General features: G+C 36.3%; 1 protein-coding gene across 4 annotated transcripts; it reads right to left on the bottom strand.

Annotated features, from left to right (window-relative positions):
- Nucleotides 1-30,196: 30,196 nt before the first annotated feature.
- LOC124358766 lies at nucleotides 30,197-127,378 on the bottom strand. Of its 4 annotated transcripts, XM_046811071.1 has the most exons (13): nucleotides 127,268-127,378; nucleotides 98,337-98,519; nucleotides 57,110-57,322; nucleotides 55,988-56,211; nucleotides 53,419-53,630; nucleotides 51,675-51,883; nucleotides 49,604-49,780; nucleotides 45,833-45,912; nucleotides 45,577-45,676; nucleotides 43,860-44,042; nucleotides 40,459-40,770; nucleotides 39,837-39,918; nucleotides 30,197-31,584 (listed from the first exon to the last, which is right to left on the bottom strand). In XM_046811071.1, exons 1-13 carry the CDS (start codon nucleotides 127,323-127,325, stop codon nucleotides 31,212-31,214), a joined length of 2,406 nt encoding a protein of 801 aa, XP_046667027.1. In that variant the 5' UTR covers nucleotides 127,326-127,378; the 3' UTR covers nucleotides 30,197-31,211. The 4 variants fall into 4 exon arrangements, with proteins under 4 accessions (XP_046667027.1, XP_046667022.1, XP_046667039.1 ...); XM_046811066.1 differs by lacking the exon at nucleotides 45,577-45,676 and having other exon boundaries at nucleotides 45,733-45,912; XM_046811083.1 differs by lacking the exon at nucleotides 43,860-44,042.
- Nucleotides 127,379-139,734: the final 12,356 nt, after the last annotated feature.

The following is a 139,734-nucleotide window of genomic DNA, read 5'->3' as shown; positions in this document are numbered from 1 at the left end:
AAACTTATCAATCAATTTCGTACCTTGAACACATCGATAATAATTGTAAACTTTTGTTCAAACGTTTAATTTGTTCTTATCGTGCTACAAGTCTGTCCGCACCGCTCAATTGCATCAGTCATCGCGCAGCTTGGCAACACAAACTTATCAATCAATTTCGTACCTTGAACACATCGATAATAATTGTAAACTTTTGTTCAAACGTTTAATTTGTTCTTATCGTGCTACAAGTCTGTCCGCACCGCTCAATTGTATCAGTCATCGCGCAGCTTGGCAACACAAACTTATCAATCAATTTCGTACCTTGAACACATCGATAATATTATATACTTTGGTCAAACGTTTAATTTGTTCTTATCGTGCTACACGTCTGTCCACACCGCTCAACTGCATCAGTCCTCGCACAGTTTGGAAACACAAAGTGATTAATCAATTTCGTACCTTGAACACATCGATAATTGTATACTTTGGTGAAACGTTAAATTTGTTCTTATCGTGCTACAAGTCTGTCCGCACCGCTCAATTGCATCCGTCATTGCGCAGCTTGGCAACACAAACTTATCAATCAATTTCGTACCTTGAACACATCGATAATATTATATACTTTGGTCAAACGTTTAATTTGTTCTTATCGTGCTACACGTCTGTCCACACCGCTCAACTGCATCAGTCCTCGCACAGTTTGGAAACACAAAGTGATTAATCAATTTCGTACCTTGAACACATCGATAATTGTATACTTTGGTGAAACGTTAAATTTGTTCTTATCGTGCTACAAGTCTGTCCGCACCGCTCAATTGCATCCGTCATTGCACAGCTTGGCAACACAAACTTATCAATCAATTTCGTACCTTGAACACATCGATAATATTATATACTTTGGTCAAACGTTTAATTTGTTCTTATCGTGCTACACGTTTGTCCGGTGCGGTGCGCTCAATTGCATCCGTCATCACGCAGCTTGGCAACACAAACTTATCAATCAATTTCGTACCTTGAACACATCGATAATTGTATACTTTGGTCAAACGTTTAATTTGTTCTTATCGTGCTACACGTTTGTCCGGTGCGGTGCGCTCAATTGCATCCGTCATTGCGCAGCTTGGCAACACAAACTTATCAATTATCTCCTACCATAAGCTAGCTACCACCACCTGATATATTAGTTGTGGTTTTTTTATTAGAACTATATTATAGAGATGTTGTTTATATATACTAAAATTGATCCGACGTCCACAAAATTATACATTTTACGAGATATTCTCTCTGAAAGTGATATTTGTTTAATCGAGAAAGATTACTGTAAAACAATGCGGAAGTTTTAAAATGTTTACAAAGTATGTTAAATTTTCTATAATTTAATATTTATAATTTTTAATATATAATTTTTATTAATTAATTATAACATATTACAATAAAATTTTAATTTCATTGCATTACATTTTACGTTTAACCTCCTACTGTATAGGTCTTAGTCTGGTCTCGTTTCCAAGTGGTTTCCATGCGAAGAGACATAAGATAGGAAAATTTTACTTGTCAAAAGACCTAGGTTATTAGTATTTATGTTGTTTTAATATTTGACAACTATCCTTTGGTTCGTTTGCATTCATGAAACCTTGATTGCAATCAGACAAACTATTCTCTAAAACTACTATTTTCGATTTAAAATTTAAATAATTTCGGCTTATTGATTAAATTAACGAGTAGTGTCGAAGACTATCTTCTATAGGAGGAAAAAAATCAAAATTTGATAATCCTACCTCTATTTCATGTCGATAACGAACACGAAAGCTAACGTTGCTTCGAAATATTTGTTTTATCTTGTTTCCGGAAGCAAAGTCAAGGCTCTTTAAAAACTTTGATATAACATTTTCTTTTGGAAAACTTCCAAATTTTAATTGTTGGGATTCGATTTGGTTGCTTCTATGAATGTACTCAAATTACCATCTAAGTTTGTTTTAAAACAAAAACAAATTCGTTTCCAAAAAGAGCTTAAATATTAAAGCTTATAATACAACATAACATTGTTATATAATGTTAAATTAATTACTTATGGTGTAAAGTGGGACCTAAATGTTTTTAAAGGACAATGCAAATGGTATTGATAAATTAAATAAGAACTCGATCCTGAGTAATGAGACTGATTTTCTTTGTAAAATACAGGAATCCTACAGGCGTAGGAACAATAACTTTGACCTTGGTATATAAGATGCTTTTCAATTTAAGCGGCACATCGATGCAACTGCTCAGCCATGAGTTGTGCTGTAATAAGTTAACACGTGTTTCTGTCTCTCGTCACGGAAATGAAACCGCATAACATTGCGCAACGGTATGCCATTTCTTTTTGCATTAAATTGGGTGAAAACGCGGCGAAAATTTACGGTAAGCTTCAGAAGGCTTTTGGAGAGGAGGTTATGTCAAGAGCTCAAGTTTTAAGTTGGCATAAAATGTTTAGTGAAGGCAAAACGAATGTTGCAGATGAAAACCACGGTGGACGACCATCAACGTCACGGACGGATGTCAACTTGGCCAGGGTGCTTGAACTCGTGCGATCTGATCGAAGAATATCCGTGTAAATTGTTGAGCCATGTTATCACTGGTGATGCAAGTTGTTGTTGTTGTTTTTTTTTTCTTCTTTTTTTTCTTTTTTTTTACGGTCCAGACACAAAACGTTAAAGCTCGCAATGGTGCTCAAAGGGATCATCCAGACCAAAAAAAGCTCGCGTGTCAAAGTCAAAAGTGAAATGCGTACTTGTGTGCTTCTTTGATTCCGAGGGAATGGTTCATAAAGAGTGGATGCCTCCTGGATAAACAGTTAACTAATATTATTACAAAGAAATTTTAGAAAGACTTCGTAAAAGAGTTCTTCGTGTCCGTGCCAACATTGCTGATAAATGGATTCTGCATCACTATAATGCGCCATCCCATACTGCTCTGTCAGTACAGCAATTTTTAACCTCAAAACAAATTTCAGTACAACCACAGCCACCTTATTCACCAGATATCGCTCCATGCGACTTTTTATATTTCCAAGAGTCAAAATGGCGGTCAAGGGACACTATTTTCAAACAACACAAGATGTCCAAAAAGCTGTAACGAGGGTCTTGAAGGATATTACAGAAGACGAGTTCCAGAAATGTTACCATCAACGGCAGAAATGCTGAAAAAAGTGTGTGCAGTCAGAAGGGAACTACTTTGAAGGAGACAACACTAAACTTGAGTAAAACGGTACGCAACATTTTCTTTATATCAGTCTCATTACTTTATTGTCGGACCTCGTATTTATTGAAAATTAAATTAACCTAACATAACTTGTAATTGAGGATTATCATGAAGTCCCCGGAAGCAACCACAGTGCTACAAATTCTCTAATAACTGGATAACTAGAATTTGGTGTGTGTGTGTGTGTGTGTGTGTGTGTGTGTGTGTGTGTGTGTGTGTGTGTGTGTGTGTTTGTGTGTGTGTGTGTGTTATATTAAAAGTAGCTACAGTACAAACTGTGTTTTAAAATCAAAAATTTCCTTTAGGTTTGAACATTCGTTAATTTCTAAAATTAGTTTTTTTGACTCTTTGGTATTTCTGATAAAACATCAGCTGTGAGGTATTTCCACTGTTTATTATTCTATTTCAGTTATTTTTCTTGTTATATTTAGTTACTTTAATTATTTAATTTTGTAAATATTTATACACTATTTATTGTTATCTGAAGAAGTATGCTAAAGACATACGAAAATTCATAAAGAGTTTACCAATATTTGGTTTGTTATTTTTATTTTTGCATGAAGAGAATACATATTGATACATTATAATACAGTTCCAAGGTCTATCGCTTAATTCGAGATATCAGAACTTTTAGGTCTTACGGTCGGTTTGTCCTCGAGACATAGTGCGGGCATACAGAAAATAAATTGTACCAGTCTCCTGAAAGGTAGGCTTCGCTAAAGCTCAGCCAATTGGTATTTAAATATCGTACTTATCATAAGTGTTTAACCCAAAATAAATGTTTCTATTTTCATGATTATTACGTAACAAATTTAGTTTTTGGTAGATTAAAGTTCTGTAATGTACAACATACCAGAACAATGATTTATTGATAAAAATAATTGTACTAATTGATGAAAATGGTTATAAAATTCATTATATAAGTAAGTGGCTTATTGCGTATATATATATATATATATATATATATATATATATATATATATATATATAATATATATATATATATGACTTATCTTTAAAAATTAAGTATACTATTCATATAAAACTGACATGTAACAACTGCAGAACATGGGAATTATGATTATTATCTTTTAAGAACATTTACTAATTAATGGTACTACATATCCATAACATATTATCCAATCGTAGTATAGCATTTTACAACAATACAATCAATAATTGGGAATACTGTTATTGTTAAATTTCTACTTGTAGTTCGGAACCGGTGGAAAGACACCCGAGACGGAGGCGGTGAGGCACATTGGTAGCCAGAGCTCTGGCCCTCGCCAAAATTCAGATTAGTCACCCGTGAACTTTTATTTAAGCGTTGATTGTCAGAGTCCATTTGCAGAACGCGTGCTCATTGTTAGACTACAATGTTGCAAGTGGGTGACACGCGTAACATAGGCTCTTGAGTGTCAGAGTCCATTTGGCAGAACGTCATTGTTAGACTACAATGTTGCAAGTGAAAGACACGCGTAACATAGGCTCTTGAGTGTCTGGATCCATCTGGCAGAACGCAGCTCATTGTTAGACTACAATGTTGCGAGTGGGTGACACGCGTAACATAGGCTCTTGAGTGTCAGAGTCCATTTGGCAGAACGCTGCTCATTGTTAGAGTCCAGTTGTGAGAGTGGATGACACGCGTAACATAAGCTCTTGAGTGTCAGAGTCCATCTGGCAGAACGCAGCCCATTATAAGATTCTAATGTTGCGAGTGGATGACACGCGTAACATAAGCTCTTGAGTGTCAGAGTCCATTTGGCAGAACGCTGCTCATTGTTAGAGTCCAGTTGTGAGAGTGGATGACGCGCGTAACATACGCTCTTGAGTGTCTGGGTCCATCTGGCAGAACGCGTGCTCATTGTTAGACTACAATGTTGCAAGTGGGTGACACGCGTAACATAGGCTCTTGAGTGTCTGGGTCCATCTGGCAGAACGTCATTGTTAGACTACAATGTTGCAAGTGAAAGACACGCGTAACATAGGCTCTTGAGTGTCTGGATCCATCTGGCAGAACGCAGCTCATTGTTAGACTACAATGTTGCGAGTGGGTGACACGCGTAACATAGGCTCTTGAGTGTCAGAGTCCATTTGGCAGAACGCTGCTCATTGTTAGAGTCCAGTTGTGAGAGTGGATGACACGCGTAACATAAGCTCTTGAGTGTCAGAGTCCATCTGGCAGAACGCAGCCCATTATAAGATTCTAATGTTGCGAGTGGATGACACGCGTAACATAAGCTCTTGAGTGTCAGAGTCCATTTGGCAGAACGCTGCTCATTGTTAGAGTCCAGTTGTGAGAGTGGATGACGCGCGGAACATACGCTCTTGAGTGTCTGGATCCATCTGGCAGAACGCAGCTCATTGTTAGACTACAATGTTGCGAGTGGGTGACACGCGTAACATAGGCTCTTGAGTGTCAGAGTCCATTTGGCAGAACGCTGCTCATTATAAGATTCTAATGTTGCGAGTGGGTGACACGCGTAACATAGGCTCTTGAGTGTCAGAGTCCATCTGGCAGAACGCAGCCCATTATAAGATTCTAATGTTGCGAGTGGATGACACGCGTAACATAAGCTCTTGAGTGTCAGAGTCCATTTGGCAGAACGCAGCCCATTATAAGATTCTAATGTTGCGAGTGGGTGACACGCGTAACATAGGCTCTTGAGTGTCAGAGTCCATTTGGCAGAACGCAGCCCATTATAAGATTCTAATGTTGCGAGTGGGTGACACGCGTAACATAGGCTCTTGAGTGTCAGAGTCCATTTGGCAGAACGCAGCCCATTATAAGATTCTAATGTTGTGAGTGGATGACACGCGTAACATAAGCTCTTGAGTGTCAGAGTCCATTTGGCAGAACGCTGCTCATTGTTAGAGTCCAGTTGTGAGAGTGGATGACACGCGTAACATACGCTCTTGAGTGTCAGAGTCCATCTGGCAGAACGCAGCCCATTATAAGATTCTAATGTTGCGAGTGGATGACACGCGTAACATAAGGCTCTTGAGTGTCAGAGTCCATTTGGCAGAACGCTGCTCATTGTTAGAGTCCAGTTGTGAGAGTGGATGACGCGCGTAACATACGCTCTTGAGTGTCTGGGTCCATCTGGCAGAACGCAGCTCATTGTTAGACTACAATGTTGCAAGTGGATGACACGCGTAACATAAGCTCTTGAGTGTCAGAGTCCATTTGGCAGAACGCTGCTCATTGTTAGAGTCCAGTTGTGAGAGTGGATGACACGCGTAACATAAGCTCTTGAGTGTCAGAGTCCATCTGGCAGAACGCAGCCCATTATAAGATTCTAATGTTGCGAGTGGATGACACGCGTAACATAAGCTCTTGAGTGTCAGAGTCCATTTGGCAGAACGCTGCTCATTGTTAGAGTCCAGTTGTGAGAGTGGATGACGCGCGTAACATACGCTCTTGAGTGTCTGGGTCCATCTGGCAGAACGCAGCTCATTGTTAGACTACAATGTTGCAAGTGGGTGACACGCGTAACATAGGCTCTTGAGTGTCTGGGTCCATCTGGCAGAACGTCATTGTTAAACTACAATGTTGCAAGTGAAAGACACCCGTAACATAGGCTCTTGAGTGTCTGGATCCATCTGGCAGAACGCAGCTCATTGTTAGACTACAATGTTGCAAATGGGTGACACGCGTAACATAGTCTCTTGAGTGTCAGAGTCCATTTGGCAGAACGCTGCTCATTGTTAGAGTCCAGTTGTGAGAGTGGATGACACGCGTAACATAAGCTCTTGAGTGTCAGAGTCCATTTGGCAGAACGCTGCTCATTGTTAGAGTCCAGTTGTGAGAGTGGATGACACGCGTAACATAAGCTCTTGAGTGTCAGAGTCCATCTGGCAGAACGCAGCCCATTATAAGATTCTAATGTTGCGAGTGGGTGACACGCGTAACATAGGCTCTTGAGTGTCAGAGTCCATTTGGCAGAACGCAGCCCATTATAAGATTCTAATGTTGTGAGTGGATGACACGCGTAACATAAGCTCTTGAGTGTCAGAGTCCATTTGGCAGAACGCTGCTCATTGTTAGAGTCCAGTTGTGAGAGTGGATGACACGCGTAACATACGCTCTTGAGTGTCAGAGTCCATCTGGCAGAACGCAGCCCATTATAAGATTCTAATGTTGCGAGTGGATGACACGCGTAACATAAGCTCTTGAGTGTCAGTCCATTTGGCAGAACGCTGCTCATTGTTAGAGTCCAGTTGTGAGAGTGGGTGACGCGCGTAACGTAAGCTCTTGAAAGTCAGGGTTCACCTGACAGAACGCGTGCTAATTGTTAGAGTCCAATTGTGAGAGTGAATGACAAGCGTAACATAAGCTCTTGAGTGCCAAGGTCCATTTGGCAGAACACGGGCTCATTGTTAAATTCCAATGTTGCGAGTGGGTGACACGCGTAACACAAGCTACGTGACAAATCTTTAGCTGTCTCTGTCCGTCCCAATAAAGATGGACAAACTATAAATAGCATAACTTTGGATAAATATGTGCGAGTGGTAAAACTGCCAAACACAAACAACCAATTTATTTTTATCAAACAGGTAACTTGCGACCGTCAAAAATTACTGAGAATGCCATTTAGATCTCATAAAATTTTACATAAACTGTTGTTTTATACGTATTAATTCTTTCATGACAAGGTGAAGAGTACGCTACACCACGTGTCCCACAACAGGCTTCGCTGATGTTACATGTCAAATGCCGTCCATATCTCGTTTCATTCTTGAGATGACCGGTGGACAGACAGTCATACAGGAAAGAAATATTTACATCGCCTCTACAGACGAGAGAGATATATGGCAGGCCACCGAATGATATGCTTCAATGACGCTCAGCTAAATCCTGTGAATGATAATAAATAGAACTCATTCTGGTCATGTCTTGTAGAAATGAAGTTTCATTCAAAATTTAAAGTCTTCAATGGGTTCTTTTCTAGGGCTATATTAGATATAGTTAGGCCCCTATAGTTCAGAAGCCGAGAGCTAATGTTCATTGTATAAACACACAACCTTTTTTGATAGATAAGTTTACCCTAAGAAATAAATCAATAGGACCAGCTCTAGTTATAGTGGAGGTCAAAGTGAGGTGGTATCAAAAGGGTTAAAAGTGTGAAACGATAGTTTTTTCCACATATAGTATTTTTTTAACTACGATGAAAGGATTGTAACGGGAAGAGGATTAGAATACAAGAAATCAGTAAAACTACGTTTCGAGATTTGTAATCTGATCTCTTCCTTAGGTGAATAACTAACCTAACACATAACTACAGTCTAGGTTAAATTAAACTAATCGTACCTAAACGTTGCGACACGCATAAGTCAGGAAACTACATGCACACTATTTCTAAACAAGCACTTAATAAAAACCAAACATCAGTTATTAAAGGGGCTAACAAAAAAGTAAACATTCCACATTCATTTTGGTTCGAAGATCATTGTATGAATGACACATAATCCCAACTATTAATTTGGATCATCGAGAAATTCATGTCTTTAAAAGAAAATTAATCAAGGAATAAATTTGTGGACCAACCGATAAGTTAACCATCAGCCGAGTGAGGCCACGTTGGTTAATTAATTATGAAAAATTAACTAACTAGGAAACATGCAAACAGATACTGTCAAATAGATTATAGATTTATAATACACCAGTATATAGACAGTGGTTTATACAAGTTCGTCTAGAGTAAAATAAACCAATAATACAAACGCCCAATCCCATTTCCTTTTCTTACTGCCATCTTTTTCAACGACTCGTGCCCACGCACAGGCTTGTCTATGTGGGTACTTTTTTCCTATATTTTAAGTAATGTTAATGTTTTAATCATACTTGAAAATTACTATAGTATATATTACTCTATTATGGAATTGTAATTTCTTTATTTGGAAATAAATAAGATTTGAATTGAAAAAAAAAAAAGTTTCTGCGGTGACGATCCCCATTTTCTATTGGCCTCTAGTTAGTTCATAGTGGTTGGTTGTCTAGTGCAGACCTATTGTATTCTATGTATTCTGCTTCAAAATGTATTTACCCAAAGATTTTATCATTGCCATCATGGTTACCTATGAGGCCAATATAAAAATTTTTACTTACACATTCCATGAAGTGTGGCATGCTCAATCATCAAACTCGATGTTGCTTATATAGAAATGAAGCTTCATGCAAAATTTCAAGACTATAAGGTCCGTTCATTTTTGAGATATCTTTCGGACATACATAAGGAAATGTTTCCAGCCTCTCGATTGATGGGCTAACAAGCAAAAACGCGAATTGGTAAGAAAAGCTAATGTTGACCGGGGGATCCTAGACTAATGTGACGCTCCGCATTAGCTCGTTAAAGTTAGAGGCTACTAATGAAACTTTGAGTTTTGATTTATTTATTTATTTATTTTAATTCCAACGTCAGAAGCCAATTATTATCAGAGACAATACAATCAGGAACATTAATTAAGCTTATCCTGCGTAGTACAAGAACTAAATAAATATAATGGCAATAACAGTTTCATTAAGATTTTAGAGAGTTATAAAATTGTGAAAAACACAAAGGAAAAGTACATGCAATAATATTGATGCAAAAAAAACTTTGAATAAATGTAACAAGCAAAGAAGTGGGAACTGAATACATTGGCGAAATATATTAAAGTTGGGAACTGGTACAAAATTCAATCAATAAAATAAATAAAAAAATCAACAATAACAGCAATATTAAGTAAATACTTTCACAATAAATAATGTTTCAAATTTAACAAGTAACAAAGAGACTAAAGTATATTAAAATTATATGTTAGAGATAAATATATAAATCAATAATAACGTGTGATAAGAAATAAAAAGAACATTTTCATAAGGTAACATGACCTGACGTAGATAAGCATCTAGAATGCCAAGAGCACATCTTCGGACTAGCGGAACACTGTCCCAGAAAATGTAACACTTGGATACTACATGACTTTCCAGTCGAACAAATCTTGCCAAGTGACTGCTGAAGTCAAAAGTGGTGGAATGATACCTGCGACTCACAAGCTCACGGGATCGATGGATGGAACTCTAAAGACGACCTCAGCAAGAAGTTTGGTGCATTGCAGGTGAACATTAACGATCTTCAGGAGCAAAAGAACATCAGCCACGTCGCGACGCAAGGCTAGTAATAGTTCGCTGGATAAAACTCGCACAGGAACCTTCATATAGTTGTAGCCAGTTCGGACACCAACCAGACGAACAAAAGTGGATCTTATTAATAGTTCTGAGGTTAATGATTATAATTCTAATAATAAGGGTAGCTGTACTCTCATTCGAGAGTACATTTGAAGTAGATACCTGGATAATTTTGTTCCGAAAAGATTTTTAGGTTTGGTGATTGTAACTCGTTAAAACGTCCTTCAAAAAGTTATGTTAGGTTGGGTTAGGTTAGGTCAGGTTGGGTTAGGTTAGGTAAGGTTGGGTTATGTTAGGTTGGGCTAGGTTATATTAGGTTAACACGATGCACATGGAAGGGCTCTTGAGTGTTTGTGAGCTGTTATCCCTGCACTGTACGTAGACCAGTACATCTATCTTCGTATTTTCGCCAGATGGTGGAATACAATTCACGCCACTAACGAGACATGATATGTACAAACACATTCTAAATCAATAACTACTAAGAGATCGGATGCTGTACGTGAACAACTGACTATGAGCCAAAAAGCCTCTTGGCGCTGACAGTTACCGATGTCTGGTGAGTGTAAGCGCACACTTGGCGATCAGCTGTCAGTCTCCACGACCCCACGTCAAGTCTGGGAAACGCAGGAATATAATAAACACAGGTTATGTAAGCAAGATGTCATTAACTGTGAGTGGAATACTTGAGCAGAGTAATCTGCATCCTGTGAATGTGTATAATTATTTAGCAATAAAAATATTTGAAAAAAAAAACAAGCCAGTGTGTCCCTAAAGTCATGTTATACCTTTAAATAACTTTATTTACAAAAGTATTTTTAGCACGAGAATAGAATTGACATAGGATTAAAGAGAACTTTAAATAGTTTTACGTCAGTTTATCTAAGTTCAACATGAACACCATGAATCACCCTGCAGACTTCCAAGCGAACTTTGATCTCTTCCCAAATTTTTATCAGGATTTCTGGGCCGACTGATTCAATCGCAGATCTGATTCGTTGCTTTAATTTTTTTTATATATGAACGTTATGACGATGCACATTTCCAGAGAAGTAAAAGGTGAACTCATCACTAAAACAATTCGGTTTGTAAAATGTTGATCAAGTCCATTTTCATATAGAATAACAACAGCAAAGTCATACCTCTTTAATTTGTGAAAGAAAAGGATTTTCCCGGATATTTGGCGTCGTTCAGTGATACAAAAAATTACTACAAAAACACTACGTTTCAAGATCTGAAATCTGATCTCTTTTTTGGGAAAATAACTAAACTAATACATAATTAGGTAAAAATTTTAAGGTAAAAGTCATACCAGAGCGTTGTGACAAGCGTAAGTCGGGAATCACAACCACCACGCTGTGTGTCAACTACAATAAATCTAAAACATGCACTCAATAATACAAAAATAATTTGTCTTCTGGATTCAAAGCATGGAACAATTGAGGTTTATAACCGTTAAATTTACACGTTTTCTTCAAAACTGTAGACTAAGAGATATTTAACTCAAGTCCACGTTTCCGCACAGCCATTTTCGGACATTTCTCGACAGTTTCATCTCCTGTTTTAGTCCATATGTCTGTGTTTTGTCCAATAAGCTGCCTGTTTCGTTAAACTTCTTATAACCCATCGATTTCGTGGGGGATTCTCATGAAACAATCTAAGATACACTGTAAAGTTGCCATGATGGCTTTTTTCGTAAAAACGTTAGCAACAAATAATAAAAATGGGTAACGCAAAATAATTAAAATAAAAATTCATAAAAATCTGTTTTAATTTAAATCTTTTTCATAGACCTGCGATCAAGTATAGATTAGCATCAATTAAAAGTGTGACATAACTTTGTGGATACACTGTATTTATCAATAAATTTTAATAATTTAATTTCTATTTTGACTGCATCCTGAGTTAATTATAACATTGGCAGAGATCATTAGTTATGACGTTAAAATATGTTAACGGATGTCTCCATAAATCTTGATATTTATAAGATTCCATTCAAATTTCATTTACAACTTTCTGTTAATTCAATTTTATCATTAGTAAATTTATATTTTGATACTCTCGTAGACAGTTAGTATAACGACGCTTGAAGGCTTAAGAGTTTGTATTATTTTTAAAGGAATTGTTTGACTGAAAAATAAATCATAGAAGGGCAATTTTTTAACTATTCTCGAAATCTCCATCTTTTAACAGTATTCCATCAGTCATCAAACATATCCAAGATAATGCAGGAAAGAAGGTTTGAGCCAAAACTTAAAATGTCATTTGAAAAAAGCACAGTCCGTAGACTGTCTATACAATAGATGAGTGTGTGAAAGTATTTATTTTGAAAAAGGTAGTAAACTTAGTACAGTGTTGGTATGGATGGGAATTAATAAATACATAAATAAACCAATGATCCTATGTCTTGTAAATCTATTAATGTTTTATTAGTTCCGATTACTTTGACATTTCTTTATCATCATTATAAAGTATATTATCAACTTGCTCATAACGTATAGATTTTAATATCGAACATATTTTTATGAACAGTTCTGTATTACAAAACTAACATTTACATAACACACATGCATGTGTAATAGTAGAATTTTAAATTATAAAGTAGGTGTAGGTCATTGTTCACGTAAGGCTTTTTATGAAGGTGCATGGAAAATTTCATTCTTGACATACCCTGTGGATAAATAGGGAGACACAAGACAAAGTCCCCTGAGAGGTGATGATCAGCTACATCTCATGAATAAACAAGCACCATCATCGAATTCAATTTTGTCTACATAGAAATGATTTTTTGAAAAAACTTTACAGATCAAAATCATTCTCTAGATATACTGAGGGTAGTTAGGCTGCGTTAACGCTCAGCCAAATCCACTTGAAGGACAAGGATAATCATTAAACAAGGTGTTGCCTAGATGTAAAAATGAAGTTACATGCAACACTCCTAAAATTCGTAGATCAGATATTAGGTTACTCGAGTTATCGAACTCAATATTGCTTATATCAAAACGAAGCTTCTTTAAAAGAGTTCATATTTATTCGATGATTCGTATATTGTGAGGATAGACAGACAGGCATTCGAGACGTTTTGCCATCCCCTTGAGTGATTGACTCCGCTAACGCTCAGCAAATTAACTGCACAACGACAAAGAGTGACCCCAATAAAAGCGGTGTAATACCCTAATCCAGGTTCTCGGAAGAAAGATGCTTCTGATATTTGAGGTGATAAAATTGAACCTTCGGCGTTGTCACTTCCGCGAGCTGTACCGGAACAATAATCTCGCAGTGATGTCTGGTGAAAGATCACGTGTTGCCCAATGGTAGTCGTACAAAGGTCGCGACCTCGGGGCCAGGATCAAACATCTTGTGAGACAAGGTGGCTGCGACTTACCCGATACTTGTTGGACTGCTGCCCGCACACAAATGTTTGTATCACATCGCTTTACGACGTCGCACGAACAATGTGAGTCGCGTAAAGCAGATGGCGGCTACTGTGTGCTGGCACCAAAGCTGTTGAGTGGTGTCAATGTCGTATTACGAGTGCAAAATTGTGTGGCCACGCAAGGACGTAGCCAGGGGAAAATGGGGGGGGGGGTCAAGACAAAATTGGGGGGCCTTCCCCGGAACTATTTTTGAAACTTTCAAATTTATGAAGCAAAATAGTTAATTTTGCGCAAAATTAGAGTCTTTGAATAGGTTGTATTTCGGATTTATATTCATAATTGTGGAGGCACTACTTTAGCAGGCTGTATAGTTGAATAATTGAAATTTATTAGACTTATGTAGTATGTAATTACAAAAACGATGCTTTTATGGTCTACAAAACATAGTACATAGTGTACCAATCCATAATGCGAAATGATAATACCTCAATGAGTTTTTACAAAAGTAAAATTCTTCTTGACTTCTAAGCCATCGTATATAGTTCTTGCTGTGGGGAGACTGATATTTTCCCGTAGTGGACAGATAGTAAGACAAGTGTTGTTACCGCTTGTTCCCCATTTGGTTCCTTAAAACGTTCATAACTCGCTTCAATCTTTCAGGAATACTGAATGATTTAAATAATAATAATAATAGTTTGCTAAAAAGTAATTGAAAAAAATGAAAGTGAGAAATGAATGCTGGGGTCAGGTCTCTTACGACACCCTCGCTGGCTACGTCCCTGCGGCCACGGCCATTTTGATTATAACCCCGTAAGAACGATACTTAACCTCAAACACTTTACAAGCCTTAATTATTATCCACAAAATTATAGGAAACGTCTCATTTTAAAGATTAAAATACGCATATAGTACTGTTTTTGTTTTTAAAGATTTGTGTTTGATACTTCAAAAAATAAATATTAAAATTGTTTATACTTTATCGTTTGAATATTTAAAAACTGTAAATGTACAAGTGAGCAATATTAATTGTACAATATTATACAAATTTCAATAAGGTTGGGGTTCAGAATTCATCAACTGGCCTTTGGTAAGTTGCATCATGAGACAATGTTACTGTGTTCGAGATCTGATACACACAAATAGTTCACGCCGTATCTCGCAGATAGAGAACAGTGTGTGTATTGTAAACATTCTTTCAGGCAAAGTAAAAATGACGTTTGGTGTTCCACAGGAGCACGTTTTTGGGTCCGTATCTTCTTCAAAAAGTTTGAATATACATTTTCTATAAAATGTGTTACAGCTGAGTGACACTGAGTGGAATACTTGTGCTTATTTCTTTGCATATTGTGATAACCCACAACTGGGCCATCTAAAATCAGTATAAAATGTGTAAAAGGACGAATTAACAGAATTAGATACACAGTACTCAATCTAATTTACAAATATATATAAATTCTTTTCTTTGTTTGAAGGTTATTTTTGACGATGGAAAGATTGTGAAGGAAACAGGATTTTTCCGGACATTTGACATCGTTCAGTGAAACAAGAAATCAGTAACACTACGTTTCAAGATCTGCAATCTGATCTCTTCTTCAGGTAAAGAACTAACCTAATACATAATTACAATCTAGGTTAAAATAAACAAATCATACCACAGCGTTGTGGCTCGCCTGTCAGGAATCACAACCACCATGTTGTTTGTCAACTTCACTCTAAAAACATGCACTTAATAAAAAACTATACACAACACTAATCATTAAAACTGAACTACAGAATTTTAACCTAGTTTGTAATTATGTATTAGGTTAGTTATTTACCTGAAGAAGAGATCAGATTTGCAGATCTCGAAACGTAGTGTTACTGAATTCTTGTTTCACTGAACGATAGATCTAAATATACAACTTTTAATTTTACGATAAACATACAGAATGAAAGGCTATTCAATGTGATGAGACACGACTCTTTCTTAATAATGAAGTGTGAATAGTTAGAGATCACATCTTTCATGCATTCAAAATTTTGTATATATAAATCTGAGAAGAAATAGTTACTAATAAAAACTATCCAACTATGCTGTTCCATTTCTATTTAATGATAAAGGAACCAGAAACCTAAAAATAACATAATTTCTTACAGTTTAAGATTTGTGTGCTTGATTTAGACCGTGTTTATTGATAAACAGTTGTTACATGTTTTGGAATTGCATAGATATTTCCGATTGTTTTAAGATACAAAACATTCGAAGATAAGATTGCGGAGCACTTAATGATTTTTAGCATAGATTTTACATTGAAGCGAATCGACATTTGAACTGTTCCTACTCTTAATTTTATCAGCATTATTTCCGGAGAGGCATATTTATTATCATTATGCTTTGTAACATATGGAATATTGCTTTTCAGAGAAGTGCCCCAGTAGTGTACATATTAAAATCAAACACGTAAAATGGATTCACAAAAGAACGGAAAACTTTCAATTTACAGTCTCACTCTGTTGAGTAACAGCGTCAAACGTCGATGCCCGAGGTTATCGTCTGGCGATGTCCTATAAACTGGGAGATGTGACTTCTGCTTATCTTGAGGAATATCGAACACCAAACAAGCAAGTAATACTGCATTTATTGTATACATTTGTATAAAAACCGTTCTATCTCACTCACTGACCACAAAGTTATGCTAGGTTAGTATACATGGGTTATATCTGCCTTGAACTTAACTTATGCCTATCTTGAGGAATATAGAACACCAAGAAAGCAAGTAAAATTGTATGAATTGTATACATTTGTATAAAAACGTTCAATCTCACTCAATGGCTGGAACGTTAGGATACATTAATATACAAGGTTAAAATATGCCTTCAACTTACCTTATGCCCATCTTGAGGAATATAGAACACCAAGCAAACAAGCAAAATAGTATGAATTGTATACATTTGTATACAAAAGGTCTATCTCACTCACTGGTCACAAAGTTAGGATAATTTTATATACAAGAGTTAATATCTATAGAAAGTACATATGTCACTTCCCAGGATCGAGCAGAAGGAAGTTTGACACTAATAGGTAATTTTTTCATACGGGAATACGCTTACAAACATTACCTACAATATTCCAGCTCATGCTCATGCCTCTCTTGTATGTATTTAATGCAGGATGGGGTTATAAACACTTTAATGATTTAATTACATTCTACTAATTCTACTCTTATTCTATTATTCTGGTCTACTAGCCAACATATGTTAAAGTCTGTGGTGTGTAAATTTTATAGTTTTGCATTTCGTATTCTAAAAAAGGCCAGATATTAGTTCTCGAAAAGCCGCATTTCAGTTATATTGTAACACACACCAACTAGCAACATTGTTGTACTTTCAACGACGATGGTAACGTTTAAAACGATTTATTGTCCATTCACTATTCTACTTTTACATATTAATGAATGAATACTATACATTCTTTTAGACCAGATGTTCAAATGTTATATCATTGATGTGTTATATTTGACAATGGTATATTTATGGTTTTTATATGGTAGGTATAAAAGTGGTTCCATTTTTCTTCATGAAAAAGTTTAAACTTTTATGTTAATAAAATCAAAAAATAGACAGTATTTGTTAAAAAAATCTAATTAGCCTAATGTCAGATAAATACGATAATTTAATGTAAAACAGTAATTTTGTTCAAAATTTGTTTGATTTTATCTTTATGCAATTTATACGAACTGAACTAGAAAGTACTTATTAGTTTTAAAATGAAGTAATGATTAGCATGAGTCATGTATATAGTCAATTATTATCTTATTCAGAGTTATCGTGTCATTGATAGGCTGGCGGTAGTTCAATGTCTTCACACATTTGAGTCATAGATTAATGAAATCTAAATCAGCATTAACTTATGATGTAATACCAAATTTACACACGAATTATTCACTACGAAACTCACAAAGTATTAAATCATATATATCCTACTGACGACTAAAAGCATGCGGTAACCTACTTCTCATTACTTACTACCAGTGAGATACAACCATGAAAGCGAACTGAACTTTTACAAGCGTGAAGCACGACGGGCATCCAAAAATAGAAATAAACGAAAAATTTATTTGGTAAATTAAAAAACTATACTAACATGCCAAATTTTATGAAAGTGGATATGTTTTCCTTATAACAATTTCAGTATTATAAACCCAAATTTGAAAATTAATCTTATATAGCTTTTAACATAAATTTTCAGTGATTCAATCAAAGTAAATTTCTTAAGCGTCCAACGGGTTATAAATTAATACAAATTAATTAAATCATTGAAATTGAGGTGAAAGAATATGTTAGTTTTTCGTGAAAAATAAATTAGTTTTAAAAACATGAAACATGTTTTAGGTTTTACTATATAGAATGTTATTTTATATATACTTGCATGTAAATTTGGAAAATTAGCTGATTCCTACATGCAAATACACATTGAAATGCGCGCACCAACAATTCCTATAACACACCTTGTACTGGGATTGTCCCGCAAGGAAGATTTCTACGTAAAAAACGAAATTATATTTCCTACCTAACATGACCAATACTTTTTCTGCAATATGAATAAAGGAGAACATAAAAAGAACTACTAAAAATGTTTAAAAAAAACTAAAAACTTGCATATTGTACATACTTACGTATTTTATTACATCCAGGTTTTTACATTTTATACTAGCGTTATCAAATATAAGTAAACTAGAGGGCACCCTTGCACGCTTCACTTTCAATAATGGTGGTAGTAGGCTCTCCTTTCCTTTGGACGTTTGCCTCAGAATTTCATTTAGCCATTTTTCGTTTGTTCCGTAATAAGAAATTTTATGTTCGTCAAGTTATAATAGTCAATTAAAGTGACAACCAGTAATTCATCATATTGGATAATGATACTATGTTTATAAAACTATAAATCATAACTACTAATTACTATATAGCATAACAAGCATTGCGTTTATACGATTCTTTGATGTTTTTTTGTTATATTTATTTTGTGTTATTATTATTGACTATGGATGATTTGAGTAGGTAGCAGGATTTTAGACATATACCATCGTTACATGCTACAAAAAATAGTAACAATGTTACAAATAATTTTGTAACATACATATTAATAGCAAATGACCGATATTATAACCCATTCCAAACATGTCATGTTTACAATGTTCAGTGTTTATAGTATGGAGTTTCTACGATTGATTTACACACCACATAATGATTTACTATCGCCGTCATATAAATATGATGTGGGGGGTTGATTTAATAAAATGTTGACTTTAACTCCATTTCACTTTCTGCTTAGAGCATCGTCTGAAATCCGACACTGTTATAGATTGACTTCTGGAATCTGGAGTCCACGTTCGTCTAAAGAGATTTTTAAAGTCTCCAATGACGGACGTTCAAAAAGAATTGTTAGCATCGTTTCGATATCATAGACCACAGAAGAGTCTTACACCTGATAAGACAATGGGAATAACTCTTTATCTGGATTGGACCTCGCTTTGAACATATTCGTTGTCGCCGACTTTTTTTAATTTCTTCACACTCCAGATTCCAGGAGTCAAGTCTGTGACAGTGTCGGATTTCGGACGTTGAATTAAGCGGAAGGTGAAATGGAGCTAAAGTTAACATTAAATATGGTGTTGTATTGCTTAATCGTTTTATATGCACCTAATTTGATCAAACTTCTAGCCCACAAGACGTTGACACTGAATTACAAAATTCTTAACGTATTGTTTGTTCGTTGATTGCGTTCAGGAATTCATTTTTAATCGTTAAATCGAAATAAACCCGCTGCCCTAACCACGATTTCTACATAATTATATATACAGAAAGCCGATATACGCAACTATAAGATTGAAACAATCCATAACAAACTGTTAATTTCTCAATTTTATGACGTGATTTGTAACGTTTAAAGCAAATATTAATGTATATGAATGCTTGCTTAAAGAATGAGCTTAATGCTAGTAAATACTCGTACAAGCAAATTCCCCTTCATTCAGTCATTCATTCAGTCATAAATCGGTATAAAGTAGTCTCGATAAAACAAAACGAAATATATACCTTGGTATATAAGTATTAATGGTAAAGATGGTAAACTTGTTTCCAATCTTTACGGCCTTTCCATTAATTTTTCGCAAATGCGGACGAACAGATAACAATATGATTTTAACAAGAGCCTGTCGGCCCTTAAAAGATCATTAACTCACTCAATTGTTGATTTATAAAGATTTGATTGAGATTGTGTCCTACTTATTTGGAATGTCGGTGGAAGTAACCGGGACGGCCTAAGATCTTTCATTGTTAGAGAAGACCTCTACCCTATTCTCATTTTTGGAAGGTTATTTTATAGCAGACAATGTATACTCAATTTTGTATTTTAAGAATTTATAAGGATGTTTTGTAAAGTAACAGTTTATAAATATTAAGTTAAGTACAGTTTTGTAATCTGTACGTAACAAGATTACATGAAATTTAGCATGCAAAACGTTTGTAATTTTTAAAGAAAACGAAAACTGAAAATGTATTTATTGTACTTTTAAATGACTTCCTCGGTTACAACAGTTTAAATTTATGAAATATATAACTGAGAGGTAATCGTGCAAATTTGAAATAAAAATACTGAAGAAATAATTTACTTTAAATGGAAATACTATAAATTTCTATCAAAATGTGGCTAGAAATTGGACATTTTTTTGCTATTACTTTTAAGTTCTCCCATGTGCATAATGGAGGATAATACCAGGACGGCCGCAGCGGTGTAGAAAGAAATACTTTGGGATATCCGGAATAAAACAGGAAATTCCATGACATGTCAACCTAAGGTGCATTCTTTCTCCTGGGGGTGAAGGTAAACTGCCCACAATACATCGCTATTTTGGAGGCCAACTTTTACACTCACAATTCATTTTTAACTCTATCAATGATTTGCGCCTTCGCATATTTGAACACTAAACCCGCAGTACGTGCCACCATCTGTATTGCGTTAGGCGCCTTAATTGTTGAGAAATGGAAAATCTTGTTACAGTTTTACTTCTATTGCAATTTTGTTTGCGCGAAAACCTCGAATCAGTTCGCATATTTTAAAACATTTCTTTCGTTTAGAGTTTAAACTTTATGTGGTCGCCAAAATTCCAAAATTGTCTGCACTGTTTGTTCAGATTTATAAACTTTCGAAAGAGAGGGAGTGGTCTGACAGTGATATTATGTTCTCACATACATAGGCTGTTGCTTTGAAAACCTTTAGAAAGCATAAAAATAGAACACCTGAGTTTAGGATATTTGGTAGATTTTTAGCCAATTTAAATACGATTACATGGGTTAATCAATTCTGGGGGGTCGATGTGGTAATTCTTAAACTGGATGACCTTAACATCTTTCATTGAGTGTCTTTACTAGTTGAGAGTGTAGGAAAATCATATTTGAATTTTTAAACAAATTGTTTTGTCTTATAATAATTTTGTCTCTCCTTGCAGTGAGTATTACTATACTTTTATACAGAACAAGGTATTTAATTAAAGAGAAAAATTAAATATATAATGACTTTAAGAGATTTCTATTCCTATGTTTTTATGATGTTTCATAAATTTAGATCAATCAAATGTGCAAGACCTGCAGCAGTATACTGGATTAAAATGATTCAGAATTAAGATTATTTTACGTTTATATCTTTGCAACATTGAATTAAAAATTGTTGGACATCTTAACCACATACGGTACATTAACTAAGTAGGATAAGTAACATAACAAATTTAGAATAAGTACAGCGTGAATCATATTAAATTAGTTGAAGAACAGCTATATTCTATACATTAACCTACTACATTCTCTAACAATCCATGTAAAATTGGGTTTTAACAAAAACAAAATCATTGTACCAACTATGTGGCCAGAAGTCAAGACAACAGTTGTAGTTTTTTTTAAGTTCTGTTTTTGTTCAAATAAAGGAAGTCGGTCAGGAATTCTACTATTAGCACTCCACTATGGGAGTGCAGGTGGTCAATTGTGTGTAGTAACCTGCCACTAACTGCTTGCTTAAAAATTTTTGAAATATTTATAAAACAGAGACTAAGAAAATTGTTGTATGGTAATACAGACAGTCATAAGAATATACTGATGAAGAACAGAAGATTTCCTTCTGATATTTGACATATTGTACTCCCAGTCATGACAGCCATAATACTACATATTATAAAAACTGTTTTACGTACACAATAATAATCACAAAATATGTACTGAAATTCAATATAGTTATGAAACCAAAACTAGGATGATGTCACCTTATACCACACACATGCTTGTATTATATACCCTGCATGTTCATTATATACCATGCATGTCTTCAACTATTATTTATTGTTATCATACAGTTTATTACTTTTTAAAGAATCACCTTGGTATTCTTATGTTTGCGTAGAGCATCATGTCGTCTACTGCTAGAATGTACAGTAATATTAAATTTAATGTGTTGTATTATTCAATTTAATATGTTAAGTAGTACACACAAAAAAAAGAAACTAAATGGAAATTACTCTTTTCCTCACAGACACCCACATTTTGAAATAAATTATTTATACCTTCTATTGTTAATATTTTTATTGTTTTCAACTGTATTAATGTTATTAAATAAATTTGATTTGATTGATTTCTGAAGCAAAATTGTAAATTAGAATTATGTATTCCATTTTGAATCTCCAAGACGTACATGTCGCAGCCCTGAACATTCGCTTTTTATGAGAAAATATTCTGTTTGAATGTACAAGTAATAAAAGTAAGTAGCCTGGGAAATTAATGAGTGCAAGAGCAAATCTAGCATCTCATCCTCGGTAATTTTGCATTTAACTTCTAAGGAAACTTTCATCTCATGTAAATGCAAGCTAGGAGAAAAGGACAAACACGTTTGGTTGTTATTTACATGCAAATTAGCCTTCCACACTGCACTGTGTAGACCATCTTCACTACATCATTAATTGTCAGACTTTATAGACTACAAGTCACTGTTACCTTAATAATCTTTAAACTATGGAATGTATTACAGCAAAATTTGCAAGTATTCAAATTTAATAAAATCTACACGATTATCACTGCAAGTTTCAATCATCATGTAGTTTCCTTCATAAGTTTTGTGTTTTACGTCAGTAATGCTATGGGAGAAAGTATTAAGGGAGAGTATTATTCACGCAAATGAGTTTTTCATCAAAAGTATTTCATTTGTTTGAGCCTCCCAAGTACTAAAAAGTACTAAAAATGTGTATAAAAATCAATGAGATCATTTGTTCAGCACCAACACCATTTTAAAATTTGGGATTTTGATCTGGAGGGTCAATCTATTAAGAAAATATTTTTACAGCTCAGAGAAGGTAAGGTTAAACTTTAGAGTTAACTATTCATTCAGGTTCAAATTCTATCTTTGATTTATAAAATTTATAATAATACACAATCATATATCAAACACTGTTTTATCCCAGCAATTCTTTTGATACTAGGCCCTAAACTATTTATTAAACACATAACTTGTGCTTTTGAAAGAAATCTACTCTGCAATTTAATGTTATTAATAAATAAAATGTGGTTTAGTAATATTATAAAGCTAATAACTTAAAGAAATCAGAGTTATTCTGTACTTCAGCAATTAAATTAACATAAGTATGGACCAAACGATGGAATAATCATAAAAAATGTATGTAATTAACCTTCCTCCACTTTTAAGTTGATATTGTAATATATGTGCAATTCGTTGTGAAGACTGAAGGATGTTTTCATATTGAAATGTTCATAACAGAATTCCTTGCTGATTACCTGTAATTTAATTAGGCTTTTTAGTCAAATAATGATATCTCAATTCAGGGAAACTCCCCCTCTGTAAGTAGACTTTTCATAGTACAGAAAAAGACTATTATATAGGATTATTTGTAATATAACTTCCAGAGAACATTGTGTCACATTTTATCAGAAGTCAGCATGCTTTATTCATGAACTTTAAGTACAGAATTTGCGTCATTAATTAATAAAAAAACAACATATACTATCAATAACAATAGTAAATAGAATGGTGAAAAATGTTTCTTCTAGAGGATCAAAATTCCTGTGATTGTCGCCATCCGTAAAACTCAGTCATGGAGTAAAATGGGTGGTCAAGAAGCCAGTTCTTCAGCAAGTGACAAAACTGTTGAATGCTTGCAGTCTTCAGCTCTGGAGGAAGGACATTCCACATTCTGGCACCTGCATAGCTGGGTTTCTTCTCAGTCATTGTGCGGTGGTGTGTAGGAAGGCTGTAATTGGCTGAATGTCTTGTGCTGTAGTCATGAATCTGAGCTGCGGTTCTTATGGGGCTTAATGATTTCAGATGTGAGTATGTTACAACTTCCAAGATATACAGATTTACTACAGTCAGGATTTTTAGGTCTTTGTATTTGCTTCTGCAAGTTTCTCTTGACTGGAGATCTCCAAGTATTCTTATAGCACGTTTTTGGAGCAAGAGCACTCGTTCTAGATTACTCCTTGTAGTCGCTCCCCATACTTCAATACCATAGCGTAAATGGGTCTCGAACAGGCTGTAATAGGCGATCTTGGCTGTATCCACGTCACAGATGTTCTTAATCCTGCGAATTACAAACAGGCTTACACTTAGCTTGTTGCACAGGAGATCGATGTGGGGGGTCCAGGAGAGGCTTTCATCAATTGTTACTCCCAAGTATTTGGCAACAGTAACTTCTTCAAGGTCAGGTAACTTGCCTACAGCCTCTCTGTGCTTGCCTAAAATAAGTTGCTTAGTTTTTGTCTCATTTACAACGAGGTCATTCCTATGGCAATACTGAATTGCCATATTAAGAGCAATATAAGAGGTCACTTCAAGATGTTTTGGATTATTGTTGCCCAATAGCAATACAGTGTCATCTGCATACATTATAGATCTGCAATAGTCTTTTAGATATCTTGGAAAGTCATTGGTAAATAAAATGAAAAAGTACTGGACCCAGTACAGACCCTTGAGGAACTCCCCGTGTGATGCTTTTTGGTTCTGATTTGATTTGTTGCATAATCCCCTTGCTATTATGCATAAGTTCAACCATTTGGCACCTCCCTGTCAGGTAACTGTGAAACCAGTTATTGGCAGTCCCTGTTACACCTATCGCACTAAGCTTAGCCATGAGCATGATAGCTAAGCTATCAAACTTGGAATTCTCACACTTACATCTATGTATATTGTTCTGTTTTGTTGTATATGAAAAATAACTTACACAGTTTTAAAGATTATACAGCTATTCATGATCATGATACACTAAACAAACTGAAGCTTATTAATCTCAAATGAACCTACAGTCTGGCTCAGAAGAGTTTTCAGAATATAGGTAAAAAGTAATACAATATTTTACCATGTAGTATTAAATACTTACCCCTAAAATTATTTAAGCAATGTGATAGAATCATCCTGTGATAGAAAGACCTGTATGTAGACTATAATGTAAAAGTCTTGAATTTTTAGTAGATGTATTTTTAGATATAGATGAATTCTCACTCTATTTTTAATGTGACCTAACCCAATTTTCTTGACAATTGTCATACATTATTTAAATAATATCACTTGGCAAATAAACTTGTATTCTCATTTAGCTCTCCTATTGTGAGCGCGGGAGTGCCAGTTTGATTTTGTCAGTAACATTGTTTTTAATTTTTATAAATTATTTATGTCAACAAAATATTTTTTGTATCCAAAGCACTTTTGCTGGTGACATCATAATTTTGTATTCGGAAAAAATTGTTCCTACGCTCAAATTAAGACTTTTACAAGATTAAACATTGTAAATAGATTATGTTTTATGAATAAAATGGAAATAGATGCAAATAAAAGGACATAGTTTAAATTGCACAATAAAAAGTAGTGATTACATTAATATTGAAAAAGAAAGTGATTTTAGATATTATTTCAGATGATATTAGTTGTTTCAGGGAGAAACATGTAATATTTATTTGCAAACAATCTAGCACAAGGAAGTTTTAAAAAAATAATATTTTCAATCATGGAAACTAATGAAAAATTTGTATTATGCATAAGTACAATCTAGGCTACAGTATGGTATTAGAAGTTGAGAAGGGGCATTTAAAACCAAATTACAACCATTACAAGCGCTTCGAAATCATTTGATCATAATAAATTTAAAGAAAAATAAGAGGACGAGTTCTTTTTCCTTCCTTTGCTATTTAAGTACAGGCTACTGCTATTTCATCATCTTTTTGTTTTTAAAATATTAAGAATATCTTACAAAAGTTGTAATACAGGAACTAGAAATATTCCTTATAGCATAAGGAATTTTAATAAAAATATTTTTAGAAGTTTTAAAATCAACCTTGATATTTCAATAAACTTCTAGTTGAAAAAATCACTGTCACAATAACATAGTTTTTTATGTTTTAAGGAAGGTTGTTTTCAAGTGATAATATAAAGTTTTGAATAAATGTTTGCTATAACATTAAAAAAAAAAACTAATTTTATATGTATATTTCATTTATTTTTGTAGCTTTTACTTTAGCGTTTTATGGTTGAACAATGCAACAGTACAGAAAGTATACAAACAATTATTGTATCCATGTTTCATGTACTGTACTAAAATATTTGATTATATAGAAAATGAGATTATATAGGAAGCCGTGTAAAGAGCAGAATGTGGGCTGACATTGATTGTGTTTATATTTCGTGTTGTTTTACTGCACTGACACAATTTTACTTGTAATACATGACAGTGTAAATTCTAAGTTGCTTTTATGTTTATGTTTGTGCTGATATTATGGAATAAATATAATTATTTAATTTAATTTATGTATTTGACAATGTAAAATAATAACATAGCAATAAATTAGTAGTTATAATATATTCAATAATTTGTTAAAATTGTAAAACTAATTGAAATAAACTTCAAATTTTGCATTAAGCTTCTATTCTATATTAGCAACATCGAATTCGATGATGGTGCATATCACACCATGGGATTTTGCCACAAGATATCTCAAGAACGTATTGAGCTTTAGGCTTGAGTTTTATTTATGTATTTTTTATGAAGCTTCACTAACTACATAGCAAAATCAAGTTTGATTATGATGCATATTCGACCATGCTTTTTGGCTCAGCATCATTGAAACCTAACTATTTTGGGATTGGAGTGAGGTATAGACTTTAAATTTTATATAAACATTCACTTTTACATACCCAAAATTCAGTTAAATGATCATTTATGAATTTGGCTAAGCATTAGAGAAGCCTATTAATCAATCAAGGGAACACCCTCAATAGGGTTCACTTCTGGCTGGTTTATATCTTCTAGTTGAACCTACCCTTGGTACAGCAAAAACGAATCTGTCGCTTAAATCTGGGTAACCTTATGGATGTCCAGGAGCAGCACATCACGAACTGCAAATGTTGAGATATTGGGGTGCAAGAGTAGATCTAGCTTATTGCGGGAGATGACTGTTGAAGTTGGTGGGACCCTCTAAGTGTTAAGGGTTGTTGCTAGACTAGACATAAGGCCTTACTACTCCTTTCTACTTTGACTGGAGAGGTCGGTACAGAGATGGCATCCCCTTCTTCCAAGGAGACATAATTGAAATTAATGCCCAAAATCCTTCCTCATGGATCTTGACAGGAGGCAGCCCCTAACCTCAACCCCCATCCAGAATATCCTATCATTCCAGGATCAGCATGAAGGTCCTTTTAAGACTAAGTGCAATTTCTCAGTTCTTCTCATAAGAAAACTAAAATAATCAAAGGAATATCTTGATAACAATTTGTGCTACAGGCTTCACATTTGGATAAAGTTTAATTTATATATAGGTAAACTCAAGTTTGATAATGTTGTACGCAATTTAATAAAACTCAAATGAACATTTGCAACACTTATTGCTCAGAGAGATATCTCAAGAATAAATTGTGTATGTGCTTGAAGTTTGCTTGAAATTCCATTTCTACACAAGGTAGTTTGATTGAATGATATCCCTTCAGTAGATAGATAGTGAATGATATCCATTTAGCTTGGGGTGTGGGAAGGATCCGTGGGGGTCAATCTTAAGAACTAATTGAAATTTTGCAACAAGCTTCATTTATGTATAGGTAACGTAGAGTTCGATGATAGTGCATGTTACTCATGAGATTTGGCTTGGTATTAAAAAAGCCTAACTTTCTACAGGCTATTTCAGGAACAAATTGAGCTATAGTCTCGACATTTTTAAAATTAGCTATGATTAAGAGAACTCTTACCACTCCTCTTATGTGTGTTTGTTTTTTGAAGAACATCTCAAGAATTACTTGAGTTATGGACTTGTCATTTTGAATATAACTTCATTTCTACATGGGCGGCATTAAGTTTCATAATGGGGATTGTCTCTTGATTGGCTGAACTTTAGCATATTCTGTCACATAGTATCTTGAGAATGATTTGACCTATATACAAAGTTTTGCATGAACATTTCTAAATAGCAAGATAAAGTTCAATATTAGTGAACGTTTCCAGGATGATTTGGTTAAGCATTGCCAAAGCTTATAACCCAGGGAATTATTTGAGCTATACACTTGCAATTTTGTATATTAATTAATTGAGTGTTCACAAAACTCCTCTTTTTTTATGTGTTTCTTCTGTCCTTCTGTTTTCCACAGGATATTTTGAGGACATATTGAGCTGTGGATTTGACTGAGCATTAACATAGCCTGTTTAACTGCAGGATATCTTGAAAACACTTTCATTGATTAATTTTGCATAAAATCCTTTCCTAATTAGACAAAATCTAGTTCAATGATAGTCTTCAAGCCTTTTATATTTTTTGGCTGAGCATCACTCAGGTTTATCACTAAGGTGTTGGCAAAATTTCTCTCCTATTTATCTGGTAGTTGGAAAAATTTCTTCTGTCTGTCTAATTTCTAAAGAAAGAAATGAGCTAAAACACTTCGCATTCAACTACAGTATAGCCTGTTAAGTGACACTTTGTCTGGCGTACTCCTTGTAAAAAGAAACAGAGATATATGGATTAGTATTTGTAGGCATTTTAAAATGAAAGGTTGATGACAATGTTTCAATCTGCTGCAAAAACATATTTATAAATTAAGAAACAAATATTTTAAAATTATATTGTATTGATATTGTTCCAATATTTGTTTAAGACCTGGCTGTAGTGAAACAACGCATAAGAGCAATATTAAACCTTAAACACTTTTACACTTTTAGGGTTGTGGGAGATGTCTCAATTTAAAGATACAGTAGAGTCCTGAAAACTCTGTCTAATGTGGACCGAAGGGTGGCCGAGTTTGTGAAATTTGGGGGTATCGGAAATAAAAAATAAAAATAAAGTAGTGTAGTTGTACGTATTATGTGCCTGAGAATAAACTGTCAAAATAGTCTTAAACTAAGGAAAAGTATATACTTTATGGAGGCATAAAGTTTTTTATAATGAAAATTAACTACAAAAACTGTTTACTTTTTTTTAAGAAATGAGTGGTCCTGTTGTTTTCTACACTGCACTATGCATTTTGCTACCTCATCACGAAGACAACAAAGGAACAGCAAGTCCAATACCGACGCACCTTGTTGTTCGAAATTCTGAAGGACGGTTTCGATAGTCTTTAGTCCCTAAATATGTGATATTTTAGGAGCTTGTATGGTGGAGTCCTCAAGTTCAACAGGAACTTCTTCATTTTCCAGAGTTTTCATTAATTGTGACAACAGAAATAATTTCTGCATGGGATATAATTTCTTGTCTGGTATCATTCTGGAACCATTGTTCAATGTCTTTAGCACACTTAGTAAATCTTTTCAGGAGGTTGAGTATGTTTACATTTTCCATCATCATATTCAACAAACTTATTTTTCTTGTGCTCAAGGAGTTTTCACCAGCAACAAACTAGTGGTAATGACCCTAACACGTTCCAAGCTTCCGCATGTTTCAAGACCAAACATGCAATAGAATTTGACAAGAACGAAGTAGTTGATAAAATTTCCTACTATTATCCAACGTGAATAAAAGAAAATTTATAAATAATCAAGAAAAAAAACAACTTCATTAAAGAATATAGTGTGAAATTATAGTTGGTCACCTGCGATACAGAAGCCATATTGATCAAACTAGTTGGTGGTTGGTTAAGCACTGCCAATCAAGATAAAACTCCGCCCCTTCAACTCACCTGTACAGATGACGGCTTATTACTGGCAGTTTCAGTTTAACATCTGTTGACTGGAGTTGGTTCTCCACAGTGAGGCCGAAGTATGTTTATAGTGCAAACAACGTATGTGAACTGGAAGACTTAAGATTACAACTAATAGGACATGTTTAAATGAAGAAAACTGTGGTAAAGTATGGTTCACTAATCAATTAATTTTATATCGCTTATATCACTTATATCAGGAAGTAAGGATAGAAGTATTAAGACACAAAATACTCTATATATACTCTATATTTTATATTCTATATTTTACAATAAATACATACAAAAAGCACACTTAGAATTGGTTATTAAAAACATACTCAATTTGGTAAACCAAACAAAAGCTTGGCCTTAAAGCCATTTCGAAAATATTATTTCAATTATATCTTTTACTGCTTATAAACAAAGTGAGTGTGTATAAATCTCACTTATAAACTGTTCTTGAAGTTCTTTTGGAAAATTAAGCTCACTTCGGGGAAAGTCATAAAAATATACAGAACAACAATATAACATTTTCAAATATATGCAAGGTGTACATCAGCCTCACTTTAATTATCGATTTCAAAGTCTGGCCGAGGCATCCCTTACAATCAACACATTAATACGGTGTAATCTTCAAATTTGTTTACCTTATAGTCTTTAAAACCACCCAATGTAAACTTTATCACAAAAGAAACATAATGAAGGTTACAACTCTCATACCATAGGTATTATGTTACATTTATGTATTACATAGACTTAATATTTTCCAAATTTAGTTTTATTGCTAGTCTGTCTGTAGTATAAAAAATTAACAGTAAATAATTATAATATAAGTATGTACAATATAAATTTAAAAATCCTTAACTTATAACTAATAAAAATAAGAAGATAAAAGTAGACATGAAAAGGAGATAGTAGAGAACTAAGAACAAATGTAGAATATTCAGCTTTGGTTTGAAACACTGGAAAATGTGTTAGTTCATTGCATTGAATCTGTACTTTCAGTTCAACATTAATAATGTTGGAAAACTCAATCTTGTATATTCAAACATATTTAATTACGATTTACATAATCTGTATTTAAATTATTCAATTTTGGTATTGCATTAATTGATTTTGTACAAAATTTACTTTTATAAATAATCTAAATTATATAATAAAACGAGTTTTAAGTTGGAATAGTAATTCCTAATAAAATAAATATAACTTTGCTAAATATCTAACACAGCAGGAAATGAAAGTCGAAGAAAGGTTGTATGGGCAGTCAATAGCGAGTCTTGTGAGGAGAGCGTGCGTGTTGGTGGTGTTGAGACCTCCACTCGCCCCCTTGGTGGGAATGGTGGTGATGGTGATGGTGTCTCTTCTTGTCCGTGGTGTTGCGCTGTTGCGGGTATACGTCACTGACCACTAACTCGCTGCCGTCTCTCACTCCCTCACGGTCCAGAGTCTCCTTGCGCCGCAGAGGGGGATGATGCGCTGCGGCCGCCTTGGTGCTCGCAGACTGGTGTAGGTTCTCCCATGCTTGGCGGTAGTAGCGGTTCAGGCCCCCGCGCGACTCAGAGCTCGACGAGTCAAATGACGCCACTGTATTGCAGTCAGGCGATGCCCGATGACGATAGTGTTTGGCACTTCGGTTTCTGTAAAAATGATTTGCTAGATTTAAAATATATATTTATAAAAGAATTCAGCTAACTAAATATAAACAAATACATAATATTTTATTTTACTGAGGGCATAAAAATTGTATTTTACAATTTGAATTTCCTTAAAAAGTACACATAACGCATCCATGGTGGGAAGTGATCCCCAATGTGAATTTTGTGTTCAGCTCTATGTCACCTTCCGCTTAATGCAGAAAACCGTTATGTGTGAAAAATTTGGTTGCTCTGCTGTGCTTTGGGATTGTATCTAAAACATCGTAGTGCTCTTAATTGTGCACCTAATGAGATATTAGAGATATAATGAGAATACTTTTTCACCTTAGTTACATTTGATTTTGTAGTCTAGAAGTGTAGTCGAAATGATGTGAAGAGTTCATTTTGAGCTTCTTTGTTGCCAACTTTTTTTTATCTTTAGATGGACATAAACACTAAATTTCAGGAGTCAAGTATGTAACAGCATCAAATTTCAGAAGCTATAGTAAGCGAAAAGTGAAATGGAGCTGAACTCCATATTTGCTTGAAGAGTAACCCTAAGGGATTTTAATGCAGGATAGGTTTAAAGAAAGCCACCTGTAGAAGGAATGCATATTATTTTAACATATTGTTTGCATCAGAATTTTTGTAATTTGCTACTAGCTGCAATTATTTTATTGGAGAATATATGATAGAAACTGTTCAAGAGCTACATTATATTTGTTAGTGACAGCGTTATGTCAGTCATAATATCTTGCACTAGAGACCTTCAAAAGGTCTTTATTTACTATTTTTAAGGTAAAGATTGTTATGCAGATATTTAAAACTATTTATGGCATAAAGGCATAAACATATAATAATGTACATAGAAGCTTGCAATATGATGATCAGGTGTTGTTATAAAGATTCGAGGCCATAGCTATTGCTCATAATATTTTGTAGGTATTCTTGAACTAAGCACCCGTGAAAACGTGAATTTGCAATATCTACTTGCCATGGTGATAATATGTAAAATTCGTCTTGAAATTGTTGCCATTATGATTGCTTATAAGTAGTGGAATGTGGAAAATGAAAATTATTATATGAAACTTATATTTATTACCTTATTTGTATCTACTGTAGGCGTAGACCAGAAACCAATAACAAACAAAATTAAGGTTATAATTGTTACACTATGCTATGACAACAACACAACACTCCCCGAGCAATGCTAACAGGTAGGATGATGGTAGGAGAGCAAAAATGAAAGAAAACCTGAGCACAATGTAACAGTTTGGAATGCAAGATGTCTAGCATGCCACAGTCATTGCGTTGAATTGAAAAATCTTTATCCAAGTAGTCTCAAATTAACTAACAACACCAAACTTGTCATTTTAGATATAATTATTTTTATCACCATGTGTATTGAAAACCAAAATATATTTCACTTACTATTTTTTTACAACATCAATCAATCTATCTACCAAGTAACCAAAAGTTCTTTATTCATGCATTGCACAATATGTGCAAAGACTGTGTGGAAAATTAGAAGAGAATATGTTTTATTATTATTATTATTATTACATGTAAACTTGTAATAACAAAGAAATGAGTATCTTATACATTATTTAAATTCTGTAATACTTTACATCAAGGATTTCTTGGAAGTAATAACAAAGAAAGCTTAAGAGAAACAAACCCATTCAACAATTTCAAAACAACATAATAATACTGAGTTCTAATTTCATGGGTCGTAAGCATGCATTAAGAAATTGTTTAGGAGATCCTATTTTTGTTGTTGTAAAGATTCCTATGTGTATCCATCCACATTTTTGTCTAACTAATTCTAATAATTTTTGTTATGTGGATCTGATAATGTGTTCCATGAACACAAAAGGCCTCACACACAAAAATTTAATAATTATCGGAGTGTTTATTTATAAATTAAGCATTATACTGGTTATTATAAGTTTAAATATTGTTTGTAAAAGATGCACGTTTCAAGGACATGTAAACTGTGGATTACAATGTCTGCTCTAAAAAACACATTTTGTTGAGCCATTTATTTTTAAGTTGATCTTTAGCTTTGAGTTTTTCTATTGAAAGCAAACTCTGTATAAACCTAGTAGTGGCACTGTATAAATGTATGTCATATGGAACATGTGAATGCATGAAACAATAAAGTTTAGTCTTTACATCTTCTATAACGCATACAAATAGGCATCCCACACCAATTTCTCCTTGACTTAAGGATAGCTGAGGATTAAAGATACAGATGACTACGCATGAACTAATGGCACAAATAATACATATGATTGATTGTGAATAGGTATGATAAGTGTAGGAGGGAGGAATATTGTGATTAGCCTACAGTAACAGTACCGCAACCATAGGCTACAATTGAAAGTTCTGTATTAAAGTCTGAACAAATATATTTCAGAGTTTTTATTTCTGCATATATTTGGAAGAAGTGTTTAAAATATACACACTTAAGTTATACGGGTTCTAAAACGGTAATTAAGGATTGTAGAGAAGAGAGAATTGTGGGTCAGAGCACTGTACAACTATTTCCATGTCCAACAAAATATACACAAAAACAAAAGTCGGGTCAGTTAAACAATTTATAACTCAAGAATGGCTATACTGACTGATTATAATGATCTCTGATTTGTTCTTTAGCAGAATAACTATTAAAATATCGTAAAAGTTCACAGAAAAAAAAACAGCGACATAGAAAAATATAATGATTTTTATAATATAATAGTAAACTGTAGGTTGAAAGACCCTATGAAATGTAATAAACTGTTCTCTGTAAACATTGTTTTATAACAGCACAACCTAATTAACTTTTTAATTGTTTTAATTAACTGAACCACTATTTTCAATTGGTTTACACTTATAGTCTTGAAAGCTTAGGTTAAGCTTGATAGTAAAAACATTTCTTATTTCAACCTCTTTTGCAACCACTGTTGAGCTTAGATTAAGAAAATATCCAGATGAAAAAATTAAAGTTTTAGTAAAATTATACTTTTAACTGTACATTTTAGCAAATATTAAGTATTCAATGCTTGGTCAGTACTGTAATGCAGACATCAAAGATAAAGTTACTAACACTTACTATAAATTTAAAGACTAATAAATATCCTTGATCGGGGAAGTAAGGTCAAATCAACTAGTGTACAAAAATTACCAAGACTGGAGTAAACTACAATTGCCATAAATATACACTGTTTGACACATTTTCTTAATTGTGTCATCAAGACAAACACAACATTCACATCAAAATATAATTCACTCGAACCAGAAGTGCTCATACACGTGCAAAGCCTACGAAATTGCATGCGAAGCCACGGGTAACTGCTAGCAATAATACCAGCAACTCCACGTTGCCTCATTCAGAAGGTAACATGAGACACCATTTAACTAGTATAACAGATTTACAGGTGACCAGAATAGAAATACAAAAATACTTTTTAAATCATTTTAAAATGACATCGAAGCAAAGAGCAATGTGCAAAGTACAGTGATAGAAATTTGATACTTATACAGGCACTACAGTGAGGTTTACAAGCAAACGCAAGTGACAGGAAACGTTGTGCAAGTGCTTGTATGTACAGTGCTCATTGCGTAATGATGACTGTACCTTGTACTTTGTACTTTATTTCACAAATCATGACAAGTGTCAGATCGGGTTAGAGAAATATCCTGCCCTGCTGCGGTAGGCTCGGGAGAACTCCCTGCGGCCGACCTGCTGGTCGGGGAAAGGCAAAGCTAGAAGAGTGTACCAGCGCGAGGGCATGGCGCGCGCAGGGGGTAGTTTGTGCTTAGAGTCCCTCCCACTGGAACCAACACAGCCCACTCCCATTAGCTAGTAGCCGTTAGTAATGTTAGCATTAGCATAATCTCTCTTTGCTCTTAATCGTTTTATGTAATTATTGGTTGAAAATTACAGATTTTACACTTTAGCAACCTTATTTTTAATTAAAAGTGTTATTTATTTTTTATTTTTGGTTTTAATGGTTTTATAGTGATACTGGCACTAGTACCATTATATCTTTTAAACTTTAATTAATCTACATTTTATGGAAGTATAATGTTGTTTAATACAGTTTTATTCTTTTTATAGATAAATATATAACATCAGGAATGTTATACAATTCTTAAAACAGTTCTATAACCAGCTGGATAAAATGAATTTAATGTTGTAGATTGCAATTAATTTAATTTACAATATTAAGTACAGTTGTTTTATTGGTTTACTCATTTTGTAGTTAATTTTTAATAACTTTTTAGGTTTTTAAGTCAATACATTAAAAAAAATCATACAGATTTGACCAATTCACAAAATTTTTTGTTCTGGTTCTGTGTGGATGTGCATTATGAGATGCATTCATAAAAAAGCTAGAAAGTGAATGGAAAGAAGCTGAATAAAATAAATTACATCTAAAAAAATAGAAACCCTGATCAGATCAAAATCAGCAACCCTATACTTATACACAAAGCACAATATTTTATTAAATTTAATTTCATAACATTACTTTATGGCTGAAGAAGATTACTTTTCACTTCAAATATGCAATAACAAGTGGGCTCTTGTTAAACGATATTGTTTTTTTATACTACTTTAAATTCTAAATCCATATCATATTGCCCAAAACTAACAGATTAAAAACACTAGTGAATAGTTGGGAGGACAGCATGTTTTTGTTTATTACATAAATAATTCAATTGAACTGTGTGAGACATTAAAGTTGAAACAAATAGATTTTTGTTATTTTCCTTTCTTTGTATTCTCTATTGAATAATATTGTGCTATAAAGTAATCAGGTTCTGTGGAATGTTACCAAACATTTCTGGCGCCTGGATTTATACAACAAAATTAAGAACCTTATGTTTAAAATTGAGCCACATACAAAGTTAACACTAAAAATGGGGGCAGTTTCATATTTTTCAATTATAGGAAGAAATGTAAGAGATGATTCAAGCAGCACGCATAGTGCCTTCACTCAGTTTGGCAGAAAAAAATTTAATTTGTCGGTTAGTCTATTACATTTTTTTTCTAAATAATCCAGTTTTATTATTTGCTTTATTATAAGTTTATGAAAATACAGTATTTATTTATTTTATTTATTATTTATTTAAATATTGAAAGAAAGTAAAAGATGTTTTGAAATCTAATTAGCAATGTCCTGAAGCATGCAAAGGATAAGAAAGGTTAGCACAGAAATCATGCAGTGAAGATGATTGGCAAAACCCACAAGAAAACAGATCAAGGCCCAAAAGCTAGTTCCAAGGTGTGGATTAGTAGAGAAACAGAGCTGGAGAAGAAAATGTGAAACTAAACAAATTCAGGATAACCAATAATAGTTTTATTTAGCAGAAAGGTTTTTCACATCATATCCCTTTACCTCTCTAGTTGATATATTTACTTTTTGTTGCACAAAATAATAACATAACTTGTATCAAATATAAAATAAATTTAGGAAATTGTTATACTAAATGCATTATAAAGTTCACAACTCCTAATGTTTTAATGCCAATCCATTATTATGTTAATGTTCATAAAATATTGTACTGACCATTAAAATTGTCATATTTTCATGCATTTGGCTTTTGGATAGCAAAATTTTAAAGCCTATATAAAATCCTAAACTAGAGATAAAAAATTAGCCCTGAACAGATACACATAAGCAAAGCTGTAAGCAAGTGCTTTAAATTTTGGAATGATTGATGTTCGTTGTGGATGATCGGAAAATATAACCCAGAACCATTTATCACTTTATTTCAGAATAGCCTCAGGTAAGTTTGTGTTGGCCTGAGAGTTGCATGTCCAAATAAGGATTCAAATCTGGCCCTCTGGGATGATAATCTGACGTGCCAACTATTCAGTTGACGTTAAAAAGACGGCAATGTTTCAAACGATAAGAAATAGTATATTAAATTATCATAGGTAGTGGCTTTAGAGTATTAGAACATTTTTTAGAAACTATAACACCTGTTCCTTTTATATAAATTAGTACTTTGGCTATCAAGCAGTACAGTGTGTAGCATGGGAATATTTGGGTACACTTGTACAGTAAGCTGTTGTAGTAAAATTGTTAATACAGGACTTCTTTTATAACACACTCTGATATAAATAATTCCCCAATATATTGAAACTAAGTGTTAATAATATTTGTGTACAAAGGGATAATATCCCTGAAATATTTTGATTTATAATTTCATATATGGTAACAAACACATGGTACACGGTAACAGTTTACGATTTGAGGAGACAAGATAACACTATAGTACAAATATCCAGTGTAAAAAACTCCTAAATAATAATCGTAACCCCACTCATCCAGTCCAGTGATCCTGGTGCTGCTCCTCAGTGTGGTAAGTGACCATTACACTGAGTCAGAAATTGACATTATGTTCCATTCAATCATTAAACGTAATGCATAAGGTGTTACAAGTTGTTGAAGACATTGCAAAGAAGAAGAAATAGACATTACTAATTAACTTTACATAAGATTACTGCCTCCACATTAGGCACAATCATTAAGAATACAGAAAAATATAGGAGAGAGAGCTACCGTAACATTAAAAATCGGCTAAGCAAGGTAAAATAACTCTTAAAATAAAGGCTTAGCTGTGAGGTATACTTTGGTATACTGAGGTATGCTGTGAGGTATACTTTGAGAATCTTGTTCAGCTTCATAATTAGCTGCATTTAGTACAATAGAGAACAGTTGCATTTTGTAGTAGAACAAAATAGTTACATAGTTGCACACCTAACAAAATAGGTACTGAACTCAATAGTTTACTTAACCTGGAAAAGTATGTTAGCTTGTATTTCTTCTAAAAACACTACAAAAATACTCTGTTTTAAGAAATTAAATGCAAACACTGATTGAAAAAAATCTAAACTAAATAAACATAAATTAATTGTTTAAAATGTTGCATTAATTCTGTGAAAATCTGAAAGGAAAATAAGTTTGGAGAAATATTTATTTCCATAACTTAATTAATATATTAGCACAAATACAACTTCTGTAGTCAAAAAATTAGGAAATCTATAAATTCTTACCAATTTCAAAATTCTCATTTTAAAATCTTGAATTGAATTTGATATATTTAAAAGCCTATATTATTTATAACTAAGCATTATTAACTTGTTATTAATATATATCTCAACAAGATAAAAAATGTAATCCCTGATATACATGAAAAAGAAGAGTATTGTAATACTTTATGTAATATGCAGTGTGCATCACCGTACTCAACTTTGGCAAGCCCCGGAAAAGAGATTCGGTCAGGCCACGCCATGGCACCATCCATCGAATTTTCTCTTCAAATAGACCTGTTGCGTGGCCTGGGTCGGTAACCAGTAAAATTGTCCGACAAAACCGGTCTGAGTACAAGCCTGGCATTGTGACTACACAACGCAAATCCTCAATAAATGTTGCTGTTATTAAAAAAGGCAAATTTTGGATTGCCAAGGTAACTATCAAAATATGCTTAGATTTGTGGAGCCAGTGACACGTAGAAATGTGGGAGCTTTAAACCATTTTGTCTAGACATGTCCAGAAGAGTCATTTATGTGTTTGCTAGATTAGACTTCAAATCAAATCATACTTAGTGTGAACACACATGGACATGGCTGTGTGTCAGCATATAGATATTGATATAATAATTGTAGATAAATTGTATTAATAATATGTATGTATGTAAATGATTTGATCAGCTGTTAATACAAATGGCTGCAAAAACCTGTGGGGCATTATGGCCAGACACTTTAGCCAGATGGCCAACCAGCTGGACTGCTTTTACTCAAAACACATTGCCTCTGCTACACCACAGTGATTGGAAGCAGCCAGCTGCAACTGCACTAGGCTTGCTTCACATGTTGGCATTCATTTTATAGTTAATTTGTCTTATGAAGTTTGTTTTTATAGTGTAAAGGTTCTTAATTGAGAAATCTTTACCAATGTCCTCTTACTAAGACTTTTTTTACAATATATACCATGTTACAGAGGTAATTTATTCATTAAGTGTAACAAAAAAGAAAGGAACTGAAAAAATAACTCACTGGTGTTCAGACCATCAAGGTTCCACTTTACATGCCTTGAGAAAAAATTCATGTAACTTCAGTGGCTGTATCAGTTTTATATTAATTTTAAACGTTTGCCTTTGTAATTCTAATGTATAACTTTAAATATTCGAACACTTAAAACAGTACAAGAGATGTTTACTACGTCTAACACTATTAAAACAAGTTGTATAAACAGTACCTTCTAATCAGAATGACAACTGTAGTTACAACAGCAGCAAGGAACACAAACGCTCCAAAAACTCCAAGAGCAATAATGGCACCTGGATCAACAAATTTAAAAGCAAATAAATTTATTTTCAACACAAGACCACATATTTTGTACATGTATAATTTTATAGCACATGGAACAAAATCTATATGTACTCAACAAAAAATCTGAATACGTTTTGCTGTAAAAGAAATACACAGTTCTCCAATAATTTTAAAATTATTGATAGTAAATGTTTAAAATTATTAATAATCATTATTATTATTAATATGTTTAAATTAATACTAAAATTTAAACATAGTATACAACACTTTCTTTATCAATCTTAATAATTTAAAATTCAATCAGAATTCAATTTCTACTTAATTTTTTATTAGATATGTAGAAATGATTTATTGCCTTATATTGACTTATAATTACCAAATAATTTAATTTAACAATCCCAGTGAAGTCCAAGAGATACCCAAGATTGGCAGAGATTGGGACTTTTAGGATTGATGAGGTTAGAATACTTCATTCAGTTTGAGCTACAATTCGCTTAGGAGTCTAGTGAAATTGAATTATTGACTCCTTTTTAATGATATGTACAAACCTAAATTCAGCTTGGCTCCGAAGGTTTCCCTGCGGTCATCGGTGGAGTGTGTGGGAAGGTCTGCCCCGTTGTGCAGTAAATTGTTGTGAACGTGGACAGAATCTGGGATCTCGTTGTCCTGGGGATGAGCAGAGGCCACCACGATCTGTGGCACACGGCCCGATTCACTCTGTTTGCTGTCGTCCTCAGTCGCTGGAGTGGTGGGGCGGGGTGAGAACGGGCGGGGCTTCTCCCTGGTGGGTGGGAGACGTGTGGTGGTCCTCGGCTTGGGAGCAGTTACCAATGGCACGATTGGTGTACTCTGCTTGATTTCTGCATCAATCCCACAATACTCTTAATCTAGATATTGATCATAGTAAAATATTTGCATTTCAACAGTTTATCTGAACGTTTGAACATTTCACCAAATACAATTAAAGAAAAATTTACACATTCAAAGAAATAAAACAATTATTATTGTTTGAAAATAGGCCCCTTTTTACTGTTTTATAAGTTTGAAGATAATTGTTTGTCTATAACAACAATAACAAAATAAATACAACAGGTAGTAAACAATGTATAATGTTTTATGAATAAAATAAAATTATATAAATAAAATAAAAAACATGTTTTATAAAAATAATAAAATTACACGAACTGCAGATAATAGACATAAAATGTTTATTAATTGCAGGAGGATTTTACTCACAAGAGAGTATAGAGTATTTACAATGGCATACAAATGATTAAACAATTTTCTGTAAGGATGAAAGAACAGCAAATACATTAATAAATAACAATGGAGGGAGAAAGAGTTCAGCTGTGTGCTAACTTAGAATAACTTTGGTTTCAAACAGCAAATAAAAACTAATAACTACTTCCAAATAGCTATATAACCGACTTCAAATCAAACTAGAAAATTTAAAAAAATTTTGATAAAAATAAAATGTTTTAGTAACATATAACATTCTATTTATAAGCAATATTGTAATCAATTAATTTTATCTATGCTAATATTATTTATACTGCAACAATTATCTGAATGCAGAGCTGATTTGTATACATTTAAAAGTTTGAAAACCAAAGTATTTGAATAAATATAATATAAATAATTAGTTGGCCTTTTAATTTAAAAAGAAAGTTTGTAATAATGTATGGTACTTAGAAGTTACTATGAATCAAATTAAAGTTAGTACAAATTTTGAAAGTTTATTATTGTTAATATTCAAAATTATATCTCACCCATGGGGCATTGCAGAGTACAACCATACTTAAGAATTATTGATATTTACAATAACTTATTTACCTAGGTTTTTATTTCTTTGAGGTTTTTGTAACTTTTTTCAGATGTTAGTCACTCAAGATTTTAAAATATTAATTAACTATCATAGACATAGAGATATGTTTCAGAATTTTCATATAAACATTTTTGAATGATCTTACAAAGACTGCTATTGGTATCACAATTAAAACTTTTAAGAATGTTGTAAAGAAAATCTCTTCCAATCATGTAGGAAGCACATTTTTACAAAGGAAGACTTTACATTATATAAATATAAACAAGTGTCAATGATGTAATAAAAAGTCAAAATTACGTAAATATTCCAGAAAAATCTCACCAGAATTCAAAAGTCAGACTAATCATAATAGTTAATTGTTATCAATTGTAGAAGCAACAGTAATTTGGGAGACAATACTAGGTGAAAAACTATTAGAGAATGTTTCATGAGATGCATGTATAGTATTGTGTGAATTAATGTGAACACAGGTCGAAATTCAGTTATCATACATTGGCGTACCTGCTGTGCATATTCTGTCAGCTGTTTTTTCCCAAAAAAAAAAAAACATTATTTCAAAACCTTATTGATATATTGTTCTGAACACGTGCTTTGTGTTAAATTAGTATTATATTTTGTTATATATTAGGTTATGCGTGCAAGTTTGTGTTATTTTAATTGATTTTGAGAAAACTGTGCAATCAGGTTTAGTTGTTTATTGATATGGATAACACACTTAGGAAAAGAGACAGGATCATAACACTTAGTGAGTATACACCAGTGACTCAGAGGGACATTGCAAAGGAATGTTGTTAAGTTTGGCTGCTGTAAACAAAATAATTAAACAAAAAAGGGAAACAGGATCCGTTGAAGTGCAGCGGAAGGAAAAATGTAGAAGAAAACGGAAGACTACTTCATGAGATAAAGCCTTTCTTTTGCGTGCTAGCATCATCCCAGAAAAAGTTAGACTTCCAGCAAGAATTAGAAAAGGCTGGAGTAAAAATTCATGACTCAACGGTACGTAAACGACTCCTAGAAGGAGGGTGAAGAGCTGTGAAACCGGGCAATGTAAGGCTAGACTGCAAAAAATGGACTGTACAACAACAACAAAATTGGTGGAAGCAGTGATTCAGGTGTGGTTTAGAGATGAAGCCATCACAAACTATTGCAAAAAACTTGTAGATTCCATGCCAAGAATAGTCCAGGAAGTCATAAAAGTAAAAGGGGGAAATATTCCATACTAATTAATGGTAACAATCTCATGTAAGTGTACCTAAATGTAACTTTGGCATAAATAAATCACATTTACAAATTAATTTTGATTGTTCACATTAATTTGCACAATACTGTACATAAAGAGTTAAGTTCAGTTTTGAAACATGATTGATGTCTCTAATAGTTATCAATTAACATGTTGACTGCGGCAGACACCTTACAGCACAAGTCTCATGACACTAGGCAAGATCACTCAGTACAAAGCTGCAGTGGAGGTGTTAAAATGTAAAATTGTGTTTGTGTTTTGTTTTCCTTTTAACTGAAAAGATGTATTTAGTTTTGGAGAGGTTGTGTTGAGTGTCTTCACTAACAGTGGATTTTATTATTTTAACGTTATGTATTTTTTTCTTTATTTGGTCTTAATTTGTAGTATTCTATTGGAAATTTTCTAATTTTTAGGCTAATTAATTCATGGCCGTCTTCAAATTTTTCAACAATTGTTGTACTTTATAAATAATAATATTAATGACTAGACTTTTAAATTCCTTAACTAAAATTTAATATTAGTCATCTTGCAATAAGATTTTTCAATTATGCTATATTTTAATTTGATAATATTTGGATCGTTGTCACCTCTCATCGTAGTTCAGCATAAGTGTTGAATTTTAGATTACTAATGTAATATTTACAAAAGAGTAAACAACTGTAAAAGCATTAAAAAAGGTTCACTCCTGATAAAGCTTGAATATTACAGAGATTTTATAAGCTAATAGACCAAATGATAATCTCGTGTACATAAAGAAAGCATATTCACAGGCAAGAGTTTAAATTGAAAGAACAATAGAACGCCACCAGAGCTCAAAAAGTGTAAGAAGGGAAAGTTATCTACATAGAAGACAGTTCAGCAAAGGAGATTTGAATAATGATTACCTTTGCACTGGGGAGCAGGTTTATCATATTGCCCAGATGGGAGACATATGATTTGTTTTGCCCCAATTAGTCGGTATTTGCGAGATATGCAGGAGTATTCGACAACGGTTCCCACTACAGAAACGTTGCTGTTTAAGAAAACTTCTCCATTTTCTATTTCAGGAGGGTCACTGCATCTGACAGCTAAAAATGAATAAAGTTTTTTCAGTTTGGATGTAAAATAATTTATTAACGGCTTTATTTAATTTCAGGGCATCACAGGGAGTAAATTTTTAGTATTTAAAATTAAATTTTGATGAATCTGTAGAAAATACGGTTGTGAAAGAAAATATTAATATCCACTTATATGACAAGATTTGAAGATATCTTACTAAACTTTGCATGAACAGATTTGGAACCCTTTATACAAAAATTATTGGGGAAAATTCAAGTGCTATGAATAGCACTCTCTTTAGCAATTTCTGTTAGTACTATAATACTATATCTACTACTTTTATCTCTTTAATTATATGTGTGTAAGCCCTCCGATATTAGCCAGAGAGGCTCATGGTTAATAAAAGGGATAGCGTTTTGCTGCCACCACCCTAGCTCGTAGGGAAATTTAGAATAGTGGTTGAGAAGGGTCTTGAAATAATTACTCACGTTTCTCCTTTGTTTGAGTCCAATCTATATTCAAAATGCACTAAAACACTCGTAGGCGCACCCAAACTACTATATGTGTACCGGTGTGCTTCGCATCTCACTCCACCAAAATAGACTTACTTCACACACTCTACATTGCCAATCCCTCCGCCTACCTCCGAGCCCTCAACTCGACTGCCGACTCGTGCTGACGAGTGCTGACCCTTGCATTTCCTCAGCACGGCCAGTCACCTCACATCACGCGGTTAAAGGGACTTGGGTTAGTCCAGTTAATTTACACACTGTGTAATTACTAAAATACCATCTAAAAATTACTATATTAAAATAGTAGTGTGCGTGCGCGCTACATGTGTAAATGTGAGTACGTTTCTAAAAAGACATTTGCTCCAATTGCATTGTTTTTATAATGAGAATTTTACTTGTACACAATTTTCACACTGTGCAAAAAGTTGCATGCATTTAATAACCTATAAATTACCCAAATAATATTGTGTAAAAAGTAAAATTCTGTTACGGTATTGAAATTCATAATCATAAAGTGAACTCCGAGTGCTACAACAGCTTATGATCATTTGATTTTTTTTATTATTAGTTTTGTTAGTATTTGGGTTAAGACTTGTTTTATTATTATTTTTTTTATATTCACTACAGACTCTAATTTCCCCTTTGGTATTTTGCAGCTCTTGAAATCTTTGAAGAAAAGTTGGTCCAGAACCACAAACCTGTGCAATTGTGACTGGTGCTCAAAAAGCATAATTAACTAAACATATTTTGCGACACTGACAGTGATTTCTATCTGTGACCATGTGTTAAACAGAGGTAAAAATGTGATTTGCAAAAGAAGATATATACAAAACATATTAATTTAATTTTACTAATATTCCTCTGCTAAGCAGCTGGTAGCTAGATTATTACTTACTGTTACACCTGGGGAGAGGGCTGTCCAATCTATCGTCAAGGTCACAGAACAACTGCGCTCAACCTATCAGCTTGTACCCCTCATCACAACTGTATAACACCTGACTCATCTAGCCCACACTGTAGTTTAACAGCTGATAGCTAATGTATTACTTACGGTGACACCTGGGGGGAGGACCATCCCATCTCTCGTCAAGGTCACAGATCAGCTGAGCTCGGCCCATCAGCTTGTACCCTTCATCACAACTGTACAACACTTGACTCATGTAGCCCACACTGTCGTTTAACAGCTGATAGCTAATGTATTACTTACGGTGACACCTGGGGGGAGGACCATCCCATCTCTCGTCAAGGTCACAGATCAGCTGAGCTCGGCCAATCAGCTTGTACCCTTCATCACAACTGTATAACACTTGACTCATGTAGCCCACACTGTCGTTTAACAGCTGATAGTTCCCATTAGGAATATCAGCTGGGTAGCCACACTGGACACCTGCAAAACATGTGACTTATTACTAGCTGAAGTGAGAAGACTGGTAGTTGTAAATGAAGGCATAATTTGCGGAGGAACGATGTGAGCGAATGATTATTACGAGACATTTTGTGTTGTTTTACAAATTCTTGGGGTTACGTTTCAGTCCAAATGTACCAGTAGTCCAAAATTGTTTGTACTATAATGTTTAAGTTTATGATATTAGCTGTTTGAATATAATGATACTGATATGAATATTATACCACTCAAGTCATTAAAATCTCCATTTACTCTCATATTGAATATGTCTTTATAGCTTTTTTTAGTATAATTTAAAAGATAATAATATAAAAACACATGAGGACAAAATCTATACAACCAAAATAGTACACATAAATTTTCAAAAAATGTTATATAGAATAAAAACTTTAATTTTCGATTTTAAACATACAAGTATAAGATTTATATTTTAATTATTTCTTATGGTTAACACGTTCGCTACCGATATGTTAAATAAAAAAACATATATATAGACCAGCTGTCCCATATATGCGCCGTACGGTTTTTTTACTCCTGGACCAGCGTCCCACATATGAGCCGCTCGGGCCCGCTGATACAGACCGACGGCGCATATATTTGGGACAGTGTTCTATTGTTACTAATAATATCCTGACAAATCACTGGTCTATTTTAACGGTTTAATATTTTCGTATCGGTCTCTGGGGGTGTCTGGCGCAAATATGGGACGGTTGGTCTCTGGATAAGTCAAAGTCAATGACCTGTATTTACGGTATATATTTCACTGGTCTCAACAGTATTAGTTTGTGAAATGCTCGTCCGGCCGCGCCACTGCAGCAGAGCACGTGGTGGTTCACTAAGTTTGAGGTTATGTTCAGTGAATGAGGTTACGTTCTGTGAGTAAGTTTACGTACTGTATAAGCTTCTATCTGATTTTTTATGAACATGGAGCCAAATAGAAAACGAAGGCGTGTGTGTACCAACAGTGAGATTGACCGTGAGTTAATTGATAGTGACAGTGACACTGAAATAAGTTCTTTATTTTCATCAGATGGTAACAGAGAGTACATTCCAACCTCTAACAGTAGTTGATGATTCTAGTAGTGAAGTAGACCGCAATGAAGTTGTTACTGAAGTAGAGGCACATGAATATGTGCAGAATCAAAATAATTTTACCGATGATGTTAATGTACAGTTCGTTGCCAATGAAGTCCACAATGATCATATCAGTATTAATGGTTGTTGGACTGACACGAACAAAGTCCCACTAATTCATGATTTTGTGGGTGAAGAAAAAAGTGAATATACAAACAACTGATCCAGTTGAAGTGTTTGGCAATATTTTTGACACCGCCCTGTTAGAAAAAATTGTCACATGGACAAACACCAGAGCTGGAATCATGCGAGGGACACCTCTTTCCAAACATGCTCATCTAAAACTTTTGGGAAAATGTTTCTGTTGAAGAATTGAAAAAATTTTTAGGTTTTGTGTATGTTGATGGGTAATGTAAACCTTCCATCTATAAAACACTATTGGTCCAAGGACGGCTTATATGAGCATCCTATCTTTGGCCGGACCATGTCCCGCAATCGTTTTGAATGTATTTTAAGATGTTTGTGTTTTTATGATCCAAACATAGACTCCACAGACAATAGGATGCATAAAATTGAGAAATGTCCTCAATGATATCTTAGCAAACTCTGTTAGGGTTTACAGCCCTGGGAAGTCACTTTCTCTAGATGAGGCTATGGTCCTCTTCAGAGGCCGACTGTCGTTTCGGCAGTATATAAAAAACAAATCACTCAAGTACGGTATAAAACTGTACGAAACTGACAACATCTGATGGATTCATTTTAAATATCATCATCTACTTAGGAAAGGGGACACTTATTGACAAAGAAAAGGGCCACGCCTTTGAAGTTGTGAGAAAGTTAATGCAGAACTACCTCGGCAAAGGCCACATAATCTTTCTCGACAATTTCTACAACAGCGTGGACCTGGCCGAGTACCTCATGACCAACCAGACTAACATGTGTGGTACTCTACAGTCAAATATAGAGTTGGGAATCCGCAAGTTGTGGTGCAAACAAAACTGAAAAAGGGGGAGTGTGTGAGCCGTCAAAGAGGTTGACGTTACCGTCCATGAAATGGCGAGATAAAAGAAATGTTTTGACTATTTCAACTTCAAATGGCCCCGAGATGGAGGAAACAAGAACAAAAAGGGGAGAAGTGATCCAAAAGCCCAGCATGGTTGTTCGCTACAACAAGGGTATGAGTGGGATTGATCGCCAGTGATCAAATGATCTCTTATTATTCCACTCCTAGAAAGTCTCTTCGGTGGTACATAAAAATATTTTTCCACCTGCTAGATGTATCACTGTGGAACAAGCACATTTATTTTTTCCAAATTGACAACGAAGACAACCTATCTGAATTTCAGAGACATTATTATAAAACAATACATTCATGTAGAACCCATTCCACGGAAACCTCGCCCCATCCGCTCTTCACAGACGACTCATGCTCCTGTCAAGCTGGAAAAGCGACTGAGGTGCCATGTCTGCCGAGAAGCACACAATACAAGGAAGCAAACCTTTTATGCCTGCTCTATTTGCAAGGACTCTAAAGACAAACCATTTGGCCTTTGCATGCCAACTTGTTTCAATCTATGGCATGAGAAGTAGGCCCAAACATCCAATTTATCTCAAGTACACTTTTGTTTGAATTTATTTGTAATCTTTGTAATGTAAAAAAGTTTGATTTATATGTCTTATAAAATATGTAAAATAAACTTGTTCATGGAATAGGTGTGTTTTTTTGTTAAAAATTATCCTTGAATCTAAAGTATTTTCAACAAATAAATAGTGGCTCATATTTGGGACACTCGGTCTATGATACCATTTTGATGCTATAGACCGACCGGCCTCCATATATGCGCCGTAATAAAATAATGCTAAAAAACCGCAAAAACAGAAATATACATCAAATATATATATAATTAGGGGTCATTACAAAGTATAATAACCTATTTAAACAAAATCTTACCATCGGTCTGTGATGAAGGGCACACCAATATTAACTTGGTCTGTGTGTAAAGATCGTATTTCTGACGTCGGTCTCTCGTAATAACCCCGGCCGGCGCATATATGCGCCGCTCGGGTAGCGAACGTGTTAAAAAATAAGGAATTTTCAATTTGTAAGTAAATAGATAATAATGTAAAATTCCAGGTTTTTAGAGAGTTGACAATCTTAAATGCTATTAAAGTGTATAATAAGAACACTTATTTTTAATTTCATTGTTATTTAGTGTTATGTAGACTTTAAGATCTATGAACACATTTATTTAGCTACTTTTAACTAATAAAAAATTAGAAACCAGTTATTTCTATACTTTATTATAATGTCAATTATAAGTCACATTCTTTTTAAGATATTTTACTACACTAAACTGCATGTTTTTATTACAGTCAAAGTTGGATTGTTGAAACATTTTAAATTAAATTTTGTTTATAAATTTAAAATTTCTCCCAGCCCCTTTACATCCTTATAAAATAATAAAAAAGATTGCATAGTTCAAATCTTGAATAATTAGAATTTTTATTGATCACTTGGGGTTTTAATCATCCTAAATTCACTATAGTAAAATTACAAATGATAAAAGAAGTTGAACAGCTGATGAACGGACACACTCACGTTTGCAGACAGGTGGGAACTCGTTGTAGAAGCCGGTGGGCAGACACACCCTGGTGCTGGGACCGACTAGCAAGTGACCCTCATCACAGCTGTAGTCGATCGTGGCTCCAACGTTGAAGTTTTTGGCCACCATCGTGGAGTTAGGTGGCTGTTCGGGTTTGCCACAAGCCTTTGGCTCTGTTGACAATTATAGAATACCATTTGGATGATCATTTCGTTCATAATTTATAGGTTACTTTGGATAAACAAATGTTAATTTTCTATTGATTGGTTCTAAATGTAAAGTCAAACATTCAGTTACTTTAGGGCTATAAAGAATGGTGGGATTGGAGACTTTAAAACAGACAAGTATAGCCATTCCAAACTTTTATGTGAGACACAAATACAAAATATAACTTAGAGATTATTGTCCCTTCTATTGTTTCCCCTTAAAATCCAAAACAGTATTTGTAAAGGATAAAATTATGCGTTGAATTCCTTAAACAAATCCAAACTTTACAATCACAGTAAAATATAAAACACCAACATTACAATGGTCTGACAGACTGACCAAGAAGAGATATTAAATAAATATCTCTAATATTACATTTGCAATATTCAATTTTTCAGAATTTGAGAAAAACAAATAATTTTTTTTAAGATATGAAGTTCCAGCCAAGTATTGTTTAGTATATTACCTCAGCTGATTATCTTTTAGCAAGTAAAAATACTATAGAGCAAGAGCCCGTGACGCCCAGGCATTCGTTATTTCATAAAAGCTGACAACTTGTCAGTATACGAGTACTATACAGGTATAAACGTACCTCGAGTATGGAGCCTGGGTCGCGGTGGCTTCGACAGGTAACAGGTTTGTAAAGGTGAGTGAAATCACAGTTTAAATTCGTAATAGTGTAAAGCTCAGTTTTTATACATTTCAACATTAAACAACGATAGAAAGCTGCATGTGCGATGCCGGACACTTAGTATAGTTCCAACCCCCTGCCAGGCACCCCTAAAGTACGATTAATAAAAATAGTACTTTCGTCATATTATAAAACCTGAAATTTATATATGTTATTAGGGGAACTATAAAAAGATGTTTTCTCGGTTCCCAGACACTTTCTATGGTTCCTTCATGCAGCCAGGCACCTCAAAAGTTACTCTAGGTGCGAGCGCGAGAGATATACATACCATCCGAGTGAGTGAGTGGGTGCGAGTGAGATAGTACGTAATGTCTACAGCGATCTTTACCTGCGCATCAGCTGTCTTATACTCCGAACGTTTGTTTGAATACATAGTAGTGTGAACGGTTATGTGTATAATAATATTATATATACTGAGTTGTTATTTTGATTCACATTGAGTAGAATATGAATTATTATTAAATAGATTTATAAAACTAAAAAGTGGTCATTCATTAGATCTTTAGCTATTGGAATCAATAGTAAGTTACATTGTATGAAGAGAAAAAATTAAGCTAGTCATTGAATTTCTTTGGCCATTATTATTTGGATATGGAAAAAAACAAACATTGACTTTCTACACAACCTGTATATTTTTCCATTATTTATACAAGTAATACGATGAAAAGTGTAAAATTTCCATTATTATTATACAAGTAATTGTTTGCCTACACTTAGCCAAAAATAATTCATTATATCATAAAATGAATTGAAAAACGTTTTTATTGTTGAATTGGTAAGATTAGGACTACTTGATTAGTACTCTCTTATACCTACCATAACATTGGCTGTGACAGCCAAACTAAGAATTCTGCATTCAAATGTCAATATGTTTAAAAATTGTTTAGTTCCTAGTTTACTCTACTTTATTGATGTTGAAAAGTTTATGAATGGTTTTTACTGTTGCGTAAACTACATTAAATTTATTTCATTGATAAATAATTTTAATCAAATGCATAGAGGTCCACATGAGTTTATTCACATTGAAAGTTATTTTTGGATCATTATCTTTTCTGTGAATTAGTCAATTTAAGATCATTAATACATCTAAATATTTGAAATATGAGCTTGTAATTACTGTTTACTTGCACAGTGTTGTAATAATAAAAAGTAAAAGAAGAATAACTTACGATGTTGGCAGATGTAGTTAATCTTGACATTACAATTGGTATCTGACCAGAGCCAACCCTTGGCTCCGTCGTACCGAGCACAGTCCTCGTTACCTCCAGGCAGGTTCCAGAAGGAAACTGTCACGTCATCTCCGCCGAGCCACTTCCAGTTGTTACGATCCTGAGGATCCCGTACAGCTCCCATCCAGTATTGGCTGCTTGTGTCACTCCTGTAAACAGTTCATTTGTTTCAAACTTTTTCTTGCTTAATTGTTTAAGTGTTAAATGCATTTCATCCCATAATTTCTTCCACAGGATTTAAACCTTACCTGTCACTGAGGTATCTGCCTGAGTTCAACAATAGGCGAGATAGGAACAAATTCCACATCATTATAACATTCTGTTTCGAGAACTACATGGTATTACAATTTTAAATCTATATATATAAAAATGAATGCTTGTATGTTTGTCCTTTATGGAATCGTGAACTATTGGACCGATCATGATGAAAATTTGTACGTATATGTATTTTTCCACGGAGAAGGTTTATAAGCTATGCCCATCCCTTTCCCGATTCAGGATTCCGCCCCACTGGTTACAGAAATACCCATAAGAAATGCATTGCAGCAAACATATGTTAACGTCTTTTCAAATTTTTAATCAGCTGTTCTTTGTAAACATATATTACACTTATAGTTTTAAAGCATAGAGTAAGCTTAAGAGAAACGACAAATTTTGTTTAAACTGTTTCTGCAATCACTGTTAAACATAGACTTTACTATCCAGATAATACAATTCAAATTTGACGTAAAAATTCACCTTTAACTGCAATATTTATTTAATATAAACCATGCTCATGCTTGATCAGAAGAGCAATGCAGATATCATAATTACTATCTTACGTTGGCTACAAATATAAAGAATGTTATAAAAATCAACCTTAGTTGTTTTTTTTGACAGAAGTATGGTTCTCAAAACTCCGTGTGTACATATTCTCTCGATCGAGACAACAAAGCAAGCTCAATCGTGGCATCGGAGATATAACTAATTTAATCTAAAATTTATTATAGTAAAAAAAAAAAATTTACTAAGTAATATAAGGACTTCGGTTCTTAAGATTTGCGTGCGAAGCCATGGGTAACAGCTAGATAGAGGCAGGAATATGGTACATACCTTCATAATACGCCCAAGAGGCTCACGATGGAACGACTATCAATTATCTCAGCAATGTTTAGAATGTGATAGAAAAAGAATAAGTGAATATAGTGTACTGTTTTCAACGGGAAATTGCGTGCGAAGCCGCGGGCAAACTTTTGCAAAAAATTATTGAAATGCGCAGCAAAGCGCGCCGGGGTAAATCTTATTATAAATTATATGTTATTGGTAACAGGTATAAATTAAACAGTGAATTGAATTATCAATATATATCAAATATTACATATACAGAATACAAATAAACATATACTAAAATATAGTTTGCTGTTTTTTTATCATTAGGCAGCTTACTGTATACTGTGTTATATTTTGTAGAGTTTTAAATTTAATATAAATAATTACAAACAGTTTTTAGTGTAGTATTGTAGGTTACATATGTTCCACTTTCAATATCAATAGATAATATGTTATGGTAAAGAATTTGATTGGCCGTTTTTGTGTAAGATAATGATTTTTTTTATGTAATTTATGTATGGGATATAATTGACTATATTGTAATAATGTCCTCTATCTATCATGTCTAATACAAATCATAGTATTAGTTACATACCTGTGTCGTCGCCAGAGTTCCCAGCTGATGAAACCTTGCAGTGCTGGATTGCTCTCGTCAACCAATGATCCACCGCGGCTACGACAGAATGCTAGTGCCTCCCGCAGGTTCAAGGGCTGCCTGTTGTAGAATATGTAGCACTTGCCATTGTACGTAGCAGTGCTGCCTGGTGGCTGATCTCGGAACTGGGGGCATCTTTCTATTGGAAGAGCCTGGGAACATCGGAAAACAAAATAATTTAGTTTTGTGTAGTTTTTCAAACAAACATATTTTATATATTCAACCAAACAAAGTAGAATTAAAAAACTAGAAAAACAAGACAGAGATTTATCTACATCAGATAATTTTCCATTCACTCTTTCAATATTCCTTATGATTTACTTCTTATATTATGTTATGATACAACTATAAGACTCTCATTGCACCAGGAAACTCTTATATAAGTGGAACAAGTCTTCAATATCATTTTTTAAGCACATATCCAATAAAATATGTATTTCATGATATTGTAAATTGTACCTGAAGACTTTTGTGTATGGTTTATGTTATGCCTGGCTAATGCTAAGAGAAGTCTGTGGATAACAAAAAGTAGATTTAAGTAAGTATCAAGAAAATTTTGTTTCAGATTTGTTTATTTACTTTTGAAAAATGTGTTTTTTGTTATTAAAATGATACATACCATAACTGCAAATCAATAATTACATATTAGTTTTTTGTTACCTAGTATTTAAATGCAACAAAGGGCCATGGGACCCTGTTTTATCTCTTAATATGTTTACTACTATAGTATTAATATATTTGTACACATAAATGAGACATATATTCCTTCCACAGATCCTGTATGTTCCAGATATGCACTGCGGAGGCAATAAAATATTACAATCCAAACTACAAATACATATCCTAGTGTTCCTTTCGCTCTCTTATTCCAGTTATTCCATTTTATTTCGGTCTACAAAGGTGCCTATTGAAAACATAGGAATATTCCCAGGTTTGTCCATATCTGAGATAGTATAAATAGCATAGAGATGAAAAATCTTATTTCGATACAGCATATGAAAACTACACAGTTGTTTATTCAACTTCGAGACAGCTACTTTATTTACTAAGGATTTTACTACTGATCAAATTTCCTAATAATACAAGCAGGGCCTAAGGACATAGCCAATAAGGAGGTCCAAGGGATTATTATTATTTAAATAATTCAGTATTACTGACATGTATTGCTGAAAGATCGTTCTCAACAAAGAGACGGGTCAAAGACTTTTTAAGGAACAAAATGGGGCGTTACTTTCTGTCCACTACGGAAAAATATCAGTTGTCTGGACCCCCCAAAATTTTTTCCTGGCTTCATTCTTGGCAGGGCCACCCAAAGGGAGCGAATCACCGAAGGTTGTCATGGGCCCGAAGCCAAGAACCATAAAAAGTTGTAAAATACCTTTTGTACTATGGTATGTGTACTATTTTATGAAAACCAATGAACATATAAGACAGCACTTTATTTTAATATGGAACGGTTAAAATAGCACGGGAAGAAATAACAAGCCATAATTCTAAAGTTACATACATTTGAAATAGACAATAAAGGATTGTTGCGGTTAGAGATTTTACAAATACTTAAATATGTACTCATATGGTGAATTTGAAGGTGTGCAAGAAAGAATAATTAATTAATCTCCAGCTGTATGCTATTTACTATTTGTTGGGATGTTCATAATTAATGCTGAGACTTGGTCAGTATCAATGTAGTTAGCAAATTTTGCATTTAAGTTGTGGCTTTTTGATTGGATCAACCAGCTATAAAATTTCTTACCACCATCCCAGAGAGATGGTGTGTACTTTGTAAAAAAAAAAAAAAAACAAAAGAAAACAATATCCTGAGCTTCTGACACCAGGTGGAGTTTGGGAGTAAAAGATATCATACCAGTTTTTTGTGGTTTACTGTTATCAGGCAACTACTTTGTTTTGCCTTCACGCCAACCTTTACATTTTACTAAACCTCAAAACTGTGTTGTGAATTGTCTGTCACCTAGGAAGATCCAAGACGATCAGAACACACTATTCAATGACAAGTAATTTTGTCATTTTACAATGTTCAGACTACAAAAAACATAAGAGGGTGCTACAAAGGCACACCAAAATTGTTATCAGTAGAAAAATACGGTTTAGCTAATATTTTTCAATAGCTTTCATTGTACAAAACTTGCCTCAAATTATTTAAGCTTGACAAAAAAAGTGTATCTTGAGGAAAAGCTGGCAAAAGGAGGCTAAAGTTGATGCATAAGGTCTTATACATGGTATTTTAAAATTTTACAACATTATTTTGGTTGTTAATTTTGAAAAGATCTGCTGATAAATTTAATTCAAAGAATTTAGTTCCGCATTCTCAGGACATTACACTTGAAATAGAACTTTCAAGGAAGGGGTACAGGTTATTAGTTATGGGTGGCCCTGAATACCAGTCACGTCTCTTCTACTAACAAATATGAAATAATGAAATGTGGGTTTTCTAGAAATAGAATACACCTTCAAATGTTGACATTTAAAAATGTAATAAAACTCTAAGCACCTGGTCAGTATAGACGAATGCCTCGCAGATACTGAGCTGGCTGGGACCTGGAGCACCCTCTAGATGTACACTGACGAAAGCTCCCGGCATCGGGGGATTACAGGGTAGGAACAGAGGTTTTCCTTCCTCCAAGAATCCAGTGAATCGATTGCAAATCGGATTTGTTCCTAGATCTGGTCTGTTGTTTCCCACCCTCACAACTATAGTGGCTGGTTTGTTTTTACCTGTAGGAAGAGAAAAGTATTAATGCAGAATAACACACATTTATTAGGGAATGTTGGTGTTTTAATTATCTTGAATATCTTACAACACTTAGGAAAGTTAATATATTTCTACAAAAAAAAAAATTAATTGGGGAGATTTGCATATTTGTGAAATGCTTATTATTGAAATGTATGAATGGGTAGTACATAATTACACTGATTCATGAAAATTTTCTGAAACAGATTTTTGTTATTGTAATGTTTGACAATAGACAAACTAAGAATGTTAAGTTCAGTTCCAGTTCACATTCCACTTAGTGCAGCATCTGAAGTCTAACGCTGTGACAGATTTGATTCCTGGAATCTGGAATCAACATCCATCTGAAGAGATCCAAAACAGTTGGCGACGAAGAGGCTCAAAACAGTCTCTACATCGTTTCGACATCAGAGACTCCTGGACTACAAACAAATGTAATCAAGATGGTGTTCTCAGGAGTCAAATCTGTCACTGCCTTAGACTTCAGACGCTGCACTAAGTGGTAGGTGAACTGGAGCAGAACTTAACATTCTTATTGCATCAACCCTTCTCACCATTGCTCTACGTTATGTGTAATAAACATACTATCATGTAACTTATAATCAATTAATATAATGTAAGAAGTAGCCATATTAAAACTGATTAGCATAGAGTAATGTATTGTATAATATGTTTGTTACTCTAAGCTGATTAGTATCCATTTATACACAGTTTTTGATAATTTTGTTGTTTTATTTTTTCTAATAGGGAATGTTCATATTATAAGTATTTTTCAAGGTATTATTCCAATAATTCAATACACTTTTTGTGTTGCGCAACAATCTCAACCAATGTTTAATTCACTTTTTTACTAAAACCACCAATAATAGGGAAGACACTAACCACAGCAGGCCTTGCCGAAGTCCAACCTGACCAGCTGCACCATGTAGGGCTCCAGTAGGTTGACATACCACCAGGGCACCCGCTCCGGCCGCGTCAGCGTGCAGGTCTCGGCGTTGAAGAAGGAGCTCGTGCTGCCGTCTATAGCCTTCTGCGGCACCCCTCCTTGCTCCGAGCTGATCTGCATGGGGGCTTTGCCGGCCGCAACATTCAGCACTGCAACATCAATAATCGGGCGTATGAGACAGGGGGAAGATATAAGTAATATTTTGTCAACTGTACATCTAATGAGTGTATTCTGAAGATTAAGCATAATGAGATACCATGGAATATGATAACATACTGTTGCATTGGCTTAATTATCTACAGTCCTTTGGCTTTAAATTTGATTGTTCATATAGTTATTATTACCTCTTAAGGGATGAGTTAAAAATATACACAAATATACAAATATATGAATAAAATAAATATGCCCCTACAAGAAAATAGAAAGCCAAGATTTGTGGTTTTCTAAAAAAGTGTATCAGATACCAAAATACTCATAGTATCATAACAATAACCCACTCTGTTTCAGTAATACTTTCCTGCCAATATTTAACATTAAAGAATTATTATTGTATGAGTTTTAGTAATGGTAAGTCCTTAATAAATACACGATTCGCCTCTCTACAGAGATGTACTCTTTTTTTTATATGTGCAGTGGACCATTGTGAACCATCGTGAGCCTAAGGCTGGTGGATGATTTGCTTGCAAATACAGGATCGCTGTACAGGCACTCATTTCATAGATCATTCAACTTCGTTGTTGCTTTTAATTAGCTTACAAGAATTTCGGTAATACGAAACTTAAGAAAATATGAGTCGTAAATATACATGGCTCAAATCTGTAAATTGTCTTCTCAGATCAGATTATTTGAGCTGAAATGGACACTTGAAAGTAAGAAACGTTTACTTGTGATTACAAGCCATTCAGGATGATGTGTTTCAAAGTGGACTAGTGGATATCGATCAAGAGGCAGCAATGTATGTGGTCAGCACGTACATGTCGTCAAGGAGGAGCGAATTTGCAGCCGCCGACAAAAGAGAAGAACCTTTAGAGTGGCCATAATTCAGTCCCGGAGAGAACTTCAGGGAAGCGCGCAGACGCATTCTAATTGTAGAGAAGCATGAGCTCATGTCGCCAGCACTTTCCTCGGCCTCGATCCACCGGAAACGCTCCTATCTCGACATCCAACCTCTCTTAAGGAATCACGTACACGATTGTTTCAACAGTGTTTCCCCGTTTCCGTTTGCGTAAATGTGAAATGTCGCAGAGTGATATGTTTCAGTGGGGAGCACTTTCACTAGAGTAGGTGCGCCTCGCCTCATTGTTCCACACCTTTCTGTTTATGAACGGAACTTCCTTTGTACAACCCATTCATGAACGCTGGGAAGGCAAGGCTGCACGATACCGGATCTCAGTGGCCTTGGAAGAAAGACTGGAGAGTGTAGGGTGTTGACCGGAACCGTGATCCTGTGATCCGACTCGGATTCTGAGGGTAGTTACGATAGTAATCCCTAGGAGTAGAAACTTTTAAGGTGATGAAGGTATATACTTTTTTGTATGGAAAACTAGATTTTAGTATCCTAAAATTACAATGATCGGAATCTCCATGGTTCGGAATCTACGTAACACTGTTGCTATTGATTGTTGAGATATTAATTCATGACCATTGGTAAGAAACAGTCAGACAGCGACCTATACAACCATCACACTCTATTCAGCTTAAAATACCTATATTTGGGAAACCTGAAAACATCATTGTTATCCTAGAGGATCTATGGATTCCACAAGTCGATTCTCAGGAGTACAACTTCAGTATTAGCTCATTTATATAAACATTTATAACATGATAATTAAATCAGTTTTACACTTTCCCAGGAAGACAAATCCCACTGTTTCCTTCGCTGTGTGGGATATTCCTCAGTACTCTCTTGATGCCTATGAAAGCTAGCCAGGTTTGTGCATTCACTAACATCAAGTGAAATCTAATCTACGACGTTCATAAACCCGACATCATATAAGAGTAACAAAATGTTGTACAACTAGGGCTATCCGATAAGTCTAGTTAACTGAGCAGGATGACTGTTGGGATGATTAGGACTCTCCTGATGTTCAAGTCTACATAAGGGAGTATGACCTGCTTTACCTGGAAGAGACTAGAGTAGAGCTAACCTCCGTTCTTCCAAGGTGACATGACATGATATCTTGCCCGAGTCCTCATGGGATCTTAAAAGAGGCGTCCCCTGCACCCAATCTAAATATCCTATCACTCCGGAAGCAACGATAAGGCCTTTTTAAGATTAAGTGCGATGAGGACTTAACCATCATTTTATCCCTAAGTAAGCAAAAGGATTTTATAAAACTATGAACATTGATTACTGTACTGCGTATTAGTCCTTGAGGCAGATGCCGATCTTCATTTATAACAACACAATTTAGTTCTTCATTGAATTGGTAGAATACATTTTTTCTGAGAGGAATCTAATGTCAGATTAGTTTGGTGGGAATCGAAATAGGAAGGTAGCGAAACCGTTAAGCGTACTAAATGCAAAAAGTTTTACTGTTATGCATTTTAGCTGGACACTCTTAAATCAGACACTTGCAGTAAAGATAGTTGTATTAACGTTGGCCAACTAGATAAAGATGCTGAAATAATCCGAGTCACTATTTTTAGCCTCTTTATCAAACTGACCGACGCTTATAGAACTATTATTTACGTGGCGATTACTTTAAGTGAACCAAGCTAAAAGTTAACGTGTACAAAATTGTATTAGTTAACATTTTTAACTCATTTGCTAACCTCCAAATTCTATCTCCACAAAACTAACCTAACTTAGTTATATAGATTCCTTTCTTTGATAAAATCTCCTTATCGGTTTTACGAATAACTAAGAATAGATAAGATACTCATTTTGAAAAAGAAACATTTTTAAATGATTTGTGACGTAAATTAGTAACTTCAAGAATATTACCAAGTTTCTGTTTAGTATATGAGTGTTTTTAGCAAAAATGCGTGTTATGTAATTAACGCACAAATACAAGAAAAGTAGGCTAAACATCACAGGATTATAAACTATGTAGTATGTAAATCGTTTGATTATCTGTGCAATTAATCGATGTCAAAGCCAATAAATTCTGAATATCTTGTATAACTATTGTAATTCCTTCAACTCCGAGCAGCTCTACGGCCTCTTGTGGTTAAGCTGCTTTACCCGATATCAATATAAGCAACATATTGAGACTGTGGGTACTGCGCTAATCGCGCATGCGCTAGACACAGCTACGCACATCAACTCGGTTTGACAGATCGTAAATTTAACCAAGTGTCCAGACCTGTCCATAATTGTAGTTGTGGCTCTGCTGGACATAAGAGGAGGCGAGTCGTGTTCGCGAAGGAGAAAACTCTGTTTAGTATGCGAGACGAGTACAAAGATGATGGCAACTGAAAGGATCGTTGCCATACAACCTTGTTTATCACGAGCTGAAAGAGTATCAAATAGCCGATGAATTATTCTTGTTAGTGTTAGGCTGATATTGTTCGCATTTGTACTCATGTGTAGTAGTTTGATCAAATAGGTCACTGTCAATATTACAAAGACAATTCATCACATATTTCTTGCAAGTTTTTGATGGAGTTTTCTTCAACAGGCGTACACCAGTTCGTTGCCGCCATACGTTTCTTCTGTCCATAGATCTTTTATCATTTAGTTCTTGCTGTTCTGCTGTTACCGATCATAGTTCGTTTTACTGTCTTCTGTCTGGCAATGTCTACCTCTTAGATCTCGATGCACTGAGACTAATGATGGTAATAACAGTATCACTATGGCAACGGTTAACGTACCGAGGATGATGTGTTTTTATGTATTTACACATCCACAACCCGCATTCAAATTTTGTGCTATCAATCGATGGGAAAAATTGAACACAAGTGGTCCTAACCTATTTTTTTGTAAATAAAGTTCGGCAGACCGTGAATTTTCTAACAACTCTCGATATGGTCTTGGTCAAATTGTTGTGTCTAATTGGAAAGCAAGAGAAGAGTGTGTAGGATTTGGTGCGTTAGTTCATCCAAAATTTAACACTTTCGCCGGAGGTCGGAGAAAGTGGCGATGATGAAGTGCAATGTCAATCCCAAGTGTCGGCACAGTATCGTGCCGTATAGTAACGCTGCGCACGCCGCCGGTATTATCGCCGTAGCGGTCCAGTCCTTGAACATTATTTATGTGAACTAGAACACTGGTACATTTCTTTGGCCAGTAACCATGACAGAATAAAATTCAAATGACGAGTGTCTGAAATATATTCTGTCGCTTCATGATTTAAGACGATCAAATAGGGTAAAGGTCAGCTGTCGTGATAAATAAGCGAGTTTCCCTCGCATTTAGAAGTTTTGAATTAGTTTTAGAGCTCAGTCACTGCGAAATGAGGAGTCAAAGAATCCTGAACCATACTTGTCTGTGTCCTGTTCCACACACAAACATTCTGTCCACCGACTCCCCCTTTCATAATTTAATTTAAAATTTCTTAAATTAATCTTGAAGTATTCACACTATATACGTGCTGTCTTAAAATTCCCCCCCCCCCATTAACGTTCTTATAAATAGAGATGGAGTTATGTACTTTGAGAGATGTTTATATGACCAGAGTGTTTCATGTATGAACATTTTTTATCCCCCCCCCCTATTTGGTATTTTGGGGGTAAGTCAAAATTTTAAAATGTGAATCCCTAGCAAGTTAACGCCTCATTTTAAAGGGATTATGATGTTATTTTATCAAATTTGGTGGCCAATTCAAGTTTGAATTATTTTATAGAACCCTCATAGTTTAAGTTACATTTAAAGTTATTGCAAGGCAGATAAAACGTTCACTTACTAGTTATTTTGAAAACGTACGACACAAAATCATAAAACAAGTTATTAAAAGAATCAACAAACATCAGCAACCATGATTAACATAGCATTTATTAGGTTTTGTTTTGTCTGGCCGAAGCCCATTAGGAAGTCCTGGGAATACCAATACCTGGTTTTACTATGTCATCTCTTATTGGTTACCAGTTAGTATGTGAGACACACAGTCCAGTTACTTTGTCAAAATTCCTTGCTAGGGGTTCCTATTTAAACATTTTGACTTACCCCCGAAATGTCCCATTTGGGAAGGGGCAGGTAAAAATGTTCATACATAAAAAAACTTCTCAGTTGGTCATATAAACATCCCCCAATGTAAATCACTCCATTTCTATTCGTAAGAAAGTTAATAGGGGAAGACTTTTTAGACACCTGGCATAAGTGAAAATACACATATAACACAATTAATTCGGTGTCCTTTTTCCTCTCGTATTATGAAATTGAAATTATTGTAATATAGGTACCAGTTTTTAAAGTAAATTAAATAAATACTCACAGCGTACTTGTTGAATCATTAAAATAAACTGCTAATTTTATTCTGACTAATATCATAATTCTGTATAAAAGTATTGCCCATATGTACTAGAGCAGACCGAACCAATATAGTCCTTTGAATCCCCCCCACTACACCCCGCGCCCAACATGGTTGCCAGTTTTACGTGTATACAAAATTACTGATCCGTATCAACATCAGGGAACAGCTGATTGTCAGCAGCGATATGGCAACATAGCTTCTCTAGCCAGATATAATTGTGACAGATATAAATAATATCCCCAAAAATATGTAGTTAACATCCTACGTCAGGTGAGTTATGGTCTTGATACGTGACACAATCAGTCAAGCGGAAGGTGAACTGATAAGGGATTGGAGTATTGAAGACGTAGATAAGAGAGGACACGATGATGATGAGAGTGCAGCACCTGTCATGAGTGACAGATAGTCCCGAATCACCCAGTGTTGTGGAGTGGTTACCGAAGTAATGTGGTGATGCGATACTGAGAAGTGCACTCAAACCTCGAGATAACAACAGCTGTTCCGTCAGCATCATCAGCTGTTCAACTCAGCTGTAGGCGCTCCGGACGATGAACCTTACCGTTATCGGTCAACATTCCTTCCTTTCCAGACTTTCTAGTCGCACTCATCATGAGATGTTCAGGATTATTCATTCATTAAACCTGTCCGGAAATGTGGACCGTGTAAACCAACTAAGAGTTTCGGAAGCTAATTTTTCAGACGTCTCGTTCTTTCAATTAAAAAACTATATAAGCATATTATGGTAAAACTGACATTATGGGTCATTTGACATCTAGGCCTAATATAAGGCTGCATTTCCTCGTTCAGCATCTTAAATCAAACTCATTGCAAGACAATTATATCAGCTGATGCACAAAATATTATGAATGTTATTACGTATACATAAAAAAAATTACATTCGTAAACGAAAATATATGTTCGCAGAGATTTAAGAGATAGTAGATAACGAAAAATAAGACAGTAAAAGAGAAATATGATTAGTTCCCGCAGAGCGCCAAGAACTAAATAGAAAAGGATCCTTGGACAAATAAAACTTAAGGCCACAATGATTGATTTGTTAGTTTTTAAAACCCCATCAAAAATGTATAATACATCTGATAAATAGGCTTTGTAATATCGAGAATGACTTTTTTGCCAAATCATTGAAATAACTACGTTCTCTCCACGATGAGTAACACCAGCCGTCTACAAGATTAGCTTAAATTAATTGTTAGAAGATCGAACTAAGTTATGTTATCTCAGGAGTAAGTTTATAAAATAGACCTCATTATTCTGAGGAAGACAGGTTGTCAGGACGGGTCTCGGATCGATTCGTGCTCGTGTGTCATATTCGTGTACATTGGCTGTCTGTCGCACCTACATTGTTGGAACGAGCATACATCACTGGTTCCTTCACGTTCAGCGATGGAGGTGTCTAGGTTATGTTCGTAACGTTTGTTACAACGTTAAACAACAACACCCTCTGCAAAATGCACTAAGCGAGATGAATTTTTATTGAATTGTATTTACTTCCAATATACTATAGTTGAAAGATGAAAGTTTATTGATTTAGGGTGCACTGTCAAATCGTTTGTATAAACTAATATATAGAAATTAATTAGTGTTCAGTACTCTCGCTTTAAATATGACCAAATAAGTATTATTTCCAATTGAAATAAGTGTGTTTAGTTTAATTTCTCAAAATTTTAAAAGTAGCCCATAAGCCATGTTGTAGTATGGCCCATGTTTCGTTACTCTAATTAATATCAACTGGTTTTGGTCGAGATAAATTTTCAATTAGTTCAGAACGACAACTTTGAGGTATAAAGTGATTGATAGGGTAAAAAATAGAAACATAGGCCATTCATAAATTTAGACATTGTATTTACTTTGAAGTGGTGTTATAATATAATAACTAAGTGCTAACATGTTAGGTCGACATTATTCATAAGACTCGTCACATTGGTATGCGACAGCAGTCGTACTGATATTTTAGTTTGTATGTAAGTATTATTTACTTTCACACACGCTTGCAAACATCCTAAAACGTGTATAGCACTGCAGGTGAATACAGCCCCAGCACTTGGAGGTTAGGAATTGCGTAGACTAGCTCGGAACAGGCACAAGAGCATCACGGACTCAGGTGAGAGGAAGAGGGCAGGTATGCGTGAAGGGCAAGGGCTTCACGCGCCGCTGCCGTACAAAAACATGTCCCTACACCCAGTGGCGTATGTAGGATCTAAATTTAAGGGGAGGGGTATTGAATATTACCTCCTCTTGAGGTGCTTGAAAAGTTTCGAATAAAATTTGAGTGAAATTGTTGAAAAGATCATATGAAACGAAAGGTTGTTTCTACCACCTCTCAGATTGTTTAGTAACTGCTACAACGCTATAACTGTGTAGGCTACACATCTATGTAGTCGCGCCTATCTGATTGTACTGGGTACACGACTAAGAAAACCAATGTAAGAACTAAATCTAACCAAATAAAGTTTACAAATTTATAAAAAATCAATTAGATATTATCTTTATTAAATTGACAAACGTATATTTATATATAAATAGTATGCCGAAATGGAAGCTCCAATGATAATCCAATCTCTCGATTTTACAAGAAACATATCCTCTAATTCTGATTCATCTATGATTAAGAACATTCCTAAACTATAAACATACATGTTAAATTTTTAAACAAAATTAAGTTCACTCTAATTTGATTTGATGATTAATGATTTCCCGTTTACATTATTTTGACATTTTGATTTTGACCGAATAATTAACTTTGTGGCTCTAAATTACGGCTACATTTATTGTATTTTATTACGTTAACGCGAATCAACGCGCAAGTCCGTAATCCATTCACAACTGTCAAAAAGACTAATTAATTTGAGGGGGTTGGGAGGAAATGATGCATATGTAATTCATGAAGTATCATCATTGTTTTTGAGGATTTTCAATTACAAATGGGTGATACGTGCAATTTTATTTAATACTAAAATAATTAGTAAAATTATTGGCATACACTTGATAAAATATTTTATTGTTTTCTCCAACGGGTTGGGGAGAGGGGGTCACCCCCTGAGGCCCTTATGAATACGTCACTGCTTGCACCTGCTCACTGACACCCCCGCGTGCAGCTCTGTTGCTACCCGCCCTACCCTCCTATCTGTTGTAACAATTTCCCTGCAATAACGCAACACGTCTCCCGCTCTGTGTAATATGGATATAGGATATTTCAATATCTACGGGAATGTACAGATTTGAGCACATTACAGGATTTCAAATACGCTTAGAATGTCAACTTTTGTTAGGTAAAGTGTAGTATAATGGGGAAATATTAGTTTGAAGGGTGAGACTGGTTGTCTTACAAAAATATGAAAATAGTTCAATTTTAGTTTCGTTTTCACTCTAAAACAAAGTCCAAGTTTAACACATGTAACTATTCCAAGAGATTAGAAGGTTCGTTACGAAGTTTGATTAGAATGCCTTTTTTTCGAATTTTTTCGTTCAGGTAGGTACTTACCAACCTTACAAAACCTTATGAATATTTTAATCGACAGTTTAAACTGAACTATGCATTTTGATTGACTTAATAGTATTAATACACAAATGTATGTTTGAATTTAAAGTAGGTCTACGAAGTAACACCAAAAACAAAATCAACTTAACTGTCTGCTATTAATTCACTTTGAATTTCGATATAATTGATTAGTATCTTAAAGCTAATCAACTATTCATAAAAATAAATTTCAAATATTTTTATTTAAAAATGTCTCTTCTTCAGTACCCGAAAATGTCTGATCGTAACATAACGAAAATCGAATTTTGACGATTAATTAACATCCTAAAGGCTGTAACACAGCAACCTTCAACTCGAGCTTGCATGGGGTAGACCACCTATGTAGGGGTTTTTCCTTAAAATAAAAGCTCCGGCCTCTAGATTTCTTGTGGCAGTCTGTTGCATGCAACTTCTCGTAATCAGTTGAGTTCCGCAGAAAAAAACATTGAAAGGAGGGAGGGCACTCCAACCACACCAAGCCTTCACGTATCATTTCAATTTAGTTCAAATTATTATGTAATGAATGAATGGTGCAATAAGCAACCAAGGTATAAAATCAACCACAACCATGCAGACCAACATTCCAACAGAGAGAGGCGCTGGAATAGCAAAAAAAATTGTGTTAGAAAGTCCTGATTCTCGATCTCGATCATGTCTCCTCTTCTTCCGTCGGATTAGTAGTATCAGAGCAGGTAACCATTGTCTGAGCCCGTGATCCTTCTTATAAATAGATAGGGGCCACGAAAAGAATTGTGGTGAATAGAATAGACCGGTGAATGATGTAAGGTGGGGAGGCCTCCTGACCCACTTGTTGACGGTAAGTAGGCCTGCAGTGAAAGCCCGGGCCTGCCAGGAAGTGGGGAAGCGCCGCGCCGCACGGCGGTAAGCCGGTGTCTTCGTTCCCCTCGCCGGACCTGCTGGGAATGTCATTTCACTATCAACAGTTGCGAGCGCCGCAATCTGGCCCGTGTCTGCTCTGTTAATCTCGTACAGTTCTACGAGTAGTTTTCTTGCTATTATGTTCGCCAACAAACGAGATAATTATTTTCAAGAGGAAACGCAATCTTATCATATATTAGTGGAACAGATTTACAGTGAGATAAGGTCTTCAGCGATACTGCTCTATAAAGTTATTGTCGTGTCCTATTGATGAATTCGGGAAGCAAGATAGTACCTAAGTTTCAAAGGATATTACAAATATAAGTATTGATTGTGTAAAGGATTTTGTATACCAACCATCTACCTCGTACAGTTCTACGAGTAGGTTTCTTGCTATCATGTTCGCTAACAAACGAGATAATTATTTTCAAGAGGAAACGCAATCTTATCGTATATTAGTGGAACAGATTTACAGTGAGATAAGGTCTTCAGCGATACTGCTCTATAAAGTTATTGTCGTGTCCTATTGATGGATTCGGGAAGCAAGATAGTAAGTTTCAGAGGATATTACAAATATAAGTATTGATTGTGTAAAGGATTTTGTCTACCAACCATCTACCTCGTACAGTTCTACGAGTAGGTTTCTTGCTATCATGTCCGCTAACAAACGAGATAATTATTTTCAAGAAGAAACGCAATGTTATCGTATATTAGTGGAACAGATTTATTTTGAGATAAACTCGTCGGCGATACTGTTCTAGAAAACTATTGTCGTATTCTTGGGATAAATTTGGAAAGGAAAGATAGTATGTTTCAAAGGGTATATTTCAAACAGGGGTATATAACAAACTAGTATATTTCACAAATATAAGTTTGGATTATACAAAAAGGATATTGTCTGTCTAGCCATCTGTGCGATAACTCTTAATAGCAAGGCCCCAGAGTCTTCAAACTTGGTCCATTGGTCCCTCTTCATCCAAGGAAGAACGCTATCGGTCTTGAATAAAGGATATCGTACGCTATCGGTCCTAAAGGATAAAGTCATGTTAAGAAGATTTTTACATTAGTCTTGTGGGTACCCAAAACGACAACGAAACGACTCAGAATAATAACAATTTCTAATGCACTGAGTATACAGTGAAAGTTGACCATATGAGATTTTCCAGTAATTTACCAACATGGTAATGAATGTACTTTTAGATTGGTTGAGTTCATTTTAACTTCGTTTACATTTACGTCGTTCAGTACTCCGTTATATAGGCTTATTGCTTTTAGAAACGGCAGTAATTTTCTACTGATTAAGAGATGAAGAATATTTGGATTGGTTCTATATAAATGTTTAAATTATACTATCACGAACATTTGCTTATTCAGATATATATATATATATATATATATATATATATATATATATATATATATATATATATATATATATATATATCTTTAAAACGGCATCCAATCCAAAACAATCCAGTCTTTTCATTTTGCGTGTAATTTGATGTTAAATTTTATGCTCATTATGGTAATATTACATGGAAAATTCATTTTTTAGAGTTGTGTTTAGTTTTATGGCTAAAACTGAGTGATACTGTAGATATTGGACGCTATTGTGAATCGTCAACCCCGAACAGCCCAGCGCAGCCTCGTATTTCTAATTCTTCTTAAAATTATTTGATTTTAAAAGGTTTTTCGAATAAGCACGATAAAAACAACTCAGTCAGTGGTTTATCGAACTAGACTGCTCCTTGGCTGGGTGATCGCTAAGCGGTCCAGACTTTGCAAGCAGCCCGCCTACCCTGCCATTGATGGTAGTTCGAAAGTCATTCACGGCTTACGTCCTTTCCGACCAACAAAATAGCTAAGTGCAGATGGCAAATAGAAGAATCTGTTGGACGGAAGTTGCGTGCAGAGCCGACTGCGTCATGGCTGCCGTTATTCACAGATTGGCGGTGATATACCGGTGGCGGTGGTCATCTGCACTGCCATCTTCTCATATTTTACAGGCTTCATGCCGCTTTAACGGTAGCGTGTGGGTGGAACTTCGTTAGAAACGATTTGTTCCTGGGGATGGACGGAAGTTGCGTGCAGTGCCAACTGTGTCACGGCTGCCGTTATTCTAAGATTGGCGGTGATATACCCGTGGCGGTGGTCACCGGCGTCGACCATCTTCAGTCTTCATGCCGCTTGCAACCAGCTGCAAGTGTAAATCGCTGGCCCACCCACAGAGTAACGTAGTTTTGGAAATATTTCTTGAATCTCGCGTAACCACAAATCTTAATGAGGCGACATCTAAGACTTTGCAACAATATCGTTGTTATGCAATCAGTTACATTGAATCACAAATTCCAGGATGTACAGCACATTAATTTAGTCATACCAAAGTTGAGGTAATACATACAGAACGTCATACGCTTATGACGTACATATAGTATTACTTGCGTCATGTGAGGTCGAAATTGCTATAGTGAATCGTAAGTGTTAAAGTGTACTTCATAATCTAACTCTAATGTGTGTGCAGACATAGTACCAAGCTGTAACAAAACTTAAGATTTAAGCTCCACAATCTCGTTTAGTAGTTTATATATTGACTGTGGTACAGTAATATAGTACATTAATGTGATCATTTTAAACCTGAAATAACACGTCATTGCTTGAAAGTAAAACCGAATAAAAAGGAATAAATCGTAACTTTGGGTATCTGTTAGAAACTATATGCCTACGGTCGTAACTGAAAAATTTCATAAAGGTTTTTGTTTATCTCAAAATCTCAAGCGAACAACTATATCTTAAGCACTTTATCTGCTGTAAACAGTATATTGAATACCTATCTAGTTCCCTTTATTAAGACGATTATGGATCAAGATTAAAATCTGCTTTCTAATTCTCCTGGAGCAAATATATACTTTTCAGAGCTAAGCGATTTCCTTGATTTTGTTATATGTCATAAAACTTGTATATTAGTAATTACTAGATAACCGTTGATCTTGAAAACGTTTATTTAAGATATACAATTTTTCATCATATATAACACAATTATTTAATTTAAAACTACACTACATTCATAGTTTTTATTTCTTTAAAAACGATTTATTTAAAAACATCTGCTCTATAAACATTGTAGAGGACTTAGTATCTCGGTGGCCGTTACTTTTGTACCACACACTCACAGTTCACACGCCACCAAGTTATTAGCACATTCATAGTGACGTTACAATTTTTCCTCATTCTATTCCCCCATTTTCACATAAATGATTATGTTTAATGTGGTATAAAACAGAAGTGGCTAATTGTGCAATTTTAAATTAAATCCGCGCGTAATTTATGAACACTTTGTGAAAGTTATACTTCAAGAGGCGAAATCCTCTTTTAATTAGATGTTCAAATGCGTGTGCAAAATCCACAATTAGGTACTCGTATTAAGCATATTTTATAATTTTAATAATCAATTTCGTGTGAAAAGAAAAGTACAAACATAATGATTTAAACAAATTGAATAAACATTGATAAGGAGGAGGTAGAGAGGTTACCTATACTATGTATCTATTAAGTTTTGCTCCCCCATTTTAAGTGTTCATAAATTAAAAATTTATACTTCGGCGGTCGTTTAAGGTTTATAACGGTAAAATCAAGGTTCACATAGATCATTTTGTAAATTTACATTAAAACCCAAAAACCAGCCTTCGGTGTGGGAAACACAGCTGTCGGTATTGGAAGAGGTCAGTTATGGAAAACTGCCTTAATATATAAATTCTGTTATAATCGTTAATTAAATTACTTGAAAGATTAGTAACCACATCTCCTCAGGGGTCTCCATATTTAGTTCAGCATATTTATATAGAGTTTTAATTTCTTTCGAAGAACAACAATCTATCAATTAATTATTAAACTAGCAGAAATTCTCATTTATCTGAATCACATATTCAAAATTATCTGATTGTACTAATGGTTGACAGCTTTTATGAAAATGTAGAAACATATATGACTAATATGAATGTAGTAATTTAATAAATATAGAAGATAGTTAAAATAAACCTTAAAAATATTCTTAAGTCAAGATTTTTAATATTACAAAAATTGGGATTTATTAAAAACTGTTGAGTTGGTCCGGAGGCACCAGGCCCGTACTCAGATCGGGGTTTTCGGACAATTTTACCGGGGCCCGGACTCTGAGGGGGCCCTGGGCGGACCCCTCCTAACGTCAATTTGAAGGGACCGTGGCGACGGAAGAGATAGTTCAATCTAATAACGGTAACTAACTTACTACTGAATCTTACTATCGTTAACAAAATAATAAGATATTGCTAATGACATAACAGGTAATGGGAGGGTTGGGGTTTGACGGGGACGTGGTGATGGGACAAAACGAGGCCCGCTAAAGCCGAGTACGGCCCTGGAGGCATTACTTTTGTAAGGAAGACAAATAATTCCAACTAAAAAAAAAAAAAATATTAATGCCCTATGAACACTGCCTTTTTTACTAATTAAATGTCCACTGAGTTGGGATGGGGAGGGGAAGGTAACACACTTGCGGACAACCGCTGTATGAGCAGAATTCCGTATCGTAAGTAGGTCATTTCCAGGGGGAACGTGATTACAGGATGATAACAATCCGACCCGCGTTAATGTGAGTGGGAAACCAATATTTGGCAGGATAAGATCGCAGATAAGGGAGGGGTATTTGCATGTGGAGAAAGGAAGGATGGTTGCGGGCGGATCGCCGCGGCGACGATGCTGTGCGGCTGGAGGCAATTAGCTTCGTCCTCCTTTCCGCTACTTTCTCGCTAACTTTCGATACAAGTCACGTGGGGCACGGGACAAACTTGGGCATAAACAGTGGAAGTCTGCGCCAGTGAGGTTCACTGCACGTCCGAGCCGTAAACCGCGGTCGAGTTGCTCCACGCGGCGGCCGCACGACGCAATCAGGCAGTCGCCAACTTGTCTGCGTCCAGTTGAGTGGACGATCATGGTAATGTCACTTTCAAACATAGGTTTTAGTTCATAAATTACCGCAGCTATGTCACATCAATACAGATATTACATTCTTTTTGTGTGGCGGGCAATGGCAGATCTTGAAGAAGGATTCTACTGAGGCAGATTCGGGGAGGAGGTACTCAGTCCATTCCGGGGTGACCGAGTGTTCTCTCTCGAGACATTTATTAAATTTTCGCATTCTAGAACATTTTTTTGTTAACTTTACTACTCATAAAATCATTTAAAGTGTCATTGTGAGGGCAAGGAAAAAAACAGTGTTGGTTTAACATCTCTTGACTGACGATGGATCTCCACAGCGAGGCCGAGATATCTCAAGAAGTTAATTGTGTAAGCAAGGGTTCGACGCGGTATGGACCAGAAGAAGACTTTGGGCTCTCCACAGCGAGGCCGAGATATCTCGAGAAATTAATTGTGTAAGCAAGGGTTCGACGCCGTGTGTAAAACAGAAAACTGGGCTCTATACAGCGAGGCCGAGATATCTCGAGAAATTAATTGTGTAAGCAAGGGTTCGACGCCGTGTAAACCAGAAGACTTTGGGCTCTAAAAACAGCGAGGCCGAGATATCTCGAGAAGTTTATTGTGTAAGCAAGGGTTCAACGCGGTGTGAACTGGAAAACTTTGGGTTCTCCACAGCGAGGCGAAATATCTCAAGAAGTCGATTGTGTAAGCAAAGGTTCGACACGGTGTGAACCAGAAGACTTTGGGCTCTCCACAGCGAGGCCGAGATATCTCGAGAAGTTTATTGTGTAAGTAAGGGTTCGACACGGTGTGAACCAGAAGACTTTGGGCTCTCCACAGCGAGGCCGAGATATCTCGAGAAGTTTATTGTGTAAGTAAGGGTTCGACGCGCGGTGTGAACCAGAAGACTTTGTGCTCTCCACAGTGAGACCGAGATATCTCAAGAAGTTAATTGCGTAAGCAAGGGTTCGACACGGTGTGAACCAGAAGACTTTGGGCTCTCCACAGTGAGGCCGAGATATCTCGAGAAGTTTATTGTGTAAGTAAGGGTTCGACACGGTGTGAACCAGAAGACTTTGGGCTCTAAACAGCGACGGCCGAGATATCTCGAGAAGTTAATTGTGTAAGCAAGGGTTCGACGCGGTGTAAACCAAAAGACTTTGGGCTCTAAACAGCGAGGCCGAGATATCTCGAGAAGTTAATTGCGTAAGCAAGGGTTCGACACGGTGTGAACCAGAAGACTTTGGGCTCTCCACAGTGAGGCCAAGATATCTCGAGAAGTTTAATGTGTAAGTAAGGGTTCGACACGGTGTGAACCAGAAGACTTTGGGCTCTAAACAGCGAGGCCGAGATATCTCGAAAAGTTAATTGTGTAAGTAAGGGTTCGAGACGCGGTGTAAACCAGAAGACTTTGGGCTCTAAACAGCGAGGCCGAGATATCTCGAGAAGTTAATTGTGTAAGTAAGGTTTCGACGCGGTGTAAACCAGAAGACTTTGGGCTCTAAACAGCGAGGCCGAGATATCTCGAGAAGTTAATTGTGTAAGTAAGGGTTCGACGCGGTGTAAACCAGAAGACTTTGGGCTCTCCACAGTGAGGCCGAGATATCTCAAGAAGTTTAATTGTGTAAGCAAGGGTTCGACGCGGTGTAAACCAGAAGACTTTGGGCTCTAAACAGCGAGCGAGGCCGAGATATCTCGAGAAGTTAATTGTGTAAGTAAGAGTTCGACGCGGTGTAAACCAGAAGACTTTGGCTCTAAACAGCGAGGCCGAGATATCTCGAGAAGTTAATTGTGTAAGTAAGGGTTCGACGCGGTGTAAACCAGAAGACTTTGGGCTCTAAACAGCGAGGCCGAGATATCTCGAGAAGTTAATTGTGTAAGTAAGGGTTCGACGCGGTGTAAACCAGAAGACTTTGGGCTCTAAACAGCGAGGCCGAGATATCTCGAGAAGTTAATTGTGTAAGTAAGGGTTCGACGCGGTGTAAACCAGAAGACTTTGGGCTCTCCACAGTGAGGCCGAGATATCTCAAGAAGTTAATTGTGTAAGCAAGGGTTCGACGCGGTGTAAACCAAAAGACTTTTGGGCTCTAAACAGCGAGGCCGAGATATCTCGAGAAGTTAATTGCGTAAGCAAGGGTTCGACACGGTGTGAACCAGAAGACTTTGGGCTCTCCACAGTGAGGCCAAGATATCTCGAGAAGTTTAATGTGTAAGTAAGGGTTCGACACGGTGTGAACCAGAAGACTTTGGGCCTCTAAACAGCGAGGCCGAGGATATCTCGAGAAGTTAATTGTGTAAGTAAGGGTTCGACGCGGTGTTAAACCAGAAGACTTTGGGCTCTAAACAGCGAGGCCGAGATATCTCGAGAAGTTAATTGTGTAAGTAAGGTTTCGACGCGGTGTAAACCAGAAGACTTTGGGGCTCTAAACAGCGAGGCCGAGATATCTCGAGAAGTTAATTGTGTAAGTAAGGGTTCGACGCGGTGTAAAACCAGAAGACTTTGGGCTCTCCACAGTGAGGCCGAGATATCTCAAGAAGTTTAATTGTGTAAGTAAGGGTTCGACACGGTGTGAACCAGAAGACTTTGTGCTCTCCACAGTGAGACCGAGATATTCTCAAGAAGTTAATTGCGTAAGCAAGGGTTCGACACGGTGTGAACCAGATGAATTTGGGCTCTCCACAGCGAGGCCGAGATAACTCAAAAAGTTAATTGTGTAAGCAAGGGTTCGACGCCGTGTAAACCAGAAGACTTTGGGCTCTCCACAGCGAGGCCGACATATCTCGAGAAGTTAATTGTGTAAGCAAGGGTTCAACGCGGTGTGAACTGGAAAACTTTGGGTTCTCCACAGCGAGGCGAAATATCTCAAGAAGTCGATTGTGTAAGCAAAGGTTCGACGCGATGTGAACCAGAAGACTTTGGGTTCTCCACAGCGAGGCGACATATCTCAAGAAATTGATTGTATAAGCAAGGGTTCGACGCGGTGTGAACCAGAAGACTTTGGGCTCTATACAGCGAGGCCGAGATATCTCGAGAAATTAATTGTGTAAGCAAGGGTTCGGCGCGGTATGGACCAGAAGACTTTGGGTTCTCCACAGCGAGGCGACATATCTCAAGAAGTTGATTGTGTAAGCAAAGGTTCAACGCGGTGTGAACCAGAAGACTTTAATGTCAGTTACCAGTAGCGCAATCCTAAGAATTAAGATGTATTGTATGTACATATTTCTACCATTTATTTCGGAATCAGCATACTAAATGCACAGTATACTATTGCAATAGCAATTCTTTTTTAGTTGTCTTAAGACAAAAGGCTTAGAAAATTCACCTAGACCTATATTATGACCCTTTGCGCTGCTACCGTAGTGATAGGTTATTCTGGATGGGTAAGTTTGGGGGTTGGGGTCTCCTCCTGTGGAGATCCATGAGGAATTTATGGCACTAATCTCGTCATGTCCCCTCAGAAGAAGGGGAAGTCAGCTCTAAACCAGCCTCTCCAGTCAAAGCAGGCGGGGGTGGCACTCTGTTATGTCTAGCAAGAACCTCTGACTCTTGAAGAAAGAACCCATCAACTCCAACTCCAACTCCTGCAGTACACTAGACCTAGTGGGAATTCTTACTTTCAGCGGAACTTTGTTCCTTGTAAGGCTCAAGTTTTAAAGCTCCATAGATAAATAGACGAAATCGAATTACTATGTAATAGTTTACGGTAAGGAGCATTCACGGAGATGCCATTTCCTTGTTTTTATTTAAAGTTAGTTAGCACTGGTGCACAATTTTCAAAACAATAGTTCACTAAAAAATATTTAACGATAGATTTTCCCCTGCCAATACAGTTTTGTCTGGAAGGAAGCTCCAATCGGTGGAAGTCACACCTTGGGGCAAACGACACCGTTCAGGCCACTTTCTAGCAGCTATTGTTCTTCGCCTTATTGTTGTCCAACAATTGCAGATTATTTGGGAGCCATCCGTTCCGGCCGATATCGACTCGATTTAATATCGCCTTCAGGGCGGTCCCGGTCCCTTGCAGCAGTTGGAGGGGTACCAAGCGAACATGTAGTCTTGTAGACCTCAAGTGTGCGAATAACAAGGAGATAATATGGGTCATGGTGTAATCACATGCACCAAAACCCAAGTACTAGATTAAATTCACATGATAATCAGAAACACTTTACTAACCAACTCATTGACAACACAGTAAATTCAATTTGATCCTATTTTCCTAACTCGTACTTCGGCTTACGGTTAGTTCATTAAGGGATTCCCATTGGGAAAACGTGCTTTTGCATACACTCACGCATGGACCGGAAGAGTGAAATATTGACCAACTCTAACCAATGGTACGCGGTCTAAAAAGTTCTTGTTCGAAATTTCACATATTATAGGTATATTGGTGTGGGGAAGAGAGAAATTTTATAAGCTGTATTTTAGAACAAAGTTTCTTCAAAATACGCAGACACTTAACTTTGCGGATATTTTGGCATAGTTTATAGTAATGACTGGAGTAATACTTGCTTATAACTTTGTAATAGACGTACTTTCTGACAAATTCCTTTTTTGTGGGTTCTGGTAAAATGGTTTATTCAAATAGCACTTTAAGGTGGTGTACTTTTTGGTCTAGGTCTACATAAAACTGTTACTTTGACCTTCTCTACACAGTTCACAATTGTATTGAAAGGTCATTCACTATTCAAGAAAAGATGTTCCTTGATCCAGTGTTCTGTGATTTGCCGAAGTTTTACAGTTGTAAATAAGAAACAGAATTCCAATTGAGTGCTCTACGATGTTTTAGACACAATCTCTAAGCACCGTAGGCTACCAAATTGTCTACACAAATCGTAGCTATGATGGAAGGGTTGACTCAATGAGAAAGACGAATTTAGCCCCAGTTCACCTTCGTCTTGGTGCAGCGTCTGGAAGTCTGTGACGTCGCCAGAGTCCAGATGCTGCAATAAGACGAAAGCGAACTGGAGCTAAATTAGAATTTCACATTGAATCAACCTTTCCCATCATAGCTACGATATGTGTAGTATGTATATCCATAATTGAATCCCTTCACTTAATTACTATTCGAGCTCTGTGTGCTTACTCGCCGTCATTTGTGTGCCTGGACACTCACCTTCACTAGGAACGCGGTTGATATATGAAATTGCGGGTTATTCAGATAACATTATAAACATTAACCTTTTTTGTAATCCAGTCGTTACATTACTACTGTCTGATTGGAAAATATATGTTAAGTGGTGTTTAAGTGTCTGCTAAGGCACTTAAGTGACTGCTGTTGGAAACCTAGGCCTAACTCTTATCAGTTGTAGTGACGTTTCCGTACAATCGCTGGAATATTATTACGTTTTAACAAATAAATATGTCTTATTTTATAAAACTTTATACACAACAAAATATGCTTGGTCCTGCATTTACTACTATTAGCTTGTTTTCCGTTAAGCACTGATTAAATTTTAAAACTATAAAAGGCGAACGTTGACCCTTGTAGGCAAGTACGTGTGTGGATAATTCCCATGATGAATCTTTTTAGTTTTTATATGTCAATAACAACCGTAAGCAAGTACCATCCAAGTCCATAAGTTTTTTTGTCTTGAGCAAGTTTCTAAGGTATTACGGAGGATCAAAGATAAAACTATTAATAGGCTTTCTATTAATTCAAGACGTCCTACTGATAGTCACGAAAAAGAAAGTTAATGCTTTACTATAAAATACTATGTACTTAAACAAGAGGTGTTTATTATGTACATCCATGTACTATTAACATGCATTAAGTACTTAGTATAGTTAAACAGTTGTTATATAACAATAGTAAAACCATTATGCTGGAGGAAGATTAGGTAAAATAACTCGAAAAAAGTGTTTCATTGGTTGAACTTATATTACATTATTCGTTGTTAAAGCACAGGAATGCAAAAATGGATGAATAGGATGTGCAGGATGTGCTGCCCGTGTGTCTCCCAGGCCGAGGGAATCTAGTCCAAGGAATCTAGATCAGTCACATCGCATCGCCGAAACTGGTCTTTAACAGTACATGACGGCTGGGGCGGCTGCCACCTCTCACTTTCCTGCACAGAACTCTTCTGAGAGGATGCTTCCATATTCGTGAACTTCAGTTAGAAGGCTGACCAAGACACATCGCATCGCCGAAACTGGTCTTTAACAGTACATGACGGCTGGGGCGGCTGCCACCTCTCACTTTCCTGCACAGAACTCTTCTGAGAGGATGTTACCCTTGATATTGTATCACCTCCCTTAGGCAACCCTCCCAGGAGATCTCTAACAACTGGCTAGGCCCCATCTGTATTCAACTGTCAGCCATTACAGAGATGTTGAATCACGTTGAAAGACGTAACTGAAGATAACCTATGTTATTGTAGCTCACCTAACCTCGGTCAACCCTGCCAGGAGACGTTGACAGCTGGCTAGGCCCCATCTGTATTCAACTGTCAGCCATTACAGAGATGGTTGAATCACGTTGAAAGACGTAACTGAAGATAACCTATGTTATTGTAACAACTACCTCGGTCAACACTGCCAGGAGACGTTGACAGCTGGCTAGGCCCCATTTGTATTCAACTGTCAGCCATTACAGTGATGGTTTAATCACGTTGAAAGACGTAACTGCAGATAATCCATGTTATTGTATCACCTACCTCGGTCAACCCTGCCAGGAGACGTTGACAGCTGGCTAGGCCCTATCTGTATTCAACTGTCAGCTATTACCGAGATGGTTTAATCACGTTGAAAGACGTAACTGCAGATAATCCATGTTATTGTATCACCTACCTCGGTCAACCCTGCCAGGAGACGTTGACAGCTGGCTAGGCCCTATCTGTATTCAACTGTCAGCCATTACCGAGATGGTTTAATCACGTTGAAAGACGTAACTGAAGATAATCCATGTTATTGTAACAACTACCTCGGTCAACCCTGCCAGGAGACGTTGACAGCTGGCTAGGCCCTATCTGTATTCAACTGTCAGCCATTACCGAGATGGTTTAATCACGTTGAAAGACGTAACTGCAGATAATCCATGTTATTGTATCACCTACCTCGGTCAACCCTTCCAGGTTACGTTGACAGCTGGCTAGGCCCTATCTGTATTCAACTGTCAGCTATTACCGAGATGGTTTAATCACGTTGAAAGACGTAACTGCAGATAATCCATGTTATTGTATCACCTACCTCGGTCAACCCTGCCAGGAGACGTTGACAGCTGGCTAGGCCCTATCTGTATTCAGCTGTCAGCCGTTACAGTGATGGTTTAATCACGTTGAAAGACGTAACTGCAGATAATCCATGTTATTGTATCACCTACCTCGGTCAACCCTGCCATGAGGCGTTGAGCGCTGGCTAGGCCCCATCTGTATTCAGCTGTCAGCCGTTACAGTGATGGTTTAATCACGTTGAAAGACGTAACTGCAGATAACCTATGTTATTGTAACGCCGGAGCCGAGGCTATTGTGTCCCCGTCACTCACAATTAGGATAACAGGAACAAAAAGGACATGAAACAGACCGGCCACTCCTCCAGCCCGTGTCAGTGAATGTGGAGCTTCTAAATCGGCTATTTAAGCAGTGTTACCTGATGTTTTGTTTTTTCCTTCATGAATTGAAAGTGGTCTTTCCAAACAATAGTCGGTATACCTTCTTGCGCGTTAGCAGCGAATGGCCTTAAAAAGAAAGCAAGATTTCTCTCTTATTACAGATACAAGTATTACATTTTGTAATACTGCATTAAAAATGTAATCTCGTTTGTCTTTTGTGTGGAATTTAGAAATAGAGAATCTACATGTTGACTCATTTATTACTGATTGAGTATTTCTTAATATGGATACAAGAGATTATTGTGAAGGTTTTGTAACACTAACTTGTGAGAGACTGACATCTATCTTGACTCATATCATTATTTCGTTCATCATTGTTAATAATGTTATACGTTCAAGTATTTACCATTTTTACATCAAGTGATTAGAATATAACATGCGATTTATAAATGAGGCATTATGCAATGAACATTTATGAATTTTATAGTGTTTACTATTTACTTATGAACTGCTACATAACTTACTTTGCTAAACATTAATTATGCGCGCTTTGATTTAGGATCCGACAGGTCCTTAAACTCTTATCTATCTCTTGTATGTCTGTCCGTCTATCAGATAACTCTTGATAAAAAGGCCCTAGAGACTTGAAACTTGCTACACAGGTTCCTCTTGGCCCAGGGAAGAACCCTATTAGTCTTGATGACAAAATGTTGAAGGTCAGCAGAGGGTTTCAATCTTCACTATTTCGGGACAAATCTACTATTAACAGTCTATTCGGTAAAACTCTTAGTTCTATTCCACCGGATCCTGCAATGCTTCGTTGTATCGATTTAAGTATTAATATCCTATTATCGGTTCTATTATTGAAAGAAATTTAACCTTTTTCACTTTTGTAAAAATATTGTATTTTTCCTTTTCGATAGATTCGACATATTTAGGAATCCACCGCCTTGTACTCGAGTACACGGTAACTGCAGAAAGTCAATGTTGCCGTGTTCGCCCCGGGCAGCCTAGCGGTCACACATGACTATACCCGTACCCGATACCTGCCTTCCCGCAGTGACTCTCCAACTAACCGGTAACCGGTTGTCTCTGGGCAACCTGTTCCGTCTCCGCCACTTCCGACCCCGGACCGAACCGCAGCCACTCCACTCCCGCACAAATACGTACCTCCTCCGTACTTTCTCCTCTCCTTCTGTCTTTCACGAACGGGGTTTTGGCGAATTTATTACTTTCGTTTACTCTCGTCGACCGCAGGTGCGGAGTACGTGTGCACACAGACATTTCACCAGAGGTTACTATCGGTGAGCATTGCGTGCGGCTCGGACCAGATCGACACGCACAGCCACGGTCGTAATTACCTAATCAGGAAGCGGGAATCTCGTTTCCTTTCCGCGTCTGCGGTTTGTAATCGATCTGGCTGAGCTGTGCGGTCCGTGAGAATTTGTCGGATTTGCCAAACACGAGAGGAGAGAAAGGGCTTTCGGCCTCGGCTCCATCGCAGACTCCGTTGGATCATTCTACAGGCTGTTAAGAATCATTTTATGTAACGGATTCTCTTGTAATGTTTGCTTGAAGTTCTCGTTTGACTATTATTGCATAAAATTACAGATGTGTTTCTTAAATCCTGTTTTAATGTTGCGGGAACAGGGATTGGTAATTTTGCGTAGCATTGTCATTATAGTTATAGCCTCGTGATAGCACGATAAAAGTCGATATCTGTGAATGAACAAGAGATAGTATAATATGAGCGATAGTCTAATAACTTGAATTTTTATATAGGGTTTATATAATAAATTATGTTGAAAATATCCAAAATGTGTATGACTTCTTCCAACACTCACGTAGAAACAAGTCTTGGCATTCTATAAATTGTATTGAACTGCAGCTAGGTTCAGAGGCCATGAAGTGCAAGTGTCGGGTGTAAGTATATTTTATACTTACTGACGAAGACATCATAGATTTGGTAAGTGTAAATAATTTAAAAACGGAAAATTGAAAGAATTTAGGGACATGAATATGTCATCTTTATTTAATAATGTCAAAGTTCGGTCTTGAACACTACACACCGTGACATTTCATTCTCGTTATATTGTTGATTGAATATTTTGACCGGCAGATGTTGAATATTAAATTATATGTAAATACTTCCTCTCTACAATTATTGCTTTGACCACAAATTTGGTTTTAATTTTTGAACTGAATACATTGTTTAAAATGTCATATTTCCGTTAATTCACTATTGCCCCCACAATGTTACCCCGACTTGGTAAACACACTTCGATTATCCACTTCCATTAATTTAACGACATTGTTAGGCACTGTGACTTAAAAACAATAATAAAAGTACTTCAGTATAAATAAATACATATTGATATAATAACAAATAACATCAAATGTGTTATTGTTTGTGAGAAAATAAGTTATTAGCTAGACTTCATAACTAAATAAAATGTATTCCTCTATGGAATACCGTAAAGTTATTAATATGTAATAAATAAATTGCGAAGTTCGTGTTGCCTCAACTACAACACTACGAGCCTTATCTCTGCTTTAAGATAAGATAAGTGCGCACCTGTTACAAGACGTCTATCAGTCACTTGATAGATTACAAGACAAAACACAACTTGCATATCAATTGTATTGGTTATTCTGCGTGTAAACTATTTATATTTAGAGTGATCCCACTAAAAGGTAGTAAACGAGAGAATTACAATGAGAACTAAACTTAAAACAACTAAGTTGTAGTCTGTTTAGTTAATCACAAATTAATTAGGAGACACTGATACAGGAAGTTTGGTAATTAGTAATTAACAGACTAATATTTGAGGCTGAGAAAGCCTCGAGCTACCACTGTAATTAACGTCCGGGCATCTGCAAATGTGTGGCCAATTAAACAGTTTAACTGAGCGTTTCGGCTGCGAGTGCTCCGGCCGTCCTCAGGCGTCAGGGGCTATCAGCAATCAGCTGACCGTTAGCGGCGTCACGTGACCGTTCGGTCCTTCTCCCACCCACCCTCGAGTACGGTTCTAACTATAGAATTACTGTTAGGCTATTTCGGTGGCATTGACATTTCTCTCTATAAGTGTACATTAAATTGTCATTTCGGTGTTAATGATGATTATCAACTACCGTTATACGAGTTACTTTTAAAAAGCATTCGAACTGTTATCTTTGATAACACTTATAAGTATTAGTGTAGTGGACCTTGTACTTTGGCTAATATACTTGCAACTTGGCTGGATATGTGCTGGTTAATTACTTGTCAGATCTTCATAAAATTCTGATATACCAGAAAAATGTATACAGTTCAGTCATAATATATCGGGAAAATTTTGAAAACACTTTCGAATAGTTAATAGAGTTTTTATTATAAATATATAATATATGCAGGTTAATATGGAAAGCTCCAAGACTCCAAGCAGATTGGCAAAGTCGCAGCAAAAATAAACAGTTTGTAAATAGAAGTTATTTTTGTACATTTGTCTTTACAGTGTAAACTCTCGTGTTAATCACAAGATACAGTTTGTAGCAAAGGGTGAAAAACGTATGATTGTTTGTAACGCTCCGAAACACAGTCATGTAACACATTTCGGCTTAACATCAAAGTCCGCAGTTCCACATCTCATCTGACAATTTCCTGACTACTTTTTATTTTATTTTATAACTTACTGTTACTCTTTTATTTGTTACTTATTTTATTATTTAGATTGTTCTAAAATCATACTTCAACTGAGCGACGCAGGTTTCAAGGTATTGTGGGAATTCAGTAAAATGTGGTGGAGCAACTTTAGACTGTATACAAAGTCATTTTAATACTTATAATAATAATTCATTCAAGCAAAAAACCTGGTTCAAGTGGATAATTGTGTGGCATCAGAAGAGGACTGTCTTATCTTACAATATTTATTTTAAAACTTAACAGGAAACATTAGGTTTGACGTTGGTACATCACGAAAAGTACCAAATCAACTGGTGTCTGGTACGGCGCATACCGCATACATACGGCGGTAAATGTTACTAAAGTTCTATGAAATTGTCGATCTCTAGTATCCTAACCTGTAATTATTCTCCTTCCTGAACATTAGCATGAACATTCCGTTCAATGATTCAACAGAGACAACTACTACAAATAATTACGTCACACAAGTACTACCCACAGCTTCACCCGCAATTTCTATGCAACATTCCGTGTATTTGATTGAGTAGCTTCCCACGATTTCAGTAACACTTGACACTTGAACTATTTTAAACCAATGCAGAGAAGCTCCAATGTCGAAATTCATAGTTTTTTTTTGTGAAAGCACTTGTGATGTAATGCGATAGGGTCCTAAGATAAAAAAAAATAGAATTAATCATATATATCATGCATCAGGTACTCATTTTTCAGTGTTAAAGGAGCAGAGATTAAGCAAAATTGCGAGTAATTCTTATTTAAAGTTTAGCACTTCTAATTTTAAATAATTATATATTTTAGACACAAAATTGGAGTTTGCTTTTTGCCCCCATATATAATTTTGTAAAGGTTGGATTCAAAACAATGCAGTTTTATAAATTGTATGGATATAGAAATTGTTATTCAAAATTAAAAACCTACAACCAACAGTACTAACACATTTCAATACTTGCATTATGGCAGTAGTTGTCATCCATATGTAAAGATGAATTCCGAAATAAGAATAGACCTATATACATCCCAGGGATCCTAATAATGTCCACATAAATGTTCAGTACAATCGGTTTAAAAATTTATGCGTGAAAGCAAAACAAACAAAAACACTTTCACATTTATAACATTCTTAGGAAGTAGATTGTTTACTTCGACGAAATAGCTACGGGAACATTGTAATCGGCCGTTCATCAAACAACACCAACAACGCCTGATAGAGCCATTGGTTCACGGTCACGATTAGTTGGTTTCGACTATTGTTTACACACACTGCGGTAGCTGTTGAAAATAAAACAATGGGCGTCGCTAACTACACATCCGCCACCCATTGATAACATCAAATGGAATATATTATATAAAGGACTTGCTTTTGTTTGTTTATTATTGTTTACTCGTGCTTGACGTTAGTCTAAATGCAGAACCAAATACGTGATACCTGATAACAGATTTCGTAAGGGTGTAAAAATAATTAATTACGCCTATAATTATTAATTAACTCAGAAATTTCAATTTTGTATTCGTTCTTCAAGAGACATACATCAAATGCTCAAAAGGAATATTTTACTGCCATTAATTTTGGGAATAATGATGAGTTAAAAAGGAGAAAGCTTAAATTTTTTAATAGAAAACTGTGTTTTCTCCATACTTTTGGCTATTATAATAATCTACAATAACATACGATTCAAACGCTTTAAATGTGTATAACGGTAACGTTGTCGACCTCATATCATCATTTTCACGTCACCAAAAACTATACTGAAGGTGTTAAATCATTACACATAACTTTAAACATTTGTTAGAGTAATGTAAAAACAATTAGTCGATTTTCTCACGTTTAAAAGTTTGTAAATTTGAATTGAAGCGTGTAAAATCAAATATATAAAAAGGAAATCATTTTCCGCCTTAAATTACGGTATCTCTTAAAAATTCTGCAAGCATCTCTCTTTAAGAAATAAATTGTAAAATTCATACGCTAACAGAATAGTAATAAGGTAAACAACCGTTGCAATGGAGAGGCGGCGCAGTCCTACACAGACTGCTATAATTAACCTGTACGTTTGTAAACAAACCTGTCCAAGTTGAAGGTGACGGACGGCGGCCGCGAGTCGAGGTGAGTGTCAAGGAGAGTTAGGTGGTTTGGTTCATTGGCCGCACATTCCATCGGCAACATAACCGTGTGTTACAGCTGGATATCATATGGTACAACGCTACGGTACTGCCCACTGTACGAGTGGTAAACAAACCTGTCCAAGTTAAAGGTGACGGACGGCGGCCGCGAGTCGAGTGAGTGTCAAGGAGAGGTTAGGTGGTTTGGTTCATTGGCCGCACATTCCATCGGCAACACAACCGTGTGTTACAGCTGGATATCATATGGTACAACGCTACGATACTGCCCACTGTACGAGTGGTAAACAAACCTGTCCAAGTTGAAGGTGACGGACGGCGGCCGCGAGTCGAGGTGAGTGTCAAGGAGAGGTTAGGTGGTTTGGTTCATTGGCCGCACATTCCATCGGCAACACAACCGTGTGTTACAGCTGGATATCATATGGTACAACGCTACGGTACTGCCCACTGTACGAGTGGTAAACAAACCTGTCTACAAGTTGAAGGTGACGGACGGCGGCCGCGAGTCGAGGTGAGTGTCAAGGAGAGGTTAGGTGGTTTGGTTCATTGGCCACACATTCCATCGGCAACACAACCGTGTGTTACAGCTGGATATCATATGGTACAACGCTACGGTACTGCCCACTGTACGAGTGGTAAACAAACCTGTCCAAGTTGAAGGTGACGGACGGCGGCCGCGAGTCGAGGTGAGTGTCAAGGAGAGGTTAGGTGGTTTGGTTCATTGGCCGCACATTCCATCGGCAACACAACCGTGTGTTACAGCTGGATATCATATGGTACAACGCTACGGTACTGCCCACTGTACGAGTGGTAAACAAACCTGTCCAAGTTGAAGGTGACGGACGGCGGCCGCGAGTCGAGGTGAGTGTCAAGGAGAGGTTAGGTGGTTTGGTTCATTGGCCGCACATTCCATCGGCAACACAACCGTGTGTTACAGCTGGATATCATATGGTACAACGCTACGGTACTGCACACTGTACGAGTGGTAAACAAACCTGTCCAAGTTAAAGGTGACGGACGGCGGCCGCGAGTCGAGTGAGTGTCAAGGAGAGGTTAGGTGGTTTGGTTCATTGGCCGCACATTCCATCGGCAACACAACCGTGTGTTACAGCTGGATATCATATGGTACAACGCTACGATACTGCCCACTGTACGAGTGGTAAACAAACCTGTCCAAGTTGAAGGTGACGGACGGCGGCCGCGAGTCGAGGTGAGTGTCAAGGAGAGGTTAGGTGGTTTGGTTCATTGGCCGCACATTCCATCGGCAACACAACCGTGTGTTACAGCTGGATATCATATGGTACAACGCTACGGTACTGCCCACTGTACGAGTGGTAAACAAACCTGTCCAAGTTGAAGGTGACGGACGGCGGCCGCGAGTCAAAGTGAGTGTCAAGGAGAGGTTAGGTGGTTTGGTTCATTGGCCGCACATTCCATCGGCAACACAACCGTGTGTTACAGCTGAATATCATATGGTACAACGCTACGGTACTGCCCACTGTACGAGTGGTAAACAAACCTGTCCAAGTTGAAAGGTGACGGACGGCGGCCGCGAGTCAAAGTGAGTGTCAAGGAGAGGTTAGGTGGTTTGGTTCATTGGCCGCACATTCCATCGGCAACACAACCGTGTGTTACAGCTGGATATCATATGGTACAACGCTACGGTACTGCACACTGTACGAGTGGTAAACAAACCTGTCCAAGTTGAAGATGACGGACGGACAAGGTCAACTAATTTACCTTTAGTCGTGTTTATGAAAAAGCTTTTGACTGTAGAAATAAAAATCAAGAGATGTTGCTTAAACTTGTTCAATGCTTTCGATTCAGTCCATAAAAGCAACACAATATACAATACTACAGTAATAGAGAATTACGCAAAGGATTTTAAGTAAATAAGTTGTAATAGTATTTTATACAAATTTCATACAACGGTTCTCCAATTTGTTTGATGTCATCGTAGTTAGCCAAAAGGCCAATGTACAAATAATTGCTTACTCTCAGCCAAGTGCCATAGAGTGAACAGTCCCATATTAGAACTCGATGTTGCTTAAGATTCCAAAGAAGATCAACTAATTTATTAGGACGTTCCTATGGCAGATTCCTTTACAGTTTTGGTATTATCTTCTACAGGAAAAAGCTATAATCATTGAGACATTCCTCCGCGTATGAGGGGCAGTAAAACTATTCGCGCGGAGAGCTGTAGGTACGCAGCTACAGATATGGGCAGGCGTAATGGCAGGACGGGCGATCAACTACACGTTTGGATGTACAGGTAGGCACTTATTCTACGCTGTAGTAATTTATTGGGTCTTTGCAGGTCCGCCCTACTCTTCTGTGGGCAACCTACATAAAACTGGATTCGGAAATATAAAAACGCAAATATTTCAATTAAAATTTCGTTTTTGTTATTGTTGTTTTATTATTTTACCACTACTTGAATACACAGTTCACAATTCGAAAGTATCCACCTTCTAAATTAAATAGAATTTGTACCTAAAATCACAAGGATCAAAATCTGATCACACAACACTATTGATGAATATAATACTAATGCAATAAATGTTTATTATAATTTTTTAAGAATGGAAAATTATTGATTGGACGATTTTAGGAACGCATGATTTTTACCTGATTTTTAGATTAAAAAAGTATTTCAGAAATATTTGTTTCACATACTCATACTAATTATATCAGTTTAACACCTGCATTGCTGTCCTGTGCTGAGTAAGACCTAATAGACGTCTAAGTCTCTGCTCTCTAAGGCGCCAACAACAGTCAACGTGTTCGGAAGCTATAAATAGAAGTTTTTTGACAGTTGACTTAAGAACGAATTTAACAGTATGAGTCAAGAGAGGTTCTTGGTTTTATGGATCTTTAATTTGGTTAGTTTCAAAGTTAGTAATTGAAACAACTGTCCGTAGTTAGGCGACATCCAGACCAAGCCTGTCAAGATACTTAGAAAAGATACGAGAACACACCAAATGACGTCCACAATCACAGAAAAGTCTACTGGGAAACAACTGTCCGTAGTTAAGCGATAGCCAAACCAGGCCTGTCAAGATAATTACAAGAGATACGAGAACACACCAAATGACGTCCAAGATCACAGAAGTCTACTGGGAAACAACTGCCCATAGTTAGACGATAGCCAAGCCTAGTCTTGTCAAAATAATTAGAATAGATACGAGAACACATCAAATGACGTCCAAGATCACAGAAGTCTACTGGGAAACAACTGCCCATAGTTAGACGATAGCCAAGCCTAGTCTTGTCAAAATAATTAGAATAGATACGAGAACACATCAAATGACGTCCAAGATCACAGAAGTCTACTGGGAAACAACTGCCCATAGTTAGACGATAGCCAAGCCTAGTCTTGTCAAAATAATTAGAAGAGAGATACGAGAACATCAAATAACGTCCAAGATCACAGAAGTCTACTGGGAAACAACTGCCCATAGTTAGACGATAGCCAAGCCTAGTCTTGTCAAAATAATTAGAAGAGATACGAGAACACATCAAATGACGTCCAAGATCACAGAAGTCTATTGGGAAACAACTGCCCATAGTTAGACGATAGCCAAGCCTAGCCTGTCAAGATAATTAGAAGAGATACGAGAAGACATCAAATGACGTCCAAGATCACAGAAGTCTACTGGGAAACAACTGCCCATAGTTAGACGATAGCCAAGCCTAGTCTTGTCAAAATAATTAGAATAGATACGAGAACACATCAAATGACGTCCAAGATCACAGAAGTCTACTGGGAAACAACTGCCCATAGTTAGACGATAGCCAAGCCTAGTCTTGTCAAAATAATTAGAATAGATACGAGAACACATCAAATGACGTCCAAGATCACAGAAGTCTACTGGGAAACAACTGCCCATAGTTGCATTAGCAAAGTCTGTTTACTGATATAATTTAGCAACCTCAGTGAGGTGACTACTAATAGGTGTGGATTGTCTCTGGTCATGACGATAGCGCTAGAAACAATAGTTGATCAAGCCTAATCACGGTGTACACAGATCAGAAGAAGCGGCGGGCCGTGCAGTACACAGCCCGGGATGACATGACCGAGCACCCATTACACGGCTGGCGCGGCTCGTTCAGATAGAACCCAACCGTTTCCCGATAATTAGGTTCGTTTTTGCACGGTCAGGTTTACATCAGACTAGACCCTGCTAACTAGGTTTTTAGTGTGTACACAGCAAGGTGCGTGATTTGCACATCCTGCGGGGCGTTTTTCTGGCCAAAATTCTTATCCACTTGAAGTCTCCATCCATTGTGTTGGTTGCTCAATCAAAAATATTCTAATCAAATTATCCCGCTACCTATCTGGAAGTTACTTTAGTTTATACCCTCAGGTTATGTGTGTCTTGGCTCTATTACCATTGGTGGCGTTTACGATTATATTTCAGCCATATTCCGGTATATGAGGGATAATTTACTATGAGAATAAAACTACTCTAACAGAATTAGGCAAGTTCGCTGTGCTAGGAAGGGATCGCGCTTTTAATAAAAACGTTTATTTGTTCTAGATGGCTAATTTTGGAATGGATCCTAGGTCCAAATGAGAAAACTGTGAAACAAATTTTGAGACTAATAACTGGCTTGAGCGTTAGCGAAGCCTACCAATCGAGGGCCTGTCTGTCCACAAGATATTTCGAAAACATGAAGCTTTATTTCTATTATTTCTATATAATCGACATCGAAATAGATGATAGTGCATGGTCACTTTATTGGGTTTTGAGCAAACGCTTTTATATTGGTATTATGGCAAAAATTATGGCAACGAGAACATTGCAGATTTATTGTGTGAACTATGTATGAAAAACTATTATAACATATTTACTAAAATTCTTTCATTGTATATAACTATAGTATTGTATTCCGCGTTGCTCTTGCGAACTGAATCAAAAGCGTTGAACAAATTTAAGAAACATCTCTCGATTTGGCTTCCATTGTTAAAACCTTGAATAGTCTTTTTCATAAACGTGAAGAGGTAATTTAGTTGATTTATTTATCTTAACCAAAATTCAAAATATTTAAATACTTTTCAAAAATGTATCAGTTGAAGATCTACTAAATTTTCCAATGATTGTAAAAACTTTGAAGTTATGGTTATAGGTTTCCAATTTGTTTTACATTTTGAAAGTTTTTTTTAATAGGAATATTTTTAAATTTTGTGTGCAATATATTTTATAATCTTTAAAACTACTTCTCAGGTTAGTTACTTCACTACATTCGGATGCACGGTTCGTCTCCAATTCGTAAAATTCTGGGAAATGTTTGACATTGGTAATATTCCCACCCAATTCAGGAATGTTGTTATGATCACCAGTGATCCAGCCTATCAGACAATTTTGAGCGCAGGAATCATAAAGTAACAAGATAACACTTTGTGATGTTCGCAATCGTTCATTGAACGTTGTTCTCTTATTAATAACTGAACGTTTAGTGACCGGTAGCATAAGAGAAAGAATTGTAATTTGAAGGTAGACTGAAGTCAGCCGACTGGTGTCAGTTGAATAATTGATCGGAGAAAAGTCGCTCTCGGAAAAACAGAGAGATAGGAGTCAACCGATTAATAAACCGAGCGGCCCAAGTGATCCTGCGATAGTGAGCGTTTAATCCGATAAAAAGGGGAGGAAATATAAAAAGAGTGAAAGAAGGACGTCGGCAAGGACCTGACAAGTCGAGGCAAGGCCAAACACCTGTCGAGGATCAACGGCCGCGAGAAAGTGCCTGTTAGTAGGTCGTCCTAACCTCCAAACCCCATTGCTAACCCTTGACTCAGACCTTGGGTTGGGGTCCGCCCCTATCGGCGAGTTTCACTTGGGACTGATGTACTTCCCAATGTACGCCCTATGGTTCAGCGCCCTATTGGGAGTGGGAGTTCTACACACCTTTCCGAACTGTTACTGTACTTCGCGCTCTACTGAGCAGCAGTCTTCCCACGGTCACAATACAGAAATATAGAAAGTATCTGAGGTTATTTCTTTTAGATTAGCGATCTACTTAAGTTAAGGACAATTTAAGAAGTTTACTTTCTGATTACAGTGACTTCGAATATGGAACAAAAAGGACATTTTTTGTGTTTTGTACATAACACTGAAAGCAATCGATTAATCATTAAAAGTTTTGTATTTTGGATGATTTTCAACACTTTCTTATCATCTTTAAATTTTAGTTTGGAGGAAAAAGTCGGTACTGACTTATACACCAAGGTGACCTTGGATAAGCACATTTATTAATAGTACAATTTTAACAGGAGCTTAGTAGTCAAGTTGAATAAGTTTTTACCTAAAATAAGTTTTGAATAAGTCTACAAAACCCAGTTTATAGACACCTTGATAGAGACTTTTATGAAATCTGTAATCAGATTGAAGTAACTAGGAATTAGTTTTTTGTTACATATGCCATGTGGAATGTATTTGAATCGTCCACATTGAATAAAAAACTGCAGAATGTAATAAAATATTCGTTTATACCGCACATTAGAAGAAATCGCGTTCTTACCAAATCGTGTGGAACATTTCTTGGTCACCTCTCTCATTTGTAAAATTATAAGAGACATTACATTTTGTTGAACTATGGAAAATACCTTACTTTAATTTTCAAATCAAAAAGACTACAAAAGTCTATCCCCGAGGGAAGTTTAAATATTGCTACAAGCCTTCAGTAGTTGTCAGCGGTAAAATTGAATGTGTACACCAGTGCGGCCCAGGCCGGACATTGCTGTTGAGAGGACGTGCCGGTGGACAGAGCGTCGCTTACCGTTATGTCGAGTACGCTGCTCAATTTGTCAGGTGCTAACCAAACTCGACACTAGGTCTACAATTAGATTCTACCTTCACTCCATATAGTTTTCCACTTAGAGACTGTCCCGTTGGTTTCTTTTCCATTTGATACGCACTCTTGCGCTTGCAAGGTATACCAGAGACCCTAATTAATGAAGTGAATGTCAAGAGTAAAGGAGATTTATGTAGTTTGGTTATAAGTCCAGCTATCCAAATTTGGTTGTTCTCATTTTGGTCCTAAAATATAGCTTAAAACTCAAAACAATTTGGGGTCTTCGAAAGACTTGAATGTGAGTAAGTTAACCCCTTTTATTGCCTTATATATTTTTCTTGACATCAACAAAAATTATTAACATTTCTGTTATTATAGCATGGCGTAGTGATAAATAAAATATTCTGTTATTATAGAAAAAACCGACAAATAGATATCTAAAAACGATCATTGTAGCATAGGATTTTAATACATTATAATAAACTGTTGTTAAAATGCAGAGCTCGGAAAAAGAACAATGGAATGAGCTGAAATACCAGATTGCTGAGTTCCAAGCATTGATACTTGTGATATTCGAGTAAAGACATCGCAGACAAGAACATAAAAATAACAAAAATGTCTATGAATACTTTTAAAACCACTGTTCTGTGTTTAAAGAACATGGATTCCTTTACAATCCCAAATAACGTGCGACATGCATGTCTTTTATGGCACAGACTACATGTTCCGCAAACAATTTCAACTATCACGTTTTACACAAACAAGTAGCCATCATAGTTTTGCAGTTGAGAAGTATTCGGTTGATTTCTGCACAACTTTCAGAAGAATCTATAGGCGATTGAAGAACAGGATGGCCCTAAGAGCTCGAGAAGCATCCTAATATCAGTTTAGCTGGGATCTGGGAGCTCATAGCAAGTGTCATCTTAGCAATGGAAAGTGGAAGATACCTTAAACTTAATCCTTGAGTAACACCAAACTATAGCAACATCATTCACCACCAAACGTTATTTTGGATATTGCTCATTCAAACTTTAAAGTTCCAGCATATAAGCCCCGTGGGAATCGGAAGGAAGAAAGTGTACAATCAGTAACTCCGCTTGAGCAACGTGATAAACACAGGAGTGTAGGAGCTAAGCTCAGAACATACGGGTTTCCTGATAAATTCGAGAGTACCATCAATGCCATTGAAATGCATCGTTCGTTAGAGGAAAACTGTTTTATGACTCTTAGGTCCGTTTCCCGCTCAAATAAGTAAACAATTTCGAATTTCAAACGTAACTTGTCATTGTACATTGATGAAAATACACACTCAAATATTAAACAAAATAATGGTTTTGATGTTTCATAGACGTAAAAGTTTTGTCTGAAATCAATGTACAACAAAATAAATACTCTGAAGTATAAAGGAAGGAGTAGAAAAGATGGCTGTTACCTACTTGGATCGTCCTTTTTGATAACTGGTGTTACTTAAGCAGTTTTCAAAAATGTATAAATAATATGTATGCGACAATATGTCTAAAGCATTTTTTGACTAGCCAGAGTGAAGTCTTAACGAACATTTGTGGTGATTAAGTGTTTTACTTAGATATTACTATAAGCTTTAGCGGATTTTTCTGTAAATGATTTTTTTATAAAAAAAAGAAATTTAAAGTTATCTTTATTAGCCCATACAAACGTGAATGGTGGAATTTAATTCACAGGAAAACACACCTTTGATGTGTAGGAATTCATATCCGGACAACGAACTTGGAATCTAAATGGAAAGAGATGTGCGAAAGAGATGTATATATACCAGAGATGTAGGATCTAGATACCAGAGATGTAGCATATAGATACTAGAGATGTAGGATCTAGATACCACAGATGTAGGATCTAGTTACCAGAATGTAGGATCTGCGCTGGATCGATTGCTTCGTGGTTTGTATGAACCTTGAAAGCGCCAATACGTTTTTCCTATCTTCTATCGATCTTTTGCGTTTAAGATATCGATTTTCTCCTGTTTATAGTAAATCTTCCCAATCTGTGCTCTGTTAGTTTGTATTTAAGTTGTACATATAAGTTGAAGCACCAGAATAGTAGAAGTGTGCAGGGGCTGAAGACACCCAGGCATGTCGGCAGGCCCGCACCCCCGCCGCGGGAACTGGGTCACGTATGGGCGGGTAACGGGCACCTGCCGTCGGCTAACGGTCGGAACTGGCAAGGTCATCACATAACCTTCATTGAATCGGCAGAAGACTGGACACGGGCATAGCTCTCCCCACCAGCGCCATCGCTACGCATCGCCTTGGTGCTGGCTCCACCAGTTGCTGTTAATTGTTAATACTCCACCATTCTGATAATCACTTCGATACGTGCTTTTCTGATAATATAGATGACCGAAACCTAGTCGGTCATGTCACAATACCTATTTCGATGACCTTTTATTAGAAAGACTCTTTCTGAATCTTCTGCAACTGTTTGAAGTATTTGACCAAGTAATTTTGATTTAGTAAAAATAAATCCCCAAACCAGTAAAATCAGAAATATTTTGGAAGAAAGAAAACATATGCATATAATATTTGAAGATCTTTCAATGTTTTGACTGCGTTTTACATGACACAATGTTGCGCCAGTTAAGAGACGTGGCATTCAAGGCCTGCCTCCCTCATGGATCACGTCTTACTAGTATGCCAGAAACATAGATACATAAGAGATCTATTCTAGATCCGGAGCATTTTCTTCTTTACATAAATAGATTGAAGTCTTAGATCCAGAATAGAGAAGTGGTTCAATAATATTATGATATAACTCTCAGCATTAAATTTGCCTCAAAAGAGGGCTTGGAATTAAAGTCAATCATTGCAATCAATTCTTCAATACAACTCCTTGCTGGGACAAATTTAAAATAACAAATTCTAAGTATAATGTCGTTTAATCCTTTCTTTCTTGGACACGAAGAAAATCGAAGTTCTCCTGCAGTTATGAAAATTCCTATCCATACATGATTTATAGGATTATAATTTTGGGGTGCTACGCCAAAATGCAACCTTGAGAAAGTATGCATTTAGACTCCAGAAAGTAGCTGCATGAACATTTCAACACTGAAGTCAAACGAGTCGTGTAAAATCAACTTTAGTGAGGGTTCGTGAATTGGTCCTGTAAATATTTAAAGTGATCATGTATTGTAAAGCGGAGTGTTATTTGATCCAAGGTAGGGGTATTCACCACTTAGGGTGTGAAATTTCATAACACAGCAACAAAGATCAATTGCTCAGGAGCGTGTTCCCTCACAGCTTGGCGTCACACTAATAGATGGTCTACCAGAGAGCACGAATAATCTCACAAAATCAGATTACAGCCACCATGAGGGAGGAACGCAGACTTTATCTAAACCATGCGGCCTTGTAAAAAGGTGAGGCTTGCTCTGTAGAAGCCTTCATAGTTCAAAGCTGGCAAGCATGTTGAGCCTGGTATAGCAACCCCGAGGGAGGAACACAGGCTTTATCTCAACCATGCAACCTTGTAAGAAGGGGGGGGGCTTGCTCTGTTGAACCCTGCATACGTCAAAGCTGGCAAGCGCGTTGAACCTGGTACAGCCATCATGGGGGAGGAACGACATCTGGGAAGTAACATCTCGACATTTACGGCTAGTGAAGAGCGGCTCTTGGACATCCATATGGTTGTACATACCTATCATTTCCTGTACCCAATGTAGGTACTACTGTAGATGTAAACCGACCAGTAGCCTCCAGGTATTAAAGCGTTGCACCGTGTAGACAGAGACGACACTCTGTGTGGCCAGTAAGAGTAACTATGAGCCATCATATCATAACAGTGGGTTACCAGCGGTGCGTGGAGAGCCCGTTACCCGCCTGCGCTCCACATACCTTCTGGCCTGAGCCGAGCTCAGCTTCTTCATCTTACGTCTTACCGCGAGTGTCTTCGGCTTGTTCTGTTGTGATAAGTGTAACGCAATACTCATCAAAGTTTACTCCTGCACTAGATGTATCTATCTTGTAAGCGTGTAAATATAGTAAAATATAGCATGTCAAAGATAGTATGGCACGAAGCTGGTGCGATTTGGCTGAGGACCTTGCAATTACTACCTCCCGTTTGGTACAGAGTATTGTACTAAGATCAATTGAATACAATTATCCAGTTTTGGTACCTGACTGCTATAAGATAACTAATGTACTATTATGGTCATCCTATCAGGAGACAACTTCTTTATTAGGAAATTTATTTAATGAAGCTGGTATATTAAAAAAATGTTTATGTAATCAACATTAGTTTGCGTTTTACAAATAATATACTGGAAAATATTCACCCCATGCCATAAACAGATTATAATGAACTATTTATAAATTGCAGTACTAACTTTATAAATTAATATATTAACTTGTACAGATTCTTCATTGATTCAAGTTTTTTGATATCGCAGTCCTCTCTACGTTCAGCATTAAAGTATCTCCTCTCATAAACACTGCTGTAAAGTAGTAGCAACAATGGTAAAAAGAACAATTTACAAACTTTAGTTTTAAATGTAGCAATCCGAAATCGAAAGTAACATGTCAAAACAATAACATGCGGGGTATGGTACGACTATGAATAAATACGTTACTAAATAAACACATGGAGGAATCTGGTACTCCATCTCATGTTCTCTATCCATTATGTATTAGGCAGCTGAGGTATGCAGAACCCGGGAGAATATTAATTGTTACGTACAAACAGGAAAACCAACGTACAAACTCTTAAAATGCTAGCCACAAAGTTCTCTTATGTAGCACGACAGGTGTTCACGTACATGACCTAAGTGTGTGTAATGCCCCCACAGTGAGGAAGGTAGTCCAGACATGTACGCTGTTGTTGGATAAGACTGCACCGCTGGCCCTCGGCCCTGCCGTGGGTGAAAGGTCCTCCCCCAAATGCATTACTGAGCTCTGCATGCTGATTATCACGCTTTCTGCGACAAGACGCTTGCAGAATTGATAATAACGCTATCTCACGGCATTTACCGCAATTAGGCTACTTTTCGTTTTGTGGAGAACAGGTATTATAGTTCCCAACCTTCCTTGGCATCAACCAAGGTTTCCACTGAAACACGCCCTCACTGACAGTTTTGTGAGAGATGCAAAATTCAGCTAGTGGAAAAAAATAAATGTATAAAATATTAAAACTTGAATCAACTTACAATATATTTGCACTTTACGTGGTATTACGACTACGTCGTGGGAAATGTATGGTAAATTTAGAAGTTTTTCGGTGCCCCTATGATCAGTCAAACAATTTATCATAACTCATTTCAGTGCTTTTGGAAAATAAATGGTAGTTCCATTTTATGAGAAATTTATGAGAATCGGTGGCGTTAGTGTAAAACAACACCGTGCTTTGTCGTTAAATCTATTTTTGGCAATGGATGACGAAAATATATAGAGATTTTTCACTTAAAAATATAATTTCTTACCATATGAAATTGTTTTTATTGTACTGTCAATAACATTAGCATTTATTAACAGAACGTAAATTTTCTGTTGAAATTATATAAAATTTAAAGAATTTGTACCCCATATTTTCCACAACAATTGGTATTTTAATGTCGCAAACTAAACATTCAAACATTCCAAAGGCAATGAATCGAGACTTGTGAGTTCCTCTACGTATTGACCAATTCAGGAGGAGAGAATCGGTATTCGCGTGAGAAACGCACGAAGTTACAGAGCGCAAATCTTTTAAACTCAGGACGTGATAGTGAGAAATCCAGAATCCCGAGTCATGGCGTGAACAAAGCAAAATAGTTCGTGAGGTCCCGTTCTCATGCCCGGGTGAAGATGGAAGTCTACCACAAATCGTACTGGAGAGGTTCACTAAATATACGGGGATGCCCTCTGGTGTCCACTAGCCATCAACACCACATACCCATATCTTTTTATATTCTCTTCTCTCTAAAATAGAATATTTTTAGGGTAGTCCTCTACCCTCCTACTTACCACAGAAGAGAGTGCCCTCTGGTGTCCTCTGACCTTCAACACCGCAGACCCATATCTTTCTACATTCTCTTCTGTCCAAAATGATAGTCCTCTATCCTTCTACTTACCACAGAAGAAAATTCCCTCTGGTGTCCTCTGGCTGTCAACACCACATACCCAACATGTTCCTATATCTTCTCTTCTCTCCAAAATGATAGTCCTCTAACCTCCTACTTACAACAGAAGGGGATGCCCTCTGATGTCTAAAATTATAATCCTCTGCCCTAGTACTTACCACAGAAGGGGATGCCCTCTGGTGTCCACTGGCCGTCAGCACCGCATACTCTGCGAGCTGGTCCCAGGAGCTCGAAGCCTCGCTCGCACGCGTAGGTCGCTACCGTACCCACGGCGAGGGAAGTGTTGGAGAAGAACACGGACGAGTGAGCTGGCGCGCCCGGGAATCGGCAGTTGCTCACCCCTGTAACATCAGTTCTGTATGTAGTCAAGCAACATAGTCAGTTATAATGTTAGTTAACTATATATAACTCAGAAGTATTGTAAACTAAATCTTGCGTGTAGAGATGGCAGGAAACATATTCACTAGTAGATTGCGGGTCAGAAAGTATTAAGTCTGCATAAAGCAGTTTCGCTGTTATGTAACGTGTTTTGACTTATATGGTTGAAAATCATTCCAACATCAGCCAAGTATATTGTAATTCAACGCAAGATTGGAGCGCAAAAACTAATAAAACAATATTTAAGAGAACTATTACAATTTTGTTTAGCGGGAATACTTACGGAACCTACAAAAGGGCAAATCTGTGTGTGATGAACCTTGTCAAACCGAATATAAACCGTGTCATGGATATGGGGACGGTCAGACAAGATGGTAGGAAGAGGGTAAGCTCAGACACGTTTTTCAAGGTAAGCTTTTTGGCAATTTTCACGTTCTTATCTGGATTTGGGATAATTTGTGGTAGATTTCTCTACAGATTGCAACTCAGCAATCTGTTGGGTGTCGAATTTCAGCGTACTGTTTGTGTTAAGACCATGCGGAGTTTTGGCTTCTGTTGTTTTGACGGTAAGTTTATAACATAGGAAGACAGATGTATATTTAATCTCATGAGAAATCTTTAAGTTGGAGGATAAGTTTTAAGTTAATTTGTTGACGTTTAAAGGCATTATTTGTTGAGATTGTTTTAAAAAGCATAGGTAATTTTTTCTTGAGAAATTATTGTTAAGACATGTTTGATTTTCATTCATAATTTATGAAGCGATACTTTCATATTTAGGCTTAATTTTGATTATTTTAGTTTAGTACGTTACAGTTAACTTTAAAATGAGAAAAATCTGTTATGAACTTTTTTATGTATACCAATTTTTGGTGATCAATATAAAGCTTCAAATTGAACAATAAGTTTAGTTTGTTATTGAAGGAACAGATCACTTATTAATATTAATTTAAATTAAATTAAATTTGTGAAGTCAATAATTTTATACATAAGATTGTATCATAAGAAATAATAATATACCTTGGATTGTTGTGATTGTCATGAGAAAAGGTTCTGTTGAACAAGATTATTTGTGAACTGTACTGTAAAACAACATGTATTACGTAATCTTGCATCAGAATATTGAAGTGATTTTTATCTCTGATTACATGTTTAATGATTAATATCTACAAATTGACGTATGACTAACTGCCTTATTTAATCGTACGAGTTTTAATCACAGCCTCGTTTTCACGTTTGGCCAGGTGGCCGCCAGAAAAGAAAGCAATGAAAGTGATCCAAATTGATCGGCAGTTCCGCATGATCAAGCGTTTGTTGTGGGATGTCCTCTCGTCTCTCTGACCACCACATGAAAGTTTAATTCTAACACTCTCTCTTTAGATAATACCAGTTTTTATTGTGACTAAGCAATTAGTTCGGGAAGCCGAGGGATCGATTTTAAGTGAGCGGCATCCTTCAATTAGGTCCTGTCTAGCGAGTTACAATTAATAGTAAATTAGCGACAACAACACAAAGTATAGCTGATCTTCGACATCCACGAATCATGTGACATCAGCTAGGCCATCCAGAATCTTCTCCAGTCCAATGTATTCGACCATAAGCGGGCTCTGACGAATCTCTCTCCGTGTGTATTGCATTTCTTCCACCACATTTCCCATTCACATATGTCTCTCGGACGATTTGCCGAGCGAGGTAACCGATCCTGCACGGTCTCGACACCGAGATGGCCCACATGGCGGAAGTAGGATGGAGAGCTATTGTGGGGAAGGTCAACATCAGGGAGTGGGTGGAGTGGGAATGGAAGGTAAATGTAGGATGTGGGATCCAGATATGAAATCTGTATTTGAAAGGAGAACTATTGAGTTATGGGAAGGTCAAATTGATTCCGCCCCCAATGTGCAATTCTTCACCATTAATTCGAAATGGCTAATAAATTTTTACTACATCATTGTTAGGACTGAGTTTCAACTATACTAATAAATGTAACATATTTGTAAAACCAGATACAGAGTTATAAGACTAAACATGCAATAGAATTCGACAAAACAAAAGTACTTGTGAAAATTCCCTACTATTTATTATCCAAGAATGAACCGTTAGAATCAATCAAGTACGAAAATAATTTCAATGAAGGAAATAGCATGAATTTGTCCAAAACCAACCTTGTGATACAAAACCCATGTTGATCATACGTGTGGGTGGTTGGTTAAGCTTCAGCCAATCACGAGAAAGCTCCGCCCCTTCAACTAGCCTATACAGACGACTGCTTATTACTGGCAGTTTCTGTTTAAAATTTGTTGATTGAAGATGGCTCTCAACAGCGAGTCCGAAATATTTCAAGAAAATAATTTTGTGAGCAATGTTTCGAACCTGAACACTTTGAAGTTACTTCTAAATAGTAATACCTTTGCCACTTGGATACTGCTAGTATTACAAGGCCAAACCATAATTGAACTAAATGATTTGACGCTATATTCAAATTTCTACTTTGATTACAGTAATAATTTAGGTTTATTTCAGTACGGCGAGTGATGATCCAGAAGGTCCAGAACGGCTGGCGTAATCATCATCCGATGAGTTTCAAAAATCTTAGTAATAAGCAAACCAACGCTGCCACACTGCCGTGTCAGCTCGTGGGGAAAGGCGAGTGGTTTCGCCTTTGACCTGTTAGAAACAGGCTGTGGCGTATATCATTCAATTATGATTGTTCGATGGTTTTTTGTGGCCGCTTATTATACTGCAGGCGACTATTGACCTAACCTAGTTAAAATTCTAACTGGGCGACTCAGACAATGGATCTAACCTTAGGTAACTTCTTCGGTCTAGTTAGTTTGGATAGATCAATAGAATGTGTAAATAGTTACACGATCCAAGACTCTCGTGACCGACAGCGACTTGGGGTAGGTCGAGGACAAGGATGGCCTATTCGGCAAAACACCGTAGTAGTAAGAGATTCCAGAGAGCAACTGGTACATACATAAGTAAACATTGCAACAATTACACGTCAATCTCGTGGTCACTGTGCCTTGACAACACAAGAGCAAAAAATAGTGAAACTGCCATCACATCGGTGTCACTTTGGTACCCCATCTAGTGACTATGATTACTGTCGTCCGAATCAAACTATACATTGTTGTATAACCTGTGATTTTTTCATCAGTTGTATCATATACTCAATTCTCTATTAAAATTATATTTCTAAATTTCAAAGACATTTTGCTGTTGAAAAACCTGTATACATTCATTGAATGAAGATTTTTGTTTTATTTATAACAGTTTTCATCAAAATGTTTCACGCTTATAACAAAAAGAATATTTAAAAACTCGGTTTTTACCAATATTACTTTAGGGCCTGGTGTTTAAAAATATAAATACGTTCCAAAACCAATGCTGTGTTCTTATTTCGGGAAATGTTTGTTTAATCCTACATCTCCCGAGGTTAATTACTGTTTCAATGTACCATTTTTATTGTAATAAAATTATTTTGTGTCTCTATGTGATTAAAGTAGGCATATAAGATATTATATTAATAAAAATTTTATTACATTACTGAAATTATGTCAGTACTCTTAGAGAGAAATTGAATAAACTAACTTTTTGTCAAAATACTTGGGGTCTTATAGCAATTTTTTTATAAGCTAAGTGTCGCAAAATTCTCCTAACACATAATTTGAGCTAAAAACGTATTGTTTTGTATTTTGTTCTCTAAATGGTAAGATTAAAATAATTAAATTTCTAAAAAAAACACCTGAGTTTATTATTTTATTAAACTACGTAGTCATTTAAAAACAAAAGAAACAAAGCATAAATGCTTTAAGCCCAACTGTGGAAAATTTCAAACTTTTTCAATGTAGAACGTACCTATTTATCTGCCATAACGCCCATAATGAGCTTTATTGTATCAAATTATCATTAAAATGTACTAATGATGTACTAATGTTGACATTGTAGTTGTTTTGATAATCATAACTTTTGATAATTATTTAACGCCTTTTATTTAAAACAATCTTCAAGAAAACCATCTGGTAGAAGTCAACGAAGTAAGCTATACATGCTAAAATATTTGATCCTTTAACAAATTCCCATTTAGTTATGTACTAAGAATATCTAAGAAAACGACAAAAGTTTGCGGATGTATTCTATAAACATGGTCTAAATACGAGTAGTGAAGAGTTACGAGTATAATCGCTCGTACAACGATGTAAAATTATAGAAGCTAAGGAATCGTGTCGTTGGCCAGGACACTATAAAGCCAATCGCCAAGTCGTCAATAGGTGTTTGTATTAAAGATTGACTTTCTAGTGAAGCTTTCAAAACCATTGTCCTCAAGCCTGAAAGTGGATATTAATTCGGACACTGACTCACTCCCTGGATGAAAGCCTCGATATATATTCAAGGAGCAAACGAGCGCCACCTCCTCGCCATATTGGGCACGTGCCTCGATCCACGAGGAGGAAAAGCTGGCTTTGGCACACGTATATGAATTACAATACAGTGCTGAGAAAGCAGCCAAGTCCTGTGTTTCCAGCCAATCGGTGAGGGAGAGCCACGGAGGATTATTGTCTTTACGTAGGAAACACTAATCGGCACTCATAAACGTTTCCTCGGCGACATTTAAACGCTGCGCTGCCCCGGCCAGAGAGCGTGGCGACCGCGACTTCGATACGTCACGGCCGGCCTGAGTGGCTGACCGTTTGCGGTGCAATCACCCGCCTAACAGTTCTTGGGAAGAAGTGAATGTTCGGCGTCCACTTGGAATCCTGTATACTTCCTGTTGTCCGGAACAAAAGCAAAATGTCCACTTCAAATTTCAGATTATTCCTGGGAGTGTTCAGTTCGAGATGGCGTTCCACAAGGTTCAGTACTGGGCCCGAACATTTTATTCATTGTTATTACTATGGTGTACAAATATTATACTCGAGATTTAGAACACGATGACTCTTAAAATAGGCTACTTAACGATCCATATATAACAAACGTGTTATTGGGCTTCAACTTCAACAGTAAACTCGTTATTACATTCATGACAGTAATATAAAGTCGTTTTGGTTTACCATCGTACCATGGCAGGTTTATCTCATTTGATCTAGTTTGCGCTTGTAAAAAGATAAAAAACCAGAACCATTTAGATTGTTTTAATTCTTTTACTGCATAAATATTTTATATATACTTTTTATCTCTAAAACGTAGAGAACAAACTACTATTTGCATTTACTTCCTGAAAACTATATGAAAATTTGTTAGATATTTATTTATCTAGCCTGAGTTCATTTTGCAAAGAACACAGATATCTCTTGTTTATTACGAATCATTTATACACCTACATAACTTAACGATTTACATCAAATATCATTGTTAATTAAAACCCATAATATAAACTAATATATTATTCACTAATATACGAGTATTAACAATATCTCGTAAATAAATTGAGTGCCAAAACATTATACATATTGTCGATACAACAATTACACAAAATTATGTGATACGTATTTATGTCAAGAGCATAAAGATTCGGTATAGTATACGTATCCTTAAAATGTTATATCAAAAGTGTTATTAAAGTCTACTCCAAAATTTAAGAAGACAACCACACGCAATAGATGAATTTACAATTCATTCATAGAGTTCTGATGTGGAGATAAAATCTATTCTATTCCTGCAGGTATCCACAAGGAAATGTATGCTAACAATGAATAAATACGTTGTTTTACTATTTTTCAAGTCTATTGATATTATTTACTGGTTTTTTATGAATAAAAAATTAAGTTTTTTTATTTAACCATTACAATAATTCTGTTAATATTGAGCAGAGTTTAGTACTGAAAGCATGTTACAATGTACATGTTCATTTAAATTTGTTAAAAGAATAAAGAATCAAATTGGGAAAATTGTATCAATATGACGCATTCATTATCACTAGGTCCCAGATTATTTTGCAGGGTGATTTAAATATTCGTTTTTTAGTTTATAATTATTTTGAAATAGAAAACTTTGTTTTGAGCGACAGTATAGCGTCGAGATACTTCACAAGTCAGTATACAGGTAAACGTAATGTTGAAATATTAACTATTAAACTATTTATACAATAGCTTCAACTACACTGTACTGCGCATCCTCTCCTGCCATCCAACCTTAGTGTAACCGCAGTAATTAAATGGCGACAGAGGAAAGTGAGGAAGGACTTTCAAATGATTATCGCATAACAATCGCTTGGAAATCGTGGGAGAATTGTCAATCACGTTTTAAACAGTTGAAACACGTCTGTAGTTTGATAAAACCTTTTCTTACTCCTTGCCGCAGCACCCTGCCTTGTCTTAGTTACTGACATGCGGAAAGGCTCAATATGTGTGGCCTGTTTCTGAACGTAAATATATTCGCTAGATATGTCTTAATGAATTATTCCCAAAGAATTATTATTTCCAAAGAATATCAAATTGAATTTATCCCGAAGTTAGAAAAAAATGAAATTGAAATGAAACATTCTTTATTTATTCAGGCAAAGTTAGGGCCGCATGGCCCTTTCTTACACTTAACCTGCGACAACGTAAAATTTAAAACATTAATTAAACATCACATTAAGAATAAAAAAAAATAAAGACATAATTATATTTAACCAATGTGGTGAAATTAATATAATATTTTAACATGATTAAAATTAAAATTTAACAAATGAATAAGTTAACTACTTCTGTAATTATTAAAACATATAAAATAAAATTATACTTTTAATATACACATAAAACTAAAGTAGTTATTGGAAATGAGTCCTAACGTTTATCACACACAATCTCACATTCACCCCTCTGTCAGTGCCACGCCCACAGCATCTCAGACCGGACCTGCCTCGGCTAACCGCTTAAGATAGATATCTTTCAGTTTCGCCACAAACCGGGAACAGCTATCGATGGAAGTAATTGTTTGTAATTGTTTGGGGAAGGGCATTCCACAACCCACAAGCCATTACATGGAATGACTTATCAAACACTGCAGTCCTGTGCTGAGGCATTCTCAAAATGTATGAGCCAGAGTGAGTGCATCTTACACCTACATGAGACACAGATTTAAAATATTCAGAAAATATCTTGGAAAACTAAATTTTAATATTTAATGAACTAGTTTTAGAATTCTGATTGATCTTTGATGTTTTAATTTTAGAATATTTGACTGAATATAGTATTGTGACTGAAGTTTATTCGATTGGTTGGAGAGAAGTCATTTTTACTGTGTATGATAGAGAGGTGAAAACTTTTTCTATCCTATTTTCAGGCTTTTGGCACCTGAAAAAGATTATATAATTTTCCATAGCTCGAAACTTCGTGTTTCCTTTACTGCAACACTTACGATCGCAAATGTCCTTAATCGTGTTGTTCCTTCAAATCGTACATCGTCTACACTATAATAGGACGCTTTGCCAGACCATTTGTCAGGTAACAGGCTTCCCTAAGTTCGAGACCATGTGCGTTTTCTCAGCGGCATCCTGATGAGATACATACCGCAAAAAATACTAACAGAACAGTCCCCTGGAATTCCCGCTGTTTGGGGATCATGGACGTATCCTTGGTACATGGACTATCCTTGAGAGCAGGTTGCCTCTCGGTTTAAGGCGTCGGACTGGATCTGAATTAATGATGGCGTAGATCCAAATTCTGTCCAAGACCTTTTTATCAGTACTGATGACCTTGTATTTACCGACCCTCCCTTGTTCTGTTTGATAAGATCGCAGAAGGCCTCACACAGGCCATTGGCATTGACTGGCACAATAAAGCTTAAAAAGGATTGGTCTATCTTTTTTTAAAGAAAGACTAAGAACATCCTGTGGTACGGGCATGCACCATCATAGTATGTTATATTGTAAAAATAAAAGTTTCCTGTAAAATTTCAAAACATGCTGTGCCCTTAACTATCACGGAAATATAGGTAAAAAGGAAAGGAATACCTAAAACAGTGATATAGAAAATATTTGCCTGCTTTATTTAACCAACCCGATATAGCATGGCAGTGATTATAAAGACTTCCTTGATTTGGAATACTTTCCTTGTCTAACATTCCCAACCTTGTAAATTTATAATATGATTAATGAAACCTTGGTTTGATGGATTTTGATGACCGATCTCAAATGCTGGTGTATCCTGTAGAGTACGAGTTAGAGATGATGTTATGTTTACGTAAGGTGTTGTTATTGTAGGTGACGTCAAATGTGTTGTTATTTCGGCTCACGCTTTTTCCAGATCTGTGCAATCGAAACGCTACAGTGATGAAAACATCGACCACAGAGGTAATTTAGAGCCTGGGACCTTTCTACGTGGCTGTAATTTCTTAACGCACCTGCTACGTGAGCAATTACTCTCCACGTTGCCTCTGAAATCTTAATTTTTTGACATGTCTACAAAAGCTTTTGAGCTTTGTTTAGATTAAGAGCACTTTAAAAAACCATTTCCAATTCAAAATGTACAAAAATAATAATAAAAAACCCATGATGATTAGGATGTTTGAATTTAATTGTTGAAAACTAATTATAACGAACAAGTAGACATCAAAATTAAAATATGTCACATTGGTTACTAAATTATGATTAATATCGACGGAGACAAATAATTATTTAGAAATAAAATGTGCACGGATACACAATATTTAATTGATAGTAAAACATTTTTTTACTAGTACTTTATATTTGCTCACTGTTTATCACTAAGTATATGTTACTAGTATAATTATGTTTATCTTTCATACAAATTCACTAAGATTTATTATATTATGCTTTATGTATATAGTCATTCATATTTGTTTAAAGGTATATATAATTTTAGATTTTGTACTGTTACCAACTTATTTATTACTACAAAGTCAATAACAGATGTTTTTATATCATCATCATCATTGTATTTATTTTTGTAATTTTTGTAATGTAGGGTGTGCCATTAGAAATACATGGCATTAACTTTCTCTTGTAATTACGTGTCTTCAATACATTTAAAAATAAAGCTAATAATCAATACATGAGGACCAAACCATTGATTGAAATGAACTATTTATGAAATTAGAAAAAATACTTCACTGCTCGATACCCCACACAGTCATATGCTCTGTGCCGAGGAGCAACTGTCGAAGAGTTGACCTCTTCATCTTTACATCAGAAGTCCATGAATGGATCGTTAGTGGATGCAGTGAATATTAATTACTTGAAAAATTACTCAGCGAATACCTTTCGCGAAAGTCACGTACAGGATATGAATAATACCTGTCACATCGAAGAATGGTAACGCAATTACGGTCTCGGAGCACCCAGGCAACGGTCGTGCCACTTGTCAGCAACCGGGGCCGGTGCAGCGCAGTTACCGGTGCAACCTCGATACTTCCACCCTTGGCCAGTTGTCAACGGTTCAATCTCGATAATGGGTTCTTGAAATGGTGTTACTCGCAGTGACGACAGGGGCCGGTGCAGCGCAACTACCGGTGCAACCTCGATACTTCCACCCTTGGCCAGTTGTCAACGGTTCAATCTCGATAATGGGTTCTTGAAATGGTGTTACTCGCAGTGACGACAGGGGCCGGTGCAGCGCAACTATCGGTGCAACCTCGATACTTCCACCCTTGGCCAGTTGTCAACGGTTCAATCATCGATAATGGGTTCTTGAAATGCTATTACTCGCAGTGACGACAGGGGCCGGTGCAGCGCAACTATCGGTGCAACCTCGATACTTCCACCCTTGGCCAGTTGTCAACGGTTCAATCTCGATAATGGGTTCTTGAAATGCTATTACTCGCAGTGACGACAGGGGCCGGTGCAGCGCAACTATCGGTGCAACCTCGATACTTCCACCCTTGGCCAGTTGTCAACGGTTCAATCTCGATAATGGGTTCTTGAAATGCTATTACTCGCAGTGACGACAAGGGCCGGTGCAGCGCAACTATCGGTGCAACCTCGATACTTCCACCCTTGGCCAGTTGTCAACGGTTCAATCTCGATAATGGGTTCTTGAAATGCTATTACTCGCAGTGACGGTGCAGCTGACGAAGCAGTGACGACAAGGGCCGGTGCAGCGCAACTATCGGTGCAACCTCGATACTTCCACCGGTTGTCAACCATCGATAATGGGTTCTTGAAATGCTATTACTCGCAGTGACGACAAGGGCCGGTGCAGCGCAACTATCGGTGCAACCTCGATACTTCCACCCTTGGCCAGTTGTCAACGGTTAAATCATCGATAATGGGTTCTTGAAATGCTATTACTCGCAGTGACGATGCAGCGTTACCGGTTGCAACCTCGATACTCCCACCCTTGGCCAGTTGTCAACGGTTCAATCATCGATAATGGGTTCTTGAAATGCTATTACTCGCAGTGACGACAAGGGCCGGTGCAGCGCAGTTACCGGTGCAACCTCGATACTCCCACCCTTGGCCAGTTGTCAACGGTTCAATCATCGATAATGGGTTCTTGAAATGCTATTACTCGCAGTGACGACAAGGGCCGGTGCAGCGCAGCAACCGGTGCAACCTCGATACTTCCACCCTTGGCCAGTTGTCAACGGTTCAATCATCGATAATGGGTTCTTGAAATGCTATTACTCGCAGTGACGACAAGGGCCGGTGCAGCGCAGTTACCGGTGCAACCTCGATACTCCCACCCTTGGCCAGTTGTCAACGGTTCAAACATCGATAATGGGTTCTTGAAATGCTATTACTCGCAGTGACGACAAGGGCCGGTGCAGCGCAGTTACCGGTGCAACCTCGATACTTCCACCCTGGCCAGTTGTCAACGGTTCAATCTCGATAATGGGTTCTTGAAATGGTGTTACCCGCAGTGACGACAGGGCCGGTGCAGCGCAGCAACCGGTGCAACCTCGATACTTCCACCCTTGGCCAGTTGTCAACGGTTCAATCTCGATAATGGGTTCTTGAAATGCTATTACCCGCAGTGAACGACAGGGCCGGTGCAGCGCAGTTACCGGTGCAACCTCGATACTTCCACCCTTGGCCAGTTGTCAACAGTTCAATCTCGATAATGGGTTCTTGAAATGCTATTACTCGCAGTGACGACAGGGGCCGGTGCAGCGCAACTATCGGTGCAACCTCGATACTTCCACCCTTGGCCAGTTGTCAACGGTTCAATAATCGATAATGGGTTCTTGAAATGGTATTACTCGCAGTGACGACAGGGGCCGGTGCAGCGCAACTATCGGTGCAACCTCGATACTTCCACCCTTGGCCAGTTGTCAACGGTTCAATCATCGATAATGGGTTCTTGAAATGGTATTACTCGCAGTGACGACATGGGGCCGGTGCAGCGCAACTACCGGTGCAATCTCGATACTTCCACCCTTGGCCAGTTGTCAACGGTTCAATCATCGATAATGGGTTCTTGAAATGGTATTACTCGCAGTGACGACAGGGGCCGGTGCAGCGCAACTATCGGTGCAACCTCGATACTTCCACCCTTGGATAGTTGTCAAAGGTTAAATCATCGATAATAGGTTCTTGAAATGCTATTACTCGCAGTAACGATACGTCGCACCGAGGCGCGGCACTTGTGGCAGAAAATTAATTGCATGCAAGTATCAGACAGGACGTGAGGCTCCAGAATGTAAATTTTCATTCACCGCTGGAAACAAAATAACTGGAGGCTATTGTCCTGGAGGTGATTCATCGTCTTTGAAATTGCGAGGTGTGACGGGAGGTGAATACTGATTAATCAGAGGAGACGGATTGTCTAAACACTTGCGTGGGCGGTTTATTTCATACCATCAGAGTTCCACCTTCACAGAGATTAGATCTTTATTGGAGATTATGGCCACCTTGAAAGTCGTACACTGGTGGTGCGCCATTTTGACTACGAGACGGTTTTCAAGTTAATTTTAGGCAAAAGATTTATGCTAACTTCTTTGACGTTTAGTCAAATCCCATGGTGTGACATGCACCATAATCTTACTCAGTGTTTCTAATATACAATGTGTTTCAAGTCCCGCCCCCTATTAATTTTCTTATAAACAGAGATTAAATTATTTAATATGGGGCATGCTTATATGATCAACTGAGGAAATTTATGATGTATGAAAATGTTTGACCCTCCACCACCCAAAAACAGGGTAGTTTATGGGTAAGTCAACATTTTTAAATAGGAACCCCAAGCAAGTGACATCTCATTTTAAAGGTAGTAGGCTAGAGAAAGAAGAAGAATGGTACAAACCAGAGATCTCTAATATTACTCTATCAAATATTGCAACTAATTAAAGTTTAAAATGTTTTATAAAACACCATCACTTGTAAATAAAAAAAATTATAGAAATCTTAAAATCTGTCCTCAATTTCACTCAGATGCTATGCTCTAAATGGCTATTATTTACTTCGTGACAAAAATAAAGGTTGGATTAAAACCGCGTCTCACATTTTGTAAGATTTCAGGTGTGATGAGGTGGCAGGCGGCTTCGAACCTTGACCTTAATTCATCGATGTTTGCGGGTTTTTGTGTTACTTTTGAATTTTATTTTTGAGGAAACTCCAAAATAAAAAATAAAACCGTGAAAAGTCAGGAACACGACGTGACGGCCATTACACTATAGCACAACGTTGACCTATCCACCTGTCCGGAACGTTAGATCTAAGATAATTTATAAATGGTATAAAAACTGTATAAATTGAGCTTCATTCGAAATTTAAAACCTATAGATCAGTTAATTTTCGAGATATCGTGCAGATAAACATATTAGAGAAACCGACAAGTCTATCATTGGGGGGGGGGGGGCTCGAAAATTGCAATACATGTCTGCCTGTCTATCCGCAATATATCTCGAAAACCAAGTGATCTATTTATTGACTTGGTCATGAAGCTTGATTTCTGCATAAGGAACACTGAGTTCATTCTGGTGCATGTCAATATATTGGATTTAGCTTTAGCGAATAATTTTATATTGGTTTTGTAAGTAACCATGATGGCAACGAGAAAATAACAGAATAAATAAATTTGTAAACAAACTCAATACACCCGTAAGATATTTTAAGTTCTGGCCTATAAACACATATAGCTTAATTAAACTAACACATACACAATCATTTTATGGTGACTTGGTGTATAGATTTTTATTATTTAAACACTGATATGAAACCCAATTTAATGAACAAAAATGTATCATGAGGAAAGATATCTCGAGAAAAATTTCATCTGCAGACTTGAAATTTTGGATAAAACTTAATTTCTACATAGGCAAGGGTGAGTTCTATGATGGTGCACACCAAACCATTGAATTTGGGCGAGTGTTGTTAAATTATATCACTTAGTAGGCTGGCCCAATAATTTCTCTTTTGTTTGCCGGGTGATAAAAGTGTCTTTGTCGTACGATTGCCTGTCGTTATATGCTCAATAATGAAGCTTTATATACCTAGAAAATTTGCAGAGAATCTCGGCGGCGAAGCATGTTTACGCGACATGCGGCGTGGCGCACTCCTAGCTCATTAATTACCTAACGCTGCAATACCGAGAAAACTATTAGTTTTTACTGGCGCGGAAGTTGAAACGAGGACATCGTTGATAGTAAAAGCAAGCAATTATTTTCCGGTGCCAGCAAGCACAGGAAGTGTACATACACTGATAGTAAGCAGGTAGGTTCTAGCCGTGGTTACGTACAAGCTGTTGGCTCTGAAGTCCTGGATTATGTCATGAAATGGCTCATGGTTCGATCTTCGAAGTCTTTTACTACCTAGTTAATAATTGATGATTCATTTTATTTGATCAGTAGCTGGTCTACTAGCGTTGAAAGATTTATCACAGAAGAAAAATTTGAAGTCGTTTTGTACTGCAACTTACTAATCTTAGTACAGAGGCACAACTCCAAACATGTAGCCATATAGAAGATGTAGATCCAGTGACTCCTGACGTGTCGATCATGGTGTTCGCCGTGGCCCGGGTGTACTCCGAGGCACTGACCACGACTCAGACACGGATGTGAGACACGCGTGGGCCCGTTACTGCTGCTGTTCTCTCACATTCCGATCACAGATTGTAAAGAGTAGCTCGCCACTTGAAATCACCTCTTCCGTCCTGGATGCGACACTAATTCAACAAAGGTTGATCCAGGCCTATAGCTCTTTGCTCTTACCGCACGACATTTCATCTCAATTCTAGCTGATCGAGGCTTCGCGATTTCAAAAACCATTGAAGCTAAATCAATCACTCCAACTAGTTGAAAGTTTAAGTCGTGTACGCATAGGTAAGGGTATAAATTATATCAGGCTTCTTCACATCCCAAAACCATTAAATCTGTTTGCATGAAGTGTTGGGTTGTCCAAATTTAATTTCAATAGCATCAGGGGTTAAACAATGAATTATTCATTCGATTTTAAATAAATTCAATCTTACCAAATGCCTGTTAGTTTTGATGTTAAACATTGAATTGATTGATCTTGATGTTGAACATTTTGATTGATCTTTGAAATGTAGACACAAGTAAGCTAATACATTAAATAGCTTCCATTTCCGCTGAGATAATACAAATTTCACTTTTATACAAATCACAGTATTTTCCTCACTGAGCCCTTTAAAGTTGTATATAACTTGACTTACGCTTAAATTACCTTTAGTGTTTTGGCAAACTCTTCGTGGACTGTTAGACCACCGCTCTCGGATGTAAGCTGAAGATCAAAGGGCACCTCCTTGAAGTAATATATTTAATACTTTATTACTTAACACTCAGGCTCAAACATGTTTACGTCCACCTAGTGGGCGGTTTCGCTTACATCCAGAATACATTCTCCTTAACAACAGTTCAGGTTGAAATTCTATAACATTAAGGATAATCCATGAATATCCCACGGAAACAGATTTAGCTCGCAGAGGAAATAGTACAAATGGTGCTGAGCGCTGAAATAACATATTGGAAAGCTATCTCCATTTGAAATATTAAAGAGAGAGTTGAAGCACGGGCTGCGCGGAACACCATCAACACCACCTAGCATTATAGTCTCCGCTATCTCCTGGCTTATTTCAACTTGAAAGTCTTCTGGGAATCTGCACAGTCGGCGGGGTAACAAATTGACTCATCTCGGGCCGAGAGGTCACTAACACAACGGCAGTAGCCAATCTAATTGCCGAGTCAGTCGCAGAGATTGTGCAAAAATATTTCAATTGGCCGGTACGGTTTCCATAAATCCTTTTTTACATGGACCGTTAAACTTTCATGCCAATTTTGATTGACCGTGGTTCGAGAGATTAATTATTTAATTATTATCATGAATTCAGATAATTGCAGACCAGAAAAAAGTATCATCTATGGATATTTTATCATAAAATTGGTATTTAAACACTGTTGAACAATCCCGGAACAACTCTATAGTTTATATACGTAGTACCGTACGAATCACCAGTTCATTGACTGGGCTCGAGGCATGAATGTTAAATATCCTGTTCATGGTATGATGCACTGGTAACGACTGTACCCTCTGGCTCACGTTAAAAATGACGGATTTACTCCAAAATCCTTGATATTTTTGCAGCTTCAGTAATGAACAAGAATAGAAATATTTCTAAAATCTCTAACTCTAAAAATATTGTCCCTACTTTACAACATAGTTAAGTAAAATATAGAAAAATAACCACGAAAAGCAGTAAATTCTCCTGTTTATTCCGTACGAGAATGTTGGCTTAGTTAATGGCTCAACAACTTGAATGACCTAGCTTAAAAAACTGCCTTCTTTTTGTCAATCACCGTGCCATTTAACGAGTAAATACGAGTTTGTTAACAATATAATCTGACTTACAACTACAACTAATTACCAATTCAGGAAGTACGAGTATGTTTCGTTGATAACATAAATAATTTGTCTAATTTGTCCCAACTACAGTTAAAAAATTAACTATAAGGTCAAGTAAATCGGATTTTATTCTAAACATCGAGACTTATGTATCCTTGCACATAAATAAAATATTTTGAATTTGGAATACCGTCAAAATTTTCATTCAAAAATCCTAGCTATTTATTCAAATGTCTATTTTCATATAAGGTGATTATGTAGCAGGATCGTTGTAAGAAAAGGTGGACGATGAAGCATATACTCGATTTGAAAACACTACATTACTGCAAATTGTCTTAGAGTAAAGCCGATAAAGCATCTTCTCGGTGCTGAAAACACGGCAGCTGCTGACAATTTTCTGATAAAAAACCCCGGAGGTAAGAGCATTGCCGAAAAGTTGCTGATAGAAAAGCCGGACGATGAAGCATCTTCTCGGTGCGAGGAACACTGCAGTTGCTGAAAAGTTGCTGATAGAAAAGCCGGACGATGAAGCATCTTCTCGGTGCGAGGAACACTGCAGTTGCTGAAAAGTTGCTGATAGAAAAGCCGGACGATGAAGCATCTTCTCGGTGCGGAGAACACCGCAGTTGCTGACCGCTCCCGACCCTTTCTCGTCATGGTAATTGATCAGAGAGCGAGCAAATTGCTTTCATTAGCTCCTGGTGGTCACTATTAGCCGGGCCGTCTGCTCTTCCCGGGCTAAACACGTGGACATTTCTTTGTTCCGGCCGAACCTGCACCGCTGGTTTCTTGTCACATCAGTAAACGGTTCCCGGGAAGCCATTACCTTCGACCACTCTTACGGGTTTCGGACAAACTCATCTCCTTTTGCCTGGACGTCCTTCCCGTTCTTCACCTTTGCGAGTTTTGTAATTTTACCACACAAAAATTGCGTTCTATAATTCATAAAATGTACAGCAAAAATTGTTATCAAAGTGCTAGATAGCAAGCTTTGGTAGACCTATTTTCTTCCTACAACTGCATTTATATCTTAATTAGATATACGAGCATTTGAAGAACCATGGTTGAGATGTTCACAAGGAGTGTTTAGTTCATGAAAGACACAAAAACGTCTTCTTTAAATCCTGATTTCTATTATAATCATGAGATATTATCTAGAAAAATACATTCACAATACAAATTTTAGAACGTTTGAGATTAAAATTACTAAAGCTTTAACAAAACACATCGAACGACCCACTCTAAAAACCCATATTTAGTTTCGCTCTAGTGAGATTTGCTGAATCACGGAAAACTCCTTCCCACCGCATCGTGAACACACGGGGTCAACAGTTTTACTTTTCAGTGAAATTATAATGGAAAGTTGACGTCGCGACGTGACGATTGACCTTTAACCGACAAACAGATCCCGCGGGCGGTGTTTCTGCAGTGTCAGCAGTCAGCTGATGCACGACAACAGTCGGTGACATCCTTCCCGCCAGCCACCGATCCGCTCACAGAGCGCGGGAAAGTCTCCAGACAGATTACTGTTACCGCTTCCACAGAACCGCGGCAGCAGCCTCGCCGAGCATTTCTCGGTAAGAGGAAAGTAATGAGAGACCGGAATTAATTGTGTTTTAAGGATTTCGTTTTCATCCATCTTCGTTTTCTGTGAACCTCCTGTCCAATGGCAATGAGCCTTTTCTTCCAGTAGGCAAACGTTTGTCATCACCATGATCTTCAAAAGACCCTATTTCAATGCAACCCAAATATTTTAGTAGTTCGTGTCCTCTTCTTTTTAGAACGTTTATAAGGATGGCTTTTCTGCAAGAAAGAAAATTCAAACATGCCGAGACTCCCATCATTAGAACAGTAGAATGCCGCTCGGACAATGATCGCTATCGACGACTTCCTGGACCTGGCAGCCTCGGTCACTCCGTAGATCATAGACAGAAGAAAGTGTGGGAGTGTACCCAGCCCGCACGACGCCACTTTCACCGGGGACTTATCATTGCAATGCGCTTCCTCGGAAGCAGATGGTTTTATCCGAGTTGCATCTTTCGGAAGTAAAACGTATTTGGTGGATTTGTCACGAACTCGTTGCGCTCCAGCTGGAGAGATGCTCTCGTGATCAGCTCCGGATAAGATCTGATTCCTGGCGTCGCGTCGGTTGGCCGGTAGACTGGAACTGTGGATTAATACGAGCCGAAGACATGGACTTCTAGATTTAATACGATTACATAAATCTGAAGGGAAATCCGCCAGGACGTTGCATTTGGAAAAACTGTCATCCCAGAAAAAGATGTTTCTAGAGTAGGCCTGATTAATGGTTCCACCAACACCAAAAATCGTATCGGTAAGCCAAATTAAATGTTTGAAATATTCTAAAATGACTCATAAAAAATCTAATATTGAGCAAAAATATTTGACCAAATAACTAAAAGTCTTAAGAGCGGCAGAAGTGTAGGCAGTATGATTTGTTGTAGAAAACTACTAATATATTTTTAACGAAAATGTAATTCCGTTTCTCCTCGAGCCAGAATTACTGTTCTGCGAATTGCCACGTAAATCTGAGCTTTACTGCAACTTTCCTGAAATTCAGAAATTCCTGAAGCCCCAAATGCGCCGGATGACCGAGGCCGGTACGTCATGGTACTCTCACTTGCGGCATGGTAACTCCGGCACCTATGCGATTTCCAATGAAGGTGAACCCGTCTTAATTTAGTTACAGTAAATAATGCGAGGAGAAATTTTGCGTGTTGATAAACTTTCCCAGGGGTCGGATCAAGAGTCAAGAATGAATAGAAGTGAAAGTTGTGGTGACTGCGTGTCGGCCGGGAGGCTGTGGTAGTACGGCGCGAGCGTCTAGAGACACGGGTCCGGCAGGGCGCAGCTCCGGGCCTGCTTTGTTACAACTCCTGATGACACATTGTCCGACAGACAGACACGACAACAGCTGGGTCATTACACGGCCGCCACCAGCACAACAGTTTAGCAACGTCTTTGTTACTATGTTACAACACTCTGCTCTGTCTGAATTATATCCAGTGTGGGGGTCGCCAAAACACAACCAAGCACGTGTTGTAATGGCAACATTAAAAAAATCCACAATATGCAGACTACGTAATTTTATACTTTCTGCTGTCGCCTCATAACGTAGTTTTTATTACATTTTACCGATTATTGCCCTTATAACCAAAACATACGATAATAACAAATACATCGTCAAAGCTCTCCCTGTTTTTGGAGAAAGATTGTCCTTTGGGAGCACGGTCTTGATTGATAGTTGCAGAACTAAACTGCAAGATTTGTGTACGGCCAGAGAAACTTTGATCACATTAGTAAGTATCGCAGTGCAGCTAGGACCCTTCGCGTAAAGTGTATTTTCAGGCTTCAGATGGTTTATATTGTTCGAATCTGTTAGTACTGAGAAACCCCTTCTAACCTCAGGGGGGATGCTGCAAACCCGCGCTGAGATTAGGGACTGTCGCTCTCAGCAGGACACCATGCTCGAGGCGCCCAGGATGGTGAGGAACTGATTTAGATACTTCGGCCCCCAGATATACAACAGCGTCCCTCAAAGTCTTAAGACATATGGATACGTTTTACTCCTAAATAATTGTCTTCTTTTAATATATTAGCTATTTTATTTATTTTATCGTTTGTCTTACTTTGTAAATGTATGTGAATGTGCCTTGATTTTCAAAATGTATGACATATTATTTTGAAAAAAAAAGACAATAGTGTAAAGTTTTAAATCCCTTAAAATAAAGCAGTTATTTATTTATATATTGTATTTTATAATCCGTATCCAATAATATGGCCAGCACGTTTGCACCTGTTTATCGAGGAACCCGACCTGGAAATCATCTATTAACAGTCAGTCGTTCAGCGGAAATCAGTTGGATATGTTTGTTTGTTTGTGATATTTTTATTTCATTTTCTAACTCAAGACTCGTCTATCGTTGAAAGTTAGTTTTACACCAACAGAATTATATAATGGGGTAACCAAAGTAGTGCTAACTTTTCGTCGACCGAATGATTACGCAATAAACAGTAGAGTAAAGTGATTAATTTCACTGCAGTAAAGAGTTTGCATAACGGAACTGATGGTGTTGCGGTAATGGACCAAGACGCAGCCTGCCTGTACAATAGGATTTTTATTGCCTAGTAAATTCATCGCGGAAGCAAATTTGTCGGTTTACGCTTCGAAACCTATTTGGGAAATTAGCGGCTTGATTTATAACCAGGAACAGGACCACAGCTCATTAGAGTTGGGAGAAATGTAGTTCGCTGTAAAGGAAAGATGGTATCATTATGAATTTGCACTTCAGTACTCTAGCGCTTAGGCGGTTAATTGTACTAATTATTCGATTAAATAGGCCGATATCATTGAGTCCCACGAGTTTCAGTTCCCGCACTCACATAGAAGTTCCCTTGGAGTTCGTATCGAGTTGGCAGTTTCATTTTTCATGGAATCGGAACTATTATATCTATTCTCTTGTTAGCACTACCTTATCATTGCACAATCGCGAACAATTGAAAGTACTCTTGTAATTTTACCTTAATTATACATTAAATATTCTTCTCGTACTCTTAGTTCTTAGTCTTACGAGGCCGATGCCAAAACTGAGCTTACTTTTTGCTGTTCATACTGCGGCGAAAGTATCTAAATATCACGGCCTCGTCGTAAAAAGCCATATCCAGTCAACGCGATGTTGAACCGAAACTGCCAATGATATACATCCGCATGTACAGATGAGTTGAAGGGGCGGAGCTGTGTCGTGATTGGTTGAAACGTATATGGACAACAGTGATCACAGACTACCGGCGTTTTAACGCTGTGTTTAATACATTATCAACATCATATATTGCATTTGTTTTAAATCTTCAATTACCAAATAAAACAAAATATTCCATTTAAACTGGGTTCAGATTATTTGACATTTACTTAAATATATACAGTTTGATATCCACCAAAATCTATTTAAAAGAAATCCAAAAGCATTGGACAGTATTGCAGAATTCATGAATTACAATAATGGTTATAAATTACTAGAAACAATTCAACTAATTATAAATTGTGCACGAGGAAAAAATTAGTTTTTTTAAATTCACTTTTACTAAAATATAATTATAAATGTATTTCCTTAGATATTCTGCACTAAATGTACCAAAAAACTTTTTCTAAGACTTGTATGTTTTGTTATTTTATATTATATTAGTACAAAAGTAAATCTAAATGTGTGATGATGACTTCCTTGCACAACATAGTTGTCTCTCGTTATGAATTAAAAGATCGTCATTTATCCTCGTTGTTTAATTCATTTTCTTTCCTGATTAGTTCTAAAATTACTCTTATTATCCTTGGTAAAGAGTGGAGAATCTTTGCAAGTACTTTTGTATTCTACGTTTGGTTTTTGTACCTATGTTCTGTTATAACCTGTTTTTCTGTACCCTGACGTTTCATGTGCCTAATGCTAACTAAGTCGTGTAGATTATTCAATGTTGTGTTGGACTGACACTGAGTAACGATAAACTCTTCTGTCAGTTACTCTTCCGGCAGTCATCGTCACAACACCCATTGTACGTTGTACGAAGTGTTACGCTCGTACTGTACGATCGAGGTATGTACGAGTCTCGGTCACGGTCAGGTGCAGGTCCCGCTAGACTCAGTCTTACTTCCCAGCTGTGATTGAGACTGCAGCATTTCTAATGACGTGACAGAGACCAAGAATAGATTAGTCCATAGAACAGGTACTTTAGAATTCTAACAAGCTCCCTGTTATCTTTGCACTTTCAAACAAATTACAAAACCCTAACGAAAATCCAACCGATGTGCTACAGAGTGGACATTCTGAGCCAATTATGGGGAATAATCTTTGACCTAACACAGTCTAGAAGACGCAGAAAACCCGATTAAAAATATCCCCAAACTATCTAAACCGGTGTCTTACCGGTTAATGCAGGGGCCTCAAGCATTATCCTGACTGAGGAGTCTGTTTGTCTGACGGTTTTTTATTTCTTATCATCTAACAGCTCGTCGTTTATCCTTATTTTGATTACCTACATTCACTGATAAGTATGTTTGCTATTGCGTCTCTTCTATAACCTCATATTATTGCTTTTTCTTCTTTACCACTATGAGCGTTATCTGTATTTATAATTACTAAATCAATTATTTTTCTATATTTTTTTTAGTAAAAACGTTATTTCAACATCTTATTTCCCTAAGAAAATTATTTTTGAATTAATGGGACTCATTCTCTCACGCACAGCTACTATGCACCTACGTGAGGAAATATTTCCACAATCATTAGAGCAGTCTATACCCACACACACACACACACACACACACACACACACACGCACGCACGCACGCACGCACGCACGCACGCACGCACGCACGCACGCACGCACGCACACACACGCACACACACACACACACACACACACACACACACACACACACACACACACACACACACACACACACACACACACACACACATATATATAAGTATTTAATTTTTTTGCAATTTTATGTTTTGGTGTTAATTACTAAAGTAACTTTTTATTATAAATGTAAAATTGTGCTCCTATGATTACTAAATGTTTGTACCATAATGGAAATAAAGATGTTTTGATTGATTGATTGAACTACCTTGCAATTATAATTCTACGTGTATCCCAAGATTAATGCCATAGTTTATTGCAGCAATGTTCAACACGTTACTGTACTATTGTTTGCCCATACTGTCTACATTCTCTAAACATTGGCTTCTGTCAATTTATTTTTATTATTTATTACAATTGTTAAGTTATTGATTCATATATTATGACTACCACAATGTAGTCCTAGTGTGGAACAAACGAGACTGGTTTACACGCCAGATATCGGTTTCCATAGTTATTTAATTATATAAAGAATAATTAAATAACTATGTATATTCGAGGTACGTAATTAAAATTTACTACATCGTATCTTAAGATAAAAAGATAATTAAACTTGAGTAGAGTTACTCTGAAATTACAGTTATCTTCTTTCTTGAAATAAATCAACTTTTCCATGGGTGAAATAAGGACCCGAACGTAAACGGAGCTGATATCTTCTGACGCACAGGAGAAAGTGAATGAACTATGTGGAATACGGAGGAGGAACTCACAGTACAACGATGATTCATGGATAATGGTCAACCCGGACCTTGTTACCAAACCCGGAGTTCACGGCTGAGGAAAGTCCAGGTGTGAGATAATGACGAAAGTTCGGTCCGGTATGTTAGTTTAGACACCGGAACTGTGGATATGGAGCGGAACAGTCCTCTCTCAACCTACATTGTTTATATACAAAGGTTACCCTCTGTCCGTGCACTGATAATCTAACGATGTCTTCTGCCACATCTTTCTTTTGCAAATTTCTTGGAAGCTCTCGCCACTCTGCTGGTCACTGGCGTCCTTACGGCGCTGCGTCTTGGCGTACACCGCCCGTCATGGTGAACTTGCTCCGTTAATTAAAACTGCAACGCCCTGTTGTTATTGTGCTTCCTCGATCATTATGTCCGGATGCGGAAACGAACCCAGGTCAATGCTACCTTCATTCATTGTGCACATTCTTCAAAATACGCACTTTCCATGTAGTGATTTAGCTGTTATTGTAACCACACAGGTGGTCCTAATTAGCAGATTAATTTCCTGGACGCATCTGACGCAATCGTAGGGCGTGTGGGGAATGGAGATTCTTGGATCAATTGGACCAATGTCTTTATACACGTGCCTGACGGTGTTAAGTGTGTCAAGATACAAAATATGATCTGAGAAAAAGTTTCATTTGATCATTTTAATCCTTCCGATACCCTCCCATACCTATTATTAATTTGTTTCTAAAGCGAAATTCCTCCGCCGATTTCATTGGCTAATAGATTCCTGGACTAAAGATTTGAGTCCGAAGTAAAGATTTCCCAATTTTCTCTTTGTTATCGTTGGAAAATAAAAGTAGTCTAAGGATCAAACCTGGTCTTGGATCAAACCCCTTATTTTGAAAGTAAATTTAAAAATGTCTGCCAGGAAGTTTACAGATCCAAATAGATCCTTTATAAAATGTTTTAATGCTGCCAGAGTTATGTGTAGATATAATTATACAGATAATGGCGAATTCAGTGTTGGTTACTACACTATGACGTGACCTCAGGACTCTAAAATCGAAATAGGTTTTAATGTCGGCTTCATGATGTTACTCCGCAGCTCTAGATAATACATCCTAGTACCGATAAGTCTAACTAAACAATTACAAAATAGCAATTCCGTGTAGCAGTAGTAGTAACATTACTAATGTTGGAGATTCTTGAGTAATTGCTGCTCAAGGAGTGAGCGATAGCCTACTAGTTTCCATTAAATCGAGTTTTAGTACGGAATAATCTTGTCATAAGTATTTTTAAAATACATAAAAACCTCCTCAAAAGTATGAACATATGAAGGCATACAAGTATGATGACGTGGAACTGCAGGAGGGTGTGACTACCAGGTTGAAGTCTCGGGCAGCAGAATTGTATAACCCTGGAATTTCAAAACTATTCACCGCTATGATAAGTGTCTAAATTTGTATGGTGACAATGTTGAAAAATAGTAATTTAGTGTCACTTTCAAATGTATTTAATGGAATTTTTTCTTGTACTTTGTTTTTTGTTTATATCAAAACGTAATCTACTTTCTGGATAGCCCCCATATGTATATAACATTGGGAGGATCTAAACAAGCAAATACATTAAAAATCCTTATAACAAGCGAACAGTATATTTCTTTTTAAACTTTAATACAGACATAAGTAAGAAAAGTGTTTAAAATTGTTTGGTACGAGTTAATTGAAACGGAAGAAGAGTATAAACTAACACGAACTAGATTTTTACTAAAAAAGCATAACTGTATCATAACCTATGAATGTTCCCTATACAAAATCCCTACCCTTAGTATTCTCCATAGAGTATGAGATGTTAAAAACTGTGGGAGGTGAATTTTAAGATCAAGGTTTAAGAGAAATTAGACGTTTCTTCGGTTAACATAAACATGTATTAAACAATACAAAAATGTCACATAAAATTCCTATGAACTGTTGTGAGACAAAATATTCAAATAAAATATTGGTTGATAGTACTTGAAGGGAAGACATAGCCACTATCGGCTAAAATGGATTTAATTTGGCTGAGCCGATTGTAAATATTTATAAACGTTTTATAAATATTCAAAAGTTAACGTATACTAAATAATCTATAATAAATAATAAAAAAACGCATAAATGGACAAACCTATAGACTTAAATATTGCGAAGTGGCTCGTTTGCTGAAAAATACACGCATACTCGGCTTGGTGTGGGTTGGAAAGATATGAAATTAATTATAACTTGGATTTAATGGGTTCCATCTTTGAATTTCCTGGAACAAACCTAACTTGTTGCGGTGAAATTCGTGCGTAATTGCCACACTAACCGTGCATATAAAGGTTGCGTGTTTTGTAAGTAGTATTTTATTATACGAATAGTTCCTTCTCAATTTGGTGTTAGAGCAGGATTAGATAACTAACTGCTTTTGTAATGTTACTGTAGTTCATAGAAAAAGTATACGTAATTGTATAATCAATCAACAAGTGATTGCTTGTGTGAAAACCCCTCCCGTTATTTGGTTAGCCAGAGCGAGGGGTGTGTTCGTGTGGTTTGGGCATTACTTTCACACGGACAACTCTAACTCTAATCATAGACCTAATAGTTAACCAAGGCTCTGAAACAACAGGAAATGCATTTAACCAACGTCGGACGGTTTCGTAACTGTGCTTCCGGTAATTGCTTAAAATATGTTCATTGTTGAACTAATTTACATTTCAATTGTAAAACTGATGAATTCTCAATTTCTTAAAGAAATTTAAGATTAAATTGTGGACTTTTTATACAAACATCTTTAATTATTTACAATCAGTGATAATTTTAAAGCACGCACATCAATAAACGAAAGTAAAAAATGCAAGCCAATCCAGAACGTTGAGCATTCTCTATGAGAAGATGCTCGTAATACAATCTAATTTTTACAATTACCATCTGAACATGCTTTAAAATATAAAGTTAGAAATGATTTTGGTATCAATTTACAATAACGTGACCATGGAAAGGTATGTTCATTTTGTTTTCCTGAAAACTAAAATTTTTCCTGAAAACAATAGTGAAGAAAAAATTCGTCGGCAACGAAAATCAAAAAAGTTACGATTTTTTGAAATCCGCTGAAAACTCTGTTTTTGACAGTACCTCTGGCTGAAATGATGCTGACTAGTACGTTAATCCTGTCAACGATGCCTGCCCGCTGCGCAGTGCTGCGCACTGCTTGCTCTTTTAGAAAAAAAAATTAACTCGAGCTTGCAAAAGTCGAATCCCAGATCACGTGATGCCCCTGCTCCTTAACCCTCCAAGTGTTGTTCGACAAAATTTTGTCTGTTATTTTCCATCCTTGCAATAATGCCCGAAAGGCATCAATATAATACAATAATATACTTTCCCCCCAGTTTATATGCACCTGTGATAATAATACGTGGCTATAAATGCCCAACCCCAGGAAAAAAGTCCATTTTCCATGGTCACGCTATTGTAAATAAATACCATGATTTTTTTACTTTAGTTAGTTACTTATAACTTTAGGATTTAGAAAGGTATTCAGTACACTTTGCATACTGTGCAAAATTACTTTTAAGACTATATCCACATTTCACGTACACGGTAACGGGAAATAAATTATTTTTATTCTTCTTTTGATTGTTCGAATTGTTTAACGCTTATTTACATAGTTGTTTCATTATTCTCTCAAAGCTTATTATTAACGGTAGATGGTACGAAAGGATAAGAGGATTACGGGCTCTTTTCATCTCTATGAGTTACAGCACAAGACATTTCGAGAAGGCCCATTAAATATCCTTCAGCATTAGTTTGGTCGTCACTGCAGTGACTTTAGCTTACGGTTGAACATAATCTATATAGTTCGGTTGTCACTGAAGTGACTTTAACGTACGGTTGAACATAATCAATATAAGTTTTGTTGTCACTGCAGTGACTTTAACGTACGGTTGAACATAATCTATATAGTTCGGTTGTCACTGAAGTGACTTTAACGTACGGTTGAACATAATCAATATAGTTTTGTTGTCAAAGTGATTCCGATTAAAATACAGTACGAAAGGAGAGTTTTCTTGTACTTTGTATATCTTTCCTTATTAGACAAAAATACATTTTGCTATTGAATTTAAGTTAATATTTTTATAGTGATATATTTTGCATGTTTCAATAATCTGATTATCCTGGCTGGTGTTCTTACATAAACTAGCAATATAATTCATACAATTGGGAATCTTCATTAATACTTTCTTATTTGACTAAATAACGACTGGTTACCACTACCTACTTCTAGTAAATAACATTACTTCTGGGCGTCCGATCCTGGCAGCTGAGTCTATACTGCAAGTCCGGGGTTTGGATCTCACCACCACTACTATTAAATAACATTACTTCTGGGCGTCCGATCCCGGCAGCTGAGTCTTTATTGCAAGTCCGGGTTCGGGTCTCACCTCCACTACTATTAAATAACATTACTTTTGGGCGTCCGATCCCGGCAGCTGAGTCTATTACTGCAAGTCCGGGTTCAGATTTTAATTTGAGAATGACATTTTTCTTAGGATTATAATGACAGATTGAGCATACCCTGAATTCATTGCGATAAACGGTTAGATTAGAATATAAGAACACCTTCAAGACCTCTCATAATAATAGAGTTAACGTATTTTTGTTATTTTCTCAATAATATCTGTGTCTTTTGAACACGCACTTCAAATATGTATTCTTGAAGTAATAAATATGAATTCTAGTGTAACAACGTTTTTGTTTATTTCAAGGTGTCATAACTTCTCCTTATAATTAAAGATTTCTAGCAAGTAGGCTACTTTATATCGTACTCGAAGAAACATCTACCAGATTTGCAGGTAAAATATTACTTACCGATAGGCTGGTAATTAAATTTTATTCAGAAAGTGTCAGAGATCTAAGATTAGGAGATTGAAGTAATATTTAATTTACCATTTCTTATAATATTGCGACTAAACTATGAGAGTATAAAGTGTTGTAAATATTCTTTGAAATAATAGACTATAGTCCTAAAAGTTTTATTATAAAACGTTCTACCTCAAATAAACGACCAAGTAACGCATAAGACATTTTGGGAGCATCTTAAAGTAAACGATTGCATGCATTGCATGCGTCGAGGTTAGTTTTATAGTTTACTGTGTCAAAACTGGTTCTGTGTCTGTGTATTTCAACGTTATATTTTTAACTAAATATAAAGAGTGTAAAGAGTGTATGAATTTATGTCCTAAAATGCATAATTTCTAGTACATTTTTTATACAGGAAATACTTTTTAAGAAATGTATTCATAATCAAAGATTTTAAACAAGCGCCGGTTTGAATTATATTCGCTAACATTTTCAATTTTTTTATAAATTGACAATCTTTACTAGATTAGCGTATGTTGAAAATTTTAACTTTCTACCTTTAATGGTTGTTTAGAAAAACTGTTAATGTTAAAAACGCAAACAGACGGAAAACTATGCATTTTAGGACATACATTTATAGGAACTTTTTTGTTTGTTTTGATCCCAGGAACAACCTCCTGCCTGAAGTGTGTCGGTGTTTTTCGGCTACACCCTGTATAGAAGTGTGGGCCATCGATAAAATGATTTGTAGTCTTATGTAGAAGAGTTTTATAGCATTACCCCTATGCTATGACCGAATTAAACCTAGTTAAAGTAGTAAATTTATATATTTTTTTTAATGCAAAAAATAACTGAGGTATCCAGTTGTGTTGGTATGGGTACCGCGACTTGTCAAACTAATATTTTTATATCACCAGCATTATAGATACAATAAATTTGTAAAACTCCAATGCTACAAGGAAATTTAGATAGTGACTTACCGGCAAGGGTGGGGGCAAGTATAATCCCAAGCACGACGCACAGGGAGAGGGGTAACATGGCGCACTCACAACCTCAGTTCACGCGGGATAGCTGCGCACTGCCGACCGGACTACGGGCGAGGCGCATCCCGCGCTCAACCTCCCCCCCTCCTCCACCCCACTACGCACCTACCGCTTGGCTTACTGACACATATCCCACCTGTCATTTACATGCGGTACTCCACGCAAGCCTTTTTTGTTTCAACGGGCCGACATTTTTATAACATGCCATCATCATCACTGCAAGCATGTGCTCCCGAATAATCAACGGTAGCCTGAACCGTTACGTGGGTTGTCTTCCTCTGTGGATTTCGCGAGGCCATCAGGTTTGTAATCAGAGCAACATTCGCTTCTACTTCGTAAAAAACTACGAAGATGCTCGAGTGCGTAACGCTTTGGATATACAATGACAAGCTAACTAATTATGTTTTATAATACGTATTTAAGAAACAAACTTTCAAAATTGTTGTGCCTTCAAGAATTTCCATGCTCATAGGGACTTTATATAAAAAGTTGTCATTTGTTAGTGAATTAAATAGGTATTTATTTAACTCTAGTTTTGTTGTGTATTTTATTACCACTTTTTCCATTGACAAAATTAACTAAAAGTCATAGAGATTATATACAATGGACTAAAAGTATAAACTCTCAGAATATTTTCTTTCTCGAATAAAACAATAACCTGGGACAACAGATCAAATTCCTATTATAAATGTGCCACTCACAGAGTACTATTGGTTACTCAATTATATTTGAACTAACTCACAAGCTCCATGAACCACGCATACTGCTACAGTCCAATCTATTATTGGATGGATGGCTGCGTCCACTATTGATTTGCAAGAATCTGATCATAATAGACTGATTCAAGGAGGGTAATATGGTAACATTTCTTCTGTTTGAGCTCCCTTGTATGAGGGTGGATGGTCGCCACTTCAAACCCAACGGGACGACCCATGATCCAACTGTCCAGTTCTTTGATACACAGGAGGAGAAACCTCCTTATTGTCAAACAAACAAAGTTATTTCCATCCAGTCCCGGATTTAAGCATAGGCGGCATAGGTGTGCGCCTAGGAGCTCGCATAACAATTCCAATTACAGAATAACTGATCATGTTTTACTATCGTAGATAGTACGTTGTACGTACATACATGATACAAGACCATGATTGTGAATATACAAGCTTGTGGTAACATTGGAAGCAGAGCAGCTGGTTGGCGTGCGTTGAAGTATCTTTCACCGGTGCGAGGAGCGGGCAGCGAGTGCCGCACCTGAGTGAGTGCGAGCATGGATTCTTGTTGGTACCATCTAATTACCACTACTCCTTTTCATGTAAATAAAAAAATTAGCGATAGCGGCGTAGCGTTGATACATAAAGTGGATGGATCAACGTATGTTGGAACACAACGTAAAAAGATTGCTTTCCTAATTTAGAAATGGCGTTACGAATTTTACCTTTCCTTGATAGTGACTATTAGCTTTGCAGAAAGATCATTCTCTAAGCTGAAGCTGATCAAGAACAGACTACGGACCTCTATGTCAGAAGACAGGCTTAGCGTTTCGGCCTTGCTCAGTATAGAACACGACAATCTGAGACAAGGACATCACAAACGGCTTCATTGTGGCGAAGCTTAGACGGAAACCAATCAGCAAGAATGACCGAAGTGAACATGATTTACAGTTCATTTAATTTATGGCTAAAGATTTATCCATGTGTACAGTACTTAATATTGACTAATACTTTTCTTATTGACTTGCCAATATAAATTACAATTGAAAATTCTTGGAACAATTGGAAATTTCTTTTAAATAGTACTAAATGATAATAAAACAATACTTCTCCAGATGGTTTGTTTTTTGGACGAAGAGGACCCTATTAAAAATTCAATTCGTCTTTCTTCTCAATTTATTCAAGAATTAAACTGTAGTAATATCTAATATTTTTCATACTGGTCGAAATATTTCCACAAATAGAAATATTATGTTATAACTGACGAAGCATTGATATTTTAAGACCAGACAAAACATAATATATATTGCGCAAATTCCCTTAAAAATAACCAGTTTGCACTTATTCTTTTCAAATCTTTCTCGGGGGAAGGGCCTCGAACCTCCCTGCTTTTGGGGGGTATTCCATACCTCCAAACCACGAGCTCAGGGCCCGCACCACAGGTGGACCCAAGGAGATTTATTTTCTAAATCCGGCCCTGCTTACACCTGATCGACAGGTCGGATGTTTCCTGCAGAACGATTGACCACCACAGCTGAGCTTAGGGGCCGTGGTTATTGTCCTCCATTCGGGCTTCCAAAGCTGATCATTAATTCAATCAGAGGAATCAGTCGAGATAATTTATGTACAGCTATTGAATTGTTCACTTAATGAATTATATGTATTTTAGTCATCTGTTTCATATTTTATTTACACTAATATTAATTTACTAGAAAAGTAAAGGCAATTGTTATTGATATAGAACTATTTACATATATAATAGTAAAATATTTGGCAATTGTCGAGTGAATGTAGGAATTGTTCTCAAAATGTCCATGTACAGCAGTACCAAATACTCGTATTTACATTATTAATACTTGTATACAAGTACGTAGCCAGCGAAGGGGGTCCAAAGGGTCCGGACCCTCTCCCCGAAATTTTAAATATTTTTCAATTATCTTTTTATCAAACTATTATTATTATTTAAATAATTCAGTATTACTGACATGTACTGCTGAAAGATCGTTCTCAACATGGAAACGGGTCAAGAACTTTTTAAGGAACGTATTAGGGAATGAATAGTTGACTGCACTTGCCTTACTTTTTGTCCACTACGGGAAAATATCAGTTGTATGAATCCCCCCAAACGTTTTCTTGGCTTACGTTATGGCCGGTATATATAGTATATTATTTTAGATCGTTGAACCTTTAGGAATTGTTGGAACGATATATCTTTTACTATCTAGTAGTTTAAGGTTTTTAACTATGATCACGTAGATCTATATATGTAAACATAGGCTACTTATTCAAGTATTTCTCATTTCAATAATATGAGTTTTATAATATTGTCATTGTTATTTGAGATATGAGAACCCTAATCTTATAATATTGTAAACTGCGAAAATGTCTTTGTTTGTTTGTTTTGCTTTCACGAGTAAACTATTCATCCGATTGTACTGAACTTTAAACATGGACATTCTTACGATTCCTGGATGGATATAGGCCTGTTCTTATTTCGAAAATCCTTTCATGCTACGCCTCACTGGTCCTTAAAGTAGCGAAAAATCCCACCTTGGTCTTTAATTTTAATTACAATAGTCTGTCAAATGTAATTAACTGTTCTGTGTGCGTTAACATTGTTTTATGACAGCACAACTATAATTTAATATGTTTAATTGTTTAACCACTATTTTCAATTTGTTTACTATTATAGTGTGTAAATTGACTAGGGAGTAATAATTAGTTTTCTCGTCGTTTTTAAATTTCTGTGATTAGGTAGGTACTCTACCTTTGACATCTACCTTAGAAAATTTCCTAAAACATAAGGTGGTCAAAATTTGACTCCGAATACTCCCTTTGAAGCAGTCAACAAGAACTATGCTAGATGAAATTTTACTAGTCTGTGCTTTTGAATTATTGTACCAATTCCAGCTCTAAATGTTCTAAAATATTAAAACTATTATTCAGTTTATAAAGGAGACACACACGTAAATAGAGCCAATAGTAATGTAATTTTAACTGTAAATGTTTAATAAATATTAATTATTAGATATAAAAGACAAAGTTACTATTGAACTATTACTACATTTATTTTTACTACTGTACATACATTTCAAGTCTGTTATAAAACCCTTTAGACAGAAGTAGGCTTCTCTGATCTGACCTGTGACATATATTTTCTTGATTGGGAAACAAGGCAAAATCAACACTATGGAACAAAAAGTAATAAGAACAAAGTAAATTACAATGTACATTATAAATATACATCTTTTGGCGTATTTTCTTGACCGCAGCAACAAGGCAAACTGAACATTGGCGTCAGAAGTAAAAAAAATAAAATTCACTCGAACCAGCAGCAGCAGTCATCCCGTGCAAAACCTACGAAATTGCGTGAGAAACCGTGGGTGACTGCTAGTTATTTTTATATATGGTCTAACTTTTTAAGACTACACCTAAATAGATTAGTTATCAATTAAAAACAATAATCAGTAACAGACATGTTTACTTTCATTCTTACAAAACCCAATTTTTCGTACGGTTTTCTGAAAGGGAAATTTCACAAATTTTATTTACTTTTAACCAATAATTTTTCTATTGATGAAGAAAAACTTATTCCTTAGTAATATACTTACTTAAACTTAAAGTAATAAACATAACTTATATAACATTTAGTTTGGCAACAAGTATGTAACATTATGACCAATCATCTCATTATGGAAAGTTTTATAAATACACTTAATGTATTTTATGATAAGTGTATTGTACACAACAGTTAAAATATTAGTTGTGAAGTATTAAACTTTAAACCAAAATTTGTGCAACAACAAACGTCCTCGCGTATCTGTGAGTAAACTTTGAAGTGCCCCTTAATGTTCCACATCGTCTCGGATTGTAGCAACCTGTTTTAGATTTAGAATAAGTAATCAGGATTAGTGGTATCGAATCGTTTTACTCCTGGCTTGATTGCTATCAGCTTTTTAGTTCTGGGATAGAGCTTTTGAGTTCTCTGTGACCAAACTATTAGTAATTAGACAGCAAGAACAAAAGCGAAGAAGTGAAGAAAGTCGTAAAGCAGCTTACTAGCTAATTGTACTCAGTTAGCTGAGATTTTTAATTAAATATGAGAAACAGTATAAGAACTGGAATACTCTCTAATTTGTGCCTGCTGTTTACATTTAAGAACAATCATCTCACCTCTTAACTAATGATCTGCAGCGTCACTGCGTAGGAAGAGATTGGGTTGATATGGGTTAATTGGAAGAATAACGAAGAAGAGGGTGCAGAGAAGCCGTTAAAAAGAGAAGCGCTGAAATTCTTCTCTAAGGGAGACGTAGCCGATCTGGAAGATACAAATCTATGATGTTATTTGATCCTACGACTCGTTCCCTGCAGCCTTCCTTAATTTTCCAGTCAGTCAACTCAGAGATAACATCATACATTTGTATCTTCCCTATCGGCTCCCTCGACCTCGCATAAGAAATTCAGCGCTTCGCTTTTCAACGAAACTGTGGCGAAGAATATATCACAAAGAATTCACCAAAAAGAACAATAGGGTAGGATAACCTGTAACAGAAAAAGTCGCACAGATTATCGCTATGTTATGGAGAGAAGTAAATACCCGTTTAAAATAATCAAACAAAACAAAGAAACAAAACGAAACATTTGATTAGAGAACCTAAGTATCAGAACTGAAATTACGAACCGTGGAAGAAAGGGGACGAAGGAGGGCGAGTAAGAGAATAGATCCGATGATATTCTGCGCTGAAGAGAGATGGACAGGTGGGAGATGAATTGTGGGTAAAAGATTGCATACAAGAACTAAATACTCGTAGTTTGGAAGAAGATACAATCAACCAGGAAAAGATGCATGACGAAAAATTTTCTGACTTGTGCCAGAGGTTGGCTGAAGCTACAATAGTATCTTTTTATAAATTACTAAAAACATGATAAATTAATAATTTTAGTTTTTGAATATTTATATATTTATTTTTACATCAATTCTATTTCATTTTTTAAACTAAGCTACACTAAAATATTAAATAACAGTGTGGTATATTACAAAAGAATCATTCCCAAAACGCAACTTTTTACTTGTTTGCGAATTAATTTCTAAGCATTATTTTATAAAGTTTTACAGCAACCTAATCAGTTTATTGTAGTGTATTGTATTACACCTAAGGAAACGCTTGTAAACTAGATGTAAATGCTTTTTGTGGAAGAAATAAATTCTTTTTGACTTTGACTTTTGGACAAGAAATCAAGGGTTTTTCTGCCTAACACCTTTTCACGTTGTAGTGGCACCGGATAGATTCTTTGTCTTACTCTACCCTCGATGCACATCACGAGTCTTAGAAAAATGGATGCAATGAAAGTGAATGTCAGTAGAGGAAAAAGTAAATTCCCAAAAAAGAAAACTGGCGAATACGGCGTCAAGTAGGTAAAGTCCGGCCGCAATGGGTGACGAATAAACTTTCTTCTGAGAGATGTGGTGCCGGGTCAACGCTCCCTATATCCTTGTCCTCTGTAAGGTGTGAGCACGGCCTTGGCTCTCATTTCTACACTACCGGTCCTCACTCTTCCTGCACTCCACGGCTTGTCCTGGTGTCCAGTTCATACTTCCAGCTCATAGGTCCAAACTTTTAGCAATTCACCGAAATACAAATTAAAACTCCCCTACTACCCTGTTCTATGAAACGAATGTTCATTCATATTGCACTATTCTAAATTGAGATGTACTTTAAAATTTAGTTATTATTGTTGTTTTAATAGGCATGCAAACTACAAAATTTGTAACTAAGGTTCTTTATAAACTTTCAGGAAAGAGGGGAAATCCCTGTATGAAAAGACAAGTCATCCAACTTCCATTATAATATTAAATTTACAGTCAGAGTCATTAAGTGACTAGACGTGATTTCGCCACTTTAAGTTTATGGACACTGATTTAATATGGTCATTATACGCCTAATAGCTTTTCTATGTGTGAGTTTTAAGTTCCTTGATATTGTACAATTGTATTTTCACGTTCACAATATTAAAATTCATTTTTAACAACCTGCATTAAAGCCAAGTTATAACTACTAGTCAAGGTCCGAGCGTTAACATCTTTTATTGCGATAAGGCATGAAAAAACTGACACCTGTTGTCTTTATAGAACCTTCGGCAGTTGACGATACAGTTTGGAGAGAGAACTCAGTGAAAGTTTATGACATTTTCCCTAGTCCTCTTCTTTTACGGCTCTCGAACTCTACATTAAGCGACCATTTGGTAAAGATCTGTCTTGGACAAACGGAAACCAGTTTTATGATGGGTTCCCACACGTATACAGGGTGTTTAAAAAATGTGGAGAATATTTTGAGTTAAGGTTCAAGGTAAGTAAATATAAAAGTTAGTCTAAAACTGTGGTCTATTTTGCTTTGTTTGGCAACTGTCTGTGTTTTTATTTAAGAAATCATAATCCAGAAATAATTTAAGTTTTGACATTATTAGCAAGTTAATTTCTACTGAAAGAAAATAAATATCAGCAGTGTTTTCAAAATGGTGGTATTTTAAAAGTTTAAAGGCAAAATGTTATGAAAACCGACAAGAAGAAAATAAAATGTTAAGACACGTAAAAAATAGCATGTACAAAGACAATTTTGATATTTTATTTGTTAAAAATTATATTTGTTATAAATAAAGGAATAGATGCGTGATTACTATTTTATTGCAATCCACTTCAATCAAGTATGTATACAGATACATTTTATACCCTTCACATGTTCTTTGTACAAGTATTTGAAATATTAACTGATGATATTTCGGCAACACAATCTAGAAGCTGCTTACATGCTAATGATGTATCAATTGTGTCAAAAATAAACACGTGTGGATATTATCTGTTGACGCAATTGAATTTACTATAACATCCACCTCGACGTGGCGTATTAGAGCCTTCAATAAATAGAGGCCATGAGGATTTTGGTTTCCCCGGGTGTGGAACATGGCTTCTAGACGTATGTTTTAGTAAAATTCTTCTGGAAGCCTCTTTTTAAAGGATCTTCTGGTTTCTGGAAACTTCCAATATCTAGAAGCTGCTGGTCTGTGGAATCTCTTGACCTATGATGGTTCTACACGATAAGAACTTCTCAGTCTTTATTGGTTCCTGAGCTATAAGTGACCCTGATTATCGCGAGCTATTGCCTTTGGAAACTTCCGGGCTCTGGAACTCTCGCTCTTCTTGAGAACTCGATCTCAATGAGCGTCGGGCCTCTTTTAGTTTTCGGTCTATGGGTCATGGAAGCTTCTGGGCTCAGGAATTCTCGCTCTTCGGAAGAGATCAACTTTAGAGCGCATCAGGCCTCTGTTAGCTCTCGATTTATGGGTTATGTGAGCTTTCGAAGGATGAGAGATGTCCCCTTGAGCTTTTTAAAAAGTCCGTTCTCTAAAATACTTTATTTTTTTTAAGGGAGAGGCCAATCCCATTTTAGTCTACATGTCCTCGTGGACCACTGGCTGCATCATTCAGAATAAGGAGGAGAGCCAGTGAAGTACAAGGTCGACGTTATTCATAAAATAGATGACAAGGCGACATCAATTTGGTCACAGAAAGGACTGGTCAAGAAGAATTTTACTTTTGTAAAAATTCTTTTACATATTATTACGTGTCAATGTGGATTTGTATACTGTGTACAATACTGTGTTTTTCAGAAAATATTATATAAACAAAAATTATATAAGGGTCTACTACATAAGTCTAATCAGATTAAATCATTAACCCTCCACAATTTTATGAATATGAATTAATCGTCAATACAACCTAATCAAAGACGTAAAAACTTTATTTAAATTCATTATTTTGCTTCTTAAATTTGAAAATTTCAAAAATTTGAATTTTTCCGATGGAACCCCCTAATTTCGTCTTAAAACCCCTCCAATTCTTTCCTAGCTACGTCCTTGAAACAATACAAAAATAAGATAATATTTTATATTTGCGTGTAAAATTATTTTCACCCTAACACTCAGGCCTGCTTTTAATTGGCTGTAAGAATGAACTTGAAATTTTGTTCATTCAGTTTTTCGTTAAAGCCTGCTAAGAATAGTGCAAGTATTCATGATGATACATTGTCATATAGATGCATAAATCTATAACCCTTATATAAACACAGCGCAATAGGTAGATTAAAAATCTAACAAGAAGTCCCAGTGTAGCGACATTCACTTGAAGTCATCTAAACTAAAATTGTATAATCTGTAATAATGATGGGTTTATTGATGTAAATAGGTAATTTACGAATGTAAATAAATTATATGATCATTAAAATGAATTATCTGATGAAGTTTATTATCTACAGTGGATTACCTAAAAGATTATACACGTTATTTAACTTGTGTGTGTTTTAATTATATAATTAATGCGAGTTTATATGGGGCGAATCAATTGGAATTATTATATGTTACGGATTATCATAATACTAATCCGACAGAGATTCCTGAAGAATTATAAATAAGCTCCACAACCTCTGTGTTTGTGTTTGAGAGAGCAGTATCGGACTGCTACTGCAATCTAGCAACTACTAACTGAACTACCAACGCGTCTGCATATATGCAGGTCGATTGTAGTGTACGTTGCGATAGTTTTGTATCTGAGCCGTAACCCTTCTCAGAAGTATTCATAATCAAGGGCCGTAGTAAATGTATTAACGTTAACGTATAATAAACCCATACAATGCAAATAACAAAAGGCCCGACAGAGCGTAACAAAGGGCTTTATCGGACTGACTGTAATAAACTACCCATGAGGGCTACTTTGTTGCCCATTGATCAAAACATCAATATAATTCCAAGAGGAACAACTATGTACCAAATTTGAATTTACTAACTGGGTTCGATTTTGTGATTCATTAAATGAAATTTTTTATTTGAACATGTCGTTGAAAATTTTTGAGGATTTCGAAAATGCAACAGAGTAGGTACTTTATTGGTTGTTTTCAATGTTTTGCCAAAGTGGCTACACCCTTACAATGTTCTTCAAAAGTTGACAAAACAGGGTTATATTACTCTAACTACATAAAAAAATCGCTGAGAAAAGAAGATTAAGAAGAATATGGCAAAATAGTAGAAATCCGAATGATAAGGCAAACTTTAACAGGACAGCTCAACATCTGAAAAGATTATTGTTTAATATTAAAAATCAGTGGTTTGAAGAGTATACCCAGTCTCTTTCAGCAATCGAAGCTACAGACTATTCGTTATGGAAAGTAACTGAAAGAATTAAACAGTCTAAGATATCCATTTTCCCTATTTTAAAACCTGATGGAAATTAGATTGAAAATCCCAAGTTCAACCCAATGGTAAACCTGATGGAAAGTAATACTGAAAATCTGAGGCATTTGCAGAATATTTCACCAATGTTTTCAAATCAAATAACGCCTTTGTAAACAACGAAGAGGAAATACACGAATATTTAGACCCTTCACTTCAACTCGATTTTCCGTTACGAAAATTCAAACCATCTGAAGTTCGCTCAGTTATAACTCACAATCTGTATTACTGGAAAAATACTGAAAAAGCTTCCAAGAAAAGCTATTATATTCTTAACATTCTTATTTAACGCCATATTGAGACTAGAACACATACCCGTTCAATTTAAAAGACCCCAGCTAATTGTCATCCTAAAGCGAGGGAAGCCCCTCACCCCGCTGACCTCATACAGACCAATAAGCCTCTTACCTATTATTTCAAAACTATTTGAAAAGCTTCTTCTGAGAAGACTACAATAATCGATGAAGATTCTGTAGTACCTGCTCATTAATTTTGTCCATAGAATAGTTTAAATGATACGGGAGTGCTTCGAAAATAAAAGTTATTGTTCGGCTTCCTTTTTTAGATGTGAGTCAAGCGTTTGATAAGGTATGGCATACTGGTCTATTATACAAAATTAAGAAGTTTTTGCCTCGCTCTGTCTTTTCAACACTAAAATCGTATCTTTCAAACCGATCTTTTCAAATAAAATACTATGATCTTCTTACTCAGCTACATTCAATAGAATCCAGAGTTCCTCAAGGAAGTGTACTTGGTCCATATTTATACTTACTATATACCGCTGACCTCTCAGAAAATGAACATACTCAAATTGCAACTTTCGCGGATGATACTGCAATTTTGTCAGTCCATAAAGATTGTGTTCGAGCATCCCATTACTTACAACAGAGCTTAGATGGAATTGTTAATTGGTTTAAGACATGGAGAATCAAAATTAAAGAAAATAAATCAGCTCACATAACGTTTACGTTAAATAAAATTCTTGGACTCCAGTTACATTGAATGACGTTCATTTATCCCAAGTAACTGAAGTAAACTGTCTAAGCTTGCGCTTAGACAGAAGGCTTACATGGAAACCCCACATTTGGACAGAGGCAACAGCTAAATTTTAAAACAAAAATAAAATGAATTGGCTACTCGGATCTAAATCAAAACTCAGTTCAGTTTGAAAAATAAGATACTACATGTATTATATAAAACTATCCTAAAACCTGTATGGACATATGGCGTGCAGTTATGGGGCACAGCAAGAAACTCGAATCTGCAGATACTTCAATAGTATCAATCAAAATTGTTAAGAAAGATTGCAAAAGCGCCATCTATGTATCCAATAAAACGTTACATCAAGATTTGAACTTCCCAACAGTCAAAGAAGAAATAACCAAATTCAGTCGCATTAATCTTTCAAGATTAGAAGATCGTCCAAACCACCTTGCGGTAAATCTACTTGATAATTCTAAAAATGTGTATAGTCTTCACCGAACTGCTATCCTGGATCTACCTTCTAGGTTCTTGAATTAACTATGTTAGTGTTAATAATGGTTAACATCTAACTCAATTTTAATCGTTAATGTTGTTTCTGTATACAATATTATTTACTTATTGATCTACTCAAATTGAACAGATTGTAAATAAATAAAATGTTGTTAAAAAAATGTTGCAATCAGCTGTTTATTAAAACAGAAATTACCAGGCAAGGTCAGTTTAAAAATGGCTGTTACTAACATTTTTTTTTATTTTTCAATTTGCCAAATCGCATGTTAGTTTCATATTGTATAATAATTAAAAAATTGTAGTACACACATTTATAGATGTGTGTATAAATATAATATATAAATGAATGTTTGTTTGTACGTCCTTTATAGACTCAGAAACTATTTGACCGATCATTATGAAAATTTGTATGTAATGTATTTTTCGACGTAGAAGGTTTATATGCTATGCCCATTGATGTAACTCACCACCAGGCGGCGCTGCAAAATATAAAAGTTATCAAATCGCTTGAACATTATAAACTGCAATTATGAGACAATTACGCATGTTAAATAGCCAATCACTATTTGAAAATGCTAAGTTTGGCGTTTTTGAAATCAGTAAAATAATCTGCTTTCTCTCGATTAGGTAAAAGAATTGGTCGTTGCATAAAAAAAATACTCAAACCCTACAGCTCCTGCTTCCTTGTCTTGACAAACTTTTCATTATAATATTTAAAAACTAGAAGAAATTTAATGCACATTTCATGTAAAAGATGTGTTTCAGTATAGCTACCAATAAAAGATCTGTGAAAATTTGAAATTTTTGACCAAAACAATTTTTGAGCCCAACGAGTGAACGACGTAACCAATAATCAACTTGACCAAATTAATTTGTTGGCTTGTTATTACGCACAACTTTGTCCATTTACTCTTTTCTGTATCT

The sequence above is a fragment of the Homalodisca vitripennis genome, chromosome 1 (genome assembly GCF_021130785.1).
Source record: "Homalodisca vitripennis isolate AUS2020 chromosome 1, UT_GWSS_2.1, whole genome shotgun sequence".
NCBI lineage: Eukaryota > Metazoa > Arthropoda > Insecta > Hemiptera > Cicadellidae > Homalodisca > Homalodisca vitripennis.
Note: the sequence above shows the minus strand (reverse complement) of the source record. Positions and strands in the feature narration are given on the sequence as shown.

What these genes read in the sequence shown, in the direction of transcription:
- LOC124358766 (XM_046811066.1), bottom strand. Translation starts at nt 127,325, where the DNA reads ATGTTACCCCTCTCCCTGTGCGTCGTGCTTGGGATTATACTTGCCCCC. An exon ending in TCCTCCCCCCAGGTGTCACC is followed by an intron (nt 44,043 to 45,732) that starts GTAAGTAATACA and finishes ATTCATTTTTAG; the next exon opens with CTGTCAGATGCAGTGACCCT. An exon ending in ACCTGCTCCCCAGTGCAAAG is followed by an intron (nt 40,771 to 43,859) that starts GTAATCATTATT and finishes GGATTGATGCAG; the next exon opens with AAATCAAGCAGAGTACACCA.